Genomic DNA, 121,896 nt, shown 5'->3' on the forward strand with positions numbered 1-121,896 from the left:
GAAATCTGAAAACTTTCAAAGATGGCTGCAGTTTAAAAACAAACAAACAAAAACCAAACCAAACAAACAAACAAACAAAAAAAGTGCAGAAAAACTGGTGCACTCCTGAATAGCTTTAGTAATACTCAAATCTGGAAACTGGCCAGGATGTGAGTCCCAGTTTTAACAACTGTCGTAGGATTTTACTCATCATAAACTGGGACTACAGATGACAGGAAATATCATGTTGTGGAAATCTCAAAAAAAAAATTAATTGTGCATTCACATATGCAAAATAAAACTATAACCTAATTAAATTACTAAAACCTGGAGTAATTCTTGCTCATTTTTTTATGAGTATCAACAAATTCAAAGGAAGGTTTGCCACTAGTATTTAAACTAGTATTTCCATAAGTAAATGCAATGCTTAGTTCTCTGAAGACGTTTAATTGGATGAAGTCCTGGCAATGGTCAAGCCATTCAGGATGTTTTCACTAACCTTAACATAGTCATTTTCACCCACAGTCCATGAAATAATGAAAAAATATTTTGAATAAATTATTCACTGATTGCTCAAAGTTTATGAATAATTTATCTGGAGGAGATTATTCAACCATATAGAAAGCTGGTCAAAGAGGGGCAAGTATGTTTCTGAGTCATTTACTCAACAATTAATGGAAATAAACTATTCACAAATGTCATTCAAGTAGCTCTACACTATAGCAACTTGGTTTCCAGTTGACTCGGTATGCCGTATAGAAAAGTGCCAGGTTTTCATGCACACTAAGCTGTCTTTCATTCTTTGAGCTCCTCTTCTTTCTGTTTTTCCCTTTACTCTAGCAAAATAACTTCTTTTTCCAGTACCACCGCCACTGTTCAGACCTGACGTGCTTTGACTGCAAGCCCAGTATGGAACTGTGGTACTGCCCTTTAAACCAGCTCTCCCTTCGCCAAGAAGCCTGAAGAAAAGGAAAATGCGCATATCTATATCTATATATATATATTTGAATTTCTGAATACATACAAGGTCGGGAGCAGAGAGGAAATCAACCTCAGAACAACAGCATGAGTCAGAGGAGCCTCAGAGAGGTGAGACAAGAGTAGGTGGCTGCATTCCTCCACAGGCCCTCTTCTACCCACCTCACCTCCATGCGACCCAGAGGGACCCAGGAGCACCAGCTCAGAGCCACAGCAAATTTCCACTCCCACATCACAACATGATTCATCATAACCAGTGGCCAAAAAGGTTGCTGCTGAAAAGAAATCCTGGCATTTGGTGTAATTAAGCTCCCTTAACTCTATGTTGAATGCAGGAAATTAATTTTGTCATTGTTTTTCCTATATTCATTGAAAATGTAGCGTTATGAACACTGCTTGCTGTTACTGCCTCAGTGGGATTTTCTCTGTGCCTTCAGTACAGTATAGTGGACTGAACTCATCTTTCAAGAACCTGATGCTTTTATTTTCAAATGCAACTTAAACAATAAAGGTCAAATTTAAAGACACAGCAAGACAAACAGCTCTGGTCTGGTTTGTTTTGGTTTGGTTTTGTTTTGAAGTTATTCACTAGTATTTAATGAAGATTTGCAGGATACTCTAAACCACAGAGGTTAAACAGAAATGAACTGCTAAGCAGAATTAACCTGTAAAGGAGGGAGAGGTGAAAGAAAGGCTGTATGGTGCTCCGATAAATATGGAATTGGTCCTCTTTCTATGCAAGGTGTGCAGAAATCTGTGACTTATTTCTTGTGTTCTGAGTAAGAACAAAGGCAAAGTAAAGTGAAAGAAGCAGAAAATATCAGAGCACAAGGCTGCATAACAGCTACTGTAAAGCAAAAAAAGCCAATACTTCTCATCCAGATCTGTTTTAAAATAATAGTATATAAAACTAGTTACAGTGTTTTCTTGATTTAGGATTTTATAATACAATTTGATTTGGCATCTATAATATATAATCATCATCAAAATGTCAATGCTATAAATCTCATGACGCCTATTCTACCTACATTTTGGCTTCATTCTAACCACATCACGTACTACTTTTATTAATAAGAGTTAAGCATAGCTGACTACTGCTCAGTGAAATCCTATTTACCTGAGTAGATAATTCCTGGAAACAATTAATACACACACTACTGTGCATACTTTAATTTCCACATAATATACATCCTTTAACACCCACTGTGCAATATAAGTTATCAGAAAGCTATGTGCCCTGTATCAGTTGAAAGCAATTCATTTAGCAGTGCATAGTTTTATAGTTGAGTACTATTTGAATCCTTAAGACTGCCTGTTGGCCTGTACCAGAGAAACATGGTCTGGAGCTGAAAAGAAGATAAAAAGCAGGTGGTGTGGTTTACAGTGCGAGTTCCCCCTTCAGTGGCATTTATCCATCTGAGTCACACCTGAAGCTGCACAGTGCCAAGGAGAAGATACTGCTGGAGATGCTGCCTTTCAGCAGAGGAGATGTACAGCCTGCTGTTAACCTAGATGGAACCAGCAGAAGAATGAGGTCATGGCTGAGAACAAAAGACAATTTGGGGAACCCACTGATCACTCAACAGTCCCTGGGGTTTAACACAGACCTGGGGAAATCTCCAATCATCTGACCTTGCTGATTACCAAGATGGAAGAAGTGTGGAGATGGGAGGGGTTTGTAAGGATGATGAAAAAGCAACTGAGCTCAGACAAGAACAACCTTCCAGAGACCCCTGTGTCTAATGTCAACAGTTAGTTTCTATTTTCACATTTAATTTGGACACTGCCAGACCGAAGTCTCCCAGGCATAACCTGTCACTGCTCTAATTCCAACAGTGTCAACAGTGGGCTACATTTGTTTTGTTGATTACATTTTAAATTGCCATCATCTCCTCTTTATGCTTGTAGCACTAGATTGAGATTTACTCTTCTGCATTTACTTAAAGCAGCAGCTTTGCCACACATTAAAGCATTCCGGACATGATCTACTAGGATGGTGATTTTTAATTTTTTTTTTAAGTTGGTTGGTTGATGACTTGACTCGGTGATCTTAGACGTCTTTTCCAACCATGACAACACTGTCCACCCAGCCCCCTGAAAGAGAACCCCCTTTTTTCTTCCTCTCTCTGGCAGATCAGTGTCCAGGTCTCATCCATTCCCTATTGGAATGACCCCTCTGTAAATATCCTGCTACCTAACATTTACCACACTGGTGCAGAGTCTGAAAGGTAAATTTGAAAAGAGGTGATTTCAGCCCTCACAAACAACTAACCAAGCAATGCTTTGGGGACAGCAGGTACGTAGGATTCATTAGCAGCAGCAAGGCTACAAAAGCCATTCACAATACACTTGTTGACACTCCTTTACTTCTTTAGGACTCTATTTGTTAATAAAACTGCAAAATAGTTAACCAAGGAGTTTCACAAAAATCACCACAAAATGCCTTTGCATTTATAGCCCTCCTCTTGCTCCCCTGACACAGTCAAATTCCTATTCAAATCACCAGCTATCTGGAGAAGAAAGATTTCTTCCTAAAACAGAAGAAAGGGGCAGAAGGCAGAACAAATTCATGGCAACAAACAATCTGATAACAAGGAATTTAACTAAAATCTTCCACAGACAAATTGAAAAGAAATAATAGAAATTAATATCCATATAAATAAGACAAATATTCCTGCCAAGGTCAAAAATTCCTAATGTTACCTTGCCTTTCTAAGCAGGAACCAGGATGGTACAGCTACCAATTGGCAGGTAAGGTACCAAAATGCTTCTGGAATAGCAGCTTTGATATCAAAACATGGTATCTACATTCATGCAGCAGAGTAAAACTAAGTAAAACATGGTTCATATTTATCCTCACATGGTAATGTTTTTAAACTAAATTTCTTTCAAAAGAAGGCAGATGCAGAGGTAATGTATTTAACTAGGACACCTCACTAGAAGTGAACAGAGAAGAACCTTTGCAATAGGCAGACATGTCCTCTAAACTGCCAGGACCAGGGATGAGCCCCAGGTTTAGTCTCCAAGTTTCATAGAGTTCCCTCTTTTCAGATAAGGAGTTATTCAGCACATCGTTACAGTAATGCTGAGGCATTCTGCAGGAGTTAAAGTTGCCTACATGTGAAGTGTTTGCCTGAGCAAGGAGGCCAGCACTGGACTCCTCTTCATACTCTCTGTTCCTGCGTCAAGAAACCATTTCAGTGCATGATCCTACTACATTACACACCTCAATAAAAAAAAAACCACCAAAAAAATCCCACCTCTGTTTCATTTTGCTTTCATGAGCAATTTACATTTAATTTGTGATTTTTAAGTAGAAAACCCTTGGCACCAATTTTACAGATGACATACTGAAAAGGTTGGAGGTTTTTTGCTGCCTTTTTTTTTCTCTTAAAGAAAATAAGATTAGAGGTAGAGGCTTTTATATTCTGCCACTTCTGAGACATATGTTCTGCTCTCCCACCAGTTATGAAGTGATTACTGAAGTGGCACAAACAGATTTTTTTTAACAAAGTGAAGGTGTGATTTTCTCAGGTTCTGTGAGAACATGCACACTTATTTTTACCAACCCAATCTGTTTTCCAGTAGTTTAATGTCCGCAGGGTTTATAAGGCTATCTTAGGTGTCAGATTCAATGCAGCTTGCAGGGTGCTACCTGACTATGGAACTTTAATGAAAAAGACACAGAGAAAGCAGAAATTATACAAGACTCCAAGAAATCTGTAGAGTGATTTACATATAAAAAAAGACTGACCTTTTTTCGCCGCTGCCTAAATACAGTTCTATAAAGCTTGAAGACCCTCATATCATAAATACTCTCTTTGCTTTAGAAAATCCACTGAAGATCTATCCTAAGTAATTTATCTAATCCCTAAGTAATTTATCTATACAGTCTGACTTTTTAAAAAAAAAAAAAGAAATGGGTCTTATAAACACTGGAGGAACACCTATTCCAGTGGGGGAAGTGGGACTGGATTTCTTGCACCTTGCCCATTTAAGCTGGCTATAAAAGATCACCAAAAGAACAAGTTCTAATTCTGTATCAATTCACACCAATTCTTCAGGTATATAAAAACGGAGACAAGGAGATTTCCCTACCAGGTAGTGTAGGGAAAGGCTTCACACCTGAACTGGACTGCTCACAAATTCCAAATTCTCAGCCAAAAATCTATAAACAACAGAAAAAAAAATCTATAAACCAACAGAAGACACTGTTCCTCCAGAAGACTTGTAAAGCTAAATGTTGGTCTGTTACACTGAGACAAATTTAGAATAAGCACTTCAAATGTAGTGAAGATACTCAGGACCAGAGGAAGTGAGAACAAAATTTGGCAAGGACTGTACAGGGAAGTAGTCAGTTAACATTTAATTCTTGATGAAAACACTCAGGTCTAGTGTCCATACAAATACTTGACACTGGTTTAAAAAACACTTTATCTGAAAATCCCTAAACTACCAATATAACAATTTAGCTTGTAATTTAGCTACAGGAGCTAAATTTTATATTTCCAGACTGGTTGAAATCTCTACATTTGTGCTTCTGCAAAGTTCTGAAGCTTTTATAAGTACAATATTTCAGAAAAAAATGCCTTTTGTTAAACCACTAAAACTTTACAGGTAGATAGAAGTCTTACACAGAGTAATATGCCTTTTGTGCTCAGTGCTATTAAAACAAGGCTTTGTAAAGTATTTTGTTGGCACAGGACAGTTCAGCCCTCCTAACCAAGATTCTTCCTAAGAACAGTCTTCATCCTTACCTCTGTGCTGAGGGACTGAAGAGTAAGGTCAAAGTCATTAGTCCCTGACAAAAGCCTAAGCAGATCCTACTAAGCACGCTCGGTAGGATTTTTTGTTGTTGTTGCTTGTTATTTTGGATGGACAGTACCCCCTCCTTACAAACTGGGATTTTCAGTGCAACCTCACACAAGTTAATCTGGCCACACTTGTAGAAGCAGCGAGATCTTGTGTTCAGCAGCAGAGGTGGTGGTGGAGACCTTCTGGTACACGGGTATGGGCACTTTGGAAAGGCATCTTTCATTAAATCAGAAGTTTAATTGTAAAGTTTAAAGGAAAATAGAGACTGAGAAATATTCTACACATCGAAACTTACAAAACAGATAAACCTTTTCAAGTAATTATCTAGCAATAGCCTCGGTTGTTTCATCTATCTACCTCTTCCAGTGCTCAAGGCACTTCTGACTTCCAAGTTTTCCTGTAGCTTTTTTTCCCCTGCTTGCCTGTTTCAGTATATCCTACTACTGAAATAGCTCCTTAGTGGTGTAATCAGCAACATCTCACTCGGGTTTTTTTGCCATAAGCTTCCCATCCCTTCATATCCTGCTCCTTTCTTTCCTGTTGGCTTTCCCAAATTTGTATCAGACAAAGCTATGAACAAATAAACATTCCCCTTTTAAAATTTACTGTGTACACTGTATTATCACATAACTATACAATGGTCATCTCAAATTCTTGCATGAATTATAACATTATCTTTATTTATTTTTACTATCTGCTTATTACTATCATTAAAAAAAAAATTAAAGTGCAATAATCTATGGTAATGAAAAATGTTTAGGATCTGCTTTAGATCCACAGAGGCGAGGAAATTAAAAGGGGCTTAAGCTCTGAGCTAATGCTTCATCCCTAACTCATTCTCTTGTGCCCATATATTGAAGTCTCAGCACAATGAATCTGTGAAAGGACACATTAACATGTTGTGGAACTGGTGTACAATAAATTGATAGGGCACTTCATGTTACTCTGATCAGAGACTGGGACAGAGATTTCAGTGATAAGTAATATCAGGCAAAAAATTTACATTTTAATTCAGGCTTTCCTTGAATTTTTGGCTTTAATTCACACTACAAATACTTCTGGGAAAGAAGGCTTCTGCTGAGGCATCCTATACAAAGCAATGAATGTTTGACAGCAGTTAGTACTTAGTGATTTAATTGCATTGGTATTTCTTAAAAATAAGAGGTCAGATGTCACAAAGCAACATCAGGGTCTGAACCTCTTAAAGACTACTAAAAATTAAGTCCCATTTGCAACAGAAGTAGCATACGAGTCCTAATATTGCAGAGTATGTTTGTACTCACAAAGGACTCACAAGAGCTCATAATCCTATATTCTAACGAAGCAAAATTATCTTACATGGTATTAACATCAAATCAAACAGAAACTCATGCTCCATGATAGATTTTTTTGAAGAAGAAAAGATTGCTTTTTAAATTCTTTCTGCCCCAAGCTTGCTTTTTAGATTTGCTATGAAATGAAACAAGATTTTAAAGAGTGGAGATTAAAGAAAAGTACAGAGCCGGTGTAATCTTTCCACTGTAAATATCCACACGGCACTGACAAAGGAAAGTAGAAGGTGTATGCAAAATCACTACAAATAAATTGCTACATGTGCCGTATCTTGTGGAACTGCTGAACAGTTTTTATTACATTTTTGTTCATTGGAGATTGCTATAGAGATCTCTGCATCCCAAGTAGCCACACCATTTCAGCGCTTTGCTGTTTCAGAAGAGCAGATTTTCTTGATTAATAACAAAAGGTTTTGTTGGGATCAGAGCTGTTTCCCACCATCTCTATGCAAACCCGGCAACACAAACTGTGTACATTAGCATTTCAAGGAGCCTCCTATTAATGATGGCAAGAAAAGCTCCTCTCGGTGGGTAAAATCCATTTTGTCCTCTCTTGTGACATCTGTTCTAACTTTTAAAGCCAGAAAGGAAACTAGATAATGCCAGAGAGTCTTTTGATTTACTGTATTGGCACTTGTGATGATGCTTCAGACTATAAAAGCATGTAACCCTAGTGGACATACATGACTGTGTAAATGTGAGCATCTGCATATTCCCACAACATAGAGGGAACTGAAGAAGTAATTCCAAAGTTCTTTGTTAAACTTTTAACTAGCTTCTTTTTCAGGATTTCATAATTACGCTTTCAATTACTTCTATACCACACAAATTTCAACATTTAAATTGTACTTTTATGTAAATGTTTACTGCTACATATGTTTTTTTATTTCATTTCCCAAAAGCTTTTCTTTTTTTAAATTATTTTGTGAGTAAAGACATTCAAGCAATGAAAGTTGGAGAAACTAAAATGAGGTTAAAAAGAGAAAAAAGAAAAAAAGGAAAAAAAAAAAAAAGAAACCAGAAACCAAACAGTGTAGGATAAGAAAAAGTAAACTAAACCCTGCAGATTTCTTACCTCTTTACACCATCTGTGCAGTATTGCTCTTAGGCCTTTTACATTGGTCATCCTGGGAACAAAGCTGAAGGCAGATTCCAGCAGTTTTTCCATTCACTATTCATTCAGAGGTTCATCAGCTCCATATGGATCCAGCCAACTGCTGTGTTAAATCAGAGCCTTTTCCCAGAATTGACATGGTAATGAAGTCATGGTATTGCTCACAGAAAAGGCCTCCATAGGTATTTTCCTCTCTAACAAATCCAGCCTTTTCACCCCATTCACTCCCTAAAATTATCTCATAACATTACAACATCTGTGAACTGGGTTTTTGCCTTTTAATGTCTAGCATGTTTTATTACATGACTGTGCATTACATACTGGTTAACAAGACTCCTACACAACCAAAGAAATAAAATAAACTTGCACTGTTCTCTTTCTAGCTCAGATTGTTTTTTCCCCTTTTAATGTATATCTGCTGTATTTATTTTTCTCCAGATTGAGCTGTCCAAAGTAGTGAGGTACAAGATGAACTCCATTTTTTATTTCTACCAGAAAGTGGGTTTAGAAATATCAAAAAGCAAAAAATTGTTTAACCACAAAATGGTAAATCCATCAATACCAGAAACTGCTGAAGAGAGACTATGTTAATAGCAATGATATTGTTCTAGAAATATTCAAACAGCAAAAAATTGTTTAACCACAAAATGGTAAATCCATCAATACCAGAAATTGCTGAACTGTGTTAATGGCAATAATGTTGTATGTTTCATTCAGTTCATTAGACATACAGATGTGAACTTTCATCAGCAACATTTGTTAAAGTATGAGAAAGTTTTCTTGTGTAATACGCCAGCTGCAATGAACATGTACATATGGCCTTGATATGATGACACAGGGTAGCTTTATTGGAAAACTGTGTCTTTCTCATTTAAAAAATGGACTTGAAGAAATTTAATCTATAAAACCAGGCATTGTTACAGATGCATATGTACAAGGATTGTATATGCTTGTTTCATATGTATTTGAACTGACGAGAAGAGAAGAGAAGAGAAGAGAAGAGAAGAGAAGAGAAGAGAAGAGAAGAGAAGAGAAGAGAAGAGAAGAGAGAAGAGAAAAGAGAAACTAGATACTGACAGTTAGCATAGGTATTTGAGATGGTTTGTAAGTATGAATTCCAGTTGTGGTCTGTATGTATTGCAGTACTTTTTTTTGTATGAGTCCTGGTAAACTCTGACATTTCGGACTGGAAAGCAGAAAGATATGGCACACCCAATCTCCCTCCTGCACACCAGAATAACATCTATTCACCTCCATAACTTAACAGGGAGGCAGCCTGGCTTATAAACAAATGCCTCAGAGTTACAGTGGCTGAAGAGTCTTCTTGGAGAAATTGTGGTATCCCTCTCAAATCTGGAGTACTCATTCCAAGGTTCAGGTCACTGCATCTCAAGACAGAGGCAGCAGAGTTACTGTATGTTGAGACAGTGGCAACTAAGCAAGCAAGGGATAGCGCAGTTGCTTGCTCTAAGAAGAAATAAGACACTACAAAAGGTTAGGGCTCCAATTTGGAGAGGTGGTAGCTGAGAGAGGGCACATAAGTAAGGTTTATTGAATCACAAAGGTGGTAGAAAAGCTGTAAGCAGAACTCTTCAACAGCTTCTGCAATAGTAGAATTAAGGGCCATCTGATGAAAGATTGATTTAAAAGAGGCAAAAGTACTTGTTTACACAGCACCTACTGCACTTCTGGAAGGTACTGATGCAGAAAGCTGTGGGAGACTGCATCTGTAGGATTATGAAAAAAACTGAGACAACCTGATAGATGATGACTCCATAAGCAGGTCCTGGAAAGGACTACACAGGGCTACACTCTAACACCCCTGATGAAACTTTTCTGGGTGAAGTATAGACCACAGAAAGTGGAAAGGCTGGTATAGTCTTCCTGAAGAACATTTGTTTCTGCTTCTGGAGACTGGGCAGATGGACACTGGTCTGGCACAGACAGCACCATTCCCAAGTTGTGTTTTACATTCTGTGACTGTCACACAGCTGCCACTCAGATCCTAGAGCTCAGTGTTCCTTCTACTTAAACAATGACTGCACAAATGCTCTGCCCAAAGAGGCATCACACACAGACCTCCTATTCAAAGTAGGGGTAGATGGAGCATCAGACCATGTCACAGAGAATCAGGAGCAGCTTTGGAGCAGAAACTGAGATTTCTTAGGCTCATCCAGCACAAGTACTTCATAGCACCTACAAACAGAAGAGACACTGTACCAGTGAACAAAAATTTATGGTTGTCTTATGAGGGTGCTCCAGCTGGGAATGAGACAGTTCCCTGGGAGATGTAGAACCACAAATAGTCACTGATACCTCAACTAGATGCTGCATTCTAACTAGGTGACAGCATCTGTGCTGGATTAGTTGCTGGGGAAAAATGTTCTTGCCTGTGCTTAGCACAGTAAGGTGCAGCATCATGATTCTCAGTATGTGTTCGTTACTCATTTGGAAAAGGAGCAACAAAAAATTCTGGTGGGACACATGTGCTTCTCATGGGTGAGTTAACTCAGAAGTATCCATTATTAGTGGGACTAGCCAAACAAACATTTCTTTAAACCTGTCATCTTTAAGTGTGTCACATTTAAGAATATAAAGGTCCAAGTCTGAGGATATTCATTCTATACTTTTAATTCTGGAGGAACAGAGAGCTGTAAGGCATAGTAACAGCTCCACCAGCACAGTTATTCAGAAACGTTATTCTGGGTACATGCAAACATGTTCCAGGATGCATGACAACAGTGCCATGAAGAATAAAGGGGCGCTTGATGATTGTGTACAGCATCCTTAACACACTTAGGGTAATGTGAGGGGGAGAAACAGAAAGAAGTGAAAGAATTAACATCTGTAAAAAAAAATAATAGTAATTAAATATATATATATATTGCCAAGAAAAAAACATCTGGGACTTCTACAGCAGATTATGCAAAGGAATATCCTTCCTTCAGTGACTTTGGTTTACCTATCTATGAAAAGCAGATGCTAAGTCAGTTAGTTAGAATCAGCCCACTCCATTTGTCCATGCTTTGGGTTTCAAGTTAACTGAAGTTTCTACCACCCAGCACAATGTTTACTGTTTGAACAGAATGTATGGAGCAAACACAAATACCATGCTACTCATGGGTCCCTCAGCTCTCTCTAAAATCAGACAACCACATATGATGAAGCAATACAGGACCTTGATGCAACAACTGCTGCAAAATATAGAAAAATATATAGAAAAATATAGAACCAAAACCAAAGCCCAGGCAAGTTTCAAGTCCTGGTTACTAAGTCTTGGTGTGGCAGCCTGCTGCAGCAGCTTCATACACCAAATGGATGGTTTCTACCAAGGTTTTCTGTATGCCCTCGGGCACAAGGCAGTTATGAAGAGGAAGTGTTATCAGAATCCTCAAGATGCTGCATGTCTGCAGCACAGCATTTCTCCTCTTCTACAGGAATTAGTTTCCAGTTTGGTTAAAACCAACCTCTCCTGCGCAGCAAAGCACTGTGATGTTAAGTTGCCCCTTGGAGAGCAGAGAAGAGCAAGGGGGAGGGGAAACAAATCCTCAGTGCTGGTGAGGAAGATCCACTTGTCTCTGAGGAAGAGGCTACAAGAAGTTGAGTATTCTCTGTGTCTGGGACACCTCCTGACAACTGATCTCATCCTTTTGTGGAAAGAGATTCTTAACAACTCAACGCACTTCAGACCAGTTTATTCCTAACTCAGGCAGAATAGGTGTTTAAATACAGCCTGAGGCATGGATGTATGGCATTGTATTGTAATTATTTCCCAATATCTGCAGAGATTGCTTATATATTATCTAGATATTATGCACTTCTTATAGGCTACTATGAAGAACAATGCAGTAGTGCTTCAGTCTTTGAACCCAGTACACAAATATTCACCCTTGTGATTGTTCAAGTAGTTCAAAATCACTACACCCAGTATTCTGAGATTGCAGCATAGCATCTCCCTGTCTGCCACCTTGATAAAAACCATCAGAGATACAGACCAAAGGTAATGCTGATAGAGGAGGAAAAGACTGCTGGTTCTAAATGGAGGGTGGCATTTCCTCAGCCAGGCATTGGTCAGAGCAGCTCAGCCCTGCTAATACTATCTCTGCTCTCACTGCAAGAAGGTGAGGAGGAACTAAAGAGGTAAATCTGTCTCCTCAGCCAACCAGACCTATACTTGCAGGTAGAAACCTGTATTCTAGCTCCTGCTTGCACTCCTGGAACAGTTCTTTCACTGCAACTTCTGTACTTGGGATTTGACTTAGTGACACTACATTGGACAGCAAAAAAATCCCTTCTCCTTCTTCCATGAGTCAGAGACACCTTGCTCCCCTATTACACTTACCAGAGTTGCAATAAATAAAAACAAATGAAGATGTAACTTTGTCTGGACTCAGACGCCCAGGAGTTTGTAAAGGAAGGCAGAATCCTTTATAACCTTGTGGAGGGCATTCCACCTTGGATGAAGTGGTGTTGGCTCATAGCTACTCAGTGATTTGGTGTAGCAATTTACTCAGTTAATTCCAGTTAGCTAATGAACTAGGAAAAAATCTCCAACATGGAAGGCAGATTTGGTAGCCCCTCAGAAGACAACATGAGCTAACAGACAGAGAGGCCAGCACATTCTGCCAGCTAGAAGTGGTTGGAGTTTGAGATTATGCTGCTGCTACCAGTGAAGGAATAAGGAAAGACTCTGTAGGATCTTCAGTCCTGAAAAATTTCTTAAGACTCAGTATTCAGAATGTTAAACATCACATGAATCATGTGTAAATTTAGAACTACATTTTTTTCTCCATGCTCACCAAGTGTTCAATTCTGCTCTAATAACACAACCAGAAATTTTTGCCTTTCAAAGGGTAGACATTTTATTTTACTTTCCCCTCAATGAGGCTGCATTATCACCTTCATGGCTTTTAGTCCAGCTTTCAACAACAGTCACTTAGTGATTATTAGAAATCAGCAGTAAGAGTACAGCATTTCTATTCTTTCAGGTCTCTTAATATTCCTTCCTTATTCCTGGTGAGTTTTTTCATTTCTTGGCAAGTGGGGAAGCTAGTCTAAGCTTCCCCTTGTCTCTTCTATTCTGATATTGCTGTCCTAGCCACTTCGTTACATTCGTTCTTCCCACTTGATGTTTGTGTATAGGTACATTTCATTCTAATCATTGCTTCAAATCAAACTACCACCTGCAGCTTTTGTTTCCACTAACTAATAGCTCCCCAATACTTGCAACCTCTACATTAAATTCATCACAAGTCACAGGAGGCCTATTTTTCCCTTGGTTGTTTAGCCTTTGTAAAATTATAATCAACTGATACATAAAGCTATAAAGATGCTTAACTCAATTAATGACCTGCCATACTTTCCAAACTAAACAAAAACAAACAACCCCACACTAAAACAAACAAACAAAAAAACCAAACAAAAAACAACAAAGGAGTAAAACATTTTGATGAAAGGAGTAAAACATTTTGATGGTTACTTCAGCGTTTATCTTCTAAGCGTCTTTCCTGGCCCTCCTTAAGAGCACGAACAGTTCAGATAATCATTAGTGCACAGAATAAGAACACATCCATAAAATAAGGTACTCATTAAGAGTAAATTTCAGCATCTAGATTCCTTACCATTATGCCAAGAAAATCGAGATGAAGGGCTGGCAGGAATTTCAGGACTACTGCATAAATTCTTCAGTAATTTCTCTAAAGATAAGGTGAGAGAAAATACGCTTAGTTGTTTTTAGAACTCTTTAGAAAGAAGTAAAGTTTGCTTTGAAGTTCTTAAACTTTTGAATATTCTAACTTGTGGCTGCAGATACCTGAGTTTCACTCCCACTTAGCTGATTTAGCCCTGTTAAGCACAACTGTAGCAGAGCCCAGGTTCCAGTTGCTGTATACAAATGGCAGCAACACCAGGAGCAGATAAAACAGACAAGATGTTTCAAATAAGCACAACATCTGAGAAACATCAGAGTGTCACAGCACAGGAGCAGGTGCACAGCTGGGTATGCACTGGCCTGTCTGCAGACCAACATAACAGACCTTCAGTTCAGTTCAGCTCAGCCCTTTCTCCTGTGCTGGGTACACAGGATGCTCAAGACAGGCATGATATAGCAATAAATGACAGGAATGAGAGAAAAGATTCTAGTGTGTATCTGTAGGTGCCAATCCGTGCATGAGCGGTCAAAAGTTACAGCACCATTCATCTGTCTCAAAAGCAGACATACATTTGGGCAGCTGGTGGGCAGACACTCCCCAGAGACTCCTCTGTATTGATTAGATGCTACAATCAGTGTAACTTGTGGTGCAACTGGGTGACCATAAAATCCATGCAGGGCTGGGAAGGATGGCACACTACTTCACCAAAATGGAGCAGTAGCTGGAGTCCAGATGGGAGACCTGAGAGCTTCCAATAGTGCTGGATCCCTACATGTGTGCAACTAAACACTAGTATCTTAGTCTGTGAGGTGAATTTCACACTTACTGACAATAAAGGTGCACAAAAATATGTAAGATTTTAGTGTGCATCTCAGTAAAGTTTCAAGGGACATGGTAGATCTCTGAGACACAGCAGAAGAGTCATCACAGTTTTGGTGGGTTTGAAGGGGTGAATGTTCAATGCACAATTAACTTTTATAATTCTTTTATATTTTCAAGGGTCACTTTAATAGGAAAAGGACTGGAAATATATTTTTTAAAGAATCTGGAAAGCCCAAACACTTTGAGAAGCACACAAACACAAGGAGCTGACACATCTGTGAGAAGTGTCTCATGTGAACTCAAAAAACTTTGCTTCTGGACAAGCAATGCTGGAAGACTCCATTGTAATAATCTGGACTTTACGAGAGACTGAAATACAAAAACATACTTCCCACCACTAACAGAGAGGCACCATGTGCAATTGCACTGCAGGGGATGTTGCTGGAGAAGGTCTTACGTAAGTTCAAAGGGAAGAGAAAGATGCATTCTGGAAAAAACAGGCGAAAGCTGCAAACCCAATTTACTGGGCTGTAAAGCCTACAACCCTGCCAGAGATACTCAGAAGTCAAGGCAGCCTTTGAACTGTATGTTATACACAGCAGACTGCTGCTGACAAGCCTCAAATAGGATAGCACTGACAGATCAAGCTTATTCTCTTTTAGCTAGAAAGGGACCTCCATTGCTTTGGGGCAAAAAAGATCTCCAATTCTGTTTCTCATTGGAACTGATTTCTCACAGTTCAGGCTAAACCTTCATTTGATGCTTACTCACTTTACTGCTTTCCTGCATTTGCACTGTTCACATCTAGCATAACACTTTGTATTTATTCTACCCATTATATATTTACTCATCAGCTGTATTTGTTCCAGCTATGGTTGAGATGGCAATTTAATTCTAAGTCTCTGCATGCATTGATGGACACATTACTTTTCAGCTGAAGTTTCTTATGTGTGTTCTCAGGCCAGAACTCACTTTTTTTTTTTCTTGAAAGTTGGAAGAAATTGTGCAGTCCATTTCAAACCTCTCAAATTTAGATGTGAGAATGTGGCATTTTAACAAAAACACTTTCTGATACAAAGTGCTTTTTTTACGCCTGGTTTTGAGTCCTTACACTTTAGAGCAACTCTGAAATTACAGGCACAAGTGTTTCTTCTGATGTTTCCATAAATGTGAAAAAACCACAAGATTTTGTTTAAGAAAGGCAAGGTTTGCAAGGATGAAGGAACACTGCTCCTGTCTGCATGAACTCCGGTGGAATGGTAAAGTGTGTGACTGTGAGCATGTTTAATGAGCCACATTTGCATACAAATAGTTACGGAGCACTCAAATGAGTCATGAAAATTCACAGTTTCTAAAAATGAGTGGATACCTTAATGCAATGGTAAGGTTGAGATTTTCAATGAAGATAAGCAATAGTATTTACTGTTCTGATTTCAAGAGGCTTTAACTTCTGCACATTATTCTTACCTACTACAACAGCCTATACAACGTGTTCCATTAATAACTTGACAGTATTCCTTTGTATAGAGCTTTGATTTTTATTTTTTTAAGGGACATTTGTTTTTTTCATGCAATTTAACATTCTTTTTCTCGCATTAATGGTGAAAGAGATTATATCTCTTTATCACTTTCTATTTTGTGGCCACAATGTCTGCTGACTTTATCCTCCCTTACTAAAGAAAACACTTAAAAACAGCAGTGTGCAACATCTTGTCATCTTCAAGGTTATCTGAAGTAGGGCACAGAGCAGTGCTAACCCACTGACTACAGAAGACACCGCACACACAAGACCACTCTCTTGAAGCTTTACCTCCTACCTGCACAAAGCATTAAGGTGACAAGCCTCTCCATTACAAGCACACAGGCAACCTGAAACTAGCATTCAGAGTGGGTAATGGTGTCAGCTGAAAGAGTAACTGGACAGGATTTCTGAAAGTGAAAAAAAGGATGAGCAAAGAGAAAAACTGGGTCAGTCCAGGGCCTGCAGCAGACAGGAAATGCATCTCTGAAGGACATCCAGCAAAGGGGCAATGGCAATAGCTAATCAATGAGTCATAAATAAACTTAAATTTTGTGTCCTGATAAGAACAGGTAACTGAGCTAGGATGGCTGAATGTGCTCTTCATTAAAAGTAAGGAGGGTGTCAAAGAGTTGGTCCTTTTGGAAAGAGAAAGATGGGAAGACCTACCATTTTTTGTAACAAGGCCTAGGTGCTTACTTGCAGAGCTGTGTCAGGCAGTATTGGAGGATGACTGAAAATTAGTTAGGATGAGAACAGTTTTCTGTTGCAATAAGGACACAAATTTAAAATATGCTTTAAAAAGTAAGTTGAGTGCTGTTCCTGTCCAGGACACAGAGCAGCAGGCACTGCACAGCTTGAAGATCTCACCCTCCATCACAACAGTTTGTAGAACCTATGGTAGTGTAAAAAACAATAGAAAGAACAAATGATTTTTTTTTTCTCCAGTACTAAGTGCAACAGCTGAACAACTCAGAGAGATGCCTCACTGATAACTCTTCTCCCATACCAGCTATCATAAGTACCAATCCATGCCATGGGTAACACTTGTAGGAAAAGATATCACGTGAGGACTGCAGGAACTAAGCACCGCCTGACTTTTGCATCTGTCATCCTTGCAAGCTGCCTCATTTTATAACATTAGCAAAAATTGCAAGGTAACAGCTTGTGTTTGTTCTGTCATCCCCCCACTTCAAGACCTCTGACGCATTGAGAGACAGACTGTGGGTCAGGTTCTGCTCTGCCCCATTCTCTCTGTAGTCATTTACACCTGTACAAACTGAGCGGAAAACATGCAAAATGGTACCATTTTGTTTTCATAGTGTTTTACCCTCACTTCACAGGGGTGAGAATGAATAGACAGGGTGCAAGGCAGGGGAGAATCAGGGATTCTGTATATTAAAAAACAGTGCAGACAGCCACAGAAAGTGTCAAACACCATACAAAAGGATTGTTCATGCATTCATGCTCAGCATCTGTGATCCGGACAGTATAAACAGAAGTCAGTATCTTTGTACTATGTGGGGCTTATAGGGTTTTGTTTATATAATTTAAAAATCACCAGACCTGCAAGGCTAAATGTTGCAGGGTACTTTGCAAACAACAATCTCACCCGCTCACAGCATTTCAGAAGGCTCTGGAGCATAAGTTGAGGAATTCCCTTATTGTTGGAAAATGGCAAAGGCTATTGTCAGATGACTGATGCTGGCTCTCTGCCATATGATGCTGGAGCCTACAGTTTTAATTAAAAACCCTAAAACAATTTGAAGAATTGCCTGTCTGAGGCTCTTATTATCCAGGATGCCTGCCCCTTCCATATGCAGTTAGTCAAGAAATAACAACTGAGAAGTAAGCCTTCAGTCATGATAAAGGGTTAAGATCTGTGACTCTATATGCAATAAAGCCACTCCCCCTAAAAAAAAAAGACCTTTGATGCTTATAGCCGCGAAGTGTTAACATATTCAGAAACAGTAGACTCTGCATAAGCACCTCAGCAAGAAGACAGCTAAATTCATAGATGTTCAAGAGTCCTGAAGAATTAAGCACGGTGGCTAAAAGCAAACTGGTAAGAGTTGTAGCTGAAGGAGAGGGAAGGTAACAACCAGTGGAGCTGAGAGCTGCTCTTACAGATGTCAGCTTCCAGGGACAGCTGATGATTACTAAAATGGCATTATGGCCTTGTCCTCCCCAGAAGGAAAGGGGTTGCTAGTAAAACCACAGCAGAAATCATCTAAGCATGTTTTCACATAGGCTGCCTAAAAAACAATTTAACTTCCACTCTGCCTAGCTATTATCTGCGATGCCCCAAAGGCATCAGGGTCAAAGTGCATCTTAAGGAGTGATTTGAAGGAGAACAGCTGGAGAGAATTTTCCAGACCTTTGTTCCATGCATGAAGGATAGGATGCAGGAAAGCATGAAGCTATCTGGGTGGGAAAAGGACGAAGGCACCGTAAAGGCCAGCACCGCTTGGAGAGCAAAGGTCATGTTCAGCAATGTGCTAAGTTAACAGAGCAGGAAAGAATGGGTAAAGAGAGCCCAAAAAAAGAGCAAGGTTCTTTTTTGCCTGGAGCACAGAGAATGTAATGTGAGGTTAGTGGCTATAGGTGCAGGTTTTCCTTTTTAAGTATCTGGTTTGTGAACTGATAGCATTTTTTGTTGTCTAGAAGAAAATCTCATGGCTCCTGGGATTTTGTGTTGGTCCCCCTCATACTGCAACTATGCTTAAGAGCTATGAAGTTGAACAGTCACTAGCTAAGCAGTTCAAACTAGGCTCTGACAGGTTTCCCAAGCTGCTTCTGAACGTATTTGGCAAATAAATTCCTCCTCATCTGCTAATTTCAGACTTTTAAAATAATTCAGATCTCAAGTACATAACATAAAGTGATTATCTTGTTCTTTACAGTCTGAGGGCAGAATCTATTTAGAACCTGAGGAGGCTGGCTACATGCAAGTGGAAAGCTTTAGATAACATTCACTTGCCAACCCATAGCAGTGAAACAAATTCACTCCCCACTCTCACAGGCAACTGCTGTTATTAGCCAAATACCAACTGTACCCTGCATATATATTCACAAACACACCTGAAACTGGATCCAAACCTGTGAAGCTGTAAGGGAGAGTCTTCCTGGGTTCACTGGCTTTGCATCAGGCCTCATATCCATAAAACATCGAAATTACTTACTCTCCATCCAAGGAGTTTCCATGGCCTGTTTCATGTCTTACCCACAGCCACCCCCGTAACAGCTGATCCACGCAGACAGGCTGCTTATTCTACACTGGAATGTACATTTGCAGCTTATACACAAGCGCTTAACTTCAAAAAACACTACCAAAATAGCAGAAAAGAGAAAACTTGGCATACTACACTTTTCTCCCTAAGATAATTTATAAGGTGTGTTGCAACCCTCAGCACTGAGCAAGAGTAGCATCTCCTCCAATGGCAATGCCTTAGCCAGGGATGAAAAGAGGAACATCTGCATTACAGCAGAAAATACACAACGAAAAAATCACCCAGAATTTTCCCATGACATTTGGTTTTCCTTGCTACAATCTATACAGACATTACTGAAAACAAAGTAGCTGTTCACATTATATATAAAAAAAAAAAAAAAAAGACATCACCACTGAAGCAGAACATGGCCTTTGTACTTAAAAATTTCTGCAACATAGTTAAGTACTCCCAAATATTCATCAGAATTCTAATATCAGATTTGCCATCAAAGTGATGCTGCAGTCTATGGAAAGATCCTGTATCACAAATTATACTGAATGGAAACAGGAAGAATTATTTTTCCATTTTGTGAAACTTCAGAGGATTGAAGCAGCCTTATTAGCATGCTGCAGAAGAAAACCGAGTATTTTCCTGACTATTTTCTCAAGAAATTCTCATAGAAGTGGTATGATGTTTAAAAGGCCTGGCAAAAACCAAGGCTCTATATCTCTTTCTTCCCAATACAGAGTGCAACTTAGACCTTCCACTGTACCAGGTTAATGTCTCGAATCACTTCTGGAATGCCCTTTACGTGAAGGCCAAAGGGACCTCATCAGCTCAGTCTTGAACCTGTATTTCCCATAAGCTAGGAAATGTATATAGCTAGGACTAAAATCACTGCTGTTTAATTCACAAGTTGTCCTGTCTGTCAAAGGAGACAGAAACACAGGAAACTCATTCAGCATTCACTTTCTGGATAGCGTTACTTATTTTGGCTTTTAATTTCAAAAGAAACCTGAAGTGACAAATAAAGATCTGAAACTCAAATTCTCCCTTTCTCCCTCTTTAACCCTTAACACTTCCTTGTTCCAGATCCAAGATCTCATCCAGCTGTGACATACTTTACCTGGCTCCTCCAGCCCCAGCATTCCCAAGCCAACCAGCCCAGCACTGTTTCTTTCACCAGTGTCACCTGTTTCCTGATGGTCACCTTACTGGTTTTGCACCCCCCTGCAAGTTTCCAGCTGGAGAGCAGGAGCTAAAAGCAGTCTACTGGAAAGGATATGTCCCATGTTACCATGAACTTCTGCCACCCAGAATCATTTCCCACACCTAGCAGAATATACTCTATCCTGTCCTCAAAAGGGATATTCCCCTATCAAGTTAAAAAAAAAAAATTAAAAATCATAACCTTCTAACTTTAAACTGATGGTCATTTGTTAAAGAACTGATCAGAAAAAGTACTGGTTAGTAACTCCTGTTCTGTCTGCTGCGCATCTGATAGACAGGATCTGTTACTTCAGAGTGCTTGGTGTTTTCATTACACTTCAGATATTTAAGAACAGCTCCCATTAACTTCCCATGTAACAATCTCCTGATAAAAGTCTCCTTTAAATGACTTGTCCATCATCTCACAAAAAACTCTGCTGCAGAGGCATAGATTGAATTAAGTCCTCCACAGCAGAATTCAGCTGTTCCATGGGAGCATCTTGCCTCTTTCACAACCTTTTGCATACCTTTTACAATGACTGAAGGAAGGCTCACACAGAAAGCAGCCTCCTTCACTGTGCAAGCTGCATCTCTGCAGCAAACAAATAAGCAGTCGTGCAGCTGGAGATTACCACAGCTGACAGCAAGCTGAACTATGGCACAGAATTGCACAAAGCTTAAAACTATGAGCATCTAGCCTAGGAGTTACATAGTGTGGCCTGTAAATCCCCAGTACTCCTCCACAAGACCACAGCCAGAACGACTTATTGGTGAAAATGTATTAGTCACTGCTCATGTTCTCACCACTTTAAAGTGTTCTAATGAAAACGTGTCAAGTCACACACACACACACAGAAAAAAATAAATTGCAGAATTGTTGAGTAAGTCTGAGAACCAACTCTGACAAACCATCCACACCAAGACCAGGGTGCCCCTATGCTGGCTGGGCTAAGAACAGCCTGAGTCAGCAATCAAGGGAGTATCAGGGTAGTCTTTTAGACTTCTGTATTAGGAAGAGGTAAGTCACCCCACAAGCAAAGATTTTCTCAACTATCTGTAGAAAGACTTTTGAAAGACAGGCTTAGACATCAACCAGACACATAAAGTCAAAGAGCCACAGAAATATTCTGGCTGGAAAAGACCCTCAAGGTCATCAATTCCAACCATTAATCTAACTCTACGGAGTCCAGTGCTACCATGACCCTAAACACCATATCTCTGTATTTTTTAAACACTTTCAGGGATGGTGACTCAGCCATCTCCCAGGACAGCCTCTTCCAGTGTTTGGTAACCTTTTCAGTGAAGAAGTTTCTTCTAACATCCAACCTAAACCTCCTCCAATGCAACTCAAAGTCATTTCTTCTCGTCCTAGATGCCTTAAGTCAAGTGAGGTGAATCCCATCTCTAGAGCCAAGAGGTCTGTAGAGCTGTGAAAGAGAAGGGAGCACAAAGCTATGGCTACTGAAGTGAAAACAAAGCAGAGTGAAAAGGCAGGAAAAATGAAAATTCTGACTGTTCAGTGGAGAACAACTGGAACCTTCAGCTAGCTATAAACCAGCTGTTTCTGTCTGTCTCAAAATATTCTAAAAATTTTGCACATCCTTTTAATGTTTTCAGAATCTTGTCTCTTCTGGAAGCAATAGTTTAAGCTCTTAAATAATTTAACTTTGAATCCATTAACAATTACTCCTATGTTGTCAAATTTAAATACTTCAGGTGCACATTTGGTTTAAGTATTTTGGTAAAAGAAGTAAAAGGGCTTCTCAAGCGTATGTTTTGTAACGACTGAAGGCATTCAGCCCTATGGAGCAATCAACATGAACAATGTGGTGGAATCATATCCAACTGTAGCTATCCATTTGTAGCTAAAACCACATCAGGAAAACATACGAGTTTAATTTGCCAAACTGGGCATTTCATGCCCACCACTGCCTCTAGAGTCAAAATTTTGCAAACTGGACATAACCCTTTGATGACCTTTGACAAACATTAAATTATAAAAACACATAGCTGGACTTCTCTTGCAATCACCCATTTGCAAAGAATATATGCACACCAAACTCAGATTAGCACAAAAAAACCACTTGCTCTCCTGTAAATGGCTAAGAAGTCTGGGTGACCTTTTGCTCATCTCTGATGAATTAATGAGGTACATATTTAGGGCTGATTCTGTAGTACACTTCAGCACTAACTCCACATCATCAGAACAAAAAACTATGGCTTTTTGAAATTGAAAATTAAACACACATCTCTTCAGGGCTAGAATTAAAGATAATATTTTCAAACACATCCAGCCTCCAGTTGTAGAAGCTAGACAGATTTTTGTGAATATGCACGTGCATAAAATGTAATATACACTCAGAAATATTTTCCAAAGTACTTAACCGTCATTGATTTAAATAAAGAGCATTCCAGCTTTCTGAAAATCCCAGTTGTAGAATCTTTGTATCTTCAGACATTTTAATAAACATTTTTATGCAACTGACTCCTCTCTTAAAAATATTATGTGGTGACTGTAGTCAATTAGACCATTCACGAAAGAGGTTTCCATGATTACATTTAATAGTTCCACACAACTTTCAGACATCCATACCAGGATTCACAAGTGCAAACTATGGAAACACATGGTGCTTGGGCTCTACAAGCTCAGAGAAAAATATGCATCATCCAAGGACAATTCAGTCCAGCTATTCATCCCCTCCAATGGAAGGAATGGCCATGGTACAGAGTCAGAACTCAAATTACAAACCTTGGTTACACACCCAATTTTTAAAGGCTAAAATCAGGTATGATGAACGAGAAAAATTAGTCACCTACAGTGGAATTCACCCCACTTGGCATTGATAAGTCAGGGTTCTGGTTGAAATTGGTTGTGTGGCTTCTGCTGAGAATTGATGGGGAGGGACAGCCCCAGTGAGGAGATTCATTCCATCTGGAGAGAGGTGTCAAATGGGCACAGAATGAATCACTCTCTGCAGGTGTCTCTTGTTCTCTCTTCCCACTGACTAGAGAGAAAACACCAAACCTCTAAATAGCTAAGATAAGGTGAGATGAGCCTCACCCTCAAGAACGGGTGAGCCTGCCAGGCCAGGCCCAATATTCTGGCTTCTTGCCATCCAGGAGATGCCTTTGCCCCCGAGCTACAGTGTCAGGCTCCCTCTTGTTTATAATCCCTCTGGCCCTTTGAAATTTGCATCTGTTTCTTTACCGCGGCAAGCTTGAACAGGATGGGTGGGTGTCCTCCACCTTAGCCTTATGTACTCCAGTCATTAAGGGTGCTTTGAGAGCAGGAGGGAGTTTATATCACCTCTGATGAGGAGCACGTTGAATCTGAGTCTCTCACTTCCAAGGCAAGTGTTCTCACAAGAAGAATTGCTTATAAAAAAGCAGCAGTTCTTTTCCTTCTCCCTCCCTGAACTTTCCAGCAGCCACAGCTGCTGTGCTCTGTGCTAAGCCTCATGCTGTCACTGTGCATTTAAGCATGATCTGAGTACACCTCCTGGACCAGGTCTCTCAAGAGATTCAGACACATACCTATTTTGTGATTCCCAGGTGGGTTTATGCAGGCAACAGTCACTAAGAAAGTCAGCTTAACCTAGATAACATTCATACTGGGCCTATAAAAAAGCAAAGTTTTTACAGCCTGGGAACCTCACTTCAACTCACATGGTTCAGCAGGACCTGTGAGGGTCGACTTGCATTTGGGTTGTGGTACAGACATTTTGCTGAGTTGCACTTCCAGTATTCAAACCCAAGTGAAATCTATCTCTGCAGAGCACACAAAAAATTTTTTTCTATATATTCGTGAAAAAGGACTGAGAATGCTGTGGGGTCTGTCCTAACATAACCACTAACAATCACTTTGGTAAAGCACTGAATTAGTACTGTCTGCTTAATATGACAGGGTTTTCCACCATGGAACTGAGGTAATCTGACTGAAGTGAACAGGAAGGCAAGATTATAGATTCAGCAACGAGATGACAGTTGCAGTACATTCATGTTCATGAAGCAAAGCATACTATACAAACACACTTATACTTGAAATTATCATAGTTTTACTATCTGAATGGGAGTGTGTGATTTTAAAACCATACCTGGAACAGATTTTCACAATCTTCTTCCACCAATCCAATTCCCTACTTTTTCCACTGAAATTAAGCCAAGCATTTTGAGATCTAATTCCTACAGGCCTCTACCTAAATATCAAAGTTTAGAACAAAGCGAGAGGCTGAGGGAAGCTGGACCAGACATCCAGATATTTAACAAAAAAAAAAAGAATAAGCCAATTTTTTATTCCTTGGTTTATTCCTTACCACATGCGGTATCGTCAGTAACCTCCTGCCTGGCCCCTCTCCCTTCTCTATTCTAAATGGATTTTCCAGAGAATCGTTGGGGGGTGCAAAACTTGCAATGTTTTAGACCTATACTAATTTAAAGGTATCAGCAGAAAAGCTATGGTAGATGAAAACCATCTGCTACATAAGCTATGCACTAGGAAGGGAACTTGTTTGATCCCAGATTTATCACAACCAAGTAAGTTAGAGCCACCTATCCAGTTCAGCGTAAGCATGCAGTAAAGACATGCTACATAACCCAACTTAAACACAGACATGACATTAGTAGCTAATATCCCATAATCATAGATTCTTTCAGAAAGAAAACTAATGCATTTGCTTTAGAGTAAAGAGATAAGAGTTTATATATCAATTTTGTACACCTCACACCAGTAACACTTACTATGCCATAGGTGCTGCCTTCCGAAAGATTTCATGGCAGCATTCTCCAAGTACCATCAGGTAAGCAAATGCCCTTTGCAGGTGGCAGTTTATGTAGAAAAGCCTTCAGAGCACTGGTCTTACAAAAATGAAAAACCCTACAAAAGAGTAGAAAGCATCAGAAATTGTCTGAATTTGAACTTGATATAAATGCCATGGTAAAACCATAGAATTCACATGGAAACAGTCCCCTCTGCATGGAGGTGCTAGAAAGCAGTCTGAGTAAAAGGCATTCCTGCAGAAGAGCAGAGTTCGGAAATGTGATCACAAAAAGATAAGCATGTCAAAACAGATTCAGGAGTGTCCATCCCATAGTCCAACACTTTTGACTAAAAAGTAGATGTCCAGTAAAAATAAAAAAAAACATATGGTTTTTGCCACAATATCTCTCAAGCCTTGAGCAACATGCAGCTTGGCAACGTAACAGCAGCAGATGAGGGATGTTTGGAAGTGTGGATGAAGGGAATGATATTGTACGAAAGCAACATTATTCAAAAGCATAGTGAGGGGAAGGAAGAGGAAGAAAAGATCTTGCAGTTAGTTGGCAGATCTGTGGCATTTTTAGCTAAGGCACAGAAAAGAAAGGAGTTTGGCAATGGAACTCAGAGAAGGTCCATCTCATGTGTTCCTTGAAAAACAAGGAAAAGTTTGGAGTGAGGTGAGGGGCCCAGTGATGCATCCCTGCTACTCTGAGAGGTGCTGCTGGCAGGGTGAGCAGAGCTCTGCTATGGGCAGGAGTGCTGGGAAGCAGGACTCGCCCTCCAGGTCGCAGAGCAGCTGACAGAAAGCCCTGGGAGGAGGGCGATGTCATCTGCTGCTGGTGCCCAGGGGCTGCCCAGGCAGATGGGGCACACCAGGCCCTGCTTCCCGAGCTGTGGCAGGGGGCTGGGAGACTGGGGGTCCCGGCAGGTTTGGGAAAGCCACTGGGTGCAGCCACAGGCAGCAGCACTCCACGGGTGCGTGGCCAGGGGCTTGAGGCCACAGCTGCATTCCTGCAAGCCAGCTCGGCAGCAGTGGGGACACAGGGGACAAAGAGGGCCTGATGCTGGCATGGCACAGAGCTGAGTACCGAAGCAGGGAAAAGGAGGAATAAAATCTAACAATAAAAAAACAACAAAAAAGACAACAGAAAAATAATAAAAAAAAATCCCTTCCCCCACGGCAGCTGCAGAGTGCGATGAAACCCCCTTTTAGGCACAATCAGACCTGAGCATCTGGGCAAGGATGAGGTGGGTGCAAAGTGCAAGGGGAGGAAATGTGTCAGCTGCAGCATCTGAGAGTAGCAGAGCAAACTCAGACGGGAAATGAGCTTGCAAAGTGCACCCAACAAGATGATCGCGGGGATAAGTTGCTTCTATGGAAACTGGAGCCCGATGAACCAAAAAACAGTTCGATGGCAAAGTTTTAGCAGGAGCCGGCTCACGCCCGGTTTCAACTACATTCCCCACACCCTGAAGAAAAAAGAAGAGAGAGAAAGCTGCACAATGTGTTTCTTGTTATGGACAGAAGGAGAAAAAAAAAAAAAAAAAAAAAAAAAATGGGGACACAGGTTTTTTCCTGTATGGGCTACATCATATTAAGCTGTAAGTTTAGTTCTGGACAAACAATCTCTTGTTGCATCTCTGGGATGGAGGTTAATGAATTCCCACAGATGATGTTGGCCAAACAGTGGTCGGCTTGTGACTTGATTTCCAGCATCATGATGTGAGGGGATCAGTATAGAAAAGCACTTTGAAGGGAAGAGGCTGCCTACAGCAGGATTGTTTCTACAAGCTAATTGTACTGAGTGCAGCTGCACAAAGCTGGATCAACAGTAATAGAAGGCGGCGCAGACTTCCTGACGCCAGCCCCGCAGAGCTCCCACCAACAGCCTGGCAATTCCAGATTGTTTTCCAGACCTTATCTCTCCCCCAAGTTTCTTTTTTTTTTTCTTTCGTCTTTTTTTTTTTTTTTTTTAAATTTTGTGACCGGAACAAAAGTAACAGGAAAATCCTTTGTGAAAGTAGAAAATGCTGTTACAGATCGGTGCCTTTCGCAGAAGTTGTAACTAAATATTTTGCATGCATTACTCTCTCCCTCCCGCTCAAAAAAAAAAAAAAAAAAAAATAAAAAAATCCAACCCCTAAAGTTCTAAAACTTAGTTGAATGAACTGGAAATGTGAGGCAAACAAAAGGGATCGGGTAGTTAAAAGCAGCCGAGTTTAGCGAGATATTTTAGCTGATACATTACAAACTCCCGTATCAAAACATATTTGGACAGCCCGCTTGGAGAGGTTGATTGGTGTCAATGACTTGGAAATGAGCCAACTTTAACAGATTTTAATTTTTTTAAAGTCTGGTTAGCTGGCTTAAATAGGCTGCAATTAAAACCATTTACATTATTTATAGGTGTTTTAGATAAATTTAATTCGAGACACGGCACCGGGCACGCGTAGGAGCTCGCCAGTCCCTGCCGGGATGGGGCACAGCCAGGACCCCCGGCCGAGGGGACTCTGGGTGACCCCGGGGGCTGCTCTTAGCAGACGCCAAAGAGCGAAAGCACGGGCAACCTTGATAAAAAGAGTGACTTTTCCTCATAGATTTTTTTTTTGGGGGGGGGGGGGGAGGGGGGCATGACACACACTCCCCCCTCTCGCCACAGCACCCGTGGCAGCCCTGCGCGCTCATTCCCGCCCAGGTCGCGGCTGCCCGGCCGCGCGGGGCAGCCTGGGGCATGGGGGGGGGGGGTAGTGGCGCCGGGATCTCTCCCGCGGACGCGCCCTCCCGAGGGGTCGCGTTTTTCCCTATTTTACTGTTTTTTCTCTGCTTTCTGCGGGAGCCCCCCCTCACATCCCTTCTCCCGTCCCGTCCCGTTTCCATCCCCCCCCCCGCGGCATTGCGGGGCGTCCGGCGGCGGCCCCCGCTGCAGGTGCGCCCGGGAGGGGGAAGCGAGGCCGGGCCGCCGCCTGCCGCCGCCCGCCGCGAGCGCAGCCCCGGTCGCCATGGCAGCCGCCTGAGCGGCGCCGCCGGGCCCGGGCGGCGCGGGCGGGGGGGGCGGCGGCGAGGGGCTGATGTCACGGGGCTGGCGCCGCGCAGTCCAGGCCGGCCCCGGGCGCGGGGCGGGGCGCGGCGCGGCGCCCGGGGCGCGGGAGGGAGCGGGGAGGGGGGGGGGCGCGGCCCCGGGGGGTGGCCGGGCACCCGCTGGCGCTGCGGAGCACCTCAGCACAGCCGCGGGCTGGCGCCGGCGGCCTCCCACGGCGGGGCGGCCCGCACCCCCCCCAAAGCGGAGCCCCGGCGTTTGTGCCTCTGGGGTGGAGGGACGCGGAGGAGAAAGCGGCGCTTTGTGCGCGGTGACGGTTTCCTACCAGATGTTTGCAGCAGCGTTTCGGGGCTGTTAAAAATCCCGGCTGAACAGAGGCGGACGCGGCTCCCCGAGGCACCCGTTGCCACACAGAGGGCCCGGGACGTGTCCGCAGGTCCGGGGGAAAAGCCCCCGAGAAGCACCTCGCAGCCCCGCCGATTTCGGAGTTCCCCCCCAAGCAGCCCACCCGCCTCCCCGCCGGGGCACGGGCAGCGGCGCCCGCTCGTGTGACATGTGTCGGAGACCGGGGAGCTTTCCGAGCGGGTGAACCGCTGCCAAAGCTCTCGGGGGTTAACCAAGAGCAGAATTGAGACAATTAAACGCTACGGTGGCACTCGAGGCGCTTGCCTGGGGGAAGCGGAGCTTGGCTAATCGCAGGTTCCGCGTTTCGTGCGAAAAGCGCACGGCAATCACTCAGTGACACAGAAAGAGCCAGGTTAGCCTCTCCGCACAAGTTTGCAGCGTTGTAAAAAAGCGTGCAAAGCCCTTAGTTATGGAAAACCGAAACCGCTTGCAGAGGGTTCACTGCAAAGCCCGTGCGGGCGTTACTGTAACATTGCTTCGCTGTCCAAGAACGACAAACAGTGATGGGAGCAGCATGATCAGATTTGTTTACGTTGGCTATTATTATACCAAAAATAGCGTCAAGATTTCTTCCACCGGTGCATTCATGAGACGGAAACGAGCACTGTGAAAGACCAAGACCTGTGGCCACAGATCATGTACCAGATACGCTTGAAATGGAGCTTTTAGTCATGTAAGGGATTGAAGTTTCTCTAAGTGGTTATTTTAATGGAGTCGTTAATTGGGAGGGTGGTTTTTATTGTGATTTAGTCTCTAGCTGCACTTTAGCAATGTATTTTAGTTTTCTTATCAGACTGAATATCGAGGTTCGCTTTCACCCTTCGAGTTTCAAAACGAGTGAGATGCGTTCTTGCCGGCCTCAGCACCGCCTACAGCCCACCCCCCGGGAAAAGCCCTGGGGCAAACACCCAGCTGTGCCAGCCACCAAAATGTCCTGCCTGAATATTGTCAACCACTAGCTCAGGAATGCCACGTTAATTGGGAAAAAAATATTGATCCAGCTCTCAGCAGCTCCCCAGTCTCCCCAGTGTCCACGTTCCTCCCCCACAGACCCAACTCCCTCACCGCAGCTATGCAGCAACACCGCAGATAAATCCAGTATTTGTCTGCTTTTAATAGTTACAATTGACAGCACAAATCTCACTGATATTAGGGATGTATACCGTCACATTTTTCTTTGCAAAATACTAACGTCCCTTACGCAGTGATTGTATTACAGAATTCCTCCGTTTTGTGTACATTTTCACTTGTACTAATCGTACGTATTAATACGTCTATGCTTTTCTAGGCTGAACTTCCTTGGGGTGGTGTATGAAAAGACGGGTTGAACCTATGTCGGGATATTATACAGCCGTTAGTATAAGCAAAATATAGAAAAATACAATGAAGACAAACTTAAAATATAAAAATTAAGTCATTTCTTCAGCTAAACAGTAAAACCTCAAGTTTCTCTCATGGAGTGTTTCTGGAAGATGTTTTATTGGCTGCAACAAAAAACTGCAAAAAGTGCAGCATGTATTAAGTATCTGCATTTGTCACCAGAAACATCTACACGGAATCAATGACATTACCGTGCCACAAGCAGACCGGGTGCAGATGAGTAGCCTTTCAAGGGTAACACATGTAAACGCACTTCCAATATGCACATTTGTTTAATGATCTCCAATTAATAGCACCACCTGAAATGGCCCTCTCTGCAGGAACCAGGGACCCAACACTGTCAAGGGATTCAAGGCTCTCGCTGTCCCGACACCGTCAGGGCAGACACCTGCCAGTAACCTTGGTTTATCTTTATTCTCCATGGTTACATCTGCAGCACACACCGCTGGGATGCTGACCCCACCGCCGCCGGTTTACGCTGCCTGTTTCAGACCCCTAGACGCACGGGGGCCGCTTGACACCGCCATGCACAATGACTCTGGGGAGAGCTCAGCCTCCGCCACCGCCTCCCTGCCACCTCCTCTGCTTATCCCACAATCGTCGCCCCTCTCTCTCCCTCTGCCCGTCCTCTCACTACGGCTGCCGGGCGGTCGCCCCAACTTCACCGGTGGCCGTGGCAGCCACGGCAGTCCGTCCGGGGACAGGGCAGGAGGGGACGCACAACACCCCCGACAACACCGTGCAGGGGCGGGAACAGGTGAAGAACCCCGCTACTGCTGCAGCGATCTCATCCCTGCGCCGCATCCCGCGGTCGCAGTCCCAGTCCCTTTGTGCCGGGCCGGACGCCAGCGGGCCAGGGGCGCGCGGCGCAGTATTTACTCCCTCAGCTGTGCGGCGGGGCCACGCCCCCTCCCGCGATTGGCTCTGCAGGCGGAAGCCCCCGCGCGGCCCGCCCAGCAGTGAGGGCGCCCCGGGGTGATGGACGTGCCGGTGGCAGCCAATGGCGGCGAGCGCGGGCCGGGCTCGGCCACGGCACTATAAGAGGAGGCCGCGCAGCTCCGCGCTTCAGAGCGAGGTTTGGCAGTGCCCGGAGCGGGAGGGGAGTGCGAGCGAACCGCAGCCTTCGCCGCCGAGCCGCTGTTATTTTGTCTGTCTGCTGAAACCGGTCTCAACACTCACCTTACAATATGAAAGCCTTCAGCCCGGTGAGGTCTGTGAGGAAAAACGGTCTCTCGGACCATAACCTGGGCATCTCGCGGAGCAAAACCCCCGTGGATGATCCCATGAGCCTTCTCTATAACATGAACGACTGCTACTCCAAGCTGAAAGAGCTAGTGCCAAGTATCCCGCAGAACAAGAAAGTGAGCAAGATGGAAATCCTCCAGCATGTCATCGACTACATCCTGGACCTGCAGATAGCCTTGGACTCCCACCCCAGCATCGTCACCCTCCACCACCAGAGACCGGGGCAAAATTCTTCCTCCAGAACTCCTCTGACCACCCTAAACACAGACATCAGCATCCTATCCTTACAGGTAAATGCCACCTTCTCTTACTCATCCCGTTCTTTCCCCTGACCTAGATAGAGGTGGGTGCTGAAGGCTCTGTTAGAAGCACTCTGAAGGCAGAATGTGGTGGTGGTGGTGGTGGAGACGGGGTGGCTGCCCCGGGGGCTGCGGGCAGACGTGTCGTGGTAAGCCCTGTAGTGACCCGGGGCAGGTTTCTCCTACTCTGACCCTTGTGTCGTTTTCTTTTCGCAGGCGTCCGACTTCCCTTCGGAGCTCCTGTCAACCGACAGCAAAGCACTTTGTGGCTGAATCACACGGTGAGTGGGGTGGATGTTATTTTTAAACTTCAGGTAAAAAGGGTATTTCTAGAGAATGGGAGGTATGATCGTGATTTCCGAAGACGGGTCATAAAATCCGCTTAAAAGTAGATTGGGAGATGCCTTAATAATCACTAAGAAATAGGACTAGTAAGTGAGCGTTACAGCCCAAAGTATTTATTTTGTTGCTAAGGTTCATTAAGCACCGCAAGCTGCTCTGATACTGCTCGCTGGTTAATGCAAATTCTCTCGTTATCTGTTCTTGGAGTCTTTAACTTCCTGGGCCAAAGTGACTGATTAAGTTGGGGAATCTTGGCAGAATTCCTTAGAAGTCTGTGATGTGGGATTGTCTGAGCTATCAGTTAAATAAGTGACTGCTTTTAATCAAGTAATTGGTGTAAGAGGCAGACTGGCGCCTCTTAGCATTGCGTTTACAGAGATCTAAATAGAGATTGGACTGAGAATTGTCTTTCTACCCTTTCCCTTGAGTGTATGTTATTTTCATGTTCAAGTTCTGCTCTTGAGAAGCGGGTGTGTGAGCGTGTATGTGTTGCATCTGGACGCCAGGGTTTGCCCAATCTCTGAGTGTTTGGTTAAATGTTCAAACTGTGGCTTCCTCTCTGGCGCCAGTCTGTCCGGATCTCTGCCCTGTTAGCATTCTCCTAAATACGCCTCTTTTCAATCTCTTGCAGGTGTTCCACTGATCAGGTTTTTTTTTCTTTGCACAAGAAAACGTCTACAGGATGATTTTTTTTCTTTTCTTTTCTTTTTCTTTTCTTTTTTTTTTTCTTTTTTTAATTTTTTGAGGAGCTGAACTTATTTTTCAGCTGTTATCTGGAGGGGAAAATCCACATCTTAACTAAAAAAAAGGACCTTTAAAAAATAATAAAAATTCAAGATCTTTATCCCCACCCCGTTCTTCAACTTGGACTGAACCTAGTTATTTATGAAGAGACTCTTTAAATACCCTTTCCCTAGTTGGAAGGCTTCCTTTATATACTATTCCCAACGTGGGGAGCGAAACAAAATCTCGCAAGGAGTTGCCCGTTTTAAAGCAGACTTTGCCTTTTTTTTCCAAAGGTGGAGCGTGAGTACCAGAAGGATCCAGTGTTCAGCTTTTTAGAAAAGTCTTGTGGTCAAAAGTTACCTTTTTGACACAAACCTAGGACTGAATGCTGTGTATATATTTATATATAAATATATATATATATATGAGTGAAACTTTGTGAACTCTTTAATTAGAGTTTTCTTGTATAGTGGCAGAAATTCACATTTCTGCAAAAAGTGTAATGATGTACTTAATCATGCTAAACTTTTTATAAAAGTTTAGTTGTAAACTTAACCCTTTTTATACAAAATAAATCAAGTGTGTTTATTGAACAGATTGCTTGCTTTATTCTTTGGGGACCAACTGTTTGGTTTTGATTTGTGTTGTTTTATTATCTTTTTAAGTTCTTATAAATTCTGTTATGACTTAACCAAGTAAAAACTCAAATATGTAGAAAATATAAAGAATAAAATTACATGAAGTGAATAATTCTTGTAACTTGGAAAATCTTATTTGAGTGTGTATATTTTAAACTTGTAAATGATCTGCCTGGTAACAGTGTGAAAGGAACTAGAAAAGTTACTTATTACAGAGGGGATGCTATTGACAGTGTTTGGAAACCGGCAACAAAAGCAGTAATTCTGAGACAGACCCATACAATGTTGCTTTTCCCTCTTCCCCTTGCTCTTACCTCTAGGGATGATTCACTGCTCAGTCTTAAGTGTCCAGATCTGTTAATTTCTGTTAAGAATAAACACTCGGAATTCAGGGTTGTGGGTAGGTTATTAGTCCCTCAATATCTCTCTTAAAAGGCTTTGAATGTGAGAGTTGGTGATGTTAACATGGGATCTAGAATGATGAAGTGACTGCTGCCTTCCTGCACTGGAATTTTAATGCTTCCATGCAGTGTTTCAGTGAAATAGGGTTCTTAATCAGTTGCAGCAGCTTCCCTGTATGACTTAAGATACTGAGAATCAAGTTAAATTGCTCTTGTGTTACTGATTAAACTTTGGCTGCTCCTGAAGGGAAGGGACTCGTAAGTTTGAAATAAAGTCAAAATTCCTGAGTGCCAGAAATGGTTTATTCTTTCTCTCTTGCCCTCAAAAGCCATGCACTGTCCCTTACTTACGGGACACTGAATCCACTCAAGTATTGTTAGATCGTTTCATGGTCATGAGACAGTGGATGCGGGAACTGTGCCACATGGGATGACACTCGCTTAAGCTCCCCTATAAGCTTTTTCTGATAGAAAATAAAGTTCTGGGTCCTATATACAAATTGACAGAGTAATGAAGCTTCTCTGATGCTTGGGGTGAGTCCAGCCCTGGGGCACGCAGCTCTGCTTGGGGCCTGAGGGAGCTCGTTCAGGGGTTTTGTGCTCTGGGGACTCCGGAGTGAAAGGAGCCTCACCTGGAGCCGGGAACACTTTCACCAGCAAACAGGTGGGTGGGTGGTGCTGTGGTGTGGCAGCAGCTGCCTTTCCTTGCCCTTGACACCAAATCCATTCATGTAGGCTGGGAGAATGCCAGCTCTGATCTCTTAATACAGAAGCTGCTCTGCCCCAGCAGAAGCGCAATCAGAAGACAAGAAGGGTTAGCAAAAGCTGGGACGGGGGAGGGGGGACACGGGACAGGGCTGATCTGCTGCTCACCATGCTCCCCAAGCCACCAGCTTAAGGGAATCTCTCAGCGCAGCACAGGCGGGCTCTGCCTCCTGTGGCCGAGCTTCGCTACTGTCTCAACACCCCGGAGTGCGGGGTTGGTTCCAACTTAGTGCAACGAAGGCTTTACCCTGACAGCCCAGTGGTAAAATATTTCATTGCTGTACATCAGCAGCCTTCAGTCCCTAAAATACTTGTTTTCGTGTATATATTACCTATAATTGCTGTGCATCAGCAGTCTTCCGTCCCTAAAATACTTGTTTTCGTGTACATATTACCTAAAATCTGAACAGTAGCAGATTAGGGGTCTTTAATCACAGTAGTAAGAGCTATGTCCTTCCAAACCAGTAACAATCTAACTGCCACCCATTTTCTTCCTAGAAACTAATGTTTCACTTTACTACTCACTTTAGGGTGAGACCACCCTAAGTGTTACTTTAAAGCCACAGTTCAGGTTGTGAGGTTAAAGAGTTGCAACAGCTAGATCACTGTAATTATTTCGAGATAAACCCCTTCAGAAAATAAGGCATTTGTGCTTTGATATTTTTAAGCTACAGGATGATTAACACACTTTCAGAATGAAACCAATTTCCTTATCACGCGTAGCCAAAAGAGAAATTCACAATTTACAAGGCGTGGGGAGCTGAGCAGGAAAACAAACAAACAAACATGTTTTTGAAAATGTAAATTAAGAGAGGAAAAAATGTTTCCTCACTCAGGATTAACTGATTCATCATCTCAACAATGCATTCCTATGATCAGAACTAGGGGCTTAAGATCGGCACTCTCCTAGATACTCTTTCATTTTGTTCTTAAGGTTTTTGTTGTTCAGAGATAAACAGCCAGGTCAAAGCTGGGGTCCTAAAGCCCTAACATTAATTCTTTAAGTTTCCCTGATGACGTGGGTTTTCTTTATTCTATAGCATTGCCATTGTCCCTCCAGAATACGTTGGAAAAATCTATGAAATTTTCACCACTTTCCCTGGCCCGTGTACTCTGAACACAGCAGTTCCATTAACCAAGCAGCTGAACAGAGAGGACCCATACTCAGCTAAGCTCACTGCAGGGCATTGAGCCTTTAGAAGTCTCTTCCAGCCCAATGCATTCTATGGTTCCGCGTGACAGCAATATAGTATTCACAACAGTCATGTTTAAGCATTGTAAAATCTACCCATAGGACATGCATGAAAGTTACACCTGTAGACACTACCCCTCGGGGAAGAAGAAAAAAAAAAGGGGGGGATCCAACAAGAGACTGAAGAGGATTCTGCCCCCTGGAAGAGAGGTTTCCAAACGTGGCTTTGCTTGTGTATTGCCTGGAACAACAGATGGAACAGCCCAGCGTGCACTGAAATGTCGCGTTTGGATTTTCAGGGAAAGTCCTTGAATTGTAAAGCATATAAGGCACTGCTGGTGACAGGTACTGCAGCAGCTCAGGCATCATCCCACCTCACACACACGGGGGCAGGAGGCTCTCCAGTCTTTCCCCAGGTAAGGGAAGCACAGAGTCTGGGTTTTGTTTACCCTCTCCTGGGAAAGCAGCATTGCGCCAGTCGCAGCGAAACACATTCATAAACCCCTTCAAGAACTAGTGCCAGGATCTGACAGGTACCGATACCACCGGGAGCGCGGAGCCCGGGCGCAACCCCCGCGCCGCGCTCAGGCGGGGCCGCCCCCGCCCCTTCCCTTCCCCGTCCCTTCCCGCCGGGCCCGCGCGGCGGCTGCGTGGGGCGGCAAGCGCCACCCTCCGGCCCGCCCGGGGAACGCAGCCCCGGCCCAGGGAGCGCGGCGGAGGAAACCGCAGAGCAGGGGCCTGCCGGGGGGGTGCCTGAAATCAGGAGTCATCATTGCTCACCTCAGAAACGCTCCTTGAGCTGATTCAGCTCCGCTAGCTGGGAATTCCACTCCGAGGAATCAGAGAATCGTCTGGGTTGGAAGGGGCCTTAAAGATCACCCAGTTCCAACCCCCCCGGGCGGGCAGGGACACCTCCCCTACACCAGGGTGCTCAAAACTCCATCCTACCTGGCCCTGAACACCTCCAGGAAGGGGGGCATCCACAGCTTCTCTGGACAACCTGTGGCAGTGTCTCACAGTAATGCATTGCTTCCCAATTATCTAAAAATCTGAAGAAAAAGGTGCGTTAAGATGATAAATACATTACTTGTACCATAAAGGAAAAAGTTCCATTTGATTAGCACTTGTTTGTATTTCACCCTGGAGAGCAGTCAATTAATCTCATATCTGTTAAGTTCTTCTATACAAGTCTGCAGTGTGCATCAATTCACGCAGTGTGGAAAAGATACAAAAAATTTACTAAAGGGAACTATTGTACTTCTGAGTAAACCTCTCCCCTTTTTTAGCACTGTCCTTGTTTAATTACATGCAACAAAAGTTTATTTACAGTGCTTTTTCTGGAAGCTTTAAGGAAAAGGTATAACAATGCAACTGGTACATGACAAAAGATTGAATAAACTACATAAATACTGCCACTGAATTTTGTTCAGAAAAAAAAAGTTCTCAAATGTACTGTTTAAAACTAATGTTTTTCAAAAAGATAATTATTTTCTGATTCTACACATAAATTAAATTGTTTGATCTTTGAAATCAGTTTTGTTTTATCCACATTGCTATTTTTCTCTCTTTCTCTCTTAGATGGACAGCCATCTAAGTAGTAACTCTAACTAAGTTTGCATTTGGATGCAAACACTGTTTCAATAAAACAAAGCTTATATTGCATAGTGATAGTCACTGATAGTGTGAGCCACTTGCTAAAGTAAATAAAATGAGAAAACAAATGCAATTCCTTTCAGAGTCAGACATAGTAACTGAGAGGAATTCATATTTCTGTTGGTTACTTGCCTTGAAAAAACAGTAAAAATGAGAGGAGACAGGGCAAAGACCATACATACAGCCAATCTGAGAAAAATTCATTTCCCTGAAGGGGCTACAGTGGACTTACTGCTGCTAGCTGCCCTTGAAGACAGCCCTTTGCTTCCTGTCTGTCCTCACAAGAATGTCACGAATGAAGAGATAATACAACATTATATGAAGTTACAGGACCTACCCAGATTTGAAACAAACTAACTACATTACTTGCCAAATCGTTAGAATTTCCAGTAAAGATCGCCACAAATTACACCATGTCTGTGGCAAACAGTTTTATGACTAGATCAGGTATTTCTAATTAAAACTAAGAGCTTGAGCCAGCTCTTAAGTTTTACTACAGATGGCAGAACTTCAAAAGCTCACACAAAGCTCTTTTTAAATTTCATTTATTTCATTTTTAAACAGAACTGGACCGTAAATCTGCTGGATTTGTCTTTCATTTGGAAGAGAACAAATTATTTTGGTACTTACCATCTTGCATTTAAGGTCCAGCAGTATTGCCTGACTGAAGCCCACCTTGTGCAGCCCTCTTGCTGACAGCTGCAGTAGCCAATGCCTGGGGAAGAGAGTGAGACCAGCATTAGGTGATAGTTCCAACATCTACCCTCAGCATCTTGTGTTCTCAGAGAGGAGCCTTCCTGGTGGTTTTGGAATATGAATTCTTTTTCTTGTACTATTTGTCAATACAGAATTGAATATTCTACCTGAGTTATACCTTTTTTTTTTCTTTTTCTTTTTTTTTTTCTTTTTTTTTTTTTCTTGTCCTGAGAAAAGGAATATTGCCCTGAAGAGGGAGAGAACAACGGGAAGAAAAGGGGAGGACAGAGATAATATAAGACTAAGTGTCTCCCCCATATTGGACTCGTCAAGGTCAAAGCAGCCTCTCTCTCCTTAAAAAGGCAAGTTTCCAGTCTTGTGCAAGTTTCTTTCACCTGGCATAGAGAACTCAGTCTCCTGTCCAGACTGACCATCTCGCTCAAGCAAAAAGTTTCACAGAATCACAGAATGTTTTAGCTTGGAAGAGACCTCCAAGATCACGCAGTCCAACCTGTGACCAACACCATAACCTAACTACTAAACCATGTCCCTAAGGACCAGGTCCAAACACCTTTAAATGCTTCCAGGGATGGTGACTCCATCACTGCCCTGGTCAGGCCACTCCAATGCCTGACAACCCTCTCAGTGAAAAATGTTTCCTAACACCCAGCCTAAACCTCCCCTGGTGCAGCTTCCATCCATTCCCTCTGGCCCTATCACAGTTCATTAGTGAGCAGAGGGTTTTTCCCTCCTCACTCCAACCTCCCTTGAGGCAGGTGAAGAGAGTCCTAAGTTTTGAGCTGGTTTAGCTGTTTCCAGTACCAGCACCCCAGGGAAATGCAACATACTGGACAACCCCTGAAAGTGTCCATCAGCTGCATTTTTTCTAGACCTGATGCTCATCCACGAGCACTATGTGATCTCCTGGAAATCTGTGTAGCAGCACCTGCAGAGAAGAAATGTGGTTACAATCCACTGGAAACCCGTGTAGAGAGCTGAGGATACAGGAGAGCTGATGCCAAGATTTCTGCCATGTTTGGAGCAGTAGCTTCACATGACTGGACACCAGAAGAGGCATAAACTCGTACAGCATCAGGAATGTGAGAAAATTTTACTCATGGACATTGTTATTGAGGAGGTCAACTACAAGAGATGTAGAAGATGACAGAAAATACCTATCTTCCATTTCTTAAAGATAGGAGAGATCTCCCAGAGCAAGAGTATGTAAAACAAAAACAAAAACAAACCACAGAAAAAACAAACAAACAAAAAGAATGTGAATATGTAAATATTATTTTAAGTTCATATTCAGCATCAATATGAGTTAATATACAGAAATAAAGTGATGGGAAGGCTATTTCAGAAAAACTGGTTAAGCTACATTTCACAGCTTCTTGGAAAAGTATCTCACACTTGTGCTTTTGTGTTTCTGCTTGTAAGTATGTGGAAAACTGTGCTGCTGGTAAGGGTCTGCTTTTTGTGTAAAACACATTAAGTAAGCCTCCCATTAGTACTTTCCAAAAGATATGTTAGGAGGGTGAGTAAATGACATTCCAAATTTATAAATTAAGTCTAGCCCTTGTTAAAAAGCTGTTTTACTGCACAGTTATTTCCACCCAACAGATCTTAGGTAAGGTGCTACAAATGTGGACTCATGCTGTTTACTAATCCTTACTGATTCCCATTTTGCTCAGATTATTCCATCATTTGCTCTTACCACACTTACAAAAAAAAAAAGTTGGAAGTGTTGGTTTGACCTGCAAGTTTTAAAACTTCACAGTACCCATAAAATTAAATTTCTAAATCCCACTGTAAATCTGTAACTGTAATTTATATTAAACTGTAAATTAGTTTGATACACACACCTACCTAGCATCTCTCCATCCTTCCAATCTAAATGCAGTTTAGGAAAAAAGACATTATCAGAGGGGAAAAAGACTTAATAATACATTTGGAGCTTTGTAATAAATATATAATAATAAATTCTCATTCTGAAATCTGAAACAGAATTTCACTAATATTGAATGGTATGAGGCTTTTGGCAGCTTTGAGAACTTACCATTATTTTTATTACTATTTTGGGGGGCTCTGAGGTTGGCAATATTGTCCAAAAAAAGATAAAAGGTGGATGAACAGGATTTGCCAGGGAATCACTTATGGAGAGATATCCAAAAGTAGAAACATTTATCTGGACTATGACAGACCTGGAGGAAAGCAGATTTGAGGCTAAAAAGAATGGAAATTTTGCGAATGGAAAATGAAACTCAGCAGCCAGGCATCAGAGTCAGAAAATGAAGCAGGTACTTTAGGATTCACTTAAGTTCCACTGGAAAATGTGAAGTGGCAACAACCTGTCACAAAATAGCTGTAACGTGACTTAAAGTGGAAGAATGAGACAAGAGGGATACACACAAAATAAAGAATGAGTGAGACTGTATTCCCACTCCTGCATGCATACTCCCAAAGAACATCACCATGATTCTGCCAGGTGAAGGAAAGAAAAACAGGTTTTATGCAAAGAATCATAGAAAATGAAAAAGTGGAAAATACAATGAGTGAGACAAAGAAGAACTCCAGGTAAGAAAAAGAACAGAATAAGGTATTTTTGCAATGTAGAAAATGAGTACAGTCACAAATTCTACATGAAAAAAAATCAGACATATTAGAACAAAGATATGGAAAACTTACTTGTTCTATGAACTAAGGAAAGGCATGGACAGATTTATCCTCCAGCCTCACTGAAGAGCTTTAAGAAAGGGCTAAAAGATACTTTTAATTCCATGATGGCTACAAATACCAAATGCTAGTTCTACCTGGACTTAAACCTCAATCAGAGAATGGTTTTCTTTTCCCTCCATTTTCTAGATTATTCACAGTGCATTACTAAATTCACACTGCACTGAAATGAACATTTCTTTAAGAAAAAATAATTACCTGTAAAAATATTTCTTAGCAACTTCCTTTTACAGGCTCATTTGCTAGGAAAATGATGAATGAATCATCTTCATTAATTCAATTCCTGTGAAGAATCCTGTAGCAACAAAATAGTATCACAGAAAGTATATGTCACTTCGAACAGGAAGAGTAAAAAGTAGGTCAACTTTGACAACTTTTTTTTTTTTTTTTTAGATTACAAACTCAGGTTCATTGAATAGTGTAATTTCTGATTAAATTTTATGTTTTTATAACACATGACCTCACATATGATTTCTGAGGTTGGCAGTAAATATGTAAATAAATAATCAATCAAGAATTTTAAAAAATATTGTTCATATAAGAAATAAAACATAGCTTTAATTTCCCATTCAGATAAATATGCAGCAAAAGACTAAAAGGACTACTATTATATAAAAAATAATAAGCATGATGAACAGAGCTTGGTAAAATTGACACCAAAACCAAGAGTTCTGTGATCTAAATTTCTCCATCAATTTCTGCCAATTTCATTCATTCATTTAATTTAATGTTTATTTCATTAATTTCAAAAATTTCATTTGCCAATGCAAGTCATTCACCAAGATACAACAGGTCCTTTTGCTCTACAGCTTTCAGGTTTAGAATGGAAAACACACTTTAGGGAAGGCATCAATTCCTGCAGCAATGCAAAGGTTAGAGAGGGAGTGGATATGAAGATGCAGCATTTTTCCAAACCTGGAAAAGGATACATCTGTAGCACAACAGGGAAACATGCCTGCAATATGTGAAGATGAGCCCAGGGAAGTTTTCATCCTGTTAGGCTGGGTACAGAGACCAGAGAAGATTGTCCAGCACAGACTCCAGTGCAGGAGACAGCCAGAGGAAACACACCAAGGCTGTACTGAGATCCAAGTCTTTGCAACCTGATTGCTCTTGATGCTTCAGAGAGCTGGTTCAGTCACAGAGACCTCTGTGTGACCTTCCCTACCACCAGCAGACTGGGGTATAGAACTACAGAAAAGGAAAAGCCAGAGGGCTTCAGTGGCTCTGTACCTCGAACCATTACTTTGCATAATCAATCACTGGATATCTGTCCTTATGTTTGAGACACCATAAAAATGAACTGCAGAACCTAAAGGTAAATGTAAGGTAACTGTGTGGCAATACAGAAAAAGGTTTCAAAACAGAACACCTGCAAATAGATCTTCAGCTACAAACACCTCTTTTAAGTAATCATGTATTTCAACAGGCATTTATAGACAGTCTTCAATTTCCTAGAGAAGGAAAAAAACCCTCTGTAAATGTAATCAGTTTCAAGTTTAAAAAGTACTAGTTTACTATCTCTTAGTCTCTGAACTATTGCTGAAATATACTTTTAGTTTTTTCATCACCAGATGGCTTCCGCACATTTCTTCAGCACTTAATTACAAGCCAGGTTGGTGAAAGATTTAAGGTGCCCATGAAAACACTTAAAAGCTACAAACACTTCTTACCTTTCCCTTCAAAGTTCTGGTGTTTAAGCAGCTCAAACAAGTGATTTATCAGCTGTTGAAAATTATATCTGTATCTGTATAGATAGCACAGATTCTTTCACAATAGGCTAAAGAATGGTCCTTGTCCTGCTGCATTGTTAATGTAGATTCAAGCCTTAGCTTTGCTTATGTTACTCAGTAAAAAAGAGCCAAGGAGAAAGCATAAGCATGGGGCAGTCACTCATCTCAGTGTAAGGAAAAAGTCATTTGGGGGGCCTGAATGTAGATCAGGTAAAATGATATCTGGAAGATCGTACTTTGCTTAAACAAGCACTTTAAATACACATTCTTTGTCCTTTTTTACCATCCTCTAATAATATAAATATGATTTAAACGTAGCAGCTCCTTGAGGAATTGAACAACAAAACGTAAACTGAAGAGACAATTAAAACAAGAGCCTGAATGATAGTGTGTCAAAGGAGAGACTAAGCACTGAAGTGCAGAATTCCTTAAGTTAAAAAGTAAACAGCAAGCCATTTTTTACTTGGATTCTTTAAAGATGCCTACTTTTAAATATCTATGCTTATAGCATTGCAAAATGAGAGCAAAAACCCAACAATGGGGTGAGGGGTTTAGAGGGAAAGCCATATGAGGAGTGGCTGAAGGCACTTGGTCTGTTCAGTCTGGAGGAGACTGAGGAGAAACCTCATCACAACTTACTGCTTCTTCCCTAGGGAAGGAGGAGGAGGAGGAGCTGACCTCTTCTCTCTGATGACTGACAATAGGACCCAAGGGAATGGTAGGAAGATGTGCTGGGGGAAGTTTAGGTTAGATATAAGGAAAAAGTTTCTCATTCAGGTGGCTGAGCAGTGGAACAAGCTCTCCAGGGAAGTAGTTAGGGCACCGAGCCTGCCTGAGATTAAGCAGCATCTGGATGACGCTCTCAGGCTCATGGTGTGATTGCTGGGGTGCCCTCCCTGCACAGGGACAGGAGTTGGACTTGATGATCCTGATGAGTCCCTTCTAGCTCAGCAGATTCTATCATTCTATGAAATGCACCTAAATTACCATCTGGACAAAAAGCTGTTGGTATGCTGAACAGGTCTAAGTGTTCAGAATCTCCTGTTTCTGAACTCAGAATTTTTCTTTAATAATTATTCATTTCTGAGGATTACACTATTCTCTGGCACAAGTTAGCTTTGTAAGATAACTGGAGATAATAAAAATCTATTCAAAGGTAAGCCCCTGGTGCTGTCCTTAAACAAGCCAAGCAGTTACATGGAGTCAACTTAATTATTTTCGCTTTGTGCCTGGTTTTCTTCAGAGAGCATTAACACAAAAACCTTACCACAGTTAAATATGAATGCATTTTGGTGTTTCTTAAAGAGTATTTTCAAATCCAAATAATTCTAAGACAATTGAATCATATAAATTTCAGTTCAGCCATTTTTAAATTAAATTTCTTTAGCCATTATTTACTTTATTATGTGTTTTTAATTTACAAATGTAATTGCACGTGTTGTTGGGCATTAAAAATTTTTCAACCTTTGCACTATTCCATGGCATGTGTTCACTCCACATCCTCTACTCACACTTGACATACAGGTGCTGTGTCTTCCCAGTCCTGGCTCCAGTATAGAGTACTCAAGTTCTCAGGAAGCCTTACCCTTCAGGATAAACTATAGATAGCTTTATTTCTTCATTTTTGAAACATCTCCATACATTACTCTCAGTGACCTGGAAAAGGGTGTCCAAGTCCTCATACTAAGACTCAGAGATCAATCTTACAACTTTAGTGTTACCTCATAAACAGCTGAGTGACAGCATAGTTCTTGATGAATGTCAGCTTAGAGTCTGCTGATTGTGCTCTAAGCAGAGAAGAGTGTAACACCCATATACAGTGGGGTTGCCAGAGTTCTGATGACACATGTCACTATGACTGAGCAGGTTCTACTATAGACATGTCATACATCATCATCCTGTTAGCAAACTTTTCAGAGAGCTTTGCTCAACTATTTACATGATCCTGACTTGAGCCTGTGAAGACAAAAGCACCCTCTCTTCATATCCTCATCATGAGAGAATGGCATGGGTATGACAGGCTGCATAAAAATTACATTCTCTACTTTAAGCAGAATGACTTGGGAAGAAGGGAAGCTGTGTGACTTCACAGGTGCTTCATTTGAAAAAATGAAGTGGCAAAGCAAGTCCCAAGTGTGGATTTGGCCTGCTCTCCTGAACAATGTTAAAACTTGTAATTAAATGTGATCATGCATGGTAATGTTGTAAACTCCACAGCAGTTCTGTCTTGGAGCTCTAGTCCTGATCTGTTTGCCCCACAGACAACTCCATTAAACCCAGAGAACCTTCGAGAATACTGAATGAACGTGTGACTGGAGCACCAAGATAACTTTGTAAAGTGGATGTGGACTGTTACCAGTTGTCCTCTGAACATGCCACCTCTGAATGAGGAAAAGAAATGCATGTGTTTCAGATTAAGTTTAGAGATACTGATAAGCAGAATTTCCTCCTCTTCAGTCTGTGCATGTCTTTGAGAAGTGATGTGTTATGGTCTTGTAATGCAGATGCATAGCCTTGCATAGACTTTTTTTTGCATAAAGCGCCTGAGTTTTAGTATCATAGGGATTTTTGAACTTCTAGATGTATGCTATGAGATTAACACAGTTTACAGCTAGACCTCAGAATAGGTTCTGAGATTATATAGAGAGACAAAAAACCCCTAAGGTTGTTCTTTCAGGTATTACACAAAGAAGCTGATCATAGTAGGTGGGTGAGTGTCCAACTACTTCATCCAATTTTAACAGCCTGAAAGAATCCTAAAGAAAATAAAATCTGATAGGTGTCTTCTCTCCCTGCCCTCCCTTGAACTCCAAGAACTATTTAAGTACAGGTGATTTTTTCTGTCTACTGGCCTTCAAATTAAAAAATAACCCAACTTGAACAACCATGAAGTAGTTTATAGAACCTGAGCAATCTGATCTTAACATGTTTTCAGAAACCAGTCATTCATGCAAATGAGTCTTGGTCTGTGTCACATGAACTCTCATCACTGTCCATTCTTTGCTACAAGACACCTAGTCCTAATAAATTTTTTTCTAAAAGTCCAAATATTTTCAAGTCTAAGAAGAAAATAATAGTCTCCTTCCTATGCTGGAAAATAAGTGACACTACTTTCCTGATTTAAAATTTTAAGTATAAGTGCCTTCTTTTGCAAATCTAGGATGAACCACCTTTGTACTTTCCTCTTAGAGGTGAAGTATTTGTACTGTAAATGCAGAAAAATTAGTTATATGGGTTCCAGTATTGCAAAAAAATGGCTGAAAGCTGATGTGAAGACTGAGACAAAAAAGGACCAAAATATAATTATTGAACACTGTAGTCATGGACTACAAAATTAAAGACTCCAGTTCACATTCACACATAAGAAGATGTGATGAAGCTGAGCTTGTCTATCATCAGATGGAAGAGAGGCAGAAGGTAGCACAGATGGTGAAAATAGAGGGAATTATTCATGGTTCCTTGTCACACCTTGAAAGGAGCTACTGAAAAGATGCTGAAAATCAAGACCAGAAGGCACCCAGGAAAAACAAAACCTCTAAACCCTCCTTTATATTCCAAAGGTGTAAATACATCCTGAGGTTAAACAGGCTTATGGGTAGAGGATCTGTCATTTATGGAATATGAAAACCAAGATTTTGTTTAGTATTTCAGATTAAAAATACTTGAATACTAAAGGCTGGCTCTTGTGTCTTTAAACAAATGTAGAACCTAATAAAACCTGGCATGCTAGATCAACACTCATGAACATAACCCTTCAGTTTGTCTTTCTTCACATAACTTCAGAGCAAGAGGTAAAATGTCCTGTATGTTACATTATTTGCTGTGCCATTCAGATCTGCAGCATCAAGCATAACTTACAGAAGCCCATGAGGAAAATCAACCCTTCCTCAGTGGAGCCCTGATGTTCTAGAATCCTAACAGACTGCTTACAAAGGAGATGAGTTGACAACTGTGCTTATCTTAAGGGCAAGCATTGCCTTTTTACCAGGATCAGTTTTAAAGAAACCAAGAAACAGATCCTTCCCCCACTAAAGTTTGAATGTCTTTTCCATTGACAGATGTACCATAGCATGATTTTTTTTTCAAATGCGTCCATTACTCTCAACAAAGAATCAGAAAAAATGTAATTTAAAACAAGTTTTGTGGATTGAAGATATGTGTATCTTCCAGGACATGAGGAAGAAGATGGAGAGAAGTGAGTAAAAAAATTGTAGAACCTAGACCTTACCTAGGCTGTAAAACTTTCCTAGAGTAACAAAAACCCACCAAACAAAAATCCCCATCCAAGCAAAAACTACCACCACCACTGCAGAACAACAGCATTTTCTGCCATTGCTGAAGGGGGGGAAATAGCACCATACAACAGTTCTGAGATTATGATGAAAAAGTTGAAGAGATGGTAAGTTACAATGTCAGCACCCAAAGCTCCAACTACCAGTCAGGTGGTAATGCAGAACTGAAACAGTTCCCATATTCTACATGATGTATTCATGCACTCTACATGGGTGAACTGGGGCCAGACAAGGACACAAGCATCTCCAGTAAGAACAAGGGAAAGCAAATATACATAAGTCCTAAATGAATGGCATGCCAAAGACATTCCAAGATAGAATCTTAGCAAGGAACACACCACAGGCAGGCTGTGAGATTTACATTCAAACAGGAAACATATGAGGTGGAAAACAAAAATGCTGAATGATGACAGAGAGTTAACTGAATAGCTATCTTCAGGTTAGATTTTAGCAGTTCTCATGGTTTAAATGAACATAAAATAAAGGGAGATTCTAATAAAAGCCCAATTTGACTAGCAGATGAAAGCTCAGTAAACAATTCTTGACCCTCTTAGAAAATACGTATAGATCTGTATTCTACCATTGCTGCAGTGGGAAAGGATTTTTCTTTTGTCCAAAATGAGGCTAATAACATTTTGCTGCCTCTTAAAAGTACTATGATAAATACATAAAGATTTGAGTGTGCTGTGATATGTAAGCACATTCAAGAATATATATTGCTTTTAGCCAAGCACAAATCATCACACTATTTCAGAAGACAGAAATATTAAAAACCAAGAAAGTTACATCTCTGCTGATTGCTTCCTTGCAGTTAATTAGTGAAGAAAGGCATCCCAGAATTTCCATTTTATTTTTACTGTTCCCCACAGTCACCATTTTATGCATGTGTTTTTATTTCTAGGTTCCAGGGACACATATAAATCATTCAAACTCTGTTCTTTTGTTTTCTATAAAGAGAAATCCTGGACACAAATGAAATGTTATGAGGGACCACTTGTAAATGTTACAAGGGACCACTATTATTCCTCTCCTCTTTCATAAACCACAGACATGATATACTCAAATAACAACATACAGACACTCTGGTTTCCTTACAAAGATAATTCTGCAACCCAGGTTACTTCTGTAAGAACCAACAATGGTATGGGATACCAGTACTCAGAGGACTTGAAACATGAAAGAATCCTGTATGCTGGACTCAGTAGTGGCAACACAAAGAATTCACAGAACAAAAAGTATGTTCTGTGTCTAGAATCCCATCTTTAACAGAAATACACACTAACTCCCATATACAACCTTTTGCTACATAAAACCTCACACAACCTCTCAGCTATTTTTTCCCTCCCAAAGACCATGTTTTTCTAATACATTACAAGATTTGCTTTTTTTTTTTCCTTCTACTACAGAAAATGTCAAAGATATGATAAACGAGGAGAAGGACACTGGCCAACATAATTTTTTAGAAGCTTATGCCGCGTCACTATAACAAGACATGCTTTGGGGAAAAAAATATTTTTTCAAGCTTTTTAAGGCCCAAATGTTTGGTGTTGCAAGTATCAGCCAATCTACAATCACTTACGACTGAGAAAACTCTACTAAAAAAGCCTGAAGCTCTGAGTCTTTAGGGAAGACATTTCTAAAACAAAACTTAACTAAAATACTAAGGTGCATCACAGGAGTCAGACCCACAAATGAAAATAGAAATGCTAGATTCAAAGTTCAATAAAATAAGAAAACCTTCTCTACCACTAGTATGGTAGTAATAATAATAATAATAATAATAATAATAATACTACAATTAGTATTATGTTTCACCACAAAAGAACTGCATCATTACAGTGCCTATAGCTGTGCTAAGCTGCAGTGAATATATATCCGTATTACAGAATTCAATGTAAAGACTTTAACAAAGCAATCCTAAACAACCTAAGCATACAATCAATGAAACAAAACAAGACACATGCTACAGGGAAAAAAAAAAAGAAAAAGAAAAAGAAAAGAAGAAAAAAAGGAAAAAAGAGAAAAAAGAAAAGAAAAAGAAAGAAAGAAAAAAAGAAAGAAAAAGGAAGAGAAAGAAAAAAGAAAAGAAAGAAAAAAGAAAGAAAAAAAGCTTCCCATCAACTTTGAATTGCATTTTGAATTCTATTACCTGCTTCCATTTGTTAACCGCAGGGCAAAACAAACAGCAGACTCAGCTTGCATGACAGACCTCTTTAATGAAAAAGTCAACTCTTTGAGAGATGTCTAAAATGCCAATTAGTCTTTAGAAAATTCTAGTTTTGTTGGAAACATGGTTTGATATTATTTACATATTATTACATTTTTCTAGCATCAAATACCTTATTTTTTTCTTTTTCTTGAAATTCATACACCTGTGAGACCATGGTAAACTCAAGAAACTGTTCTGTATTTCCATGAAGAAAGACTCCAAGAATGACTTCACCTCACCCTTATACTGATAAATGGGCCTTAATAAAGATAACCAATATCTACAAAACATAATGCACAGGATAACAGAAAACAGTCTGCAAGTTTTGCAGTCCTTCCAGTCTTCTCCGCTTAACTGGAATTTTAATTTTTCTCCAAGTTCTCCTTATTACAGCTATCATTTGGCACAGAAAAGACCAAAATCCTAACAGCAGGCCTTATATTTATTAACACCTTGTTCTTCTCCTGCATGTCTAAAAATCCACTACTACGTATTAGCACTTTATTTTACTACAACTGTGATGCTCAGTTAAGAGACCTCAAATATCCAGGTAGTATTTTCTTTGGAAATTTCTTAGTATTGTATTTAGAAATTTAACTAAACCTGTCACAGATGATAAAGTTCTCTAGCATCAAGGCCACAGGGTCCAATGTGCTGGACTATGGATAACAGATGCTGCTGGGATCCTCTGCTTTGCATCTCATGGTCCTACAAAGAACTTCCCATGTTCTTACTGTGAACTCCAGAAAACTTCCCAAGAGTGCTGCAAAGGTAAAAAAACAAACTTCAAGGATTCTGTGGACATAAGTGAACAGCTAAACCCCAGACCACAGGGTAAAACACCTATTTTCAGCATAATACATAAACCCATGTGTGTCCTAGGAAAGCTTCCTAAATTAACAGTATTTCAGAAGAAAACCTAAAGAAGTTAAGGATTGAAAACCTCTAGCACTACAAATATATTCTGCTGCATGGACAAGGTTATACAGGGTAATAAAGTATTTCAGACTGACACAAAATGGATTCTTACAGAATTCCCAGGAATTTTACTAGGTCATTGTCTTGTTGCAAGCTTTACAAGTGGCATGTAAGAATTTCTATCTCTCCCTTCCTCACGAACTGCAAGCCTGGAAAAATATGGCAAATAGCCATAAGTGAGTCTCACATTTATCCTGGAATGTTACTTGCAGCCACTCTACTCTCAAAAACAAGTTATTTTCACTGTACCATGCAAACACATCCAGGCATCAGAAAAGGAGGACATGTCCAACTAAGCTCTTCAAATTCAGTTAGGGAAAGAAGTCACAGTTTCAAGTGCCTGTAATATTCAGTCATCCAGAATTAGAGTGGATATATAAACTATCATTAGAAGAGTTCTGGGAAGTGTTGAGTACCAGAAGTAACTTCTCAGTTGCCTCATTGTTTCATACACTTAATTCATTTTCATTTTCCACAGAACTCTCACGTTCCTTGATTCTCACAAGTTACAGAGCTAACATTTAATATTTCAGCACTGGAAATTGTTTATGGTTTCTTAACTTCAAGAACTGTGCAGAAAACTAAGCAAGCTAGTAACCATAGCAACTGTGGTAGGAAAAAAAGAGCTATGAGACTGCATTGTATTTTTAATTCTTAAAAGTGATATTCTTTCATATTCTACATGTGAAAAATTCACTAAACATGTATAGTAACTAATGTAACTTTTATGTACTAAAGACACTTCTTACAACTGTGCTGTATTAAGTCCTCCATTTCTCTTTTCCTCTCTCTGTGAGAGTACTAAAATTTCTTCTGTTTATGAAAACCTGTATAAAAAAATTAAAAAGATGTTTCAGTGGAGAAGAAAAATTCACCCTGTCCAGCTATATTTTTATGCAAGCAGATTTTAAGTGTCAGTTATATTTTCTGTCCTATTAACAAGCACCTTTTGCAGCATACTGCCCTTGAACTGGCTCTCAAGCATTACTATATTGGCTACTACAGGAACTTCACTAGGAAGGCATGGAAAACCACACCTGATTATATAAACTACAGCATGCATTACTATATAATACAGCTAAAACAGTTAAAGGAACCAGGACTGAAGCACTCTGAAACAGAAATTATTTCGGGTACCCACAGCCCATGTGGGGCATGGATCTACATTACCCAGATTATTACCCAGACGTGCAGGCTTACACAGACGCTTTGCCTCTGCCTCTTGTTTCTTAGTGACAGCAAGCAATTACACTGGTATTAATGAATATAAGGTAGAAACACTAAAAAGTTTCCAAGCCAAACACTTGTTTCACCCCAATTTCGGTACTTTATGAAGAAATGAGGTATAAAACTTTCAGGATGAAAAAGATCATCCATCTGGATCATTTGAGGACTTAGACATAATTTTTTGAAATAACTGCTATTTTTCATCACTACTGTGAATATGTCTAAATGGAGAAGGCTACACTTGTCCTCTCTTACAAAAAGGGCTTACATAAGTATCTTTCTCTAAAAAGCTTTGCAACCCAAAAATTCAGAAAGCAGAATGATGTCCCAGAGTGATGTTTTTTTTCTTTTTTTCTAAAATAGGAACGTAAACCAAAAAACTGTTCCCAAAGAGTCAGCAAAATATCCTGAAAGTTGGAGGTTGCTTATTTTGTTTTGGGGGGCTTTTTAGTTGAACTAATAGCCTTTCTAATAGATAAATATATATGCACTCATGTTTCCAGTGCTTCTGTAGTACTCTGATGAATAAATTTAATTTAATCAAATAACACACAAATTATACAGAATCTAAAAATCTCCAAATCCATAAGTACGAGACATCCATGGAATGAAAAAATAAAGAGCCTAGAGAAAGCCATTTTTCCTTTGTTGACTCTGGCATAGAAAAGCATCCTCTTGATCTGGATAACAAAGGCCACAACCACATGGGCCTGCTGGAGACATCTGGTTTGAGATGCAGTAGGACAGAAACAAATCTGTGCAGAACTGCCAGCACATGTTAACTGGCACAAACAGTGGGATGACTGCTCTGGACTAGCAGGAGGTGGCCACATCTCTGCAGCTCACAGCACTTCCTTTAGAAACGTCTGCTCTCCTGATTCCATTTATCAAATGTATTTTTATACTCAATGCTTATCCAGTATTGTATTAATAACAATATTTTTAAATGCATTTTTAAAAATAAACCCCTTAAATATTGTAACCAAATGAACATGGGTGTAACATTTTTACCTGGTGAAGAAACAAAATACCACAGCAAACAGAAATCTGGACTCAAACCAAACATTTCAATTTATTTTTTATTCTCCTTCTACTACAAGAGTCTCGTTTGAACAATTCTCTCTTAAAACACATGCACATTTCACTGGACAGTAAAGGTATCTGCAACAACAACATTCAGGTACATTACTTAGATGACAAAAATCTTCAAGCATGCTACTTTAAAAAATCTGGCATTCAGCTCTGCTGAGATTTTAAAAAGTATGCCCGATTTTTAAAATGGCAAACCCTGCTTATTTTTCTTTCTTTACGACATTTTAATGTAGCTCAGGTGGTTGCATCTATTTAAACCAATGGCTGTAAATTATGTACCTACAATAAATAATGGATCCACTAAATCAACAATAAGGTATTACCTTATAAATAACTGCCAACCCCAATGACACATCAAGACAACGTTCCTTACAAACCTTTTCACTGTTCCACCTAAAGTTCACAAAGTCAACAGCAATTACTGAACATACAGAGTAAGTGTACATATAGCCAAACAGGTATCTTAACACTCAAATTCCAACATATGTAATATATGTTGCACACATTAATCCACCAATTAACACAAAGTTTGATAAGGGTGTCACAGGTTGTGATATTTAACCTTCTGGCACCTCTTACATCAAATGGCAAAGTTGCAGTCTTAACTTTACTTGCAAGTATGTAGAATGAACTGGAATGTTTAGAAAGGGTAAGTAACACCTATCCCAACAGAAAAGTAAAATCACATCATGATCTTAATAATTAAACTGTACTTACTTCTCTAACACCTGCCCCTGGCCAACCAATTGCACAGTGTCTTAACTAAAACTGTTTTTCCATGCCAAGCACTTCTTTTATACATGGGGAAGGACTGAAGTAAATTGCTCCTTGTAAAAGTTACTTCTCTCCAATAAAATGATTGAAAATTATCTAGACCTTCTATTACAATACTGAAAGCTTTAACTACAGAGCTCAATGTAATCACACACTGACAAAAAATTCCAAGCAAGCTACAATTAATTCATGGGCATGCTCTGTTTTAACCTGGCTGCTTTCTACAGGATACTCTCTCTTTCTTCTCCAAAACCAGCACCCTCTGAGGTTGTAACAGTGTGGAGCTCTGATGAATCTTTTGAAAGCCTGTTGTAACTTGATCGCTGGCTCCGTTTGTGAGCAACACTCTTCAGGTTCTCATTCTGAACTCCAGCTGAATTGGAACCTGAGCCAGGGTGCAGGGTAATTTGAGGTGAATCTCTAATACTCTGTATTTCTTCAAAATTTTGATTAGCTCCATTGTTTGGAGCGCTGTTATTATTTAAGGTTAAAGTACTAGGGGTTCTATTTAAATTATAGACTTTCTGGCAAGCTGGCCAGTTCTCTTCTGGACTACTTGCTATCAAGCTGCTTTCAGAAGGGCTTTTCTTATCTTCTGAGCAAATAGACATGCGAACCACAGCTGGATCTTGAAGGCCACTAAGGCTGTGTGGAATTCCTCTCTTTCCACTGTGACTGTCATCATCAAGCTCAATGAGATTTGCCTTCTCAAGCTGTGAATCATCTGCTCCTTCATTATGGAGGGAATGATTTGGAGAACTTTCATTGGATCTCACACCAGAGTCGGACGAATCTTTTTTATCCAAAAGAGCATCTGTCAAATACTCCTTTGCTTTGATGAAGGTTCTAATAGGTTCAGATCCATGTTCTGGAGATTTGGGCTGCTTCTCTATTTTGCCATCTGTTTTCTTATCTTTACCTTCCTTAAGAAGTGGAGTATTATCTGATTCCTCAGTTCCAGACTCATCTTCATCACTTGGAAGTTTCTGATACCGAAGAGTAACTCCCTTGAGCTTTAAATCTGCAGCCTGGAAAATACTTGTTCTTTCTGAAGACTTCTTTCCTGGGAGAAGCTTGGAACCAGACTGATCAGATTTTTCATCTTCTTCAGTAATAGGATCCAAAGGAGATGCATCACTAGTAGAAACACCTGAAGTACTGTAATCAACATCATTCCTCTTCAGTAGGAAGGACTTTCTCCCATCATCTTGCTTCTGTTCACCATCTTTTCCTTTTTCCTGCTCTGCACTGGAATGCAAGGAACCCCCTGATGTACTCTGCCCCATATAGAAAGCACTTGAACTATGAGGGGAGGACCTACCACTCACTGTAGTAGAATTGGCTCCTCCTTCTAACTGTGACATTTGAGCAATATATTCTCTATAAGCATCTCTGTATTCCGCCTGTACCCTGTCAGTAAGCTTTGATATTTCAATACTAGAGTCTTGAGAGTTAAGGCTTGAAAGACTGGGAGTTCTACGAGTTTGTGACTGGAACACAAAAAAAGAAGAGAGAGAGATAACTGTTAAATGAACAATTTATATTTATTTTTACTGTTTAAATCAAGTAACTCAAAGAATCAAGTATGCACTTAATTTTTTTGTTGTCGCTGTGAATAGTTGTGAATAGACTGTAAGTGAAATTGTCAATGCTATAATTAAAATATACTTACTATAAGCATATATATGCAATCACATACACATTCAGTAAACTTACAAAGTAGTGTTATTGTTGGTCCCAATAACTGAAGATTTACACAAAACAAGTATTTTTTTATATCCAGTGCATTTGAAGCTAACTCTTCTAATTATAAACAGGTGATTTTTTTTGTCAAGATGGGCTCTTCTAACACATTCCTGTACATTTACAGAATTAGCCTTTTATAGACTTATATTTTATTATAAGGACAGCAAGAGTTCATTCAAATGCTAGCCATTTCTCAAAAACATTTTTAAATGACCCCCTTCCTACAATACTTCAATATACCCTGGAAAAATTCCACTGAATACAGCTGATCTCAGAAAAAAATCAGTTCTCAAACAACCTACTCCTCTATGCTCCACCTATGCTCTCTTTCAGTGTGTAGACAGAGAACTCCATAAGCACAGGATGCTAAGCCATCTATTAGATGTTAGAACCAAGGTTTTGCACAGAGCTGAACTAAGTGAAGGAGTGGATTGTGGCTGAACATAAAGCTTTGTGTCTTGCAAATAACAGGATGCTCACTTCTCAACTTTTAAAATTCCAACAGGTGAATGTTAATGTTTTCTTAAGGGCAAACTACCTTCCTTTATTATTCTTTTGACTCAACTTCAGATAATTACATGGGCATCAGAAAGATTAATTTAAACTTTCATTTTAAAGAATGTTTTAAAAAAATGTTCTTGTAATTTTGTGCTTTTGACATAAAAACAGAGCAGGGCTATGAAGATATCAGAGAGCTGGAGCACATCTCCAGTGAAGATAGGCTGAGAGAGTTGGGATTGTTCAGCCTGTAGAAGAGAAGGCTCCAGGGAGACCTTAGAGCAGCTTTCCAGGGTCTACAGGAAAGCTATAAAGGAACCTTTTACTATGGCATGTAGCTGTAAGGATGAGGGGGAACAGTTTTGAACTGTAAGAAGGTAGATTTAGATAAGATGATGGGAAGATACAGGATTTAGATGAGATATTACTGTGAGGGTGGGAAGACACAGGAAGAGGTTGCCCAAAGGAGCTGCATCCCTGGAAGTGTTGCAATGGGGCTCTGAGAAATCTGCTCTAGTGGGAGGTGTCCCTGCCCATGCAGAGAGGTTGGAACTAGATGAACTTGAAGGTCCCTTCCAACACAAACCATTCTGTGACTCTATGCAACATGTCACTTTAGTTTGGAAAAAGAGATACTGATACTCCACTGCTGGAAATAGGCAGTAAGGGTAATCAGGATCCTATAAACATACACAAGTGCAGATGCATCCATATAGAGGTATCTGGGATTGAAATCTGTCTTGGGGATATATACTCCCTTTTCAGTGATAATTTTAAATACAAATATCACCTATAGCTTCTGATTTGGAGTGTCTTCCTATTTTGATGCAACTTCAAGATGTTCTAATTCAGACTTCCTGAAATGAAAATGTTGCTTATGTGTTTGGGTTTGGGGTTTTGGTTTTGAATTCTAGTCATTACTTACAGATCAGCTGATTTATCTTTTTTTAACAAGGACAAAAGAAAATCACACACTTCGGTGATTTCATAAGATGGAGAAGAAGAACAACTACAACCTATGGCAGAAACTATAGTTGGAGAAGAGTGTCAGCTCTGGAGTCTACAAATAGATTACGCATTGTCAGGAAAAGGCTCTGATGTCATGGAGCACTGTAAACTGTTTAAAAAAAAACAAGCACATGCATCTGTAATCCTTTAAATAGCATAACATCTGGCTAGCAAACAGCTGAAGTATTTAATACACAAAGTCTGAACACTGCGATAAACAAAAATCTTGAGGACACTTCCCTAAGCTAAATGAGAAAAGCATGATTTGCTTTCAAAAACACTTGCAACCAAAAACTTTGATTTTCTTCTCTGAAAGATCCATTACTGGAACTATTAGTTTTCAGATGGAAAAAACTAAAGACTTTGACTCAAGAGAGTGTGGGCTCCAGGGAGTTTACATCTCTGCAAAACTGGTATTTGCCAGGACTGAGAACTGAAAGTATCTGAACTGTCACAGCAAACAATTCTTGACTTGCCTATATCCAAGAGTGGGAAAAAAACCCTCTTTACTATACAGGTAAGCAAGTATAACACATTTCTCAATTAAATACCTGCCAACTTAAGTTACTGTGGCGTGGAGGAGCTTCATCAAGACCAATTGTGTTGAGTTCTTCAAAGCTGAAGTTAAGTGTGTAGGGAGCTTGGCCAGAGAGCCCTGTAAGCTCAGTGTGAGGCAACTCCGTGTTGTGCCCAGGCCGACGAGTAAGTTCATTGTGAGGAACCCCAGGGGTAACATGCTCACTTGTTCCACGAGGATCTTCCTGAACAGCCTGACTTTCTGCATTTCTCATTTCAAGTATCTTAACACACACAAAGAGACAGTATAAATGTAGTTACATAAAAAAAGAACAGAAAATTGTTAAACAAGAATTCTATTAGAAATGGGAACAAGAAATTCACAGTGGTAAAAGTACACTTCCAGGTGTGGTTGTGATCATGGAAAAGTATGAAGAAACATCTGTTCACAGATGTAATGCATTTGTTATCTTTACTGAAATAACATATTAATATTTTAGATTTTTTATTTATTTACAAATTATTCTCACTACTGCTCAGACCCATAAAAGAATTCATATGCTAAAAAACAAATTCTTGTAAAACTATGAAGTGATACATTAAAAATTTAAAAGCAAAACCAAACACTTCTGGTTTATAGCTTAATCAACCTGAATCTAACAATAAATTCCCAGTATTCTCAACATAGCAATTGGGAGATATACTGTTATTTTCAGAAAGAAAACTGGCAATACACTAAAAATATGTCAGAGAAAACACAGTTCTCTGTGATACATAAACCCCACTGTAAAAATGTCATTTACTCTCAAACTAGGAGGAGGGAAATGGAGGAAATTAGATATCTTATCCATGCTTCATTAATAGTATGGACTGTAGCATTCTTGCATTATACAAGTATGTTTCAATCAAATATTGTACATTCATCTCATTGGCTTAATTTTTAATTTAGGTTTCTTTAAAAATTATGCATATGCAATTGTGTTCCATGCATCTCTAACACACTGGTTGTCCACTTCTTCAACTCCCTTGATAACTTTTAACAGAAGGAACTTTTTAAAGTTTTTCTTTAAAAAAGAAAAACTGAACCCATACAGGAAAAAAACAGATCTTACAAAAAAAAGGAGGCAAAACATCAGTTCACAATCAATGAAGATGCAAACCACAGGCAACAGTTCTTCATTAAAGTGCTCAAGACAAAAAGACAAAGCAACAAAATTATAGATGCATGCATGCATGATAACTAGAAAGCAACAGGAAAAGAGAAAAGATAAGGTTCCTAATGAAAAAGACTAATTTATGGTGACCTAAATAGTGAAGAGGAAATCTTACCATGCTCCTGAACAGATGCCAGTCACCAAAATTCATATTCATTTCTTTTTTCAGTTCATCAATGTTGCACTGAGCCAACACACGGCCATTTATATTTGCCTAAAACAGTAAAACTAAGTAACATCAATCACCGATACGAGGCTTATGGTATGGCAGTAACAGACTTCAAAGGTAATTAAAATTAGATATATTGATAGGGACTGCTAGTGAAATTTCCCAATATCACTCTCAAGTCCAATACTATATAATAAACATGTGTTTTTATAAAAGAATATTGATTGATGATTGCTGATGGACAAGAAGAATCTGTTATGAGAAAACTGGAAATATTAAATCCACCAAAAACTAGTCTATGAAAGGCAGTATGACTGGGTTCTATAAACAGATTTAAGGAAACAACACATCAGCAGTAGAAAATTTCACAGGCAATAAATCACATTCATCTGCCTAGATTTCTGACTCAACACAGACTGCAGAAACCCAAGTATCTGAAGATCATGAGACAGTTATCCTGTCTGATTCAGACCCCTGGCTTGAGGCATCTAAGATGAAGTACTATCTCCATCAAGTTCCCTCCCTGCAGAAATACAGGTTTACACTCCTCCCATCATCACAAATACCTGAGGACAGAACACTAGACTTCTTTCTAATGTTCATCATCGTTCAGAGATGAACACAGAAGTGCTGAAACACCACCTGTGTTTGAGGATGGTGAGCCCTTATGTCAGGCATGTTTTTATACTGCTTGACTTCCAACAGCATCAAACTCAGTACAGAAACATTGTCATTGCATATACAGTGAGAGGTACTTTATACTGTGTATCAGTGAATGGACAGAATGTGAAGGAGAAACCATGTGTTAGGAGAGCAGAGCCACAAAATGGAAAGTCCAAGTTGAGAGCTCTGCTTGAGCTGAGGGATCTTGTTGGTTCTGTTCCCATATCCCACCCAGCAGATGTTTTTAATTAAATCAGGAAAAAGACCAAGCTGAGCCATTTTCATTCTTCCTTTTTATATGGTATTATTTGTAGTAAGAAATGCAAGGACATAAATAAGAGGAATCTCCTTAGAGATAATGGATGAGCACATTCTTTTAAGCACTCTACAGCCACTGAACCAATTTGAATTTTTTGCAGCTACACTTTCTCAAGGGGGAAAAAAAGGGCATGTTGCTACCTAGACACTGAACACATTTACACTGGCAATTGTGAAAACGTTTTTCTTGCTTCTTTTCTCAAAAAAAAAAAAAAAAAAAAAAAAAAAAAAAAAAAAAAAAAAAAAAAAAAGAGTTTCAACAGCATTTATATTTGTTTTTCTTTTTTGAGAGAGTGCACTTTCTCTGGATAACACACACACAAAAATGTCCAAACATAGCATACATTGAAGTTAGAATGTTGTTTTGACATTTTATGTACTTCAATAAAGATTTTCAAGAAAAGAAGCAGCCAAATGTCTCCTTTTCCTTATGTTTCTTCACATTTAGGGAGTAAATAAAATAACGAAATTCAGCTGATACCTTTCTTATAGTTGCAGAGTACTGGGGCAGCACACTCTGGTCCAGACCCTCTATCTGCTTTAGCTTTTCACACACAGCTTCCACACTCATTGTGCTCAGAGACACCTGTGATACTCCTGCAGCTGATCCTGTGCCTTCTGCTCCCTGTAAGAAGTGAGAAAACATGCAAGTAAGATTTGTTCAAATACTCAGTACACAGAGAATTTCACAATATACACTAAAACAAATCAAGCTGTGTTCAACTACATTTTAAAATTAAGATGAGCAATGCACAAGCATTTTTCATTACTACTGGAATACCTATATATTGGGAAAATTTTATTGTAGGTATTTGTAAGAGAAAAAACACAGAATCTTGAGTCTGGCCTACATGAAATAATAACTGTCAAATAATGTTAAAGCAACATAAGACTCAGAAATATTAGGTAAGGATTAATCAATTTCAAATGCATCTTTACAGTTTCCCTCTGATTTTAGCAGTTAGTTTGTTTTTCTGGTTTGTTGTTTAGGGTTGGTTTGGTTTTGTAATGCAGACACAACTTAAGATATTCCTGTCTTAAAATTTCCTGGTTTAGTATCAGACAAAGATGACCTAAAACATAACTTTTGAATTATTTGAATTACTTGTGATTTTAGCAAGGTCTGTCCATTTCCCAGAGGCTCCTTCAGCTGAATTTCTGCCAGATTAGCCAACAGGCTGTGTACCACAGTACAGAAACATAGAGCAGCACAGCCACAGCCCTCCAAGATACTATGAGGATGCTGCATGTATCTCAAGCTTTGGCAATATCAAGGTAGAAATTATTTTAAACTCAGATCTGTAACAATGGAGTTGTCCTGTTAATGTTGCCAGCTTCTGGGACTTGCAAAGAAATTATGGGAAACAACTCTAGCTGCAGTCAGTTACACAAAGTCAGTACACTAGGTACAGTATATTCTCAAAAAATACTCATATTCTCCCTGGATGGGAGACTGTGCATGAAGTTAGGAGTGAAGTGCAAAGCTCGAAACAGTTATCCTAGTGATTCAAATTCCTAAAAGTAAAATCAGAACCATTTCTCTCAGCTAGGAAATACTAGTATGCCCTCCTCCTGGGAAAGGGGTTGCACCATCCCCTTTTTCTAAACGTGAAGGTTTGGTTTTCAGCACTGTAGACCATGCACAAAACTAAGCTCATTTGGGAAAGATGCAAAAAAGATTCTAAAGCTTAAGAGCTCATCATCACATTTGTGATGGGATGTAAAAGTGCATTTTGACTGTCAAGAATTCAGCTAAAGAAGCTGGAATATATTCCTCAAGTCACCAATTAAGATGGTTTTGCAAAACTTTTCCCCCCATTTTTATTTAATTACTTCAAAGCTATTTAATTTCAAAATTAATGTAAATTAATAGACCCAAATATATTGCTTATGAAAACCAAGGCTCATCACACAGAACGCAATAACTGTATCTGAATTACCTAAACCAGGATATTTAAGAAGAATTCATTCAACTATTCCAAAGCAGCAATCCAAAACTCCTATTCTACTAGTATTTAACCTCAAATTACTTCTAACTTCCTGTTATTGGAGACATCCTGATTTGGGGAAGCAGGCACACTCCCCACCAAAGCTACTCTGAATTTCAAAGTTTAAAAGCTATTACATGCAGTTCTCTCAAAGTTCTCTGCCAAATGCACTTGGAAAGGACTTAAAACTGGCTAACAATAAACTTCACTCAAGAATGCTACAGGAGGTTGTGGGAAATCTAAGCCCAGAGCTGGGGCACTGAAGTTTTTTCCTTTGACCATTTACATTTTTTTAATGTGATGTCAACTGTACACTAAAAAACCCCAAAAGATACACCCCTTTGTCAGGGTAGGTACTGTGTCTAAATTATTGCATAAAATTTAAGTAATATAAGGCAAATACAGTCTGGGCTCCTAACTTAGGGGCTTGGGATTCCTTCTGAGGATAAGACACTTTTTCAGATTTTGCAGTGTCTCCCTAATTAGGTGCCTACAGTACCTAATTACTTATCTTACTGGGCATCTAAAGGAGGAAATTCAGGTCTTCATCTAATTGGATTTTTAGCACAGCTAAAATCTTTATCATGCTACAGACATAAGCCAACCACCAAACCTCTTTAAAAAAATCACTTTGAGTTCTTCTTCAGAACACCAGTTTCCCCATAAACACACTATTTACTATTAGTCTGAGTTAGATAATACAACAATAAAGAAAAGATATTATGTTAATCCAAATATTATTTTTTGAAATAAAGCTTATAAATTAAAATAAATCATTAAAACCAAAATTTCATTGTGGCACTACCAAAATAAATGATCACTAAGTCATGTATGTAAGTAATTGCCTTTGTTCTCTGAATATATTAGATACATTACCTATAATATATCTACAAATAAATGAACAAAAGTGTTAACACTTCTAATTTAACAGTTCTTCTTCAGACTAAAATATTTTTTACCAATCAAGAACAAGTCATTCTTTCTGCCTGTATAAAGAGTTAGTTTGGAAACTCTTTTCTGTGTATAAAAAAATACAGAAAAGTGCTAAAATATTTAGACTATTTTTGTTAAAAGTGTGAATTGGTTGAAATAGAAGCACATTAATCCAATCACTCTTTATAAAAAGCGCTCTCTAAAGAATAAGAAATGTAATAGCTTTAGGGATACTGTCATCATGTAAGTGAATTAAAACTGTACTTAAACTGACACATTTTTCAGTCTTAGTGGTTTTGTTAGAGATGCTTAGAGAACATTAGTCTGAAAAGTATTTGCCATGCAAGAGCTAAAAGCAGCTTGTCAAAACAAACCTCAAGGCTAGTAATGAGCATTAGTTTACAGACAGCCCAGCATGAAGCACCAGTATGATACCTTCTGAAATGGCTCTGAAATTAGTGAAAGATCATTCACAGAAAGCGGCTGTACCTGTTGTTGTTTAACCCAGACTTACACAGCTTTGAGAAAAAGACAAGATAGTATGAAAAGAAACAACAGCCTAAAGTGACATCAGAAAGGTTGAACACACAGATGACATGCTTTGAAGTAAATAGAGGAAATCAGTGTTAGGACAGACACAGGGTATTTTCATAACGTGATGAACCTTTAAGATATATACCTTTAGAATACACATTCAGTATATGCTAAACAAATACTGTTTTCCTGTGAATAGACTATTCTGTTTTACTCTTGCAAAAAAAAGTAACACTTGCTGTAACATGTTTGCAAAGAAGCTTTACATTATGTTTCTGATGGAAAATCCTGCTTTTGACCAAACATTCATTTCAAGATCACATTATACTACTAGTGGATCTCAGATAACTTTGAAAATTTGTATCTAAATACACTACCATAAAAAGCAATCCATACAAAAAAATTCCTATGCCACACACTTTCATTCATGCTCAAGCTTTTGAAAAGCACTTCCAGTTTCTTAAAAAGTATTCTGTGTTTATCTTCACTGAATGTTCTGGGCCATGTCAGTTCTCATTCAAAACAGCTGTACTTCATCTTAAGGTATTATATATTCAGTGCAGTAAGAAAAAAGTATTTGAACAAAGTAATTATACTGCAACAAGCTGCATCCTAACAAGTCACAATTAACAATGAAAAATAAAGCACATGATTAAGTTTATGACAGATAACCACTGCTAACACTAGTTTGATTTCTAACTTAATAGGGGATCCTATGAACAGATACTGGTATCACTACAATTCAGCAATAAACACTTTTGCAGTTCCTGTCAGAAATTTCTACCATTTGTATTTGTACCAGAATTTGTAACCATTAGTATAGCAAAGTCAGGAGAAATGCATGTTTGCTTCCACTGCAGATGTGGAAAGGCTGTCATCTTAATTCAAGTCTACTTTTATTAGTGACTTAACTTGATATCCTATAATTTGCAATGCACCCTTCATGTTAATGCACATACATATTTGAAAACTTACTGGTTTGATACCTGTGTTTTGATCCATTTAGCAAAGAATGGCAAACTGTGGTCTGGTACAGAAGCGTTTTACATCAACAAGAGAATTCAAACATAAAAGGTGTCCACAGTCAAATTACTGACACAAGATGACTGCTCTCAAATTATTTCTGATTTCAAGTACGGTAACCTCGATTTACACTGATTTTACACAACCAACAATTAGGATCTGAAATTTCAGAAGTCAGTCAACTCCATTGTCAGCTTGACAACAATAGCAGGACCTAAACTAGGCCGTGTAACATCCTCTACGCAGCTCTGCCAACTCATGCAATGAGTAGAGAAATGGTGACCCATGGAAAAAAAAAAAGCAAAAAAGATAACCCCAAATACACTGGGTTTTGCCCTGTAAGACTTAACACATTCAAAAGAATATTTATTCCTTATTTTACTTGGGTGTTAAATTGGAACATTTTTGGCTCCTTGCCAGATTTACATGAAAGACAACTTTGATTCTCTTGTATTCAGTCATCAAGCCAGATCCACACCTTGGTGTTCATTAACTACAACATCCTTGCCTGTAAATCGGAGAGATAGGGACATGATGAATAGACCACTTGGTGGACAAAGAACTGCCTGGATGGCCACAGTGCTGTGGTCAATGCCTCAACATCTGCTGGGTTGGAAGGGACCTTGAAGATCACCTAGTTCCAACCCCTCTGACATGGGAAGGGACCTCTCCCACTAGACCAGGTTGCTCAAGAAAGCCCCATCCAAATGTCCCATCCTCCCCTTCAGGGAGGGGGCATCCACAGCTCCTTTGGGCAATCTCTTCCAGTGCATCACCACCCTCCCAGTGAAGAATTTCTTCCTAACATCTAACCTAAAGCCACCCTCTTTCAGTTTGAAACTATTCCCCCTTCATCCTACCGCTTCCTGCCCATGTAAAAAGTCCCTCTCCAGCTTTCCTGCAGGCCCTCTTCAGATACTGGAAGGCTGGTCTAAAGTCTCCCTGAAGCCTTCTCTTCTCCAGCCTGAACAACCACAACTAGGAAAAGAGAGTAACATATACTATCTAAAAATATTCTCATAATTTTTTTCTTCAAAAATTCAAAATTTTAGATTTATACTTAGGTTACATGCTGCTAAGTCTTAGAAAAGTGTATGGTCTGATGTGCTGTACAACACATTCACAGTATCATAAATCAAAATGCAAAACTACATCTAATAAAATCCTCCATCATAATTTCAAAGTTTCCTCTTAATGTTCTAATTTCTCTATTTTCCTCCCTACAGCCAACAGAATATGTAGCTTACATGAGTCTCTTAAATTGCTACTTGAAACTGCAGCCTCTGTGTTCTTGAGATACACACTCAAGAGAGCAAGCAGAAGAGCAACCACACCTCAAGCTCCTTCACTGCTTTGCCCTGCTGTTACATTCCACTCTTACAATCCCATGTGCCACCTCACTGCTCACAGATACACACTTACTTTAGCTATCACTCCACTATTTTCACAAAAGCTTTTATTTTTCCTCCTTGCATTGCCAAGCTGCAGAGGACTGGGAAGAGAACAGGATACTGAGATAAGGAATCAAACGTAGGGAAGGCATCAGGATCTCCAAAAATATACTACCACAAAAACTTACCCCAAAGCCATCCCTTCACACAAAATAGATAATGACCTGGAGGAAAGAACTTCAGGGTACATTTTCCATTGCATAGTGCAAACATGGGGTGCTCAGTGAAGGTTACATGCAGTCAAATACAATTCTGGAATTTGTATGGGATTTTTGTTTTAATTGCATAGTGATGGAAATAGATTTTTGCAATTTTTTACTAAAAGAAAAAACAACCAAGATCAAACTATAACTGTTGCCAACAGCCATAAGCAGCAAATATTGAGAGAATTATGACAATCATATTAACCTCTTGGCTTTGGTAATAAATCAAGATTTTCCATTGATTCTCACAGATAGGGTTGAGATGGATACCCATAAATATGACATCTTTGTGCAAACAATTACAAATAAAGCAGTCAGGAAAATGGTAGATGTTAACATTCTGACTCAAGAATAAGCTTATGACCTGCAATTTTCTTTTATTTTATATTTCCAAGAAAAGTTGCTTTATACTATGTTAACTGCAACAGTTTTATGCCAACAACTAAAGTAGGGATCAGGTGAAAGAGCTCACTGAAGCAGGGAAAACACAGCTACTTGTTCTAAAGTCTAAGCACTGAATGACCAGCTGTCATTCTTCACTCTGCTTAGCTACCACAACACACTTTTTACTGAAAGCTCACCACAGCTACTCAGAAAGGTAAGGAGAAAACTACAGGGAAAAATACAACAAATCTTATAAGTGAAATATTAGCTCTTAAATTCATTCATGAACTACATTAGTTTTCAACTACTCTATTTGCCCACCAAAGCCACTGATGCAGTGTTAGTGAACTGCAGTTATGATTAATGCAGACTCATTACTGCTCAAAAAGCAATGAGATGCTAAAATTTCCACACCACATGACTACTCATTTACCATTGAGGGGTCTGTGGGTGAAGGAAGCCCCTCATCAGCATCCTCCTTGATAACATCCTAACAACAACAAAATATTATGGTTTGGGTAAAATGATCAAGGCCTCAACAAAAAATATGAAGTAAACAGTGAATGAAAATGATCTTGTAATAATACATAATTCAACAGAAACACATTTGTTTTCCTTAAGTGGTTAAAAATGTTACCACCTTTTAACAGCTTTGCTCATTGTATCAATATCCCAGAAATAAACTGATTGAAAAGTGTGACTTTTACTTTTTTAGCTTTCCGTAGCTCTTAATTCCATTTGAAATGCCATCTGCCAGTAAAATAAATACTGCTAACGGGAATTTTATTATTTTATAGGAAGTTAGGAAAGTCTGCTTGTTTTTCCTTTTCAAGAAGTAAATAAAGTTGAATTATATGTAGTTACAAAACCAAGCTACAACTGACACATACTTAATAAAATGTATTTTGTTTTACTTAAATATTTTTAAAATTCCTTTTAACTTTTGACTTTCACCTTCCAATTTCCAGTATTCTCTACAACATGAAAGGATGTAATTTATCTTATAAAATTTGAGTGCAAATTTACAAGTAGCACTTTTTTTCTTACAGTAGTACACACTATATCCATTTCTTTATGTAGTATAGCTGCCATTTTCATTAAAATATTTTTCTTCCGGTATTACAGGTAATAGTCCTCTACTCTTGATACCTGGGTAGTAGAATTATTTTCCTCTCTAAGTAACTTTTAAAGTTAAAACAAAATACATTTTATATTACACATTAATAATACCTCTGCTTAAACTATCTATAATACAGAGTTTGTAATTGTCTAATAGTGAATCATCATTAATAACTTTCATTACTCACTATATTCTCTAGGTTAGTATTTTAATTATCCTTCAAAATACTTACTAGGCCATTGTTCTGATCTCTGGACAAACTCGTTTTTAGTGGTGGACGTGAGATGAGATGAGAACTGCCAGGGCAATACCTTGGCATGTAAAGATATGGGGCAAAGAATGGCTATGAAAAAAAAAAATGTAACAAAAAAGGGACAAACAATTACACAAATCAAAATGTAATAATAAAACAAAACTTATTTCAACAAAACACATCCTTTAGTTGAGTTTGATAAAGTGAAAAATAACAATTACTAATGGCTTTCTTTTGCATTGAACAGAATTAAATCAATTTTTCAAAGTCCTTCAGCACCAAAGGGTGGCTTGGCATGATCTTCTGGAGGAACAGAGTTGGAGTGGTTTTGGTAGCTACACTCTAACATCTGGTTTGAGTATGGTAAAAGGATCATTTAAGGATAATTTTGATAATTTCATTCTCTCAGATATGCTTAACCCCAAATCAGATGCTTAGTAAAACTTATAATGTTCTCATAATTCTGAAGACAAATGTACCAAAAGAAAATGTGATGCATAAAAGCATCACTACAACTTCCCACATTTGTGGTAACCAATCTGAAGGCTTCCACAAATACTACTACTACTTATAAATGTGTAAGTAGATCTTTGTACCAGAGAACATTTCAGCTTTGTTTTGTGGAAATGTGTCCATCCATGTTGTTCAATACAAATACCATTTTCAAGTTAATTACCATAAAATAGAAGAAACCATTTTTAAAAATACCTTTTTCCCTCCACAACTATCAGTTAACTCCAAGTACTATTTTTATTATGAAGTTTCTTTTTATTCCTGGGTACTAAAACAGATTTCAAGGAAATAAACACTATCAAAGTTTCCAAAAGTCTTCAGCACATGAGTGTAAAGGGTCCAAATGGCTTTTAACATGGTCACTTCTAGAAGATATGGAGATCTCAAAATTACAAATATACTTCCAAAAGAGGATTCTGCACACTCCAGTCTTTTGAATTTTAAAATCAACTGTAAAAATGCATTCCCTGAAATTCACATGCTACCCATTGCCATATAATAAAACCTCTGTGTGTGTGCATGCACAAGTCTCTTTTTGAGTCACAAACCTTACAACTGGCAATGCAGTTAAGAAATACAAACTGCATTTTCTAATATCATGAATTTTTTTTTACTTATCTGTGACTTTGAGTTAGGTTTTGAAATAAAGATTTTCATCTTATCTATTCTGTTTTAAGGCAATCTAATGGAAAGAAATAGAGCCTTTCCTAAAGGAAGCAGAATTACAGTGCTCATTGCTTTAAATTTATTACCCAGTTCTTAAAAAACAAACACAGAAATTTAAAAATAATGGCTGTATTATTACAGATTTCCTATGTTTTTATACACAGCATTTTTAAAAAAAATGTATTACCTAGCTATTTAATAAAACAGAACATACTATTTGGTTTGTGTTTCTGCACATGACAAGATTCTGAGTAGCCTACTCCAGCAAATTCAACAGAGTAAGCAACCTCATGACTCAGTGGCCACTATAAAAGGGAGAAGGTAAAATTTGTTGATGTATTCAACTTTGGGATTTGTCTGTATGGACTAAAAAAACCCAGTATTCAGAAGCAGCTGTAAATTAACTGAGAAATTAGTTTCACTCCTGTGTACATCAATTACTTAGATGGCATATTCTTAGCTGCTAGAGATAGTCTTTGCACAGTCACAAAATTACTGCAAGAAGTTCATACACTCTTCCAACATAAGAAATTACATGGTATGCACTGGAACTTTTAGTCTGTGTGGAAGTTTGTTTTGGTTTAAATAAGTAGGAGAACCAGTGTGTACCCTTTGCTTTACATTTAGTAGTTAGTAGAGGATGACTAAGAAAACTCACTGGTTTGGAAGTCTTTTACGGTCATAAGGCACAAATTCTGTGGTAGTTTCTGGAAATGAAACGATCTTCAAAAAAAGAATACTTGTGGAATAATTCAATGCCTCAGATTTCCACTAACAGTTTAAACCATGTGGAAAACTCCCTAGCACAAAATGCTTAATGATCATACCCTAGTCAAGAGACTAGCTCTCACTGCAAAGACTCTTCTCTGAAACACACAGTGAGCACCTGTTTGTTGGTTGTGAGTCACCAAACTACAAAACAATGAAAAAATCTGTCCAGTTAGGCAATCATCTCACAATTCTTTTATAATTTCTAATTTTATGCACTGGTCCCACTTCAGTTACTGCACTTCTTCCCAACCATGGGATTAATTCTACATTATAGGCTTGAACGCTGCACTCAATCTTCCCTTGAGGTACTGTAGCAAAGACATGAAACCATGAGATCAACATAATTACATGTTGGCCATAAAACACTGTAGAGATGGTCTCTAGGTTTACAGGTAGCCTGTAAAGCATGAATATGCTATTATTTTTTCCAAGATATCAAATAATTTGCTGCTCTTTTGCAAGAAAAGTCTTCAAATACATTTTCAAATTTCTATCTCTGACCCAAGAAATCCTACTTAGACTTGCCTACTGCTCTGATCTTCCCCATAACAAACATGATATCCACAATGATTCAGGAGAGCAGAGATTTTGAGAAGCTGGACTTGACTACAACTTGCAGCCAGCCTATTAGACAACAGTAAAACATCCAGAACAGTCCTATACTGAGAGCCAAGTGCCAAGTTGAAGAGCTGCTCAACAGGACTACAATCTTTCTTAGGGGGAGGGAGCATCTGGTTTTAGACCAAAAATTAAAAAATTATGTCCCTTCAACCTCAAGGCTCAAAACACAGGAGTATGTGAAGAAACATACATAATAAAAAAAAAAAAAATCAGTATTTCCAGAAAATAATGAGGTTTTTTCCCCCAACAGTTCAAAGGTTGTCTGTTTGGTTTTTTATCTTAAGCACGAATGAATGCTTAAAGACAACAGGACAATAACCATTTACTGGTCTGAATAATAGTAATATTTCAGCCTAAATTTCTAAATTTTCTACTATTATAAGGTTCTCACCACTTAGCTCAAGTATGTCGTTTCATGAGGGTACATTTATGACTCCAAAGTAATCAACAATCAACAGTAAACACATTTATATCTTAGAAGGGCAGTAAAAAATTCAGAAGTTCAATAAATTCAAACCAGAATTATTTCAGTCTTCATCAGGCAAAAAAGTAAGCATGCCTGAAAGCCTGTGTATGCATTCAATGCAAATGAACAAATACACTGATTGTAAGAACACCTTGTGACTCACAAATAACTGATTTTCTAATGCTTATTAGAGCAAAAAAAAATAAAAAATCTTCAACTGTATACCATCCCATACTTTAAACCTTGTCATGTACAGTGACACAGACACAAGAAATTCCAATTCAACACCTACTTTAAGAAAGCTGAGCTAGTATCACATCCATAAGATAAGCATTTATCAGCGCTGGGCTACTTTGTAATTTTACTTTGGACTACTGATGCAATTCCAAGTTATTTTTCAACGAAAACAGATTTTGCCATTGTACTGAGGCTTTTAGAACATATAATTTACAGGTACGTATACTCTTTTCTGCCCTGTTTTACAAACACTGACTTAGGAATAACTCAAGTTTCTTTCCAGCTTATCAGCTTAAACTTTTACCTACAGTCAAATCTACTTGAAGTTGAGACCGTTTCCTGTGCATATATAATTAAGCTGTAACTTGTATCAGCTTTCTAATTTTTTTTTCCCCTGGTAGTATACAGAAAAAACAAAAAACCCCAGTAAAAATTAACGTTTAAAAATACCATGCACGTTCCAACATCCCACAAAAACATTAAGTTTAGACTTGATCTGACTATACAGTAAAGTACTTCAATAAACTTTCAAGTGAGCTATGCCCAGGACTATGCTTTCTAAAGCTCACAAATAGCTCAAAAACGTATGTTTCGTGTAATTTATGTAACTCCTTTAAACCAGTGCAACACCAGTTTATGGAAAAGATCCCAGAAAACATTAAAAAGAGACAAAAGGGAAGACAGATAAACATTCTTGTGATGTAGCTCCCCAATTGAGTTTCTCTCTTTTTTAACCAGTCACCAAGAAAAAGCCAAGATCCCTTCCAAAGTCTGTGAGCAAGTATGTGAATAATTAAACACATTTACTTCACAAAAATGAAAAATAAAAAAACCTGAAATATCCTACAATTGGGCAGGGTCTCAAAATTATTTGATCTTTTTTCCCCTTGTGTAATTTGTTTTTCTGATACAACCTGCATGGGTCTCTTAGTACTTTATAGATGACATCTGCAATATTATGAGAGTAAATCAGAAGAATGTTAATTGGTTCTCGATTATTTACCCGATTGTAAAATGGATGCTGAGGTCCTGTCATACCACTGTAGTAACTGCTATGAGGTTGTGGTGATAAAACTCCATTATTAAAAGGTCCATTGAAAGAGGCTGTAGAAGAGCAAGCTGACGAAGGCTGACTGAAGAGAGATGTTGCTCTAGCAGGTGCCTCATGTAAAGGCAACGTGGGATAAGGAAGTCCTCCAATATTCATTTGGTCTCTTGCAGCACGAACATCTGAAAAATAAAAAGGTAAAAAAAAAAGAAATTTTAGTTGAAATCATAGGATGGTTTGTGTTGGAGGGGACCTTGACGATCATCTAGTTCCTATTTCCTTGACATGGGCAGGGACACCTCCCACTAGATCAGGTTGCTCAAAGCCCCATCCAACCTGGCCTCCAACACTTCCAGGGAGAGGGCAGCCACAGCTTCCCTGGACAGCCTGTGCTGGTGTCTCACCACTCTCTCAGTGGAGAATTTCTTCCTAACACCTAACCTAAAGCTATCTTCTTTCAATTTGAAACTCTTCCCCCTTGTCCTACACCACTACATGCCACATATCACTTATAAGAGGTTCCTCTCCAGCTTTCCTTTAGGCTCCCTTCAGGTGCTGGAAAGCTGCTTATGGTCTCCCTGGAGCAACCCCAACTCTTCACACCAGTCCACAGCAGCAGTGAGTAGTCTGAATACTTAATCCTGAGCAGAATGTTTTTGCAGAACAGAACACACCTGAACTTGATGGAACTTTTTGAGACTACGAGCAAGTAAAGATAACTGCTTAACAACTATTGCACAATAAAGAACACTTGGCCTATACTTGGATGAATTTAAATATCATACTATAGCATACTAAAAAGTAACTCATAGGTCCCAATTGCACAGGTCATTAGTGTAGTATACACCAAATGGAAATGTTACACTTTGTTTCACTAGCTTGAGTTCTACGGAATTTTACTGACAGTCTTCAAAATTTTAAAGATCCAGAAGTCAACTTGCATCTCTACTACTAAAATATTATTAGGTGTATTGCTTTCCTCCATCTGCTAAATCCATCTTAAAATCAAGAACAGTAGATTGGCCCCCTCCAAGAGGAATTACTTAGTCTGGTATGATCTGGCCCTTACAGCAAAGCTATGATGTGAAACTGAGTTGCCTGTTACTGAAGTCAAATAGACAATCCGAAGGTCTGATTCGATGAATAAACCAGGATTCTGCATAACATGCAAAGTAGCTCTATCAAAAATGAAAAAAAATTTATACAATTGTAATTTTCTATTTACTTTTAAGCATACTCACCTGCAATGATTTCTCGTAGCTTGGGATCTAAATTCACAGTACAAGGCAAAAAGGTTCTTACATCCCGTGCAACAAGAACGGGTGTTCGTGAAGATAAAAATACTTCAAAGTTCCGTATATCTGCATCAATTTCAAGCAGAGGCTCAACATCTTTAGTTGTAGGAATATTCTTTGAAATTCTAGGGGGAAAAAATAAGATAAATCCTAAACCATATTCATTAGAGTATGATTTCCATTTGCCTAATGATATTACAAAGTGAAATACTAGCACACTGCAATCCATGCTCCAAAATGTGAAGAGAACCCATGAAGAGCTGCACTGTCTGTGGAAAGAACAATTTAACATTTTATAATAATCAACAAATCTCAAACTGCTCTGATCTAAGTGCATGATTCTGAGAAATCTCAAAGAAGCCATACGACAGACTAAAATCAGACCAGGAATTTATAGATAGATAACACCAAATCCAAAATAAGGGGAAGTTAACATTTGTCAACTTTAACCTAAAAAATTTGTCAAAATTCATCCTTCACTTTAGTAAAGTGAACCACAAAAAAAAACCCAAACACAAAACACCACAAAAAAAAAAAAAAAAACAAAAAACCAACAAAAAAAACAAAACAACAAAAAAAAAAAGGGCAATATCGAAGTAAAACTTTTATACTCAACAGAATCTGAGCAGTGTATATTTTACACTAGTACTACCTTAGGTTCTTCTACTTTGTCCTATATGAAACTACAACTAAACTGACTGTAAAAATGTGCATGTTTTTATTCAAACATCAGAAATGTAAAAAAAAACCCAACACCCCCAAGCACTAATGCACACTTTAGTTACATACATCTTTATTGTGAGTATTCTAGACAAGACTTGAACACTGGCAAAATGAAAATTAAGTCACTTTTAAAGTCAGGGACTGAAGAGTTAAAGAGTGGCCTACTTCAACACTTAAATCTACAAAATAAAAAGCCAAAAGAGAATGTGACATAGATTTAAATAAAACACACAGCTGATGAATCACATGAAACAAATTAGCTGAATTTTAATGTGAGCTCTGCTTAAGTCTGAATGCGAACAGTGTTCTGAACACGATGAACAAAGCTACTGTTCAGAAGCCAATAACCCACTGCTGGTGTGCAGATTGAAGTCTCTATTCTAACCTCCTCAGCTCAATGTCTTAAACTACGCCTTTGAAAGAAATATTTATGTAAATGATAATCTTTTGGCAAAGAGACACAAAAATCACATGTGCCTGTACTTCTCAGATAAAAAAGAAAAGGTTAGCATGTAAAGCACTTTAGGAGCTACTTTTTCTAAAATCTAAGCATACAGATGTAAGAATAAAGCATGCTCCTCTGAACACTCTATTCTCATTTGGGGGCTAGATTTTCCTGAAGCAGAAGAATTATTCTTTAAATCAGAAACATCAAGAACTGTGTTACAGTGTGCCTGTTTCCAGCCCAAAACAGAACATTACATTGGCAGAAGAGAACCTTAAAAATTCATTTCACTATTCACATCCACATGTGTCCTTTCCATGTGCAGCTAAAATTAAAAACTGCTTTCAGTATGGATTAAGTTATATTCGAATAATGACGGGTTATTTCTGGCTTTTTCCTCAAATAAAAATAATTCACTGCAAGTACATAAAGGTATGTCACCTTATATTATCTTCAAGAGTCTGTGAATTCGCTCCCAAGTTTTTCTAAGTTTATGTTCACCTTCTACTTCCACAGCTGACTTGGAAAAATAACCACCATGGTCCAAAAGTAAATCCAGCTCAACTCAAATGCTAGGCTGTTGAGCAGCACATGACATAGCCTTCCTATTTTCCACCTACCGAAGCAGATCATCACCACCACTGGATGTGCTCCTTCACCACACAACCAGGTGGTGGTAAAAATGCAGCAGCATCAGCTACCTTCATCCACACTGAAGGCTGTACTGTGACCACATTCCCCATTTGGATGGTTATGCCAGATCCTGGAGCATGCCAACAAACTCTATTGCCTTCTTCTTGAGCCCTCTGGATAGGGGTTTCCAGGCCTGTGCTCAAGGCCAATGCTGTTAAAAGTGCAGCTGAGCAATTTAGGATTGTCTGCTGTGGTAAGAGCTGCAAGCAGCTCTTGGAGGTCTCTCTTGCTTGATTTGAGAACTCCCTTCAAGTTCAGGTCTTTGCCCCTGGTCCTTGTCTGAACTACATCTACATACCTTACTGGTCATGACTTTGACTCACTGAATTGACCTCCTGGCTTAACCTAAAGTGTACCTCATGGCTACACACCACTGGGTTGTTTGCTGTTCCTGGTTACTGTCACTGAATCTGCTCTGATCTTCCTGTTTGGCCACTGTGGGACTGCACCCCTTGCTGACAAAGACAACACCCTGCCTGTCTTGCTGTCCTCCTCAGCTTTCAGCTCATGGAGCAGCCTACCCCTGATACTTCCAGACTGGTGGAAGGTTGATTTCTCTGGAAGCCCTTATATCCTGAAGGGCCATTCTTCCTGCTCTTTCTAAACCTCTGTCTCCTGAAGATGTAAACAAAGGAAATCTAAAAGTTACTCTTTGCACACCTGAATTTTTGATTCCCTTCATGTGTTTTACAGGAGCAAGTAACTATGAGGACCAGAGTCACTTCACCATTGAACTCTATTAAAAGAGCAGCTCTAATTCTTATTAGTTAGTAAACAGGAGGCATGAGCAGGAAGGCATGTCAGGCTTTGTCTATCACGTGCCTTTCACATCTATCTTTCAATACTGGCTAAGACAGAAATATTGCTTAAAATAATGAAATAACTGCTCATTAAAAATGACAAAAAAGATTTTTGTGAAGGGTTTCATGCTGAGTAACATGAAAACTAGAACATCTGGACCACTCTGAAATGCAATATGAAATTCAAATACTTAACAGTCTGCTAACTAGATATCTCATTTCTAATAGCTAATAATCAAATGCAAATAATACAATGCTTTGCTCTGAAGTTATTTATGTGGTCAGTACAGTGACTGCATCTTTATGCCTAAGGGTCCATTTTTGCTGGATGAAAAGCCATCACACAAAACACTCCACAAAGTTTGCTATCAACATATCAAGAATAGTGCTGCAAATACTGATTCAAACTGAAATTTGCAACAGGTTACTGAACACTGAAAAACAGCATTTGCTTATATACACACCTGTATAAAGGCACAAATAAGAAGTCATCACACACTCAATATAAAAACTTACGGGAATCAATGTTTTATGTTAACAAAGACCAAAAAATAGAAAGATATAAATACAAAAATTATTAGTGCCTCAGTGCAAATTAGGTGGTACAGAGACTTAACAGAGTTGATGCAATAGCTATTTTAAAACTATTACACTAGGTACTGTACTACCCCAAGACAGACTACATCACATTTACTGTGAGTTAAGAGGCAGAATATGGGTCACTAGCAATATGTAGGTAATGTGCATTTCCAGTTTATCATCTTACCTCACAATGTTTTCCAATATTCTCAGGTTTTGGGTAACTACTCTACTTTAGACAAAAACGTCCAGCATACACAAAAAGCCATAATCTCCAATTTTATTTCCCAACTTTATGAATTCCTTAAGAAGTACAGAAGTACACACAGAAGCCATTAATGCATCCTAAATATACTTTAAAAATTTAAAACTATCTGGAAAGTATTTTAGAAATATGCCTTATTACTCTACATTAGAAAGGTAACAAAAAAAGCTAAATATATATTTTTTAATGAGCTTTTGCTCCAATCCTTATTCTCTCCCTGTTGCCTTTTCATCTGGACTTACTTCTTACTTGCTGTGTCCTCTGGTACTCTCTTTACTTCTCGTTTACACTCATCTAGGTTTATTCAGTGACAGTTTCAGCAACAACCACCCACTACCTAACTGGTGTGCTGCCTTTTAACACTGAGACCACACTATTATCACAGTAAGAAACAGTAATTTTATGTGTCCCAAGTTTTAAGTAGGAGGCAATAAAAAGAAACCAAAAAACCCCCAAAACAGGAAAAATATTTAGAAATAATTCCTCACTGTGAGGTCTACAAGAATATTTAATTGTCTGCTTAAAGGAAGAGATTTATTTAAACCTGGCCTGGGCAAAAGATGATTGCAGAGAACATAATAACCACAGTGATGAATGTGGCACCTTCCACAGCTTTTTCATTTTTAATTTCTATAATCACTGAAAAGCTACACTTCTTAAATTAATACATCAATAGATTTTATACAACTCGCAAATCCCTCAACAGTTAATCTCACCCCTTTTATTAAAAGGTATTTAAACAGTGTCAAAACTGGAATTAGCATAATAACCTTTCAGAAAAGTTACATTTTGAATCATCTTGCTCAATTTTAACACTGCGAGATTTGCTGAAAACATGCAACATACTTTTTAAAAAGAGTAATTTAACAGATATTTGTCTAAAGAACTGTAATGAAAAAGTAGACAAATAATGCTTATCTTCAGGTTTTATTTTACTTTTCTTCTTACTTATGTATATTAACAAAAAACCCTCCAATGATTTAGACAAAAGCTTTTAGCTCAACACATAATTGCAACAAAATTACAATAATTGTACCAATTAAAATATTCCTGAATGAACAGTTTGTCATCTTAATGTTCCAGTGGTTTATAGAAGGATCTACTTAATTAGCTGAAATTGCTTTCCAATGTTAGTATCAAATGTCATTTGTTAAAAGTTGAACTATTTCGAAAATAATTTAACAAAGCAATTTTACAAAACACCAAGAACCAACATTTTCTTTTCAGCTGAATAAAGCAAGCAGATGTGTTATCAAATTGCTATAAAAATAAATGAGCCTTTACATGGGGAAAAATAAATTTTACTACTAGTGCTACGGAATACTATTTTCTGATTTTTTATGAAATCAATCTCTTTAACAAAATCATTTAAATCTTAGTGGTATTTTTAGTATGCTGTAAATACACTTTCTTAAACTGAAGTAATAAACAATGTAGTAGAAATATTCTACTGTATGTAAAACTGAAAAAAGTTTTAACCTGCCTAAGTGATTTCCTAATTATATTAACATGAGTATATCTCACAAAAGACCTGAATTTACCAGTAAAGCATAGCACAAATGGAACCACACTACAGAACTCCTAACCTAGAGTAAAGAGCTGCCCTTGTTCTTACAACTACACTAGGTTTTACCAGTTTAATCTGAGGGGAAAAAAGTAACAAATAGAAAAGGAGCAGGTGTTACCTAGTAACCTGAAATTAAGTATTTCTCTGGTTACTGTTACTGGAGATAACTATTTTCACAGTTGTTTCCAAAAAGGAGTAACTTCATTAATAGACTGGAAAAAACCAAGCAAAATAATGAGCAGTACTGAAACTAGAAAGACAGTATATAGAAATGAAGAAATGAAGAAACACCAACAATTTCTACTACTGCTATATCAAAGAGAGTAGATTAAATCCAGAAAATATTCCTTAGAATGGTGTAAGAGCTGCAAAAGCATAAAAAAGATTAGTAAATGAGCTATGGCTGGTTAAGATCATCCTTTAGTCATAATCCCCCCAAAAAGAAACCCAAATAAAAGAAACCTTTTCTATTAGTCTTTTAATTTGGTTGTGTTCTCCTTTGGCACACAGTTCTGCCATCCAATTTGTCATCCATCATAGATAGGCATGCATACATGCAAGCACAGATATTTGATTGCAGAGCATAAATTCAGTCCAAGTGATGGATGAATTGTGTGTTACTAAGGTTTAATTAACAGCTATTTACAGCTGTGAGGAAGGTACAACCATTTTCTCATCCTGGACGATGTTCCTCTCTCTCTCTCGCTTTTTTTTTTCTTTCTTTCCCCCAAAAGCAGAGATTTAAGATTCCCTCAGCTTCCCCACAGTATCTTTCCAAGGAAATTAGGTAAGGGTGGAGATGGTAACCTGAACAGATGGCTCATGAGACTTTCTTCTATCCTGATCCAAGCTCTCACGTTCTAATATTCTGAACGAATACACAGTCAGGTCACAGTTCAGGGATCAGCAATTATTTGCTGATATCCTTACAAAGAATTGATAAGCACACAAAGAATTGATAAGTCTTATTAATACCCCAAAGAAAATTAAGCAAAGCCTGGACAAAGAAAGAGAAGAAGGAATGTCCCTGATTAAGCACAACAGAGTAACATCAAAAGCAGCCAGTAGGAAGTGCTTGAACAGAAGGTTGTGTGAATATGCAAATTCTGTATCATTAAGCAAAACAAACTCAGTTCTAGGGACAAGCACTCTCCCTTGAGCGAGCATTTTAAGCACTGAGACAGTGAATCATGGGCTGAAACAGGTAACTGCTAGAATCATATTCGGAAAGCTACAGAATTTAGATCCTAAACCCATGAGAGAGAGGACAATAGTTACCACTGATCTACCAAGTCCTTAGGTGAATGTTCTACCCCAGTGTTATACAGACATGACCATGAGAAAATTCTCATGAATTATTATCTGCCTTTAATGCCTTTTTTCAAAAAGGGGCAGTGTGTTTCCTGCCATTTTCATTTCAAAGGACAACTGGAATTTTACTGCAGTGCTCATGCCTGCCTTGAAAATGTATCATGCTCACCACAACCAGAAGGTTCCTCCAACTTGTCATAGAGGCTGCCCTAGCACTTTGTATAACTAATTTGAACACATTCATCTTTGAATTCAGAGTATCCTTGGGTGCTGTGCTTTGCTTTAGTATTTTCCTCCTGCTGCAAACATGCTCAAACCACATTTATTTGTCCAGGCTTCTTAATGTCTTCAGCTACTGACTCTCGAGGATCCTGAACAGGCTCTAGATGCAAGGTAAGCACAAGACTCAACATAGGCCTCACACAGAAATCTGGTCATTCACACTAGCAAAACTGTAGATGCTGCAGGAATTTAAGCTTTAGGAAGTGAGAAGCTGGTAAATTTGCCATGTCTGTGAGAGAACTGGATAGGCCACAGATGCAGAACTGTTGCTAATATCTTCAGATTTCACAAGGCAAAGGCAACAGGCAAGAAGGTTACGAAATTACTTCAGTGACCCCCTGGAACAGCTTCCAATAAAATAAAAAGGTACTGCACACTTCAGTTTCTGCTGTGATGATGAAGATAAAAATGGATAAAATATGTTGAGTAGATAATGTGATTTAGTGAGTAAACTTCATGAGGAAAGGCTCTGAGAAGATATTCCCTCCCACACAATCAGCTTTAGTAGCATGATTTGTAATCAAAGAGGTGGTAATTCCAAATCACTGCTGTCTACAACCGTAAGCAGTAAAAAAAATACCCAGAAAGAAAGAAAGGTGACTAAACCTTGGAGCCTCAAAATGTAAAACTAAGCATGTACAAGTCAGGTCTCTTCCCCAGAGAAATAATTGACTCAAACATCTTAGACTGAGGTAGACTTGAGAATCCAATAGGCAGAGAAGAAAGCATTCAAGCAAAACTTGGACTCCTCACTGCATGGGAAATCAGACTGTGATTATACTCAAAGCAAAATTTTAATTGAGGCTATGGCTCTCCTCATCCTCTTTATCATCTTTTCTACTGCAGTACAACCTTTTTGACATGTGGTGACTACAGTCTCACAAGTAATGAGGAAATCTCACAGTGTTTAGAATTTATATACATCACAGGTTTGTGTAATACAAGACCCTCCTTCTTTCCATTATTTTGCTATGCTTGTTGTAACACTGTTTCATTTTCTGACTGCTTCTGAGCACTGATCATATTTTTTTCAGAAAAATCTTCAATAATCTGAATTTCTTTCCTCCGTGCATATTTACAGCTGATCACTATGTTATCAGGATTACAGATGAGATTATTTCCCCCACTGTTATGATACCTGTATCCACAATGACTTCAATCTGCAATTTACTCAGCTACTTTCCACAAACCTATGTGAACACTGTGGGTTTATATCCCTACATTGCATCTTCTCCCTTTGCCGTGCCATTTACAAGTCAAAAAACACAAGTATTACTCTTGGAAACTTTATCTGAAAGTTTCTCATGAGACTCATTCCTACCTTTAACTTCCCTCTTATGATTGCCTGAAGCAATCTTGCCGGTTGTTACCTTAAATTTTAATACAGTTAAATGTTCTTACAACAAGATCTTGCTTAAAATTTCTTAAAATTTCAAAATACTATATTGCCTTCTTCACATGTTCATTGACTGTTGAGAAGTCAGTTTCTTGAAACATATCTCTACAAAAGCTGGTATATCATTTACTTAGAACTTGCACTGACATTCATTCTGGCACCATGCCTGTTTCATGTAGTATTCCCAAGAGCATATTCCCATACCTGGTAAATTTACAAGTCTGAAGTATCAAACATTCAAGAAAAACTGGCTTTAATCTGACAAGTTAATTCTCTTACAACTTCATTTACAGAAAGCTCACCTATTTTATTCTACTTCAGGGCTTTAAAAATTTGCTTTCTGCAATTTCTGCAAACCATTTTGGAATTACATAAAAATGACATTAGGAGGATTCTTCACAGCAACACAGAAGAGAATGCAGCACAATAATGTAAATGTAAGGAATGTAGAGTAGATGTATGTAAGTAAATGTAGAGAAATACTAACTGTATGTCACAATTATAAATGAAATGTTAAATTTAATTAAAGCAGAATAGGATAGAGAGGTGGATAATGACAACAGTGGGCATGACTACAGAACAACCTAACCACAAAAGGGGAAGGAAAACAGACAAGAACTCAGAATTAGGAGCTTAACCTGGCAAGGAGAGACTCCATGAAAATCCTGATGATGAGAGATGACTTGAAAAGGCAACACATAAACCAAAAGGACTAAATACTGTTACTACTAAGAATACCAACTGGAAAGCTAAACCAAGCAAAAAGGGAGGTTGAAAATGAGATGATAGACGTGAAATGATACAGCAAATCAGTTTAAGTAAATAAAAAGAGAAAAGACATTTCCCTCCAGAATCTAGAAATGCAGACAACATTTTTTCATTTTCAAAATCTGACAGTTACAAAGCATGAGGTTGTTCCCCTCTTACAAAAGAACAACAACCCAGTGCCCCTGTCACTAAGAAAGAAGTTTAAGTAATTCCAATCCATATTGTTGGCAAAGTGCCTCTGCCACAAACTGAAGCCTAATTTTGGGTTTGTTTTGTTGTTTGAGGATTTTTGTTTGGTTTGTTTTTTGTTTGTTTCTTTCAAGACTCTGGGAACTTGTTGGCAACGTGACATTCCGCAGGTTTCCTCATCTCTGCACTGTGTGATACAACAGACACACTGGTTTCATACTCATCAATATAATCTTCCATTTTTATCGCTGTATGTCTAGAAAAGCACTCACAAGTTTACTTTGCCTAACAGTTCTTCACAATAAGAATGTATTAGTGGTGAGGGTTTGTTTTTAATAACTAGTTGAAGCACAGAGATTTGAGTATATTGAGTAACAACACCGAGATACCCATTTTTTTTCAGAGTACTCCACCAACTGAAAGCTTTGGATATAGCTGTGAACACTGAGCACTTGCTGGTACCAGCATACAGACCCGAAGCTGTACCAGCTCCTGACAGAGGCACCAATCCTGTCCAAGTGAAAGGCACAGCAGAGGTGCCTGCTCCAGCATCACACAAATAGTTCTACAGCAGCTTTCAGCTGTCCGAGTTTAGTCTGCCTATTGTGTTATTTTTCAGCTATAACAGCACTGAGACGTGACAGAAAATGGCTTTGCTTAAGATAGATGGCACAGCCGGTCTCTGCAACCTGCAAAATCAAGTTCTGGGCATTACAAGACAAGGATCATGTGGGGGCAAACAGCGTTTTCTCACACCAATCATCTACCTCAGCGCACACATGTGACTTGAATTAACTGCAGTTTAATTATTTTTAATGCTTGAATACTCGGTTCTTTTCATCTTACTGTGCTTTCTGTACGCTGTGAACCTATTGCTTGTTGGAATCACTGAACAACGAAGCAGCGGGGAGCTGCGCCTTCCCCTCAGCAGCCACCACGCAACAACCGCGCAGCGGCCGCCCCCTGCCGGCGCTCTGCGGCCCTCACCCGACAGCGCCCCCTGCCGGCTCGACCCGCTCAGCAGGGCGAGGCTGGCAGCGGCCCAGACAGCCGCCGGGACATCATCCGCGGGCTCGGTACCGCGGGCTCGGTACCGCGGGTTGTGCCCAGGAGTTACCTGCGGTGATTCCCGGGCTGATCGGCCGCTTGCGTTAGCGCTCCGCCCCGCGCAGTCAGCAGCGAAGGGGGAGGCAATGGGGAGCGCTCTCCCGGCGGTGCCCGCACTTTTTAACGCGGTATTTTAAAATGCGGGAAAGCAGCTCTGATGTCAAAGCATTCTCCTCATAGGGGAGAATGTGATCAAGTCTGGAACTCCCACACTTGGGAGGCAGAGAGCCTGCGAGACTGCTTTCACCCAAGGGAAAGGGAGCAAGCAGATCCCTCACCCCACACACCACACAGTTCAAACACAGCAAAACCAGAAAAGAATTCACACTGTCACAGGAAAAGGAAGTTTGACACAAGCTATCCCGTACTAGGAAAACTGTGTTCTTGCTCCTGTTTGTAAGTACCGTAATACTAAAAAAGAAAATCCTTGCAGAACAAACTGCACAAACACAAACTCAGTCTGGGAACAGAAGCTATGGAAGTAAAAAACTTGCTACCTATTCATGAGGTTTCAACAGGAAAAGCTGCTTTATAAACTAGAAAACCTTAGAAAACAGAAACTTGGGGTTTAAAAGATGAAATACTCCTATTTGTAGAGTAATATGGAAGTAAATACTCCACTTTAAACTGATTCAGGAACAGATACTCAAGCCAACTGACTTCAAACAGTTGTAGGCAAAAAGAGTTAAAATGACACAGAAAAGATAATTTTTGATAAAACAGACCTTTCAGAGCATTAGATCACCCCAGAGATGAGTTCACAGACCTTTTAATCTTCAGCATATGATGACCTTTTCATCTTCACCCAGATCACCACATAGATGAGATCTCAGTTTTGTCATTACATCAGTAGTTATTTAGGAAATTAGTTAGAAATATAATTCTCTTTGTTTTTAATACAAAGCACACATTAGCATGTGGTGCAATAAACAGCAATGGAAGTAATCTGAAAGTTTCCAAAAGTTAACTGAAGAGTAAGATTGTGGCAAATTTAGATTACAACTTGGTAGCTGTTTGAAAGCCATATTATTTGATAATAATTAGTAATAATCACTTTTAATAATTGAGAGTGCATACTGTTACCAAAATAACACTTACCTCTCATAGATGGTTTTTAAAGTCATCTGATCTGGAACACCTTCAGTCTCTTCAAGGTGCAGTATAAGCCACGATGTTCTGTATGGCCACTGCTCTGTGAGATTGATCCAGCTAGCCAGTCTGTCCCAATTGAATGTGATCTGATTAGCTCTTAATAAACGACCTAATGTAACAAGGAAGGAGAGAAGAAACACAGGAGATTTTTTTCCTTTTTGAAAGATAACCTTTTTTTCTCAACAGCCATATAAGTTCTTTACCCCAGTCTGTGAACTTTCAGGTATTATATTTCTAGCTTGGTAAGTACAAAATCATCTCAAGTTGCATCTCAAAGTATCATTTGACAACCTAATAAAAATTCTTGCAAATACTGTTCAGAGCATGAGATTCTCCAAAACTGTCAACCTCAGCTCCAGGTTAAACACTAATTACTACCACCCTGCTACAGGTGAATCACACATTACTTTAATAAAACTGAATAGAGAGTTTCACACAGCATTATTTCTCAATTTAATCACAAAAATAATGCTAATACCGTGCAGTATCTGTGCATTAGCTTATGAAATATGGTCAAAACAAGGATAAACTGCCATCTTCAATAGCCAGTGAAGTAAAATTCAAAACTATACACCAAAGACCCCAATACCTGAAGGTAACCAGGAAAGCTGGAGAGGTACCTTCTACAAGGATATGTAGTGAGCTAGGATGAGGGATAGCAGTTTCAGACTGGAAGAGGATAGATTTAAATTAGATATTAGGAAGATATTCTTCATTATGAGGGTGCTAAGGCAGTGGTATGTAGGTTGTCCAGAGAAGTTGTGTCTGACCCCTCCCAGGAAGTGTTCAAGGCCAGGCTGGATTTGGCTTTGAGCAACATGGTCTAGGGAGAGATGTCCCTGCCCGTGCAGGGGTTTAGAACTAGATGAGCTTTAAGGTCCCTTCCAAGCCAAACCATTCTATGCTTCACTTTATTGTTTCAAGTTAATAAGGGTAAGACTTACAACATGACCTGCCAAAAAACCAAAACAACACACCACAGAAAAAAAATGCTACAGTTTATGCATTTCAAATTTTAGCACTTTTTATAGAACTGTATTATTAATATTGGTGATGACATACCACTTACAGCCTGAAGGCTCTGCTCATGAAGCTGTCCATTAAATTATCATATATAACCTATATATATGTAGCATTATATAACTAAAAGTGTTCTTGTAGAGTTTTTTTTACAAGTAACAGGCTTGTGATTTTTTTATACCTTCACATCTGCACTAAAATTTGCCAAACCCAGATATTTCATGCTACAAATTGTAATAACTGCACTATGAGAACACACATTTATTTAAAAGATTAACATAAAATTTTCGATCTGTTGTCACACATAAATTATCACGGAAAAAGAGACAAAATGGGAAAATGACATATTAAGACTCCTATATTAATTATATTAGCACTGGAACAGAATATAAGCCATGGCTTCTTTTACTTAAATTGAGAACAGCACTGACATTTAATTTTTAATGAACATGAAGGTAAATTAGGACAATCCAAACTATGCAAGAACTGGGATTGAAACTGAAGAGACTGCAAACCCCTCTGCATTATCCAGGTTGGTTTGCAGGCACTGAACCTCAACACAGAGACATACAACTGTTTTCTTGGATCATACTTCATACTGAGAGGGTCACCTCGGCACTGTACCAGACCAGAACCAGTTCCATGTACTTATGACATAGTAGAGATAACTTCTCCCAAATGCAAAGTTAAGTTGGGCAGTGGATGTGGCATTGACACTACCATAGTAGTTTCTGCAAACAAATTAATCATCAGAAGTCAATTCTGTTTGTGCCTCTGATTATTCTGTGTATCTACTGGTAAAGCAAAAACCCTGAGTGAGACTTGGGATGGCTGCTGCAGATTTCTTAGCTCCAGCTATCTGTTATGCAATAGGGACAGGATGATTTCTGAACTGCACCCAGTGTAGGGAATATGGCTACAATCACCAGACACAGAACTTAATGGCAGATCTGCTGAATCCATCCTTATATGCTTGCAGGCAACTGTGATGCTTTTTGTACCCATCAAAGTTTTCTTCCCAAAGTTCTCTCTCTCAAATGATCCAGGTCACATTAGAAAATTAGATTTTTTTTTTTACTTAAGCATTATATAGTATCATAGAAAATATGTCATATTTATAGAAATTACAAGGGTAATTATACATAATCGTTTATTGCTAGTATTATTGGTAGAATCATACTGTAGTCTTCCTAGCAATTAAATTTTATTAGGATTACTAAACCCAGAAGTTGTAGAGTTGTAGAGATTCTGTTTTCATTAACATAATCCAGAGCTTGTGATTTGATTTGTGTTGGAATAACTAAAAGACAAGAGCAGAAGTATTCTCCTTGAAAACAAAGCAATATTCACTTTGTTCTACATTTGTACAGTACTATTTGCCAATTAGTGAGATCCTTTATCATAAAACCAGGAACTCAGATTTAAAAAGTTGAGAAGTGGCATAAAAATAAGTAATCCTTCTTACTCCGAGAAAGAATTCTACAGCACGGGAAATGTAGAGAATAGGAGTCATGTCATCTTCTGAGGGCCTCCTAAAGCTGCAATTGCTTTCATACCAATGCAAAAATAAGTAAGTTACTGAAACCAAGCTTTTGCCAGGGTACTGTTTTCTGGTAAAAGACTGATCCAGTTCTGAGTAAAAGTCCAAGTTGCCCATAAGCCTTACACCACACTAAAACAAATGCTTATATAAAACCTCCAGAAACTGAGGAAAAATAATATTCTCTTGTTATTCTAGCCTCTAGAGATTTGTTTTCTTACTATTAGCACTTGATGAATTTTACTTTTCAGGCATTTAATAGTTTCTGAATCCATGTAAGCTTCCCCCATCCATATGATGCTGTTGCAGAGTTATGCACTTAACTATACACAGCATGAAAAGTAACTCAATTTATTTGTTCTGAACCAGCTACAAGGCTGTTCAGTGCTTTTTTAGTGTCTGTATTAGAAAGACAGTAAATAAGCATTCCCCACTCACTTACTATATGAAACATAACTTCATTAGATTTCCATGAGTCCTCTTCCAGTTTGCAGTTTTCAGACCTCCAAGATACCAATGTTATGATTGTTTCCACTGAAGGAAAAAGGACTCCAAATATCCATATAAAAAATGTAAAGGATACCCTTGCCTTTTAGGATATCAGTACTACAAGCTTTGTTCAAACTAGAGTATTACACTAGAGTGAAAAGTTTATTTTAGTATCCCAAAAGACTATTGAAAAATATAAAACTTCCTAAAAATGTAGACTTGAATTATCTGACTCCCAACTGAAGTTAATGGAACAACAAATACAATCTTTGCTTGCACTCTCTAAGAGTTTGTTTCAGAAGGATTTTCAAAATCAACACCATGGACTGACTTATTAAATTTAAGTTTTCATGCTAAAAAATCTGAGTGTTAACTACAAGCAACCAAAACACAATATTGTTTACTGTACACAAACACGCAACACTTACCTGTCACTGAAACAATATTCAGCAATCTTCTCATTGTCTGAGGACTGATGTCACTGAACCAATCCTCTGTAACCAACAGTTTGGTCAAATCAAAAGACATTTGGCGGGTAATGGTTCGTTGCATCTGACGTCTCCGGTAAGTATCCTGATAAAGACACAAAAAAGCAAGAATTAATCAGCAGTGTGAAAAACATTTTTGTATTTGAAATACTTCAGTTCGACTTGATTGAACCTTTGTGAATATATGTATGTGACGCTGACATAAAATGCCATCAAAAGATGAAAAATAGCTCTGTATCTGTTGAAAGTTATTTCCATATAAGCCAAGAACTCGTAAAAATTACATATTTTGATTCAAAGCCAATTCTGAGAGGGCAAAAGAGAGTGACACAGTGAGATACTTTGTAAAAAGGTTACTAATTTCAGCACTGACATCTTTGTTTCCTACTGCCTCTACCAAAAGTTAATGGGATCCTCTTAGTAATTACATTCTAAAATTAAAGTGAATACAATGTTGCCCTGCTACAAAATTGCCCAAATCTCTACCTAGCTCAAAAAAGATAGAATCCTCAGGCTCTGTGCTGCTTTTCACTACTATCTAGATAACTATTATGGAATCACTTTCTGACTTCATGTAAAGATGAAGAACAGAAAGCAGGAAAGAAAGCATGGTGGACATGTTACAATGTAAATCTAGTCTTATATTTTTACTCCTTGATTTGCTCAATTACTGCCCCTGTGATCAAGTGATACCAGGCTTATCAACAAAACTCAAAAGCATACATATACAGATTATAGTTACTACCAATACACTGTAATATCTCAGCATTCAAAGTGAGCTGAATTAAAGTATTTGTGAAAAAGAATGCTTTGGTGAAAAAGGAAAGTTTTCTTTTGAATAAAAGATACAAAAAGATAAAAAAAAAATAATAAAACATCAGTCTTATGACTTGAGAATGTACTTTTCCTGTACGGGTCATTATCATTAATTTTACATGAATGGTATGGTAAGACTTCATTAAAATTTGAAAGAAAAAATTATAGAGAATGAAAAAGGTACTACCAGTATTCTCTATTTAGTTTAAAAATCTCTCACCCGCCTATTGAGAGCAGTTTTGCTACCAAGCTTGGTCATGTCTCCAAGACTGTTCTGAGAAACTCTCCTGTCAACATCTTCATGTAATCCTATGGGAAGAATACAAAAGTAATTTTCTCCATTCATACACATTTAATTGATCTATAAAATAACACTCATGATCTGACAATCATTTAAACAGTTTGCTCCCAAAACCAGATTTTTGGAGCACTGGTTTTCATATCATTCACCTGCATTACCTTACCTGCACTGTCTGTATAAGGAATATCCCCATTGGTCGTTGAAGCCATCAGTTTCCTTGCATTACTAAGCCCTCTGCTATTGAGAAAAACTGGCAAATGGACTATGTTACGCATGTAATCATGGCCATTTATGTTGGAATCACGTAGAACACTGTTGAGATTCTGGTTAATAGCCTTGATAATGATGTGAGGGTCACTTGCAAAAATAGCAATAAATGGGCCTTTTGAAAATAAGACTCGAACCTGTAAAACAGCAGACAGTACACATTGTTAATAATAGCTAAAAGTAACTGCGGATTATTTGAATGTCTTATATTTATTCTGTCCTAGTTATAAACTTAAGAGGATGAGATGTATAGTGATGTCAGTTGCTTCAAGACGAGACAGCTAACATTAGGAATTTATCCACAATTAGACTTAAGCATACTTGTCAAAATAGCAGTAGCAGTTACTGCATAAGTCATCACACAGTAATGTCCTAGTTCTCCCAAATACTTAGCATTTAAGTATTTTTTATTGAAAGTACTTCAAAAGTAAGTATGAAAACTTCTCCAGACATTTTGTTTCAGCACAGTATTAATTTTTAAAATTTGCATCAGATTATTTAAAAGCTTTTCCCAAATATTAACAGGTACAGTTCTACTGGGATTTAATTTTCAGTTTTTAAAACTCATCACTCAGTATTACGGCTATGCCAACACACAGAAATCTTCAACAACTACACACACATACTCTTTCTTTCCAAAGAAAATGCACAGTAACTATCTACATCTGAGCTCATCTTTGAAAGAGACCATCCAGATCCAGAGATCTGAAGTGATCTAACTTACAGTATCAAGCATCTGTAAAACTTTGTCCTGCTCACAAGCATCCAATCCATCAATAATTACAACGAGCCTTGTCTGGTTCTGAGTGAAGCTGTCAATGGTTTTTGCCATTCTGGCCATCAGTTCCACTTCGCATTTCAAAACCTAGAAAAATGAAAAGCAAAGAAGAAAAATGACATCTTTATAATACTTAATTCATAAGAATCCATATTCTGCAAATTGCTACTTGTCCCAAAAAATCTTCAATAGGACTTAGAAAAATGAACACTTATAAATACCCAAGTCTTAAAATGTTGCTTTGAAAATTTTGAGTATTTGTACAAATAAGTTAGCAGAACCACAGGCTACACTCTAATGTAACACACTATCCTTATTTAAATGTCACTGCAGTGTTATTTTAAAAGTACATAATATTTATGCACTGTAAATCAGTTTTTCAAGAGTAAATGAGCTAATCCTTAAAAAACAGCTTTGCATAAGATGAATCCTACAATTTTCTGTCTCCCTTCCAGCCAAGCAAAATATGCTATTACGCTTATGTTCAGTCATTCGGATATTTTAAGTTTTTCAACATAAAGTTACACATTTAATAACTATCCTTACTATAGAAACAAAAGTGGAATTCCCCAGACCACATTTCAATAACTAACAGGTAAGACATAAAAATCTGACCTATTCACAATTAGATTCATCTTAAATGTGCACACTAAGATGATGTAAACCACATGAATGAAAATACCCACTTCTCTTCTTTGACTGTGAAAGGTGAATCTAGCTACTAAAAGTTTGAAGTTATGCCAGGTAAATACCATTCACAAAACAATTGTCAAGATAGAAAAGTATTTCCACAACATAATGTCATACAATGTAATTAGCTGTAATCACTACATCATTAGCTGTAAGCTATGGAGGTAAACACCACAATGCTAAAGTTTTTTTTCAAGTTGGAGCACACAGTAGGCTTTTTAACAGTTTAGATACAACCCGGTATTTAGTATTTTCTACCATTTTTTCATGAGGTATGTGAGCTGTTCTGAAACATTCTTTCATTCCCTTTTCAGTAAGAAAGTCTTGCAGACAGTTCAAGTTAGACGTGGTTTCTCACCTTTAGAGTATTTTTAAAGTTACTCACTCTAATCCTGTGATCTAAAGTAAGCTTTTACTAAATATTGATAATTTAGAACAATTGTTTCCCTAGTACCTTCCTCCCAGCACAAATAAAGTTAGAAACTGAAGCTTAATCTGAATGTAATGTTCCTGGTTGAGCAGACAGATCTCGTACACTGAGCATAATTACCAGTGGATCCAAAGAGCACCCTTTAGTAAAAATTCACCTATGCTCATTCTAATGTTGCAGACTTCTTAAAATGATGCCCCATTTTAAGAAGGCTACAGGTTTGGGGTGTTGTTTCAGTTCTCTTAATGGCAAACTCATCTAAATGCTTACCTTCATGAACCCCTCACTTTTCAACTTATGCAGCTTGGAGGCAGCATTGTGAAGACGTTTTCTTTGAGAATTTAAAATTGAATCCATCACTTGCCACCACGTGCGACAATTCAAAACAAAGGCCAAGCCAACTACACAGGTAACAGTTATAAGAATGACATTCACTGTCACATTGGAGGATTCTACATTAAAAATCGCCAGCAGGGTAATTGCAGAAACAATGCAGGTCAGTATGAAGAGGAAAATCACAAAGGATGGGAGACAGCAGGTTTTCTTCCATTTCTTTTTACCTAGGGAACAAGTATTTGCTGTTAAAATTCATGTTAAACGTAATTAGAGGTGTGTGCAAAATCCATTACCTTGGCATAAAATAATGACTTGCATAAAAGGTTAGTGCAATATTACCATCCAGTCAAAAACACATGAAAAAGTAATCTGAATTTGCCAAAATTCTTACAAATTATGTAGCTGAGATATTCCTTCGAATTTCAGTTTATTTCCATTGTTTCAAGAAATCTGCACTGGATGGAAATTATTAAACAGAATCCATACCGGTGGTATCATTCCTTTTATGACATCTCTTAGTAAAGTGTATTTGTGCAAGGAAATCTCAAGAAAAGAGTATGGTAACTACTCAATTTTAAACAGAGATACGACACTAGCATAATGTAACAGTAATGGTGCCATTGGAGAACTAAGTCAAAATTGCAAGCTACAACCTGAGACTATCCTTTCTTGACTATCCTTCCTTGCATGCTTAGAACACACACTAACAAGGGAGGGCTGCAGTATGTAAGGTTTGGACAGATCACATGGGCCTCAGAAGAGAACCTCCCAATTTCAGCTGGACTGATTGGAAGAGACAAAGAAATATTATAGTTGGGGGTTAGCACAGCTAAAGCAATGACCGAAGATAGAACTTTTTTCCAAAGGAGAAGCCTCTGCCTTTAGACACATCTAGAAGATTGACATTTGTTTATAACAAAGCACAGAACACAGCAATAACCTTATGAAAAGTGATGACAGTTAAAAAAAATCAATATTTGAACATGAACAGAAAAATCAAATTTTAAATATGCTACATGGAAAGAACATCCAAGGTTTATACACAGCCCACATATGACATTCTAGACCAGGGTATGAGCCAGAAAGATCTTTCACATTACTGGCATGTGTGACAGACAAGATTGTGATGCTGAATAAGGCAACAGAAATGCATAATGACAGGAGCAAGGGGCAAGAATAGCATCTCCATTATAATTATATTCAGTTCTAGACATTTTGAAGTAGGGATGTAAGCTTCCTCTAGGTAGGGAGAGAAAGAACTGGGTAAGAGAGAGACTCAGGAATCATCAACAATTAAATGGCAGTTGAATAGGCTTGCCTGTGACTTTACAGACACAGCAAAAATTAAAGGCAGAGAAGACTAAAAAGAAATATGAATGGAATTTCTATGAACAAGAGACAAGAAATCCATGACCCCAGACCTACAACCATATGGAGACAAGGAGATGTGCAAGACTGTCAAATAGATAACATTTTAAAAAATTAATTAATTAGATAATTGGGAAGAGCACAGGAAGGTACCAGAGCCAAGAGTAAACTTAAGATTACAAATGAAAGGGAAAAGATGATTACTGCAAATACTCACAAGACAGCACTACACTGCCATTCTCAAGTCAGTTTCTGGAGAAAATACAGCATCATGAAAGCTGTTTCATTGAGGTTAAGAACTGCAAAACGTCTCGTACGGCAATAAGGGTGAAAACTTCCACTTAGCACTTTCATAAAGAACATTTGGTGATTTTGAAAAGCAACAATGAAGAGGAACTTTTGTTCAGCACATGGCTTGGTTTTTTTCAGTCTCTGAAGAGAGGAGAGCTTAAACTTTTTAGTTCATGAGAGGACACAGTATCTAACAGATTCTTCCATTTGTGGTCAATGAAAAAAGAAGTGACTGAAACTGCATTTGAAGAAGAAATAAGTTCTCTATGAACTTAAAGCTACCCTCAGGAACTCCCTTTCTTTCAAATTATCATACTCTGTTCTGCATATAATTTTCAGAAATCTACAGATGAGAGAGGGGAAAAAAGTGTGTTCCATTTGGATCAAGTAGAAATATTTCATCTCATCTTTACCAGCACTAATCACAGCAATTTATGGGTGGGGACCCAACATGTTCTATACCTTTATTATTTCCAAGAACAAGTAGTGGTCACTCGTAAAAGCTTTGAATTAAAATCTAAAAAATTATACAGAAGCTCCTCTCAGCAATACATGAAAGTATATTTTTACTTGTATCTGACTCAGACACAATGCCTTAATTACTATGGAAAAATACCACGCTGCATCTAAAAGGATGCTATATAAGTACACATTTCCACTAACACTTCTGGAAACTACCCTTCACAGAAGATATTCCCTTAGGATAGTAACAACATCAAGACAATCAAAGAAAACAGGGCGTTTTTCTCCACAAAACAGTACAAAGAGTTCCCCCTTCTATATGAATTTCTTCATAGCTACACGGTTTCTAAAGAGAGCTTACAGTGTGAAAAACAGAACCCCTGATAGCAGTGCATTGAAATGCAATAATCAGAAAAGTCATTCAGGTAATAAAAACCTTGTGTATCTTCTGTCTTGAAAACTCGAAATAGCCTTGTTGCTAAGAAACCAAATTCCCTTTCACATGCATCAGAGAGGGTAGCAATCATCTCAGCCAATGAAGTTTCTCCACCTACACTGGACAGTCTATTGTAGTCTGTAAACAAAAATCTGAAAAGAGAAAAGACAAGTATTTTGTACAGTTTAGAAAGCTCTGAATATTTTCTAGCAACTAAAGCAACGATCTTCCTGCATCACTGGAGCTAAAAGTGTTTCCATGTAGCACAAAATATGAAGTACTTAAACATCTAATTATTATAAAATTCTACATGGATCTTAATTGTTTATTTTCCTGTTATCAACCTCTCCCTTGCCCCACTTTCCCATTCTAAAACTTGATTTCTTAAAAAGATAAAAATGATCACAATGGCACCTCAAGGTGGCTGTAAAATAAACTATCTTTATAATGACATAACAAAATGTTGGTAAGTCTTTTAAAAATTGCATTCTTAGCTATTTTCAAATATTTATGGAGAATTAAAAAAGAAACAAAAAACAAAAAACCCAACACAAACAAAACAAACGAGCAAAAAACCCCACAAACCAAATCATACCAAACAAGCAGAAGAACAAGCTCACATAAAAGCACCATGAGACTAAAATACAAGTCTCTGTACAACAGGAGTAAGCTAAACACATAGCATAAATTTTCTTCCTTTCAGGTCAATTAGGAGGCTTTAATCAGTCTGATTCTCTATGTATGGGGGGGAGAGGGGAGGGAAAAAAAAGGAAAAAATACATAATACACAGTAAGCTATACCAGAAAACTAAATTATCTTTTTGTCTGTTTTTTTTTCTTTTTGTCCATTATAAATTTTTACTAGTATGGTAGTTAAATTTCTAATACTAAAAACAAGTAACTTTCACCAACTTTGGCTCAGTTTTTCTCAAAAACACTACTATCTTCTTCACACAGAAAAATGTAAGTAGGTGGTTTGCTAGGGCTACAGTTTTTCAAACAGGAAGCTCAACAGCTTTTCATAAGATAATTCACATGGTAAATTCACATGCACAGTTTGAAAGTATCCCAATAAGCCTGAAATGTTCATTCAAGAGTAAACAAATGAAGTAACTGACCTGACAGGTAAAGCCTTCGTGGTTTGCTCCGGTAATTCTGGTGGGTTCACAAACATGAGCTTGAGAAGTAACTCTAAATATCCAATATGTCTTGCTAACCTTACACTTAATACCCAGGCCCAGTTCCATCTCTCACCTTCTCTTCGGCCACCAAAATAAATTACAGCTAAAATATTAAAAATTAAGAGATGTTATGGCCATATTTTAGTCAACGTTCACAACAAAAAACCCAAAAAACCAAGTTTGAACTGATACTGCAGTTCTTATAAGCAGCTGAAGGAATTTTTAACAACTCTGGTTAAGGGTGAGATTAACATAATGAAGCTAAGTTCTTAATTTTAAAGAATGTCCTCTCACAAACTATATGCAAAACACAAGGAAAGGGTTTGAAGAAGTTTCATTTTCTACAAAAATATTTTCTATTTTTTCTGAATTACAAAGCATTTTTACAAACCAACAATGAATTCCAAATAGGTAAAAATCTTCATAAGCTTCATACAAAAGAACTTACTAAAGAATATGTAGAGAACTGCCAATAAGCTGAGTGACACTGCTATTCCAAGTTTTGCATCCACTGTGAAAGCCAGCAATAAACCCAAACCTCCACATAGCATAAGTGTGAGGAATACAATAAGCCAGGAGAACTGAAACAGAGGCTCAATCTGCTGTCCTGCAAAAGTCTTCATTTCATCTAAAACAAAAAGACAAAGAGCCATTAACATGTTAAATCATTCTGGAACAGAAAGCCAAAAAAGGTATTAAAACAATCAGCTTTGAAAAAGAAAACACTTTTTCACTAGACTGTAAAACTTTTATCAATAGTAGAGAAACAAACAAAAAGGCAATGACACTTGAATTCTTCAGATATTACTGCAAAACCCTGTTTTCATCCATGAAATGAATGAAACCATTTAATTACATAATACTTGCACTATTTGCTGAAGATTTTATAATTAACAGAGGTAATAAAACCCATGCCATTTCCAATCCTTCTAAAGTTTAAAACCTATTTTATGACACCCGGAATAATAAACTGAACATATCTGTAAAGAACAAAACAAAACAAAACAAAAACCTCTGGAGCATATTCCTCAAATAATCAGATATAACAATACAATGTAAAAGCTTCACTTTATTTCTGTTTGCTAATTCATATTTACTAAAACAGGAATTCCTGAAGAAAATTATACAGGATCTATTGAATGAGAAACCTAAAATACACAAATGAAAATAAAACGATGCATTAGGAGTAAGAAGAAACTACTGAAAAAGCCTTTTAAAAACCTAAGAGCTCACCAACAACAAACATCACACTCAAAATTGCACACCATTTTGTTTAAACATGGGACATGAGGTGAACAAAATGAACAGAGATGTCATTTTTACTAGTATAGAAGCTTTGAAAAGCATTGAAATCACAGAAAGAAAGAAACCTCAAGACTGGTAAAAGTATTTTGAATTGTACTGGAACATCTTAGAAAAATATCCTTTGTTAGAAAATTCTAAATGTGTAAATAAGATGCCTATTTCCACTGTAAAAAATATTGACTCTTTGTATACTGCATTTGCTTTCCTGTCATTTCAGAAAGTTTAAAAAGCTCAAGGTAAATAGGATGAAAGGGCAAGAAAACCAAATGCACAGGAAATACACTTCAGAGAAAAAACAGTAGCCTGAAATTTGTTCTTAAATCTTCAATAAAGACTATGACACATAGCAGGTACAGTAAATTAATTTTGCATCAGAAGAGGTCTGAACCTGGTCTGACACAGAACACCCACCAGCAAGGGGTGTTTCAGCAGCCAAACTTTCAGCAGTTACCTACAAGGTAGATTCACTGCTGCAGGAAACACAGAGAACAATAGACAGCAACACTTTAAGACTCACTTGATATGGTCTAAGTTAACAAAGCAATCTATAGATGATCTGACCACACTAAAATTTACATCCTTTCATTACAGAAACAGAGACTGGATACAAAAACTGTATGGACCAACAGCTGTTGCAAAAACCAGTAACTCCCATGTGATGCTTTTCATAGATAGATATGACCTACAGAAAAGGCTAAATCAACTTTTACCTTCCAGTTTCTTGAGCAGGAAAGATTTTCCACTTCCCCACTGTGCATATAAGCCTACACAGATAGGTGGCTGCATGGTTGGTTCACTCAGAATGTCAGCCAAAGCACTGCTGTACAGATCATAACCCAGCATGTCACCATCAGATTCCGTGGGGGACAAATGTCCTGTAATGCAAATACCACGTTACAGAACATGCCTTTAGGAAGCCTCTTCAATATGATAATTTTCATATATAAAACCATGACAGGTTCACCCTTATCTGTATATAAACTTCTCCTGTGCAATAACTGTTATTATTGGTACATTTTTGATCAACGGATTTTTAAATCATCCACATTGTATAAATATCAAAACCATTACAATCTACCACAAAAGACTGAAAATCCCAAATCACAGCAAGTCAAAGAAAATTCCTACACAAGCAAATCTAAGGAAAAACGGAACGACCAACAGCAGTTGCACAGTATACAATGTTAAAACTCAAAAATGGAAGGTGCATTTGACCTTTGTTAGGCTTTAGTATGATAATTTTTTACAGCTCTCCCATTAGCTGTAACATTAAAAATCTAAATGGTTACCACTTTTCAGTACAGAATTCAATAAACTGTGCTGTCAATATCCAAGTGATTTAAGAAAATCTAATATTAAATATTTATACATACTGGCTCCAAATATCTGTGTTAAAATACTCTTCTGGTGGCTACAGTCAATATTGTAAGGTGTTTCTCCTGTTTTGTTGGGTCTATAAAGCAATCTACCATCTTTTGGATTTCTCAAGAGTAATTCAGCAAGTTTACGGCTTCTTCCACGAATGGCAATATGAAGTGGAGTGTCTCCTTTCTGTAATTAAGTAAAAAATTAGTAATACCTAACATGAATACATATGATTATGTATGTTCCACATTGTTTCAGATGTGCCATTTAGCTTAAATACATGGTAATCTCAACTGTGTCTTGTGGTATGTATTTTTCTCCTTAAAAAGCATGTGAAAAGATCTTATAATGCTGAATCTAAGACACTGTTTTTTCTTCTATATTGAACATAAAATCTTAAGGTTCATGAAAACTATTTTAGTCTTTATTTGGAAATAAGTGTATATTAGTAAATTCAGTAATGTGCTTGTTAACAGGCAATACTGCTTGTTAGAATTACTCCAATCTCTGCTTAGACATCTCCAAAAACCTTTCTGTGTAAGCTTATTATATCATATCAAAATTACTAATTATTTTCCCTAAATAAGAGGTTAAGTATAAAACAAATGTTCCTTCATTTAAAAGGTTACAGTCTAAATAGGTATTGCATAAGAGGGCAGTAACAAACTGCTGTATTTGTCTTTGCCATTACTTAGTTTAATGTCTGTTAATCAAAACCAAATATCAGTGAAAAATGACAAACACTCTCTATGTTTTTTTTTCAAGTGTATTAAGAATTCTTTGACCTGTAATATTTTCTTTAAAAAACACAACAACAACAAAAAACCCACACCATAATACAAACAAAAGCTCGATGTATTAATAGCAGAAATGAATTAATAATCAAGTATTCTGATCTGTTTAATTATTCAGCCTATGGGAAGCTAAGCAGTTTAGTATTATAGTTTATTTCATTATTAAGCACACAGGAATCTCTTTCTGTATTGACCTTGAGAGCTCACTTCAAAATTCTGCTGCAAAACTTAAAATTATTAAATATGCTAAAGTAAAGAAACAAATACTATTTACCTTGTCTATTGCAGAGACCTTAGCTCCTTTATCCAGAAGAAGCTCTACTATTTCAATATTTCTCATCTTGGTTGCTTTTATAAGTGGTGTTTCTCCATCCTAAGAGGGAAGAAGTAGGTCTAATAAAAGGAATTTTTAAACCACGTTACTGTGCAAGTAGCACCACAGTGGAGGAAGTGTGTTATTGAGGAAACATCACAGAGCCTGTATTCTACATTGATTAGAAGTGCAGAACAAAATAAATTCCTGTTAACACTGTCAAACAGAGAAATACAAGATTCAAATATAACACAAGATATTTGGAAAACAAAAGACTCAAAGTGGTAATTTGCTGCTGCACGTACTATTACATCTATTTTTTTTAATCCTGCACATGCAATGAACAGTGGTCTGAACTTCCATGCTTAGGAGTACCAGAAACCTTTCCACAGTTTCTTGTAACACCCGTTCTCTACTCTGTTGCTGGGCATGTCAAAGATGCTGAGGTAAAGTATCCATGCTTTCTCTGCTATTGAGTTTTAGCACTATGTGATGTTTATCAACCAAGGGGACAGTACCATTGCTGGAAATAAATTCCCTATTTCAGAAGAATTTTTATTCTTTTTTTTTACAGCATGCAACATACCTACATTTCACAAAAACTGAATTTGGTATTATGAGCTTAACTTCACATAACAGGTTAAGAAAGGATGATAAACAAAGCAATTCAATTTAAATCCTAATTGTTACCTTTGTACATGTTTCAGTATCAGGGTTGCATTGCAAGATATCCCTCACCATTGTAGCATTTCCTTTCTCAACTGCCCAATATAAAGCAGTTTTGTTATCCTGGAAAAAAAGAGAATATTAAATGTTAACAGTATTTTAACTCAGTTGGACCAATTTCAAAATCTGTATACAAAGTACAACCATTACCCTAAAACCAGCCCATATTACAGCAAATATTAGCACAAATCACGGGAAAGTGAAAAGCCACCAAACCTAATTGGCAGGGAATGGAAATCTGGCTAGAGAGCACAAACCTCTTTTAAAAACCTGTGCAAAATAAAGAGTTTTAACAATCCAGGCAGATTCAATCTTTCTTGAAACAGTTTCCCAAGCTGTATTCAGTTGTAAGACAAATATACCAATTTTCTAATTAAATAAAATAAATTTTGTAGACTGTTGTCTTTTTTACCCCCATTATGCAAGTCATGTTTCTCCATGTCACATTGTATGTCATTAAAAAAAAAAAAAAGATTTATTATTACAACATGGAATGGAAGTGCTAACCGTTTCCAGACCTATACAAATTTTCTATTCATTTTCTATTCAGTTTTACAGTATAGCATAATAAAACTGTTGAACTGGCTGGTTGGCCTAAAAACAGGCCATCCAAACTGAAAAGTTTAAAAGCAGACTGACCTGAAAGCCAACACAAAGTACCAGAATGCAGATCAGCCATACACTGTATCCCTTAACCAGGGAGAATTGTTGGTAGCTGCTAATCTGCTTGTGTAATTTGTTTTTCCTAGTCGCTGTACCATGACTCTGTTGGGTGCACACTTGTGTAGAGACATTAAGGAAAAGCCTCTGAATGCACACCTGCTTCTAAGTGAGAATGTCAAAACATCCCTTGCAGCCCTCTCCCTCGCTTGCTCCTTTAATTTGCTTTTCAACTACTACACAACTTAACTGAAAAAAATGCTGCTTAGCAAGTAATCACAATTATGTATGTCTGACATCTTAAAAACTGCACAGCAACATGATGTATTTCAGTGTTTTAGATGAATCTGAGTTTCCTACAGAATATACTGAACAAGTTTTTAAAGCCTACTGAATTTGAGAAATATTCTATAGTATAATTCTTTGGTATTCAAATCCACATCCTATTTAAGGACAACTCTTACATTTATATTGTACTTACCTGACCTCTGATGTCTATATCAGCATATTTATGGAGCAGGGCCCTCACAATTTCAACATGACCTCCTCTGACAGCCCCAATCAGCACTGTATCTCCACTCTAGAATAACAGTGAATGAAAAGTTGAATTAATACTATTTGGCAAAAGAAATGCAACACAATAAATCACAGCCTTTAAATATAATTATACCTATTTATGCTAAGAAAGCTGCACTCATGCTGTGGAAAGATTAAAAAAAAAAAAAAGTCTCCTTCTGTAACTACTGGGTATATAGAAGAAACAGTCATGGACTCCATTTTTTAGATTTCTTGCAGTGACTAAATATGATGTATTTATGGCCAAAATACCACCTCAAAAATAGGCCTTGCTTAAGCCACTACCTTAAAAAAATAACAGCATAAATTAATAATTAATCTGAAAAAATCCATCTGTTCTTGGTCTTCATGGGAAAACCAACCACTCTACAATAAGAACCTCTTTACAGACAACTAGTTACAGTAATAACCTATTTACAATAAGGCGAGGATGTTGTCTGTCTCCTCTAGAAGTTTCACAGTTGACAAAATATCTTAAAATTTTTTGAGTAATTTTATCCCTGTTTTGGTGCATATTTGACTGTTATGCTGTTTACATATACTATTGTTCTTACAAAGAAAAGAAGCATAAGGCTGATTTGTTCTAAAATGTATCAAAAGCAAAAATATTTTGATGTGGATTGTATATGCATAAAACAAAGCTGAAATTCTGCTTAAGGCTTCTGCTTTTAACACACTTAAGGACATGTCAGAAATTCAGAAAATGAAATCCTGATATTGTCTAATACCTTTTTTTATGATCAAAAATGAAAAATAAATAAAAGTATAGCTAAATCACAGGAGTGGAATTCAGTTAGCACCCGCAGTAGTAATAGATCATGTATTGACCACAGTCATTACACAGTTGGGTTCAAACCAAGAAATCTTCCCTACCAACAGCTACTCTGGTACCTCAAACTAAGACTACTCATTGTTTTACATATTTTTGGAATACAGTCAGGTGTACTGAAAGCTGTAATTTATCCTTCCCAAAGGCACAGGAACTCAGACACTTGTAGAATTTTGTGACAGAAAAGGTGGGAAGGGAGATTGCAATGTACCTTCTTAAATATTTAAAGTTTTGATTTGATATGTGCCTGACACCAGACTTGTTGTCACACACAACTGCAGTTCAAAACATAGCTGAAGAAATACACTAAACTGACACCTGAAATAAAGGAAAATGCATCAAAAAACCTTTTAAAATTATGAGGCAAATATTAGTAAGTTCTCTATTCTCTACAACCCCAAGCAATTCAATTTAGGGATTGGGAATTCAACCTCAAAACCATGTTACTGCTCTGAACTAAAACACTGATCTTGACAGGGGCACCTAAGTTGAGGTATCTAAGCACCCATAGCCCCAAGGGTACAGTGCCTGGCCTGACCCTGGCACTTCAGAAAAAACTATCAGGAGGGCACTGCAGATAGCCCAAGGCACCTACAGAAGCAACCAAATAAAGCCCTGAGTGGCTAGCAAGCACATTCACTCTTGTCACTGCGCATACTGGACACCTCTACTCAGCAATGCAATTGCAGCTCAAGTACACGGCACAGATTTCCACTGCCTTAGATACACTCAGATGTCAGCCCAGAGCTGAAGTTCCCCCCTAATATATGCTACTCTCTTAGTAAAGAGTTTCACTGTCAAATATAAAAGATTGTGAATGACACATTCTTTTGTAATAAAACCCATTGTTTTACAATTTTAACAGGACTGCCACACAAAGCCCCTCACCCCAAACCTGCAAGTCAGCTCAGAATTAGTCTTATGTGACAGTTATGACAAATATAGAGCCATAAATTATTTTCACACCCTATGGAAACTCACAATTCAAGAAACCCACAGAAAGAGAGCAGTTTATCCTTTAGCTTCACACAGCAACATTTGACACTTAACTTACCTGTAAAATAGCAATACCTAAAAATACCCCTAGATGGCAGGAAAATTAGAAAGCCAGAAAAAACTTGCACTTGCAAATTTGTGTACAGTGACATTTAAAAAGTAGTAGTACATGCATGTAAAACCACAACGATGATGAAAATATACTCACTCTATCAGGAATGTTCACATAAGTTCCAGCATCAAGAAGATCCTGCACAATTTCAGTATGCCCCTCCTTCGATGCAATCATCAAAGCTGTATTTCCATCTTTATCTGTTAAGTTTACATTTGGGTTCCTTTTCAGTATTTCTTTTACTGAATCAGTATAGCCACCCTTCACAGCTACAATAAGTGCTGTCATAGAATTCTTGAAACAAAACAATAGATTTTATTGTACAGAGGATACAGAAGTCATCATTATAACAGCAGTTTAAATAAAGAAAGAATACTCACTGGCATTACTTTCCTAACCACCCAAATGCTGAAATGTTGAAACTTATTCCAACTAAGGAATAAGTTGTCTGACATATCAGGTATGCGTATGGCATGAACTTTCATAATGTAAACCTTCAGAGAATAACCTGAACTCATACCAATACTCACTGAAACTTAAATGCATTTCCCACTGTTTGTATTATAAAATAGGACACAAAGATGTATCTACCCACACATCATTACCAGAAAACAATTACTTACAGCTCCCTCTTGATCAACATCAGCTCCCATCTGCAGCAAGTATTTCACACACTCCAAATGACCTTTTCTTGCTGCCCAAACCAGTGGGGTGGTTCCATACTGCAAAAAGATTTATAACATCTTATCATCTTGCTCTGTGTATTTGGCATCCCCTACTACGGTGTATTCATCATATACTTCATGGCTTTAGTTTTTCCAAAGATGTAATTTGATCTTGTGACTTCGCACAAGCATTTGAAAAACCAACTTAAAATTTTATTTGCATGTGATAGCTGTAAGAATTCTTTTTTAGGATAGGAAGGTTTCCAGTAACTTTGAAAAAAGAAATACGCTCCAAAGAAATAAATGCTCACACCTACTTCAGTGTACTATGGAAAAATCTCTTGCAAGTATAATGATTACTGTAGCACACTAATTCTAACCCTATGAGCAAAATATAACAGTGAGTGTTTTTCCAATCAAAAACTCATACACTTTTATTTTTATAATAAAACTTACTTTTAAAAGAAAAGTATCACGCATTAAAGAAATTCAACACTGTATTTAGATAACTTACTTTGTCAGAGCAGTTCACTTTAGCTCCATGTTGCAGTAAGAGATGTACTATATCTGAGTGGCCCCGTCCTGCTGCCCAAATAATGGGATAAACACTGTATTGCTTAGAATTAAAAAAAAAAATAATTACAAAACTAAATTAATCATCATAATTTTCTATGAACAATGCCAGTCACAATGCTCCCACAGATGACAAACTCATAGAAGAGATACATAGAAATATATCTATGTATCAATGCTTGCCGAGGATATTGTCTAGATGACCTATAGGAAAATGTCTACTGTTTTGATTCGATTTTGGTTTAGAACCCCTTAAACAATGTTTAAAAATTCACATGTTCATCTTAATATGCCTTTTGTAATGCAAGACAGAAGCAACAGACAGCTAAGCAACATCCCTAAGTAATCAAGCCTGCAGATGAGTCATGTCATGCATGTAGAAGCTGAGTAGCAAACCAGATGAAATCCACAAGAAAGGCTGTCACTAGTGTTCTTCCATGATTGTTCACTGTTGCTTCAAACACCAGAGAGCTGCCCATGAGAAAAATTGTTGATTCAAATTTTCAACTTGCCTATGCTTTTATAGGAAATGTTTTTAAAATGAAATCTCATGATTTTAGGGTTTTTAAATTCAATTCTTTCTCACATATATTCAGATAACCTAGCCCATTTGGTAACTAGTATAAAACAACTGAGACAAATTATTGTTTCTAAATTGCACATATTGGCTACTCCATTAATTTCTACAGATCCAGAAAAATTATAATTGTTACATAAGTAGCATTACATACAATACTTATCTTTCCTATTATTTCCTCTCCTGCTAATCTCAATTTGAAAAGCTATCCACTCATCTGCTTTAATTGAAAAAATTAAAATTAATTTTAAAATACTGTTGAAACAATATCTTTATAAATATAGTGATTACTGTTATATTGTAAAAAATTATATATGTTTAATCAAAATAATAAGGTGGCTGACTTAAAAAATTTAGGAGAAGGAGGTGCTTGGGATGCTCGAGACTAAAACTTACCATTCCTGTGATGTTTGGGTTTGCTCCTTTCTCAAGCAGCATTCTGGCTACTTCAGTACGTCCTTTATACGATGCCCACATCAGCGCAGTCCATCCTCCCTGGCAAGCACAATTAAAAAAAAAAAAGTAAAAACTAAAAAATACTCCTTAGAAACCAAATTTTATTTTGTTTTGCTTTTGTCCTAAGACTTTTGTAAGTCAAAAACATAAAGGACTATTTATCCTACGTAAGCAGGGTTGTATAATAACCACACATATTAGAGTATTGATTTCCAGCTGTGTACAAAAACTTGAAATCATATCATGTCCAAAATGTTCCTGGATTTGCTCTAAACACTCAAATCAGACTTCAAGTTCTTACAAATCCAGTCACTGGATAAACAAACAAACAAACAAAAAAATCCCCAAAACAAAAACAAAACAAAGAACCAACCAAACAAAAAGCATTATTTTAAAACAAGACTGGAGTCCCAATCAACTAAAACATACTTTTGATCAGTCTAACTGATATCAAGCCTCCATCAATAAACTACATCATGATTTGCTTTTTCAGCAGAGAAGCAAGTCCTGTTCTCTTAAGGGAGAAATAAGAGCAATTGATTCCAAACTCCAACGGTGCATTCATCTCTTTGTAAACTACGGACAACATTTCCCTACCCTAAGGCATTTGATTGGTCAGGTACCCAAATGAATTTTAAAATAACAGTATGCCTCTGACAAATGCATGCACATTTCTTTATAACACACTTTTGGGGGGGTAAAAGATTCCTCCCTCTCAGACTGGCACAGGCCTAGAAACCTTGAGAGGCATCTAACCTAATCATGTATGCAACTTCTGTAATTCTTTAGGGGGACTGGAATACAGTGCACACTTTCCACTACAAAAAATTTGGCAAGATGAATAAAAACAAATTCCAGAATATTGAGAACATGGATTGCTATATAAATAATTATAGCTAGAAAAAGTAAGTATCAACAAGTATCTTCTGGGAAAATATAACATTTATTTTACCAAAATATTTTTTAAAAAGCCAACATTAAAAAACAAACAAACAAACAACACCAAAAAACCACCACATTAAAACAAAACACCATAAAAACCAAGAACAAACCACGACCCCTCCCCCCTAAAAAGCATCCGCACAAAACACATCCAAAAATCAAACTGTATTCTTCTATTAGCTTTTTTCCAATGCAAAGAGGCAAAAAGCAGCCCTAGCTGCTAAAAGCTACCTTTATTAATATTAAAACAACTATTTTACAGCTGTAAAAACAATGGTTAAATATATATTCTTTTCCATTTTAACAGCAGTGAGTACACCATTTAAGAATAAAGCATCTTTTATTTGTTTTACAGAACTGAAAATCTCCAACTCCCAAAATTATTTTCCTTACTAAAAGCTATTTTATTTTTACAGGACAACACATACCAAATCCCGATGCTCCAAATTGACATTATAATTAAGCAGCTCTGCTACAATAGCTGCATGCCCTTCTTTAGCTGCTGAAATAAGAGCAGTCCAGTTATCCTAGAAAAAGGAAAAAAAAATTGAGTGATGTGCAATATTTCAATACAATTACCTTGTTTTTCAAGTGTTTAACCAACAATAGGAAATGCACAATGCCTTAAAAAGGTTGACCTTTAAAAGAAAAAACACAACCAAAAAAAGACCACATAGACTACCTGCTAGTTCTACATTAAAAAAAAATACAAACCAACAGCTACTCCAGATTTCCCCTCCAATTATCTTCCCTCCTTCCCCATAACCATCACTCTCCCCTCCTCAATACACTGTGGATTAACTTCTTAAAAATTTTATGGCAGCAGCAACACCTACAAATGATTAGAAAATGAGGTGAAGACAACAGCAGGGTGGGGATGAGATGGCACAGAAAATGGTGGTGGTCTGTCTCCACATACAGTGGGTGACAGCACTCAAGGGGCTAATATGCAGGGTAATCTGAACCACGGTTTATGGTCACTTCACATTTCCTCTTAAATTACAGTTTTCTTCCTTCAACTGGAATGAAAATACCAATATATGCAGGTGTTGACTCCTGTTTTAAGTGCTATGCAGATATAAATTTAGTAACAGTTTATATGGTAAAAGCTCTTCCCATAAGAACAGGAACTGTAACATTTACAGCAAATGTAATAAAATGTCTCTAAAATCAGAGACTTTTTTTAAAAACAAAATGACAGGTTTCATACCAGACTTTCCTGGATGTCTACACTGCTACACTTAAATAAAAGTGCAGAAGTAAGAAAACCACAAGCACTAGCTTTTTCTTGTTTATCACTTTTCATTAGAATATAAAAACCTTTCAAAACTTTTTCACAAGACCTCTGCCATATTCACCCTTTCTGGGCATCTTTCACCTAGAGTCAATCTCTTCTGCAAAGGCAGGAAACCCTTCCCTGCCACTATTCTGAACTTCATCTGAAATAATCCTTTAGCCTAAGTTCTCCCTCAGTATTTACTGAAAAACTGCAAGCAAAACAGTTAAATAAATAAATAATTTTTCAACATATAAAATCATTGGTGAAACAAACAAAATAAACTTGGACCTTGGTTTTGATGATGTACTTCTCTATTCTGTTTACCTTTTTATGTTAACTACTGTTATGTTTGTATTAACTATTTTTATAGCTTCCTAGTAATTTCCTAGAAGAAACAGCTGCAGTGTTCAGCAGAGACCTTCAGAAATTTAAAACATCTTAAATATTCCTGTTGTTATGAGGAATCAAAACAGAGGAATACAGAACCAAGTAATTTTTGACAAAATTTCACTTATATGGCATTATTTTCCACCTTTTTCCCCCCCTCTCCTCTCATCACTACCCTAAATTTCTTTTCTTTGCCTACATCTTAAAATTTCTTCCTCTTCTACTTTTAGGTAGCAGTAATACTTACTGCATCTTCCAAGTTGCAATTAGCTCCCATTCTGAGAAGCTCCTGGACAATTTCTAAATTGCCTTGCTCTGCAGCCAACATGAGTGGAGTCTGGCCATTCTGAAATCAAAATGACAGGAAAAGTGATACATTGGTAAGTGATGCACATGCACCAGAAAAAAAAATGCCAAAAAGTACAAAACGTTGTCAAGTTTTGTCCAGTTTTTCATTTCCAATGAAAAGCAGTGAGAAGGACTCATTTTCAAACCAGTCAACTTGTAATGGAAATGGAAAACATAATATTAAACCCTGTCCCAAAATATATAAAAAAAAAACCCAACAACCCTCCTATTTCAGGCATTAAAAAATGGCTAGCAAGTTACCATGTTAAGTATCTTATTTCTGAGTGTTTTTCCCACTAAAGACATCTCTAATACATCCTGTTGCATCTTTATGTCTTTAAGTAACCCAGTCATAGTGGTTAGAAGTTAATAAATAACTCAATCTAGCCTAAGAACCACAATGGCTATTAAAACATGCACATTGCTTCAGAATATCAGTAAAATTTCTTGCACAAGTGTTGGAAAAAATAGTCAAGTTAGATACCACAATTTCATCTGACTGTATACCAAATAATTACTTCATTCCTGTCCTATGCAACACAGGGCAACAAACAGACTCATCTCAGGGAAGACAAGAGATAAAAGCTGGTTTATAGACCACTAAGGATGCTTTAAAAGTCCATGAGCCTATTTCTGCATCAACAAACTTCTGAGATACAGCTGTTCTCCATGATGAAAACTAAAACTTGCTAAATTTGACAGTCAACATGTTAATTTCAACAAGGTTAATAAAAAGATAATTTTGCCTGACCTCTCTTATGTCTTTACTCTTTACTACATAGACAATTCAAATTATCTGGCACAAATAATGCAAAAGATACACATTAGTAGTTATATACCAGCCATTTCCCTGAAAAGAACAAAAATCAATGCAGAATCAGAACACAGAAAGAACACTAATCTTCATTTTGGGAATTCATGTGCCAAGTGATTTGGGAAATCATGCCCAACCAATCTCACTCCTTCATCATTGGCTCAGTGGATGAAGAGCTGAGATGCTGCTTATCCAGTCTCTTGCAAGGATTTAGACACTACCCGCCCAGCATCAATCAAACATTTAAACACTACCACCCACATCCCACACAAACTAATGAAGTACAGACTAAATAAACACTGTGCTGGACTGAAACTGCCTGAGCTGCTGGGGTCAGAGGGTTGTGCTCAGCAGCACTATGTGAAGCTGGGGGACAGTCACTAACGCAGTACCACAGGGATCAATGCTGGGGTCTTGCTTAACCTTGTCATTAAGGACCTGGGCAATGGGACAGAGAACACCCTCAGTGCCTTTGCAGCTGATACCCAGCTGGGAGGTGTGGCTTGTGCACCAGATTCTTGTGCTGCCATCCAAGAGGGACTCTGAGAGGCCAGGGAAAGGGGCAGGCAGACCTGGTTGTACAGAGTGCAGGTGTCCAGGTTTAGGTATGGGGGGAGCTGCACAGGGTCTCTGTGAATAGAGGTTGGGACTGCTCTCTGCTGGGTACAGTCAGTTCTAGCTGGCTTCAACCCAGACACCACAGACACAAGATGAGAATCTCCAGAGGTCCCATCCAAAGAATTGCTTAAACAATACATACAAAAATCCCTATTTTAGCATGAGCATTGTCCTTATTTCCTACAGAACAATTACTATTGTTATCACTGCAATAATCTTCCATGGACAGCAAACAAACAAACAAACCAAACAAAAGTAAGTTTGGGCAAGACAATGTTGTGGATGAGAAAATGATGCCCTCCTGTAAGAAATGCCATATAGCTGTAGACCAGATCTGGTATTCTTAGGCAGATGTAAAATTTTTCTATAGGTGTACTGAAAGTATCCTTCCCTTTTTGTTAGGAGATTCTCAAATACAGATTGAATGTCTTAGCAAACAACAAAGATTTCACCGACCAGTGACATCCAAATCAGTTCTCAAAAGCTGCCCAAGAACCTAGACACTCCACAGCAACTAAATGCTCGTATTTCCTACAAGCACATCAAGTACTGTACATCTGTACATCACAGCTAAGTCTAAGTACCTTTGTAGGGAACTCAATATTTTACAGATTAGCTCTCAGTCTGTGAGAGAAGAGAGATTCAGAATTGAACATGCAGCAGGTACTTCAGTATCAACAACAGAGGATCAGGAAGAAAGGCACATCCTAAGAAACTGGAGGCTGTTAGGATCCAAGTGCATCACACAAGGCAAGCATCTGGCATTAACTGTTGAGTAATCAATGTATCTGGTATGAGAGAAGAACATGAACAGGGAGAGGACTTGGAGGGAAAAGGCAGAGAGACTGAGACTTGTTCCACTTAACTGAAACTGCTGGTGCTTATCCAACAAAACTATTCACATACAAACTGGCTGGACATCCTAGTTCCTCTGGCAGCTGAGCACAGTCAAGATATAAAGGCTTGGAAACAATGTGGGTGATCCTCACATTGGACAAGTGACTGCAGCCTGGGAGGTCCTGGCACTAGCAAACCTTGGCTTGCCAGCAATTTTTTTTAACCTACTCTGCTAGCACTCAAGTTCTGGTATTTTGCTTGAATCCAAATATAAAAGGTGCTTTGGCAGATCCAAAACTGGAGAGAGAATTGCACTGAATGCCACTGAATTCCAATGAAGAGTTAGCACTTTAACAAAACTCCTGTAATTGATATGTATGAGCACCTCCACCATCCTTATGAGTTTAAAAGTGATGCAAACCATAAACATACCCACAAATTACTTTCTCCACAGCAATATATGAGAAGACAGAAAAAATTAGGTACCAGAAATACGATCTCTGTAAAAAACACAGTTACTGAAATGCCAGTACACACCACAGAAAGCACTCTCAGCAAGTTTGCAGACTGTCCCAAGCTATGGAGAGCAGCTGAAATGCCAAAGGGCAGGGATGCTTCTCAGAGGCAATTCAACAGGCTGGAGAAATGGACTGACAATCCCCTGCAATTCAAAGGCAACTGGAGACTGGGACAGACCAACACCAGTGCTGGCTAGGGGCTGCCTGCCTGGGGAGATGTGCTGCAGAATGGACATGGAATCCTGATGGGCACGAGGGCCACGAGCCAGCAGTGTGCCCCTGAAGCAATGAAGAAAAATCAATACTGGGCTAGCCCCCTACTCAGCACTGGTGAGGCTGAATTCAAAATTCAAATGCCCCATTTTGGGTTCACATTAGAGAGACTCCCAGCAGCAGAGATAGGGACAAACTGCAGAATCTAACAATAGCATCACTCAGATGCTTATGAGACTGGAGTGTAAGACAAGCAAGCAGAAACTGGACAGAGCAAGAATGCATATGCAGCTGGATCTGTGACCTAGGAAACAGTTCCCAGCTGCAGAAATACAGGTATTATCTCAATTCACAAAGTAAGGATGGAGTTGCATTTTCTGATTTAGGAGAACACCCTGGGGTAGAGGGAGGGGGAAGGGAGGGAGAGGAGAAAAAAAATTCCTGAATGAGGTACTGACAGAGACTGAACACAGTGTGCTCAGTCTGTGCAAAGGTAACCAATCACTTGAAAATAAAACTGAAAACCGAAATTTGCATATTAAATAACCAGTGTGATCTCCTTAATTAATAATTCTGTAACTAATAAACTGCAAAAAATCTACTTATAAACTTTTCAAACTTCTCCAAAATCATCTTACCTCATTTCTCTCATCTACATCTCGGCATTTCTCAAGAAGTGCTTTCAGAGCAGGAAGATTTCCTTCTTCTATGTAGGTCAATAGACTCTGACTCATCAGACTTGCCATCTTTGCACAATATTTAAAATGCTTCTGTAACCAAGCCTATCTGCATTTTGGGAAAGAAAAACAAAAAAACACAAACCATGAATAAAAGCTACAAGAGTTAACTGTGACATTACAAAGCATGAGCTGCATCTGACAGCAAGCTACTGGTGGAGTATGAATCATTCTCCTCAAGAAGCTGCTGAGGAGACGTGCATTGAAATGCACTACAGTTCAAGGAAAAGTCAATTGCCTTATCTTTCTTGTTCTTAAAAAGTTACATAAATTATTCTAATTTCTATGTATTGTCTAAATATGTATTTTAAATTGAATGCACAGTAGCTTTTCATTTGTATATATTCTTGACCATATATAGCATTTTAGGGACACCTGCTTATGTTACAAACATTATATATGCTAGTTGTTTATAATATAGGCTTTTTGTACATAAGCAAAACATAAGAGTCTACTCAGCATTATGAAATACAGCAATAATACCTAAATTACAGCCATAATACCTGAATTGCAGCCATGCAGAACTCTGAAAAACACCATTTATTGAATAATTTATCATCAACTTTACCCAGACATGTCTGCATGTGATGGCACATTGTTACCCTGCTAGTCAAACTTGACATAGCTTCTATTGACTCATTATATATTCTTGACCTGTAATATGTAAAAAAGGAAAGGTTTTTCTTGGTTATGGCAGAGCATTAAGAACTATTTAAGACTTCCTAAAAACATGAGGGCTATTAACTTGAGAGAAAAAGTAGTATTACTGCACCAAATCTATATACATACAGCTCCAGAAGCTGAATTATGTATTGTACCTAAGTTAAATTTCAGAAGATGCAGAACAAGTTGGGAGGCTAAACACGAGATGCCACCCACTCCCACTTTCCTCAGCATCAGTGGATGTCATGACTGCCCCCCCAGCTTTCCCTTGTGCAGAGGAAAAACTCTAGTTCAGTCTTAGCTAAAGCCTGCTGGCTAGGCTGCTCTCTGTCAGACAGAAGCAAAAAAAACCAGCAGCTTTCCCAGGTAAATGTTCTAACTTTTATTTTCACATAAACGCAGCTGGTTAATTTTTCTGCACTGGTTTATTTTTCTTCAGCTAAGAAGTGGAACACAAGCCAATAGAGACAAGAGGAAGCCAGCAGGAACTTCATTACACTTAGAGCAGAGCAGTTTGTTTTGATTTAAAGATTTTAATCAAACAATCTAACTCTGCTTTGAATTGCTTACATAGGCTGTAACAGCATCACACCATCCTTTCTCCTTTAGTGAGTGTATAGAAACACTGCTGCCAAGATACATTAGAGACAACCTGAGTTCACCCATAGCACCATAGCCAACGGATGACCCATATATAGAAATTCCTTGAATCATAAAACTCCTGCAAAGTAGCCAATATGCCCAGTTCATCTGAGATGACAGCAGCTCTGTGTACATGAATGTCTTGTGACACAAGACACTAAGTATATTTTCACTATGGAAGCAGAAGAACATGAGAGGGAGAGAAAAAAGAAGGGATGGTGACTCCCACCATAAAATTTCAGCTTTAAAATCCAGGTTGCAGTTTAAGGGACAAATTCCAAAGAGGATTTAGACATCTGAACTCCATACTTCACATGTCCACATACCAAGTGGACAAGTAAAAATAAATTCAAGAAATCAGATCACTCAGATATTATTTAAAACTCAAAACCTAGAATCAGTTCAAAAAAACTATCTTAATTTGACATACAAAGCCCAGCAACAGTTTTACCAGGCAGTGCACAAATAGCCAGTTTCTCCCAGAAGAAAGTTATAAATAAACTAAGAACAAAAAAATTCTGTCATGTTCACCATACAGCTGAAGTACCTCCATGCAATGGGGGGTGAACAGTATGACAGTGGTAGCATATAATTGACTTTACTTTTTTCATCAGAAAAAAAGAGCTAATTGAGAGGTTGCAACCTTAAAAAAAAAAAAAAAAACCAAACAAAAAACCAAGTGAAACAAACTGAGTAAACCACAACAAAAATTGAAAAGCTGAAAAGAAAGTGACTGTAGTGGCTCAGTGCCCATATACAGGCTCCTAGGCCATTTCAGCATACAAAAATAGCAGAAAAGTCAGCATCTTGCTTGGCATCCAGCTGCCAGCCCAGAAGAGTTGGCCTCTCTTACAGCCTGCATCAGGATCTTACAGCCCTATGCAAGCATCTCAGCTATTCTTGGGCACCTAAAATGGCATTATATATATTCACATGCAGGCATCTGAATTCCCCCCACCGATTTTTACGCATTTTGACAGAAATTCTGAAACCTGACTTACTATGAGCTCCACTGACACCACTGTGCAGTGATCTCCCTCCCCGTGCAGTATCTCAGCTTCTCCTCTCCTGTAGCTGTACCTTAGATTCTGACTACTTTCCATGCTAAATACTAAGCTGAAACCTGCATATAAAAAAAAATCATCAAAATATGACTACAGTGTTTCACCAAGTGAATCATACTCTATAGCTGCTATCAAAATTTCTCCAATTAATTCTCAGCCCATGTGAAAAGCAAAACCATATTCAGCATTGCTTCCTCCTCAAAGTAAGATTCTTCCCTTGATGTTCCCCACTGTCATATTTCAAAAAGGCAAAGGCAGCCCTGCCACATAGTAGATAAGTATCCTGCTCCAGAAATCATCACCTGAACTCCTAGATATATTGACAGTGCAGCTTCTGCCTTCATGTAGATCTGAATCCTCAGAGGCAACTTAAACCTTTGACTAACAGCAAAATACCTGAACCTAAAGTACACATCTAGAGCTGCATTTACAAATTTCATGCTAGTATTATTTTTTTTAATTACATAAGCTTTATAGGTATTAACCATCTTCCAAGTACATTAATATTCTTTGTCACATAGGCTTCATTGTCACATAATATCCCCTGCTTAGAATTAGTAAGTCTATTTTATAAAAATCAAGAACAACAACAAAAAATTATAATTATAAATTTTATACCCTTATGGTTTAATTTGCCACTTTTCAGGCAAGCTTCTTAGAGAATACAAAAGATTAACATTTTGGAGGGCTTCAGGAAAGCATTGTTTAGGAAGTCAGTAACAGCAATTGCCATTTAAAATGCAACCTGAATTCACCAGGTTAATCTGTATGTTAGTATTCTTCTCATCCTTCAAGAAACAGAGCAAACTAAAAGGAAAAAAAAAAAAAAAAAGGCAAAAACCCCTTCACAAATAAAATAAGAACACCAAACCAAACCTGCCAACTTGCTGTCAAATGCACACAAAAAAGGTTGGTGTTCAGATTTTTGGAAGCTGTATTTCTGTCTTTCCTTCCCAAGAACAATAAACATACCTGAAGTAGGCTGGAGTTCATCCACAATATCCTAGCAGCAAGTTAATATAAATTAAGGACAGAGAGAGTTCACTTTTGTCTTTAAGCAGATTTATGTTACTATGTTAATGAAAATTAAGTGCTGTTACTCCAAGTCCAGATGGATGCCAGACACTAAGATGTGATTTCTTCCAATGCTTAAAATTTCATTTCATTTATCATAAATGCTTTAAACCAAGGCTCTGAAGCACAGTCTCTGGATAAGTGACCCTATTCTGTCACCTCCAATGAAAAAGATCCTGAAATATATACTCAGACACTTTCAAAACAAACAACATTGAACAAAAATATCAGTAGCCTATGCTTTACCAAAATAAAGGGTAAGAACACAATCCCTGCCAAATTTCATAAGCCTAGTGCAAAACCTGTACCATTTAAGCAATTCCATTATATATACAGTTCTCAAGTGCTCAATTAACAGTTTTTGCTCTGTTCAACACAGCTGAAGTATTTTCACAATATATATCAAAACTTTCAATTAAAAAAAAGGAACCCATTTGAAAATTTATTCCCTTTCCAATAAAAATTAATGCTTTTTTTTTTCCCCCTTCCACTAAAGCAAGCCAATTTCCAGTCCATAAATCAGCTCTTTATTCACAATTCAAGCCTGGAAATCTCACAGTGCCCTCAGGCAGCAAATTCTGGTACTTTATAAGACTAGAAACACACCAAGAACTATGAAAAGATGTATTACAAACACAAATGCCCAGGTGAAGGTAATATTTGTACAAGGATAAACCTGTTTGTTTTTAAGTCTCTCACATCCTGAGCTGAAGCAGATGTTATCACTGTTTTGGAAAGACTGCAAAAATTTGCTGACATAATGAAATTTAATTGCTATTAGTGGGACAAATATTTACTGCAGAGGTCCTGACAATTCAGATCTGCAGATATTTAATGTACTCTCAAATCCTTGTATTAGTTTCCAAGTACAGAAAAAAAAAAGTCATTACCTATCATATCACTATCATTTTCACATCTCTTCTGTATATTTTTTTTACTGTGTGAGCTGTGATCATTTATGAATAAATACAAGAACTGGTCAACACACACTAGTTATTCAGAGGACTGTCTTTTCTTGGTTTTGATCAGTAAAGATCCTAGCTACTTACAAGAAATTCACACTTTTCACCTTACAATGAAAAAAAAGGTTCCTTCTTTAAGGTTTCCTTCTATTTACAGAATCACAAAATGTTTAGCTTGGAAGAGACCTCCAAGGTCATGCAGTCCAACCTGTGACCAACACCATAACCTAACTACTAAACCATGTCCCCACGGACCAGGTCCAAACACCTTTAAATGCTTCCAGGGACGGTAACTCCATCACTGCCCTGGTCAGGCCACTCCAATGCCTGACAACCCTCTCAGTGAAAAATGTTTCCTAACATCCAGCCTAAACCTCCCCTAAACAGCTTCCATCCATTCCTTCTGGCCCTATCACAGTTCATTAGGGAGAAAAGGCTTTTTCCCTCCTCACTCCAGCCTCCCTTGAGGTAGCTGAAGAGAGCCATGAGGTCTCCCCTCAGCCTCCTCTTCTCCAGACCAAACAACCCCAGCTCCCTCAGCCTCTCCTCACAGGACTTGTGCTCCAGGCCCTTCATGAGCTTTGCTGCCCTTCCCTGGACACTCTCCAGCATTTCTGTGTCCCTTCTATAGTGAGGTGCCCCGAACTGAACACAGTGCTCAAGATGCAGCCTCACCAGAGCTGAGTACAGAGGAATGATCACCTCCCTGTTCCTGCTGGCCACTGAGTTCCTTATACAAGCCAGGATGCCACTGGCCTTCTTGGCCACCTGCACACATTGCTGGCTCATATTAAGCTGACTATCAACCAATATCCCCAGGTCCCTTACCAACCACCTAGTTTGGTGTCAACTGCAAATTTACTGAGGGTACACTCAATCCCCTCATCTAAGTCATTAATGAAGACATTAAAGAGGCGCCAGCACTGAAGCCTGGGGGACACCGCTTGTGACCGGTCACCAGCCAGATTTAGTTCCATTCACTGCCACTCTTTCAGCCCAACCATCCAGCCAATTTTTTATCCAATGCAGGGTGTATTTATCCAAGACAAGTGCCATAAGTTTCTGAAGAAGAATGCTGTGAGAGACAGTGTCAAAAGCTTTACTCAAGTCCAGATAGACAATGTCCACAACTCTTCCCTCATCCACTAGGCGAGTCATCTGGTTGTAGAAGATCAGTTTAGTCAGACAGGACCTACCTTTCATAAACCCATGCTGACTGAGCCTGATCACCTGGTTGTCTTGTATGTACCGTATGATGGTACTCAAGATGCCCTGCTCCATACCCTTTCCTGGCACAGAGGTCAAACTGACAGACAGGTCTATAGTTCCCCGGATCATTCTTTCAGCCCTTCTGGTAATTGGGTGTTACATTTGTCAGTTTACAATCAACTAGGACCTCCTCGGTTCACCAGGACTGTTGATAAATAATGGAGAGTGTCTTGGTGAGCACTTCTGCCAGTTCCTTTACTACCACTGGCTGGATCCCATCTGTGCACATCTATACAGCACAACAGGGCACTGATCATTTCCTTACAGACTATGGGGGCTTCATTCTGCTCCCCATCTTGGCCATCCAATTCAGGGAGCTGTACCCTCAGTGAGCAATTAGCATTGACTAAAATGGAGGCAAAACGAGCACTCAGCAGTTCAGACTTTTCCTTGTCCACAGTCACAAATTTCCCTCCCACACCAAGCAGAGGGGGGAGATTCTCCCTAGCTCTTCTTTTACTATTTACATATGTATAAAAACTTTATTATCTGTAATGATACTGGCCAGATTTAATTTAAACTGAGCTGCTGAGCTATTTCCAGATACAAAAGCTAACTTCCCATCATGCAGTACTGTGACAGATCTTTCAGTTAATCATAAAAGGCAATAATTACAGTGCTGCTGAAATCTGGGCATGTACAAATCGGATAAGGAAATATGAAGTATTTTGCCCTTAAGAACTGTAAATGTCATCCTTGCAAAACAGCATTTGAAGAAACGTGGAACACAGATGAAATGTACGTAAAGCACTACCCATTCTTTACAATACTTTACTGTAATCACTTGCTAAATGGACATAACTTCATAAACATAAAGAGATCACAAGTCAGGTATCACATGAAGCAGTAAATATTTTTAACTATTGCTTCTACAAGGAATGGGTTAACCAGGACTCTGTTTAAAGAACAAATTTTCAAAACTGTTCAAATGAGTCTCTAAAATATTTATTTCTGGTATTCAGAGGCAGAAAGAAATAACAAATCTAAGTTTCCACAAGTAGTCTACACCCACACCTTTTCTCCAGTGCCTGAAGTTCCAGTATGATTAATGACCTTGTGTTGATTTTCAGCTTTTCCTTTTTTTATCTGGAAACATCTATCCTACTTCTCTTAGACATACTCCTGTTATCTAGACAAGAAACATTTTAACAGCTTATCTCATTTTTTTTGTTACTTTATATCAAAGAACAAATCATGTAAGTAGAAAATATTAAAAGACACAAAAAGATAAGTAGAAATGCAGACATCCTTATTTGGAAATCCATAACCAATAGAACAAAAGGAAGCCTGCATAAAAGGAGGCCTCTATGGTAGCAACTATTACTATAGTACATGGTAAGAAATACAGGGAACTGGAGATACCCAAGTTGTCCTTCACTACCTCAGATACTCATCTCCAAACATTGTAGTGATGGATTTCTTTATTATTTTTTTAACAAAGCAATCAAGACTGTGGATTACATCCAATAGCCTGGAAAGATGCAAACAGGCACTTAAACAATGTCACCATTACGATCTGACAGCATCAGGAATACCTATGTTCTATCTTGGTTAAAAAGCTCAGTCAAGATCAGAAAAGGTTTATGAAGTATCTGATAATGGGATTCAGACCTAACCAGAGAAACAAGTCCATTTTAAAGGCAGAGTTTAATTATAAACAGTAAGATGTTGCCAAGAACATGTGAATTCTAACAGAAAATTCCTCTAAAAAACTCAAAATGCTTAGTCCTACATAACACTATTTCAGGTTTTAAATACTGGAAGAAAGTAAACAGAAACTATTACCAATAATAACTTTTTAAAAAATTTATACCAACCAAGCCAAATTAATTCTGTCAAAACATATATTAGACACACTAGTGCAGGAAGAATGTATACATCACCTTAAATCATCTCATAAAGCCAACACACTTCTCTGTACCATAAAATCAAGAGTTTGTTAGTCACAGACACAGGCTCTATGACAAAAATCTATTGAGCTATTTTTAACCCATGGAAAAAATCAGCTGTGCAACAAAAAACTTCTGATAAGAGTATTTTTAAATTAATATGGCTACAGTTTATAAGCTCTGGTGTCACACAGGATTCCAAGTAGATTTTAATTTCTTAATAACCAAGTTAAATTTAAATAACCACCATTGCAGAAGTAAGAAAAAATGCCTATGTAATAGACAAATATGTGGATTTCCCTACATATTCTGGTCTGTTAAATAACTTTTTCTTTATGATTCCATTTCTTTACTATTTGGCAAAACAGAGGGCAGGTAATAAGTCCCATGATTCAAACACTTTTCCAGCAAAATACATTTTACTGTATCATTTCCCATCAAACCTTAGTCAAAAATTATGAGAAGTCACTTTTCCCAACCAATTATTAAGCATAGATCAGAAGTCATAAATCCCTACCCCCTGGAGATTTTGTTACTCAACTTCCCCACTGTCCAGTGACAGCACCAGAAGCAATGGGCACAATCCGAAATGCAGAATTGCCATCTGAACATCAGGAGCATTTCATTACCGTGAGCATTCACCCAGCGCTGGCACAGCCTGCACCAGGAGGCTGTGGAGTCTCCGTTCTTGGCGATAAAACCAAAGTGCCCTGGACACGGCCCCGGGCTGGGGGTTGCCCTGCCCGAGCAAGGGGTTTGGGCCAGAGGAGTGGCCGAGGTCCCTCCTAACCTCAACCCTTCCGTGAGTCTTTACCTTGGAAATCAGACGACAGACTCTAGACACACGTCGAGCTCATACCCACCTTTTCGAGTTAACAAAAGGAGAGAAAGAGTCTACACGAGGCTCCCGCTCCCCCACCCCCGGGCGGAGCTGCTACCCGGCCGTGCCGGCGGCACTGCGCGGGCCAGTTCCTCCCGGCTACGCTGTCCCCCTACAATGCCCCCGGCACCAGGGCGGAGGGCTCAGCCCGCCCCCGGCACACAGCGCTGCCGGAGCCCCAGGGGCTGGCCGGGGCGGAGTGGCACAGGCGCCGCCGCTGCTCCCGGTTCCCCGCCCTCAGTCCCGGTCCGGGAGCAGGGCCCACCCTTCGTCTCCCTCCCCGAGTCCCCTGTGGCTCGGCCGCGCAGAGTGGGTGACGGGCGCGGCGGAGAGGAGGAGTCCCGCAGCGCCCTTTGTTTGTCAGCCCAGCACACCCCCTCCCCCGTGCCCTTCCCCTGTCCTTCCGCGCCCGGCCTGCGCTGCCCCCGCTTTCCACCTTCCTCTCGCCACTCACCCCACAGCCGGGGGAATTCGGTCCCAGCGGGTGGCTCCCCAGGTCCAACCGGAGACTCGACAGAAAGGCGGCAGCCCCGGTCGCTCCTCGCTCACTGCCCCTCAGCGGCAGCCGCCATCTTCCCCCCTCTGCCCGCCCCCCGCCGTGGTCACGTGGGCGGGGGCGGCACCGCCCGGAGCTGGGGAGCAGCCGCTGCATTGCCCCGGGGACCCACGGGTGTCAGGGAGCCACGAGTGTCAGGGACCGCTCCTTGAGCCGCCCGCAGGGCTGGCGTGCTTATTACCGTGTGTAAGCAGCTCATAACAGGAGCCCCGGTAGCAGGGAGTCACGCCGCTCCGCCAGCGGTACGGGCGGGAGGGGACGCCGAGTGACGGGGCAGGGCCCGGGTCTGAGCCCCTCAGGGCGGGGAGCCCCGGGAGTCGGCACCGCTGCCCGGAGCGCCTGCCTGGACCATCAGCGGCCGCCTTAGCATTCAGCACCGGCCGCTTCCGACAGAAAAGAGGGGAGGGGGGAAAGGGGTTTTCTAAGTTACCGTCGGACACGAGGCAACTGGAGTGCGGTTTCAACATGACGGTGAGGACTGGTGCTGGGAAACATGGAGAGAGAGAGAAAAAAAAATCACCTCACCATCCCACAAACCCAGATGTTCTCCAGCTTCTCCCAGACCTTCCCCGCGTCAGAGGCGCCCGAGAAGCTTCGCGGTTCCGTGGAAGATTCACCTGCAGGCTCCCCAGGGCGGTTCCGGGGTGTTGGTGAGCAGGCTAATGCCAGCTCTGCGGGCGGTACTTGTGTGGTGATGGGATCCATCCAGTGACTGCAGGAGGTCACTTTCACCTTCAGCACTGCCCAGGTCTGTGACAATGGATGCTGCCTAGTTTGATTAATTTGGACGACCAGATGATGTACAATGTCACCAGTAACCTAAATTAAACCGGGGTTTTAACAAACAATTGCAACAAGCAAGCAAGGGAAAGAAGTACAGCCCCATATTCCCTATATTATTTCTGAGGTTACTGCTTCCCACAGGTCAAAGGATGTATTTAAAGCTTTCACAGAGCTGTGATCTTCTATCTGTCCAAAAAGCCATTGCTGCTGGCTTCTTAAAGAAACATCTGACAGTGCTTCCTGTATATCCCAAATACATATAACCAGAAGGTGCTGCCATCTGACAAAAGCATTAATATGGGGAGAGGCTGTTATGGGGCAGAGTGCTTGGGCTGCCATATTTCTCTTTGTGTAACAACCCAAATGGCCAAGTAAGCAATAGAGGCTGAACCAGGAGGATTGAACACAAAGAGGAGCACTTTTCAAACAACAGGAAAGCCGGCATGGCATTTTCTCCCA

General features: G+C 38.7%; 2 protein-coding genes across 3 annotated transcripts; one reads left to right on the top strand and one right to left on the bottom strand.

Moving 5' to 3' along the window:
• Window positions 1-31,276: 31,276 nt before the first annotated feature.
• On the top strand, window positions 31,277-33,571 carry ID2 (inhibitor of DNA binding 2). Its single transcript, XM_008496124.2, has 3 exons — window positions 31,277-31,744; window positions 31,970-32,034; window positions 32,727-33,571. Exons 1-2 carry the CDS (start codon window positions 31,397-31,399, stop codon window positions 32,024-32,026), a joined length of 405 nt encoding a protein of 134 aa, XP_008494346.1. The 5' UTR covers window positions 31,277-31,396; the 3' UTR covers window positions 32,027-32,034; window positions 32,727-33,571.
• Window positions 33,572-52,387: 18,816 nt separating this feature from the next.
• On the bottom strand, window positions 52,388-120,702 carry KIDINS220 (kinase D interacting substrate 220). 2 transcript variants are annotated; one of them, XM_030446878.1, is made up of 30 exons: window positions 120,553-120,678; window positions 111,557-111,704; window positions 107,818-107,916; window positions 106,333-106,431; window positions 104,903-105,001; window positions 103,871-103,972; window positions 103,315-103,413; window positions 102,788-102,985; window positions 100,660-100,758; window positions 99,483-99,581; window positions 98,754-98,852; window positions 97,694-97,871; window positions 97,031-97,195; window positions 95,464-95,643; window positions 94,953-95,118; window positions 93,835-93,986; window positions 91,212-91,501; window positions 89,768-89,908; window positions 88,940-89,180; window positions 88,696-88,784; window positions 87,600-87,744; window positions 84,069-84,231; window positions 72,792-72,970; window positions 71,506-71,732; window positions 67,208-67,318; window positions 66,289-66,345; window positions 59,821-59,964; window positions 58,305-58,403; window positions 57,011-57,259; window positions 52,388-54,697 (listed from the first exon to the last, which is right to left on the bottom strand). In XM_030446878.1, the coding sequence occupies exons 2-30, from the start codon at window positions 111,662-111,664 to the stop codon at window positions 53,429-53,431; spliced, it is 5,346 nt and encodes a 1,781-aa protein (XP_030302738.1). In that variant the 5' UTR covers window positions 111,665-111,704; window positions 120,553-120,678; the 3' UTR covers window positions 52,388-53,428. The 2 variants fall into 2 exon arrangements, with proteins under 2 accessions (XP_030302738.1, XP_030302739.1); XM_030446879.1 differs by lacking the exon at window positions 66,289-66,345 and having other exon boundaries at window positions 52,407-54,697; window positions 120,553-120,702.
• Between the last annotated feature and the right edge of the window lie 1,194 nt (window positions 120,703-121,896).

This window comes from Calypte anna, chromosome 3, assembly GCF_003957555.1.
Source record: "Calypte anna isolate BGI_N300 chromosome 3, bCalAnn1_v1.p, whole genome shotgun sequence".
Classification (NCBI taxonomy): Eukaryota; Metazoa; Chordata; class Aves; order Apodiformes; family Trochilidae; genus Calypte; species Calypte anna.

Bases quoted from the DNA above. Each gene is read 5' to 3' on its own strand.
- ID2 (XM_008496124.2), top strand. From the start codon at position 31,397: ATGAAAGCCTTCAGCCCGGTGAGGTCTGTGAGGAAAAACGGTCTCTCG. The intron at 31,745-31,969 runs GTAAATGCCACC...TTCTTTTCGCAG, and splicing joins TCAGCATCCTATCCTTACAG to GCGTCCGACTTCCCTTCGGA.
- KIDINS220 (XM_030446878.1), bottom strand. From the start codon at position 111,664: ATGGCAAGTCTGATGAGTCAGAGTCTATTGACCTACATAGAAGAAGGA. The intron at 107,917-111,556 runs GTAAGATGATTT...TTTTGATTTCAG, and splicing joins ATGTAGATGAGAGAAATGAG to AATGGCCAGACTCCACTCAT. The intron at 54,698-57,010 runs GTATTTAATTGA...TTTGTGTTCCAG, and splicing joins ACAGTAACTTAAGTTGGCAG to TCACAAACTCGTAGAACTCC.